Source organism: Poecilia mexicana, unplaced genomic scaffold (genome assembly GCF_051168715.1).
Source record: "Poecilia mexicana isolate PSO_F unplaced genomic scaffold, ASM5116871v1 scaffold_8, whole genome shotgun sequence".
Lineage (NCBI taxonomy): Eukaryota > Metazoa > Chordata > Actinopteri > Cyprinodontiformes > Poeciliidae > Poecilia > Poecilia mexicana.
In genome coordinates, this window is record NW_028263377.1 from 4,757,217 (window position 1) to 4,860,961 (window position 103,745).

The 103,745-nt window shown below is 39.4% G+C and overlaps 5 protein-coding genes across 11 annotated transcripts; 1 reads left to right on the forward strand and 4 right to left on the reverse strand.

Moving 5' to 3' along the window:
• The first annotated feature begins 39,656 nt into the window (after positions 1-39,656).
• LOC106909849 (uncharacterized) lies at positions 39,657-94,970 on the forward strand. 7 transcript variants are annotated; one of them, XM_088008065.1, is made up of 15 exons: positions 39,657-39,965; positions 48,643-48,682; positions 48,780-48,953; positions 53,886-53,943; positions 55,043-55,108; positions 56,567-56,620; positions 56,736-56,816; positions 56,922-57,042; positions 58,314-58,337; positions 58,493-58,540; positions 61,416-61,754; positions 63,018-63,041; positions 63,784-63,801; positions 63,896-64,008; positions 77,389-94,970. In XM_088008065.1, the coding sequence occupies exons 4-15, from the start codon at positions 53,914-53,916 to the stop codon at positions 77,479-77,481; spliced, it is 1,011 nt and encodes a 336-aa protein (XP_087864191.1). In that variant the 5' UTR covers positions 39,657-39,965; positions 48,643-48,682; positions 48,780-48,953; positions 53,886-53,913; the 3' UTR covers positions 77,482-94,970. The 7 variants fall into 7 exon arrangements, 5 of the variants coding, with proteins under 5 accessions (XP_087864191.1, XP_087864190.1, XP_087864192.1 ...); XR_015764068.1 differs by lacking the exons at positions 39,657-39,965; positions 48,643-48,682; positions 48,780-48,953 and adding an exon at positions 49,571-52,826 and having other exon boundaries at positions 77,389-84,611; positions 91,177-94,970; XR_015764069.1 differs by lacking the exons at positions 39,657-39,965; positions 48,643-48,682; positions 48,780-48,953 and adding an exon at positions 49,571-52,826 and having other exon boundaries at positions 77,389-77,717; positions 84,283-94,970.
• On the reverse strand, positions 67,396-69,249 carry LOC148157903 (uncharacterized). Its single transcript, XM_088008069.1, has 2 exons — positions 68,177-69,249; positions 67,396-67,635 (listed from the first exon to the last, which is right to left on the reverse strand). Exons 1-2 carry the CDS (start codon positions 69,135-69,137, stop codon positions 67,577-67,579), a joined length of 1,020 nt encoding a protein of 339 aa, XP_087864195.1. The 5' UTR covers positions 69,138-69,249; the 3' UTR covers positions 67,396-67,576.
• LOC148157904 (uncharacterized) lies at positions 73,070-75,209 on the reverse strand. The gene has a single exon (XM_088008061.1). It carries the CDS (start codon positions 75,048-75,050, stop codon positions 73,368-73,370), a length of 1,683 nt encoding a protein of 560 aa, XP_087864187.1. The 5' UTR covers positions 75,051-75,209; the 3' UTR covers positions 73,070-73,367.
• On the reverse strand, positions 80,254-81,943 carry LOC148157905 (uncharacterized). Its single transcript, XM_088008060.1, has one exon. The coding sequence runs from the start codon at positions 81,941-81,943 to the stop codon at positions 80,261-80,263; it is 1,683 nt and encodes a 560-aa protein (XP_087864186.1). The 3' UTR covers positions 80,254-80,260.
• On the reverse strand, positions 87,148-88,837 carry LOC148157906 (uncharacterized). Its single transcript, XM_088008062.1, has one exon. The coding sequence runs from the start codon at positions 88,835-88,837 to the stop codon at positions 87,155-87,157; it is 1,683 nt and encodes a 560-aa protein (XP_087864188.1). The 3' UTR covers positions 87,148-87,154.
• Positions 94,971-103,745: the final 8,775 nt, after the last annotated feature.

Here is a 103,745-nt window from a genome sequence, read left to right on the forward strand (position 1 = left end):
CTAACATCTCCTCCATACTCCGCTGGAAGGCTGCGGGGGCGTTTGACAGGCCAAATGGGATACGAACCCATTCATACAGTCCCCAGGGTGTAATGAAAGCAGTGAGGTGTTGGGCATCTTTGGCAACAAAACCTTGGTGGTAGGCTTTTCCTTGGTCAAGAATACTGAACCAGGAATAGCCACCAAGAGTGTCAGTCAGGTCTTGTATCCTAGGTAAAGGATGTCGGTCAGGGATGGTTTTCTGATTCAAGAGACGATAATCTATGCAGAGGCGGAGCGTACCGTCCTTTTTCCGGACGCAGACCACTGGCGCTGCATAAGAGGACTTGGACTTGACAATCCAGCCCTTCATCAGCAAGTCTTGCACATATTCCTTCACCTCTTTGAACAGTGGTTTGGGGACAGACGCGTACGCTCTCTGCACTGGAATGTCATCCTTGAGGTTGATTGACATCTGCAAACTGGGAATACAGCCGATATCATGACTATCTCGGGCGAAAGCAGCTGATTCTTCCCACAGCATTTTCTTTACCTTGTCTTGTTCTTCTCCACTAAGGTGGCTGAGATCCACGAGGGGCTGCCACAACCCAGAAGCAGTTTGAGCAGCTGATGTGGTTGCAACATTGGCTACAATTCTGAGCCTGGGCGGCTCCTGTGGGTTGGCCTCAATCACCCTAGCAACAGCTTGGATGCTCCCCAGAACAGTCTTTCTTGGTATAGTGACTGGATGCTTTGTGTTATTTCTTATTGGTATTGTGGTATAAGGTCGCTTCGCTGATTGCATTTCGACCAGGCCCTCTCCTATCTCAAGTTCTTCGAGATGAGCATTGTTTTCTTCAGGTTCGAACAAGAGAAGAGGATCTGACAGATCTACAGTCGGCGGAATCTGGCACTTGACCCAGGCAACTTGTCCAGCTGGGACTGCAATGACATAATTGCCAGTTCTCAACAATCTCGGATGCATAGGGGGTTTATCTGCCTGAAGGAAGTTCACCAGCATCTCCACCTGATCCATAGAGGCAGATATGGAATCAGAGAGGAGTGTGGTGAGAGCTGGAAGGAGTTCTGCTGGTCTACTCTGAACCACCTCCTCTAGCACATTGAACCCAAGGATTGGCCGTTCAAGCGTGATACCGCTAATGAGGAAAGGCACCATTATGGATTGGCTAAGGACAGAATTTCCAGCAAAACTGACTGTGATGAGGACCCAGCCGTCAAAAGGAAGGGCTTCTCCGTTCACAGCTTGTATCTCCAGCTCTTCGTCATCGAAGATTTCACTGAGGGGTCTCACTGGTGCATCCGGTAAGTACTTCTTCTTCCAGCTTCGATCGATCATGCTCACCTGAGCTCCGCTGTCTAACAGCGCATTGACTGTCAAGCCATTCAAGTCACATCGTGCAAGGGCTTTAGCACCTATGAACTTGGCTAGGCGCCTGCTTGTTTGGGTAGGTAGGGAAAGAGGAGATTTGGGGTCACTTTCATTGTTTACGTTAGGTCTTTTATTCAGTAAACTCTCCTTGGCACAATTCTCTGACATTAACATATTGCACTTAACACTGAGGGACTGGGTATGAGATCCGGTCACTGGTTGTCCCGCTGCAGCGACCGGCTCCAGTTTTCCTGACGCTTCGGCTTCTTCAGGCAGCCTACGGCTCTATGGCCGTCTTCACCGCAGTAAAAACAGTGAGTGCAGCGTGGAAGGTTCTGTGCCAGGCAGTTAGTACAGCTATTTGACTTGGTTCTCTTTTGTTCCGCATGAGCTTTGCAATGGTGGCAGGGCTCAAAGCTGTGAGTATGCTGTGGTTTTTGCAGTAGCTCAACTTTAGCCATTAACTCTGTTACTTTCTCAGTTAGCTGCTGGAGTACATTGGCATTATGCTGTTTATCTGGAGCATCCTTCTTCGCTCCACTGCCTTGTGCAACTGCAACCTCCACTAATTCACTGCTATGCACGTTCACTTGTTTTTGTTTCACAGCTGGCCCCAGACGTCTTTGTCGCTCATTCTCTGTGCTTGTTATTTTCATCATTTGCTTCAAGATTGCCTCATCAGACACACTGCTATCAGAGAGCAATGTTTTAAGTTCTCTGCGTATGTCGTTATGTTTTTGACTGAGACCTTGATATATGGTATGAAGGAAAATGTCCTGAACTGTGCAAGCATTGTATTTCACTTCTGCGTCACCGTGTTTTGAAGCAAACAGGATCTTTTGTTTCAAACCTATGACACGGTACAGGAACTGTTGGGGGGTTTCGTTGTCATTCTGTTTTGTACACATCAACTCTTGGAAGAGTTCTGTATTGCTTCGCCCGCCTAAGTGGGATTGCAGGAAGCCCTTCAGCTCTTCTATAGTCAAATCGTCTTTGTGCATTAACATGTCTTTAAAGTGCCCTGGTTTGATGATTCTGAGAACACCTCTCAATATTTCAGTCTCACTGAACTGGTCTTTCACTCCATCATCAATTTGTCTGCATATATTATTGTAACTTAAATCCGAGCTCTGATCGCAGATCTGGCCACCTTGAACCTTGAACTCACGTCGCAGCCTTGAGAAGTCTCCAAGGGGCACAACTCGGTCGTGTCTGTCATATTTTTCTTGTCCCGGTGTATGTTCGGGTGTATATTTGGGATCTGGTGGTAGTGTAGGGTGCAATGGTGTAGGGTGTTCTGGCGTGGCTTGGACAGTGGGTGGTGATGTGGGGTTGTTGATATATTGCAGTAAACTAGTGAACATTTTCTGTAACTCTACTGTCTCTGGGTTCTGTGTAGCTGTGAAAGAGTGTGCAAGTGGTGAGATGGTAGTTGGTAAGGAGGTAGCCGGGCTAACCTCAGCTGTGTGTATTTTATTAGTGTTAGTAACCTTGTCCGCCATATCTTCAATATCTACATTCGACTGATCTGTTACCATGTTTTCACTCAGCTCTGCAGTTTTCATTACATTGTGCCTATTAACATGTGCTACAGCTTCAGACCGAACATTCCGACTTAAGATGAGATTGCTCACAGTGTCATTAAGCTCCAACAACACTGCCATACCTGAATCCTCAGATTGAATGAGAGTGTCACTGTTCATGAAGCCCAGGATATGCTCAAAGCAGTTTTCTTCCTCGCCAACCTGAAGCGTGGATGCATCTTTCCCCGGCACAGGACCAACACTCCGAGCCAGTTGGAAAAGTTCATCGGCCGTCAGAGTGAGCAGACTCCTCTTGATGTCCCACACCAAGCCTTTTCTCTCACTGTCCGCCATGACTGCTTTTCCGTCTCCCTCGCCGTTGATCACTTCTCCGAGTAGCTCTTTCACCCGTGGCTTCAGGTCCGGTTGCAGCTACGTAGCAATGCCACTGCTTCACAAGTACACGTTGTGGTGAACGCACAGTGTCGTGGATATAGGGTTCAATCTTCCTCCAGGTCCATAGGCTGAAAGGTCCTTAGCTGCCGGAACGCTTCACACAGCTGGTCCTAATTGTGCTTGTCGCCTGTGCATCTGACGCCGCTCCCCGTACGGGCCACCAAAAATCTGTAACGGGTACCGTAGCGACAGCACCGCTGTTGACAGATATACTCCTGAAGAACAGGAGAAAAACGAGGAAACGGCTTGTTCAGTTCAAGTGTCATGCAGCAATTTATTCAAGTTTTACATCCAAACATACTTGTTGTATTGAGTTTCTTTCTTTACAGTTTATATATTCAAAGTCCAACCTTTTTAATACATTTCAGTGTCCATAAGTGACAAAACAAACATCTCTTAGCGACAAAACAAACATCTCTTTCCTAAACATATATCCACTCATTCTTCTTATTAGCTTTCTAAGCTATTTATCTAGAATGAAACACATTAGACAGTGGTTACCTTAACCAGCTACTTTTTAACTTAAAACAGTACTGCATTGGACGTTCAATAAACTAAAGTCCTTAATAAAACCAAACATCATTCTTAAAGTCACTCTTTTTTTATCATCCTGAATCCTAATGGTAAAAAAGACTATTTTAACACTGGTGGTGGGGACCTTGCAAAAACCAAAACAGAAAAATAGACATTGAGTTCTTCAGTTTCTAACGGTTTTTCCAGCATAAGCTGAAGTGGGTGAACCGCATGTATTAAACAGACTTGGCTAATGGCTAACGTTAGCATGTACACCGTGCGTAGTTACTTTCTTCAAACAAAACGACACAAAGTCAAAAATTGACTAACTAATATAGCTCATAACTATTCCAAATACGTTCACAGATGTTCCAAATATGTTCCAGCATGTCTAATTACTGGATTAAAAATCTATTTTCATATTTACCCACCTGAAGAACAGGAGAAAAACGAGGAAATGGCTTGTTCAGTTCAAGTGTCATGCAGCAATGAGGGAAAATACAAGCAGGACACTAAAACCGCCACCCGCCCCCTGCTGGCGTGGAGTAAATATTACAAAGCACATAAAAAAATAAAGGAAAACTCTTCTCCAAAATAAAGTACAGAACTTGTATTAACAATTTCAAGTCATAAACACAAATGTCACACTTTTGTGGTTGCCACACACACACACACATATACACATACACACACACCAGACAGCTCAACTCCACCGTCTCACTCTATGGTTTTAGAAACCAGCTGATGGTTTGGTTTCATTATTACTGAGCTTGGATAGTTGCCCTTACAGGATGTTGTCAGAGAGTGTTGCTATCAGAGTTATTTTGTATTATTTCTCCCTCATAACGTCACATCTTTTCTTACAGTATTCTTTTCTCTTGCCCCTCAGCATTAAACCACACCTCATATCTGCCCCTATCCTTTGTTTTGTTTTATATTTTGCCAGGCCACATCTTATCTTTCTCATGTTTTTGGGTCCAGATTCAGATTGTTCTGGGGTTTTCCAAACAGGGGCTAGCTCCCATTCCAACTATGTAATTTGGAGCATTTAGATCAGTGTTTCTCAACCTTTTTTGGGCAAGCGTCCCCCTAGCCTTTGTCCAGGTCCTTACCGCCCCCCACCAAAGAATTTGAAGGCTACTTTGTACTGACTATTATTTTATTATTAAAGTTACTATCACTATTGTAGATCTTTTGATTTTTATGCTTGTTTCTGTATTTATCATCAAAAATGAACGCCCCCCGGGGGGCGGTACCGCCCACGTTGAGAACCGCTAATTTAGAGTATTGCCTGATGTCATAACTTTGCCTTATCTTAGGCACATAGAAACAAGCATGGTATATTTCTGTAAACGATTAAGAAAAATATGCATCCAGCAATGCTATGACACTGTATTAGGACCATTGTAGATAATAATTGTAGATATATTTTTTTTAAAAAGTAGATTTTTGGCAAAGAACTTTGAAATTCCCTAGAATTTGAGCTTGAAAAGTTAAAAATTTGAAAAACCTCAGAAATTTTTAAATTAATCTCAGAAATTTTCTAAAAAAAATGTTTATGTTTGCAACTCAGAATTTTTTTTGTTTACTTTAAGAAAATGCTTAAGATTAAGCTCAAAATTTGAGTTTTTTTTTTTTTTTAGAATATTTTTGACTTTTGGAGCTCAGAAATTTCTGTTTTTTTTGTGTGTTTTTTTTTAGAAAATTTTTGAGCATCATACCAGTTTCTAAGCAGCATTAACACACTTATTTGCAAGTAATGGCTTCCTGGGACAATGTGCAGCTGGCTTCACAAGAGACCTCACAGTTCATCAGGAGTTGACGATGTGTTGAATCCGTATTAAAATGTGTGAAACTGCTGACTACAATTTCCAAAAGTCCCTGCTCCCAAGTATAAGGGATGTGCTACTCCAATGTCTCCTCTGATGGCTGTTTTCTTTTACCTGACACATTCTCTGACTCAACGATCCATCTGCGGATCACTGCAGCCGTACTACCAAGGGTAAGTACGCCTTTGTTTGCAAGTAAAAACCAAGTTTTTATTTTTCTTCAAAGAGGGAACGTCTTACTTTGCTACTGTGACTCACAAGAAGACAAAGAGTTTTGTGTAGAAAAATCTAAACACAACAGACTCCAGGTCCATCTTGGTCGGACAGTCGGAGTCGAAGTCAGGGAATTGCCTGCAGTCTGGGTCTGGGAGGCCCCGTTAACTTTAAAATGTTCTAATTGCTGTGTACATCATCCGACTCCAATTTTCCATAGAGTGGGTGCCAAATGGGATCTTGGCCTTTAGCATTTGTGCTAGCCTTTGGTGGAAAAGGTATTCACCAGTCTGGTTGTGTATGTCATAGGGGTCTCCTTGTTTTTTCTGAGACTGCAGGATGTGGAAATAAGCTCCAGTTAATGATTACCAGAGGGCAGACATTTTTTTTTTTTTTGTGGCATTAACACTGCACAGACTTATTTTCCTCAGCTTTGGAGCCTGCATAGGCAGTATGTCAGCACATTCTCCACAAACGATTGGTAGAAAGTCAGCAGCAGCATCATTGGGTTCTTTAAAGTACCCATAACACACACTTAAGTGTAGCATACTTGGCTCTCTCAACTTCCCTCTAATCAGCAAAGTAAACACAATGATGAAGAAAAGTCAGTTTGCCATGTTATAATGTAGCATGACTGGATAATCATGGCAGTGGGAATGTGGTGAGAGATGAGCACAGAAGTAAAATCTCTAAGTGGAGTCATTAAACATTAAATAGAAACAGATTCAAACGATCTACTTATCAACATGAACAGGTCAAACTTTGACATATGAAGTGTTTCAAAGTCTACCACCGGATTTTTCACAACTTCACCTGAACTGAATGAGTCAATAAACTGGATTTTTTTTCCTGTTCTGTCTTACTGCTCAGGTAGACATGATGTCACAGATCAGTTTCACTCGTCAACATGAAAAGAAAGGATTTACTGTGAGTAGACCAAGTGCCAGTCTGTTATCTCTCAAACCTGTATAGATCAGTGTTTTTCAACCACTGTTCCGCGGCACACTAGTGTGCCGTCAGTGATCGTTAGGGTGTGCCGTGGAAATTATCCAATTTCACCTATGGTACCGTATTTTCCGGACTATAAGCTGCTACTTTTTTCCTAAACTTTGAACCATGCGGATTGTAGCCCGGTGCGGCTTTTCTGTGTATTTTTCTTCAACCACCAGGGGGCTCTCTAGCAGGAAGTGAATCATTAGAAGTCAAAATTGTAAATCAAAGAAGAACGCGTTAATTTTCATTTAGAACAACCACATGCTAGCACCAGGCACGACGGAGAAATGTTTTCAAACTCATATGATGCAGCTTTTAAGTTGAGGGCTGTCAAGCTGCCACTACAGGAGGGAAATAAAGCCGCTGCACTTAAGTGAACGAAACCATGGTTAGTAGTGGCTAGAGGGGTAATCATGTAATTTTCTAACCACTAGATGGCAGTAGGTACAGAGCATTTTACTTTAAAACAAGAGAATTAGTGAGCCATGAATGTTACAGGTAGCGGTGAGAGCATCGTATCTAGCAAGACTGACGACAGTGATGGAAAAGACAGTGAAGCTCAGCAGTAGTTGGAAAGAACATGGGTCCATTTCCCACAACATGTCTGTGTGAAGTGAGCTTCTCAAGCCTGGCTACTATAAAAACTAAAACCAGAGAGAGACTGAAAGCTGTTGAAGAGCTTTGTCTTTCTTCAATTTCTGCCAGGAAATCAGCTGTTTTCATCCAAACATGCACAGGTTTCACACTAGATGGGTAAAATATACAGATATTGACATTTTGTACATGCAAATCTTCATATTGTAACAGTGAAATCTTTCCCAAATATTATTGATTCTTTCAGAATAAGAATTATATTCTGTATTCTGGCTATAAGAATGCTTGTGTATTAGTTTGTAAAACACTGAAGTTTTCTATAACTTCTTTAAATTTAAGACCACAGTGTTGTGGCACTGTTCAGGTGTTCAGGTGTATTTTTGAAGTGGACTTGTTACCTGCAATTTGAAATAAGAAATGTAAAATGTGATAAAAATACATGTTTGTGTTTATTTGATTCCTAAGACACTTTGATAAGAATGACTATATATGTAACATAGGCGGCTACAGAGTATCTTTGTTTATATTTTTGGTTGGTGGTGTGCCTTGAGATTTTTTCAATTAAAACAGTGTACCTTAGCTCAAAAAAGGCTGAAAAACACTGGTATGGATTGTGTTAAACATAGCTTTTTCAAAGTACATTTCTGTTCTTTTGATGGGTTGTCGAGATGTAACGTGCAACCTTTCTTTGTTGGTGCTGGATTTTCACAACGATAGTTTAGATTTGAAATGAAAACCAGCAAGAATGTAGGCAGTATAGGTGGTGTAGGTTTCACTATTTCCTTGGGGTTTAAAAAGAAATGGTACAAGATCAGACTGATACATCTTGATCAGAATCTCAAAGGAACTGAGCACACAGTCACCAAGGTAACCCACTTCGTCATCACGGAGAGTGATCTTGAAGAAGTTTGGGAAGGTCGGTATCTGGGCCTGTCTGAGTTTGGCCATGGAACACCGGAGTGAGTCAGGGTTTGGGAGAACAGAATGTGGTGACATGAGGCTGAAGCTGAGCTCGCCTGAACATGAAACCAAGACCATCATCCCTTCTGCTACAAATGGAGGCTGGAATCATTATGGTTTGGGATTCCAGCCTCCAGTTGAGGCAACGGGGTTGATGTGCAAGAGAGTTGGTGAAGGACAGGAAGTCTTCACCACACTGAGGGAGCAACTAGTGGTGTGGTGATTGATAGGCCACCGATCACCATCAACTAATTTTCCATGAAAAAGTATATGACTGGTGATCATTTAGGTTGTTGAGTCTTTCTGTAAAATATTGTATTACTGATTGCAAGTTTTTCAGTCGTCCTCTTGACTGAATATTTCAAAATGCCTGCAAATATTTTGCATGTTTTTTTTCTTATTTTTTTTAATCTAAGTTAGGTGATTGTATTACCAGATCATTTTTCCATTTTTCCAGATCTCATAGCTGCGTTTACCTAAAGTGAAAAGTGAACAGCCAATCCACGTGATTGGTATTGGTGATCGGCCCTCATGGGTGAACGGAATCAGCAGCAGAAAGCCTGATCGGTTCATCCCCAGAAGCAACATGACCTCCTAAATTCCTGTAGATGGGACATATTTTTCCATTAGGAATGAAAACAATGAAAAACCATGATTTTGCGATTGCAGTGTTCCCATTGCGCAAGAAACGCATTTAATACCATTCATAAATAAGTTTGTTCACGTGATATGTCATTCTACAATCCTCCTCCAGTACTTCCTGTTGACTTTTTTATGGTTTGCACCAGTGGCAACATCCGGTTGCTGATCACGACTCATGAGATGCGTAAAAAGTGTTTTTATTGCAGTTTTTGCATAATAAGTCAATTTTGATACGGCCAAAGAAAAAAATAAAACACACCAAAAAAACAAATTTCTCAAAATTTCCATTTAGCATATTTAATTTTCAAAATGCCAAATTTAGCAATTATATGCCAATGGTAACATAGACACAACCAGTGCAGTTGTTTGCCAGTTGCTGGTTGGCGCCCCCTTGCCATGAAATGCATTTCCTTCACCCTTTATTGGGTGAAATAAAATTAAAGGTCACAGGTTAAGTAGGTCTCGGGTGTGTTTCATTTTGAGGACCACTTCCGGAGAATTCAGTCACAGCGCTTACACAAGGAAAACCATCCCTCTGAATTGATCAGCACACAGTGTAGACCGTCCTGCTGTCTAGGAGGAGAGGAAAAGCAGAAACAACACTCCGTAACCAGATTACAGGATTTTAACAGACTATAGCGCTGAAGGAAATTTGAAACATTGATGCTATATTTGTGATGTTTAGCAAACATGCTGGATTAGCTAGCCCTCACAATGAACTTACAAAGCTAGTTATGTAGCACTCACAGAGGAAAACCTAACTTTACATATCACCACAAATTGCTCTTGTCATGGAAAAAAATTACTTCAAGAAGAGTCTGGATAACAGAGTAGATTCCTGCTCTGTTATCCAGAAGCCTGCTCTGAATTACAGCCAAAATCCTATAAAATGATTTGGCTTCCTTTTATAGGTTCTGGTCAGAGAAGACAGACTTGATAGGACTATTTTTCAATTATTTATGGTCTATACTAGTGTTTCTCAACCCTGGTCCTCACTGCCCCCCTGTCCTGCATGTTTTAGGTATTTCCCTTCTGCCACACACCTGAATTGTATCTCTGGGTGATTGACAGGCTTCTTACAGTACTAGATGGCCATGCAATCATTTGAATCAGCTGTTCTGGAATAGAGGCACATCTAAAACATGCAGAGCAGGGGGGCGCTGAGGACCAGGGTTGAGAAACACTGGTCTATACCATACAAAACACACTAGTCCCCTCCTAGCCATATACTTTGGAGTTCCATTCACCCTTCTTGGAGCTTTTGATGTTTTATTACAATGCCTGTATTAAAATGTTTTGTATTCTAAATTGCACAGACACTTAATCTGTTCTGGCCAGACGGGCATGTGGGTAACATTTCTCTTTCGTGTCCCAGAGTCATGACATTTGACTCTGGGACAAAGTCAAATGTCTCTTGACTCTAAACATTTGCCACACGCTGAACATCTGCTATGCTTTTGCCAGACTACATGCTTAGCTATGAACAGATTAATTATTACCACAACTGATACTCTTTGATGAAACTGCCTCACATGGTGGTGAGGTTATGTTGTTCTCTTAGATTAAGGGCAAGGTGCTATCTTTATATTTAGTGTATACATGGTTGTAGAATTAAAGTTCACTTTAATAAAATGCAATAACTAAATTATTGTGGTGGAGGAAACTGTCACGTTTTGTGGTTGTGGAATGGTGAGGTAGATGCAGTGGACTCAGACTGTAGAATGAAGTGATGATTTAATGAAGGATAAAGCACAATAATCCAGGCAGCACAGGTGGGCAGAAGGCTTGTAGCAACCGGAAAAAACAAGGCTACAGCAGAATTGATGACAGGCAAGACAAGAACCCGACCAAGAGAAACAGGTGGGATTAAATACACAGAGGGTAACCAGAGGAACGAGGCAATGCTGGGATAAATCAAGGGGTAGAAGGGACAACACTGGGACTCAACTGACAGAGAAGCCAAAATAAACACACAGAAAAACTCAAATCCTCACAGAAACAGTCTGCATACTTAGACAAACAGGTGGCAGTTACTTATAAGGAAGGCTTTGTTGTTCTTAAACCAGAGCAGTTTATTCAGATTATATACAAGTGTTTGGTTTCAGGGAATTTGTCAGTAGGGTTTGGAACAAATGTTGTTCTTGTTGGTGCCTTACAGTACTCTTTAGTTTCTAAATATGTCTGCAGGGTAAAAGCATCGCTGAGGCGTCTGACTAAAGGTGCACAAACTCTGCAAACTTTCAGAAGCCAAACTGTACGCCTAAAGACTAAGAATAATGTCACGAGGCACGGCCTCTGTAGTCTGGTCAAACTTTGGTCTACAATAAGATTCTGCACAGAGGTCGTGTTTTTTTTGTGGGTTTTTTTATTTATTTCTATAGTAAAATGTAAATGTCTTTTCTTACTGCTCCGCACTTACAGTATCTAAAGCTACAAATTAAATGGAACAGGGTAGAGAAGCTTTTCAGTAATGTCCACTTAAATGTTATCACTTGCACATGAAGGATGCACTTTCATAACAAGCCACTTCCTTTGAGACGTTTTTACTAGCATGGATCCAAATTGTTCACGGTGGAGTTTCTTTGTTTGCTTTGGTCCAATCGCATGAGTGAATTCACAGGGTGTGTGTGTACGTGTGTGTGTGGAAGTTCTTCTGGGCATTTTTGATTATCATTCACATGATCTATGTCTTCAGTTTGTAATCAATGTTGTCTACAGCATCAAGCTGATTGGAGATGATCCTGTAGCCTTTACCTTTGACCTCTTGGGACAACTCTCCTTCACTTCCTGTGGTCCATTACACTAAACAGCACAATAACTACTTGTCACTTTGAAATTGACTGATTGATGGATTATAAACTTGAAGACACATGTAATGCTGATTCTTATCCCTGTGCTCAAATTATGTTCTCTTTTCTAGAGTTTCCATTAGTTTTTGTCCAGGCCTGTCTCAGTTAGTTTTTTGTTTGTTTGTTTTTTAATTATTGTGTTTAACCAGCATCATACTGGGGTCATGATTTTCTTCAGCCAGGAGAATTTGATGAGGAGATGGATGGACCTAAGTACAGGTCAAATCCTGGAAGAAAGCCTGTTGGAGAATGCAAAATAAAAAACATTAACATAAAGCCAGAGCTACATTAGACCGGCATATTCATGTTTAGAAATGGCCCAGTCAAAGTTCAGAACTGAATGATAGTTCTGAACCATAATAAATGGAACATTGACCATTTTTGATGTATACTGATAACCTTGATGATGGCTGTCGTCAAAATGTAATGATCGTCTCTGGTTTCTCAATTGTTGACTGCATTATGATTTCTTGTTTTTGTGTTTGTACGATGTAAATCACTTTGAACTGCCTTGTTGCTGAAATGTGCGAGACAAATAAACTTGATTGATTGACTGATTGAAATCTAACATGCAACTCATGACAAAACGTAAAAGCTGATGTTCAAGGACTCAGGCCTGAACTGTTTATCAAAGCAAAAATGGTGAAAAACAATGCAAAATTGCAAAATAATACAAAAAAGTTGTACTTTTCTTCATGTTAAGTTCCAATAAGATACTATAAAATCTGTGGCTGTAAAGTAACAAACATACCTCAGAAAAGTACAGGAATGTAGAAAATGACGCTCGTTTTCTTTTCCGTTTTTTTAATCATTGCCGGGAAACTCCAAAATGCCTTTGAGGTCTGAGTGCTTGTTGGATTTGTTCTGAATGCTCCATTGAGCTTCGCAGCACTCAAGTCAGAGAGTGTGTGTGAAACATTAACAACTGTGGTTATAAACAACACTTCCTGCTGTGGTGCTCCCTGGACCCAGTCGGCCTTGTTTTCACACTGCTGCCAGCTGAATTATCTTCAGTTCACAGACCATTTCCTCACAAACACACGCGCCGCAGCCTGTGGTTACTGTACCTCAGAGGTGGCTTTTCATCTCGGCTTTGATTTATCTGAAAATTGTTTGTCGATGTTGTGTTATTGTAAACACAGAGTTGAGCTATTACTGCATTGAGATTAGATGATAAAATGGATTTTGTAGTTTCGAAGGAGACTCTGGCTGCTGCAAAATCCAAAACCATGCCCATCATAAATCTCTCACAAATCAGACCACTTCTACAATAAACCCATTACAAAGGAAATAAAAACATAAAAGAAGCATATCAGTACAGTTAAAAATCCTGGACACCATTACCTACAATAACAATTCACTGTTTGTTACTGTCCGTGGCTTGTGACGCTCGTGTTTTCCATCCTGACTTGGCACTGGGCCTCTGTCTCTTTAAAAGCTCCTGCTCTTTCTGAAACTTCAGGAAGTCATGACAACATGGCTCCTCTAGTAATCCTTTAACAACATTATTTTTTACCAGTGTTGCACTGAGAAGTAGCACCTATAATGAGCTCAGCAGATGATGCACCGTTCCACCAGGTGTTTGCTAATTGCTGCTGGCTAGTCTGAAGGAGCTGAGTGGGGGAGGGCTGCTCTGCTCGAAGGCAGGGATAGGTCCAGTTGTTTAGAGCAGCTGAATGGTTGTCATGGAGATTAAAGGATTTCTCAAACATGAATAAAAGAATCAAAGCAACACTCCAGTTATGTTTTTGATGAAGGAATAACATCATAACATGATGTAAAGCTCAAAAAAGTAGATTTTATATGATGTACCTTTAAAGTTTGCCTCAAACCATGAATGGGGGATGTGGAAGAAGGCGCTCTACTGCTACTGTGTTATTTATAAAACACTTTGGTTTTTATTAAATTAGACTGAGAAAGTAAGAACAAATGTTTCACCTTTCAGATGTCCAAATGTAACATTACAGAGAGATCTCTGGAAGTTATTTTACTTCCAGAGACCCAGGAAAAATACTTGAGTTGAAAGTTCACTCTGAATTTAACAATATCAAGTTTCCAAAGGATTTCCTGATCCCATATGCAGCATAAGTGCCAGGGCAGGACTTCAGAGGATTTGGTTGGTAAATAAAGGATAATTTTTTTCATTGATGAATGTTCACCATCAGCACTGGGAAAATCCCAAAGGCCTGTAGGGTTTGTATTTCACCTTCATGCCTCACCACTTCTTAAAAATAAAAGTAAACACCTCGATGTGGAGTGAAAAAGGAACAGTCAGCAATTATCTATATCGACTGATGCAGTGGCATGAAACCCTGATATTGTGGAACGTTTTTCGGGCCTGTCGTCCAGCCAGGCCCGTATTAGTTGGAGAAACGGCTGGTGGTCTTTTACCAGAGACAACAGAGAAATTCTGCAACTGCTAAAATCTGACGCCACTCCATTTTTGTTCACATTTCAGGAAGAAGGAAGTTGCGCTCAGTGTCTTCTTCAGAGACGTTTGTGTCATTGGTGCAGTGTCACCACAGGCGAGGAGAGAAAAGCTTTTCAAAGGATTTGGTTGGTTTGACACAGTGCAGCGTGGCAGAGAAGCTCACCAGCTGAAAAACTGTAAGAAAGGTTTCAGCTTTGGTCCCCGATCTAATCGAGTCTACTGGACTGTCAGGCATGAAAACACCTTTAATGATTCCAGATAAAAATACATGACAACCTACATAAATTAAAAACCTTCAGATATTACTATCTTGACAGCGGCAGAAGTATTGGAGGACGGACAGAATCTTGCAGTTTGTACTGCAAGAACCCCATTCTGCAGTTATGAACTGCAGCTTTAAGCTAATACTTTATTACACCAGGTTAAACTAGTTCACATCACCAATGCTTCAGCTTCGCACTGTGTTCTCTGTCTGTCTGCCTCTATCTTACATTCTTATCTGTAAATTCCTAGACATCAACCAAGCTTTGCATCCATTTCTGATTTTTTTACAACTGCTGAGCAGAGTTCAAGTCCAGGCGCATTCCTCAGTTTACTACCAGGTGGCTACAGGGCTACAGGGGTTGTCTCTCTCTAACATGGCGCAGGCTGAATGCTGGGTGGTTTATGTAGAGTTAATGCTGCTCCTACAGTAAACTGTGGGACGAAGCCAGTTTCCCCCACAGAAAAAAAAAAACCTTCTGTTTCACAAGATGAAACGGGTTTTAACAAGATGTTCAATTTCTTGTGAACATTTTTGTCACTAGCAGATCTATTTATGTTAAAGTGAAATCTCTTGCTTGTTTCAAAACATTATAAAACTGAGATTTGAGCTTCGATTTCGCTGCATGGTTTTTAAAAAACCCTGACAAGCGATCACTGAAAATGTATGTGTGAAAGGTGCAGCTTTGTCATAAATAGTAAAATGGCAGGTTGAAAGATACTTTCAACCCTGGACAAGATTGTTTTCATGAATGATGCCATAAATGATGCTAGCTCATAAACCCAGTTCATAGGTTTATGAGCTACCACATGACAGCTAATATAATCTGTTAGCTTTAAACTGCTACCCACCCCAGTACAGAAAACTTGCAGCATAGCTTTATGAGCTATGGGCTAGCTCATAGCTCATAAAGCTAGCCCATGAACTAGCAAATGAAAACATTTTGTGTTTGTTAGCTTTAGCTGCCCAAAAATTACCAAATAAATGTCCCACCACATGCAAACTGTTTTAAATAATTTTGGTTCATTTTAGGATAAAATGAATGTAACTTATCTCAAAATGAAGACAAGTGTTAATTTAGTCATTCCAAAAAACAAAGAGCTTTGTTTTTGATTCATTCAGAAATTCAACATTATACAGTATTTTTCATTCATTTACATTTCTTTATATTTCAAATAGGGTAAAAAAAATTACATTTCAGCAGGAGCAGCAGTTTTTTGCAGGCTGAAGTAAATGTTAAAATATTGAGCCTAAATTGTTTGTGATAATTAATAGATTAAAAGAGAGTCGTTCAAATGTTCACGTGTTGAAAGAACAAAGTGCATGTTTGGCTTCATAAGGTTGTAGGGCTGGAGGTGCATTTGACTGGGGGGAAATATTGTAGCGAATATCTTTGTCACTAATAGAATTGCCCAATTTGATGGAGAGAGGTTAAAGTAAAAAAAAATTCAGTTAGAGATACAAGTGCTGGAGGTTGGGAGATTAATATGGCATCCATGTTCTATTAAACAACTTTAATTACCTGGATTTAAAACAAAACTATTTCAATCTGGAAAAACTCAGACGTAGAAAAGAACGATTAAAGATTTAATGACAAAAATGAATAACAGTTGTTTGGAAATGAATAACAGTTCTTTGGCGCTCGGGCCCCGGCAGAAGATCTGAGCTGTGATTTGCTGTGAACTCAGGTGAACATCCCCGACGCTGATTAGGGGCCCGACACTGCCCTGTTAGCAAGAAAATGTTCGGAGTACGTCCGTGAACGTCGACTGAAAGTCGAACGTCGAATGTTCGGACCTGACGTTCAGCAAACGTTGTCTGAACATTCACTCTGAACATTCGTTCCCAAATAATTTTCTTTTTTTGCTGTCATTTCACTTGATTTAGATTTTATATCTTTAAAACTTTTATGACTGTTATTATTTTTTATCAAATATAAAAAATACAAAGTGCATACTTCCGAATGCTGTTTGAACGTTCTTGAACGTCTTCCGGACGTTTTCATAAATGTTGCTTTAAGAAAACTTCCAAAAAAACGGAGGCATTACAAAGAGCTTTATTTCTCCCTACAAAATAAATTTTTAAGATTTTTTGTTTTGTTACTCTTGCTGTTATTCTAATGCAAACGTCTCTTCTGTCTTAATAAAAAATAAATAAACAAATGTTCGGACTTGACGTTCGCCGAATTTTAATATATTTAAAACCTTTATGGTGGTTAATATTTCTGACTAAATCTCCTTTTTTGTCATTTTAGAGAGTCTGAATATTGTCTGAAAGTCATCTGTTCGTCCGTGTGTGTCGTTTAAAAATTGGGTTACTAACTTCAATACCTTATTTAGCCAGTAGGGGGCTCCACGCCCGTCTAAACATTATCCTCGCAATTCAAATAATGGTTTTAAGTCCGAGTTTTCTCATTTCCTTTCCTGCATAATCTACGTTGCATTTATTCAAACATAATGTAAACGTATCTCAAAGGAGAGTAATACTTACATAAAAGTTCAAGAAGTCCATTTGGAAAATATGAATTTTCTGCAGAGCGACGTCACTTCCCAACTTGGATTTCTGCAGTTAAAAAGCAACGGAAGTGATGGGATCTACCTTGTTCGGTAAGTTATTAGTTTCCATACTTATTTCTTTCATATTCTAACCTGTCACGTGGTTAAAGCGTAAAAACCACATAACTTGTTGCCGATGCCTTTTGTGTGCGTTTGTATCTCGCTAAGCTTCGTCCTCCTTCGTTTCGAGCACGTGGCGCCATTATCTCATGACTTCCCAACCTCTACTATAACGTTTGACTCGACCAGAAATATTTATCTACGTGAAGTGTCCTGCTTTCCCCCCTCTAATGTTACTTGTCCTGAGCCACCGAGTCAACATAACAGATAAGCAGGTAATCGGGAGAGTTTGAACGGACCGCTTCGTTCATATACTGAGGGCTGTAGGAAAAAAAACATCATGGCGTCAGACCGCATGTCTACTACTGAGGAGAAGTTTAGCTGCTGGCAACGAGTAAAGCTGAGTGGGAATTAACTTTTTCAGCGCATAAAATTATAACATTTAAAAACTTGAGTTCTACATTGTCCTGTTAAAAAACCAGATTAAAGAAAATAAATGCATTAATAATTTGTATCGCCAAATGTGTAAAGCTTACTGACATTTTCCAACACAGCCATGAGAGGCAGCTGGTAATGGAAGTTACACCATTTAATTTTCTTTTGGAATCAATTTTTTTTTTAAATGTAATAATTTCTTTTTAATCCATAGCTGGAATCTAACTGACAGCAGAATCTAGACCAGGGGTGGGCAACTCCAGGCCTAGAGGGCCGGTCTAATGCTACTTTTAGATGTGTCTCAACTTCAACACACCTGAGTCAAATAATGAGGTCTTTAGTAGGACTGGAGAACCTGACTGCACTGAGGAGGTGATTCAGCTGTTGGATCCAAGTGTGTTGGACCAGGGAGACATTAAGAGCTGCAGGACACCTGACCTCGAGGACCAGGATTGCCCACTCCTGATCTAGAGGACCAGTAAGAACTGAAGTGGTCTAGTTAATGTAAACTAGTTAATGGTTTCTTGTGGATGAACAAAAAATCTAAATGTTCAGTCTGGTCCATAGTAGCATGTTGTTGTTGAGCCTGTGGTTTATCCTGAGCTACTGTAAACACTGTCTGTCTTTTCCTTCACTCTGAATCAACTACAAAATAATATGCAGCTAGACATATTAATAGCACATTCGTTGGTATCGCAGCACAAACTACTGGGTGATGTTCTGTTTAATTCAGTGTTAGTTAAATTGCCAGTTAGATCTAATATTTATCTTATTATTTCAAGGTCCTTCAAAGAGTTGTTGATGCTGATGGCTGTGAGCAGGAAGGACCTCCTGTAGCAGTCTGTGTTACAGCCTCTGACTGAAGACACCGTTTTTCTGATGAAGAGGACGCTCAGAGTTGGTCATACTCTTTCTTAATGGACATTATTGTCTTTATGTGAATGTTTCCCATTTGATTAAAGTAATGATTGTTTTTTTTTTCTCATATGTAATTTCAGGTGGCAACTTGAAAGTCATACAGAAATGTCGTCTGGCTGAAGATGTCAGACCTCAAAGCAGAAGCCCAAGAGGATCAGGTAAAAAGTTTTTGTAAGGCAGTAATTAGGATTATTAGCTGCAAAGAGAGAGAGAGAGAGAGAGAGAGCTGTTCATGGTTTCCTTCAGTTTGATCCCTTTATGTTGCTTCAATGTGTTTAGGAGTTACTACAGAATTACAGACCACTTAGAAATACATGATAATCAAGTATCATTGGACAAAACTTTGATTAATTGAATAAATCACGCTGATGTTTATGCAGGTTTTTAATTAAATGTTTTTGTTACAGGTGAACTGAGATCATTCAGATTCTGAGGAAAAGCTACAGATCCAGGAAATCTCCCCCATGACCAGCAGCCACAGCCTCCCACCTGTCCTCCATCTTCACTCCCACCTGTCCTCCATCTTCACCATCTCATCCACCAGCTGCTCTGTGTTCACCTGTAGCTGTTTAGTCCAACCAGTAACTCCACTAACCGACTCCCTTCATCTGGAAATTCCTCTATCAGGTAAATTTAACCAACGTCTAAAAACAGTGACTACACTTTGTGTATGTATCATATTTTTAATTGAATTATTTATAGATGTAAGGCATTTTTGGATTTGATTAGTTGATGACATGAATAAGAGAGTTACATGTAAATAAAGGTTTGTGTGGTTGGAGTTTTGTCTTTTAGTTTTCCTGCATTAATCCAGGTGAGCTGCAGCAGAGACTCATCTAAAGCAGGACAGAGGGTCCTGACCTGCAGGGCTGAACACCCCCAGTCTACATTGTAATAAATTATTATTTTACATTACAGCGCTTTTTTATCATTCTTTGCAGACTGAAGCATTCTTTTTTTTTTTTTTTGTTATTTTGTGCATGTCAACGCTCAAAATAAGTTCTGGTGTAAATATTTCTTTTAAAATTATATTTTTAAGTACCGGGTTACTTTGCTGACTTTGCTTTTATTTTTTTTTATTATTATTGTAAATGTCTTTTCTAAAAACCCATTGTATTAAAATGTATACTGTGCTATTTTACTTTGTTCTAAGAAGGTTTCATGTCTTTTTGGTACATATGTATAAATAAATGTGATTATCATATTTTGTTGTGGGTAGTCTTTAATGTTAATAGTATAAAATTAATAAATTCTTTGCCAAGTGTTTTTAAGTGGTTGTCATCGATTTTACAATTTATTAGATTAATATGTCTTGGAAACAGAAGACAACCGTTCCATGTGAAATCAGTAAGTGTGGGGCCAGCTTTCCTTTTCTACAATTTGCTAAAAACATTGGATTAATATCGCATAGTAATGGAAGACAACTGTTCCTCATGAAAACCTTTCATTCCAATAAAATTGCTGCTATGTTAGCATTTCCTCGGACCCAGCATAATCATTATAAAGCTTTTGATTTTTGAATAAAATGCGAAAGTCCACTGAAAGTAATCAGCGGACATTCAAATGAAAGTCCGCCGAAAGTCTAATGGTGGTCGATTTTGAGTCCGGTGAACGTCCCGCAGACGTCTTTTGGAGTTTCATTTGGACGTCGATCAAACGTAACACGGACGTTCAAGACAACGTTTAGCGGACGTGCTCCAAACATTCAATGCTAGCTGGATGGTGGTGCAGGTCGGAAAAGGATGACATCCTGGAGAGCCGAATGATGGTGGTGGAGAAAGGAGTGGAGGTGGGTTGAGCACAGCTGGAGAGCGGCTGATGGCGTGGGTGTTGATCCTTATAAGCGGAGCTTGATTGATGACTGACCACGCCGGGTCGAGGTTCAGTGCTGAAATTGGAGGCGAAGAGCATGATTCAGTGATTGGGTGGAGCAGGTGAGGCCAAGGGTGTAGGAACGAGTCTGTCATTGGGGGGGACGCATATCGGAAACCTGACAGATCAGTAAATAGCTTGAGCAGAAATGTCAAACAATTATGCCATCAACACATCAGTAACGCGTTACTCTAATCTGACCCTTGTTTCAGTAACAAGTATTCCAACACGTTACTATTTACAATCCAATAGTCAGATTAAAGTTATGCAGTATAATGACTGTCATTCCAGGATGAACACTCACTTTAGCATCTGCCTCACAACTAGCAAGCTACATACTCTGGTAGCACAGAGCCGACCAGATTCTGATGTATCTTATTGGTCAAAATGCATTGATATAAATTGACTGGTAATTGAACAGGTTCTACTTATTTTAGAAATAAAGTAGAAAACAGCTCATAAAATAAGACACAACAGTTTTAAACTCAATACAGCAGTTTGACCAACAAAAATAAAATCTAAAAAAACAAGTTTTGTTCTTCTTGAACATCTCTCTACATCAGTGCAAGTTTGATCTACAAAATAAACAAAAATTATACTTTTCACGTCTAACAGACACCTTAGCTCCTCACTGTTAACTCAGTCTCACTTTCCAGCACTGCATTCAGTAATTTACCAAAGATCCATGAAAAACGCTGAAGCAAAAAGACTAAATGTTTTTTTTCTCCTGTCATTTTCAGCTGCAAACATTTAACTAAAATATCTACGGATATGTGTTTCTGTCTCTGCCTCCCTCTGACTCTCTGCAGCCTGATGTTCCTGCATGGATTCATGGATTTACAACAGACACTACAGTAATGTACAGTGTCAGAATGAGAACTAAATATAAAAAGTATGTTTTTATCATACAGAATGAGAATTTAAACTTAATTTTCAGATGTATACATTATTATACATCTCAACTCTATTTTACCTGCTCCTCTCATAATAAAATAGTTTATTTAAAAATTAAAAACAGTTAATACATATTTCAATAAACTAAATGAAGATCTCACCAGAGCTTCTTCACCTTTCTTCAACATCATTCTAGCACTGCTGTTCTCCTAAATATATAATATAATATAATATAATATAATATAATATAATATAATATATAAACACATGTTAAGTGGTCGAGTATGATCAGGTGTTGCTCCACTGTTTCCACTGTGCTGCTGTTTCAGTCTCTAAATCATTGTGACTAGACTAGCTAACTGTTAAAGTTAGTGGTAAAATTTTGGACATGTGACTATCCCAGAATTAAAACGGCTTAACCAAAAAGATTTAGTTCTATATATGAAAGTAAACTGACAACAAGATGTTATAAACGAGCGATATTCATGGCAACATTCCTGACAGACAGTTTACCTCCTTCAAACGGAGTTTCTGACTCCGTCTGCTGCTGCCTTTACTCTGAGCCGTTCAGAGGGGGGAGGGGGAGGAAGCGCTCTGCTGAATGCGCTGTTGTGCGCCTTCAAAAATAAAAGCACGCGAGTGGAAGATTTTAAAATTATTCGCAACAGCGGTGAAATTATTGGGGGGGACGAATGTGACTCTCTCCAATATTGGGGGGGGGGCATGTCCCCCGCGTCCCCCCCGCTTCCTACGCCCATGGGTGAGGCAGAAGTTTTCCAGCTTGAATTTGTGCTTAAGCTTAATTTCAGTTCATCATCAGCCTGTGTAGGTAATTAGCTGTAAAACACATGATGTCCTTCAGTACAATGACCCTACATGAGGTCATAAAAACAGAACTATCCATCTGTTATCTCTACATAAGAGATAACGGACACAGACATTGTTCTGTGTCCTTAGGGTTAGACAGATTGTTGCCTGTCTGTGAACACAGATTGTTCTCCATTTCACTGCCATGTTTCACTAACAAACATAAAGTCTTAATATACAGCCAAGTTGAAAATGAATTCATTTATATTCATTTAATCAAGAAGTCTATTTCTTATAGGGGCTGTTTTAATTACATTTGAATTACTTGCTTTAAATTACTTATGCTGACATACAAAGCATTACATGGCCAGGCTCCTGATTATCTTTGTCGGCTTTTAAAGAAATACTCTGCTGCTTTTGACCTTCGTTCTCAATTTTTGAACCTCTTGGTTGTTCCACATACACGTTTAAAAACTTTTCCCAGGCTTTTATCTCTTGATTTTACTGTTTATGTTGGTTTTTATGCTTTTTATGATTTTATGGTTGAGTTCATTATGATTTTGTGTCTGTGAAACGTGTTTTATGAATAAACATTATGTACTTCCGTACTTGTATTTAATGCTTTAACAGGACATGTCAATCAATCAACCAAGTTTATTTGCACAGCACATTTCAGCAACAAGGCAGCTCAAAGTACTTTACATCATAAAAACACAACAATATAAAGTCATAAAAGACACCATACAGTCAGCAATTAAAAAACAAAAACAAAACAGTAACAAACATTACATTTTGATGAGTGTCATCATCAAAATCATCAATGCACATCAAATATGTTGGTCCATGTTTCTTTTATTTTCATTATTATTTATGTTATCTTATGACCTCATACCACAAGACTAATAATTATCTATCTATCTATCTATCTATCTATCTATCTATCTATCTATCTATCTATCTATCTATCTATCTATCTATCTATCTATCTATCTATCTATCTATCTATCTATCTATCTATCTATCTATCTATCTCTCTCTCTCTCTCTCGCCACACCAATCATGTCATATTTCTCTGAATTGCTCAGACATGCTGAGAAGATTTTATTTGGAAAACAGAAGAATAATCATATCTCCATGAAACCACATCCCTGCTGGTGTCATGTGAAAGTTTCTAGTCACCTGGCCTCAGGGTTTGTTCATCTTTAACTTTTACAGTTTCAAATAAACTGTTACAGCAAAGAGGCAAAGCAGGCTTTGAAAAAAGCTTTAATGCATTCAAAGCAATTTTCATATGCTTTTTTTTTTGGTCTGACCATTCAGCATGTTTGGCGTAAAGTTGCTGTTTTCTAAGTATAAAAAAAAAAAACTCACTTGAACAACTTTGGTTCCATTTCTGTTTTCACTTCTGCATTTCACTGTCACATCTGTTCTGTGGAATTCTGCAAAAGTTGTTCTCTTGAAGGGAACTTAATGGAGGTTAGTTGGCACTGAGGGCAGGCCCTACAAAACTGGACAACATCAGTCTGGACAACATCAACATCGGGCCAGTAGAAATGTTGCTCGATGCATGCCAAGGTCTTGGGCCACTCAATTCCCTTTGGGCCCAGGGAATTGAGTGGCCCAAAATAAGCAGCCTTGGGGACCACAAGCTGCCCATTGGCAGAAAAGATATTTTTCATAATATCATGAATACACATCTCACTTAAAAAAAAAAAAAAAAAAAAAAAAATATATATATATATATATATATATATATATATATATATATATATATATATATATATATATATATATATATATATATATATATATATATATATATATATAACGAGCGTCGGATTCAAAACACCAAAAGTTTTAAGGCTCAAGGTTGTCTGGTTTGTGTTTTTGTTTTTTGTTTTTGTTATTTTGTGCATGTGTCATCGCTCATAAAATAAGTTCTGGTGTAAATATTTCTTTTAAAATCATATTTTTAAGTACCGGGTTACTTTGCTTTGATTTTCTTTATTATTGTAAATGTCTTTTCTAAAAACCCATTGTATTAAAATGTATACTGTGCTGTTTTACTTTGTTCTAAGAAGGTTTCATGTCTTTTTGGTACATATGTATAAATAAATGTGATTATCATATTTTGTTGTGGGTAGTCTTTAATGTTAATACTATAAAATTAATAAATTCTTTGCCAAGTGTTTTTAAGTGGTTGTCATCGATTTTACAATTTATTAGATTAATATGTCTTGGAAACAGAAGACAACCGTTCCATGTGAAATCAGTAAGTGTAGAGCACTACACTTACTGTTACAGTAACTGTAGAACAAACTCTTAAGTACTACCTCTGTGGTCACCTTTCTGAGGTTCTTTGGCTTTCAGAAAAAGAGCAGCCAGACTGGAGTCATCACACAGGATTTGAGCCATATTTAAAGGCACCTTAAAACCCTGTGGCAGATCCTGAACCCCTTCTGTAGATGTAACACGTGTATGCGGAAACTTCTCCCGTCTCTTTTTGTCGACATGATTTTCTAGAGTTTCCAGGCTGCATATCTAAGACTGCATCAAAAAAAGGCAGCACACTCAGAATTGGAGGAGACTCTTCTGGGTGTTTCACTTGAGAACGAGTCACTACATTGCAGTTCTGTGGTTTGTCCAGCAAATCAAACAAAACAGGTAAATTACTACCCAATACTACTGGAAAAGGGAGATTTTCTGCAACACCAACATTCAGTAGGTATAGTTGTCCTTGCACTTCAATATCAATATCCGCTGTGGGGTATGGCCTTTCATCACCATGCACACAGCGGATAGGAATTGTGTCAGATGTGCAGATTATATTAGATGGAACCAGCTCTCTTTCAACAAGTATCTGAACACTGCCAGTGTCAGTTAAGGCCTTTACATTTTCCCCATTAATTTTAACATCACTCAGTTTCAGACTTTTCCAACACTGATGCATTTGTCACTTTTAAATAGGACATCACACAGCTGAGTGAGTTTAGGAAAGTTCTTTGGACACATGGGTTTTGTATGGCCTTCCTGACCACACAAATAACAAACAGGCACTTTATTGTATTGCTTGGGTGTTGTGCTTACTGACTGGTTTTCCCTTAGGGAGAGCAGATAGGCCCTTTTGGTGGTGGTGTACAGGTGCAGCTCTGCATGTGTCTTTAGATGCCTTCCAAGAAGACTAACTCCACGTTTGTCCTTTCTGTCTTGCAGCCACAAACACCTCAGCCACTGAAGCAGCTTTGGAAGCTGTTGGAGGATCATGTTCCCGGACCCAAACCTGAAGCTCAGGAGACAGCATACAGAGATATTGCTCCAAGACAATCATTTCAGCAATGGCTTTCACTGTTTTACCTCTAGGTTGGATCCACTTTTCATACAGCTCTTTTAACCTTACATACAGCTCGTTGGGAGTTTCTCCAGACTCTACTTCTGGGGAACGAAACCTCTGGTGATAGGTTTCTAGGTTAATATCATATTTCTTAAGAATTGCCTCTTTAACAGATATATAATTATCCACTTCATCAATGTCTATATGCACAAATGCTTCTAACTTTATCAGTGAGCAATGGAACAAGATGGAAGACCCAGTCATTCTCTGGCCAGTTACATCAAACTGCAATTCTCTCAAAAGTCATTAATATTTTTTCAATATCTTCAGTTTCTATTAATTTTTCTAATTTAGGCTCCAAGAAGGAACGAAACTGACCTGAAGCGGAGATGACTTTACGGTCCCCTGGCAAACAAATGGAACGACCTGCTGTGGATGTTTGCCAGCCATGTAAGGACAGCAATCAGCTGGAGCTCTTCTGAGTAACTGCAGCAGCAGCTCTAAATGAAACTGGTAACTCATGTGAGGTTAGAGTCCATCACTACACCCAGACCTCTGGCCTGATCTCTAGTTTCCAGCTGTGATAACTGACTCTAGATCCTCTTTAGGTCCATAGATACTAAATTTGTTTCTGTTCGGCTGGAGAAAGTTTTGGTGCTTCCACACATTCAACTGAAAAAGCCATAGCACTCTGATGATGGACCTGGCATCTGTACCAACCATCTGTTCAGTGGTTGGATGGTTCAGAGTTGCCTGGCGACATCATAATGTAGAGCTGTGTATGAAAATGTCAGGATTAAAGAAAAACTTCAGCCAAGAGTTTTAGGAAACAATAAAAAGTCATTTCTTATCAATGTGATTGTTGACTGAAAATGCAAACCATATTCCAGACTTGGAGCCTGTGACACGATAAAACCAAGACGTCATTAGCAAAAATGAACTGCTGTCCTTTCATTCTGTGGTCACACAGATTACCACAAACACCATGGCATGGCAGAGTGTTGCAGTCTGTAATATTTGGACGTGTCACAATGACTTGCCCTCTTTAACGACTAACTTTAACGACTAACGCTGAGCATGCAGAAGCAGAGGGAGGTGTGAGTGATTTCAGCAAAGATCTGAGCGACTTATCTGCAGTTTTGGAGGAAGAAGCGAGATGGAGCGAGGAAGAGGAGGGATCTGGTTCTACTGAAGGACTGCAACCTTTTTTTTTTTTTCTTGGCATAAAGTTCAGGTAGCAACAATGGGAATGAAAACATGCTAACAAACCACTTAGCCACTATGCCACATTTCAGTTTTTATCTTTGGGGCCTGTGTATGCAATGCATGGCAGGAATCTACTGTTCTATGGCCAATAAGCTGCAGGCTATTATGGTCTGTCTGTCGTCTCTCTCTGCTACTGATTGGGTTTCATTGGAGTGGGAAATATTTTGTCTTTTTGTTTTAGACACATTCCTCATTATCTGCCCTTTCATTTCGAAGATTAAATCAGTTTTTGGGTTGTTTAGGTTAATTTGAGAGAACAAACACATTTTAAATGCAACAATTACTTTAAAATATCTCAGCTCAGGTCTCCATTGCATTGTGGGAAGAATACATATTTCCTGTGACTATTCATATTTTGCTTACATAAATGTATTATTTCTCAGAATTTTGGAGTGTGACTTAAAATTCTTATTATGAAGGTTGAAAATTTTCTAGAAAAAGGAAAACAATTATCCACTATCTTTATTTTTTTTTATTTCGCACCGTGTGTGAGAACCACATGTGCGAAGCATATGGTTGTCAGTCTCGGTTGTTTCATTGTGCATTAGGTTTCAGTTATTTCACTGTAGTGATGATGTAGGTCCGTTATAGCACTCTGATGATGGACCTGGCATGATCTGCAGTCATTTCACTCTGAAGGTGCACCATGACACTTACCAAGGGCAAGTCCAGCTTGCCCTTGGTAAGTGGGCCCTTGGTCCAAGGGCCACTTGGCCCATAACATCATGAGCATGTTACTTGTTAAGTGTCAGAATGCTGGGTCCAAAGTGATATGCACACTTTAGCAGGCCCCAGTTAAATTTCTTCAGGCATTCTAGTTCATCACTTAACACTCTAACAAATGGTGATAATGAAGAAAAACAAGCAGCTTGCTTGTACCCTCGTTACATCACATCCTGGAAAGGGATCGCGCCACCAGATATCCATTTAGCTCAACACAGAGCTACGTTTAAAAGCACTTCCAAACACCAATTGATAGTTTTCCAATTTAGTCGACACTAATGTGGAACAAATGCAAATATGTGTACTCTAGGATGTTCAAGTTGATTACATTTAACTTTGGGACAAGGGCCAAAAATCACTTGTAAGAAAGGAAGGAAGTGTTCAGTATCCAAGAGAAACAAATGTTTCTGACAAAAAGTACAGAGCTCCAGTCTTTGCCAATGTCCCCCGTTTTATTCCGTGCTGATTTAAAACATGCGGTGCAAGAGCAAGTTGAAAAGAGACCTGGTTTATTTTTCCTTAAAAAATGCTGGTCTTTGCTTTTTGTCAGGCCTTTACAAAACACTTCATGGCCAATAAGTTTTAAGAGCATAAATCTTAGCCATTGTGAGTGCAAGCACTGAGGCAAACATGGAGGACTGTAGCAAATTATACAAGTTTTATGGTGTAGGGTCAGTTGGACCCATTTGTAAACACAAGGGTTAAAGTGTGTTGTGGAAAGCTATGGTAGGCAGCAGTATACTCTGCCAGATGGCTTGGAAAGTTTTCGGGACACACCACCAACAGGCCACCAGGATGTACAATAGGGTGGTCTGTAATTTCCCATCCTACATTTTTCTGGACAGAGTCCTCAGCTGCCCTGGCTGTGTGCTTTCAGGTCATCATCCTGTTGGAAGATGTGACCACTCTTCAAACCTCTTATTAAAGAAATGAGGCTTTTGACCAAACTCTTATTCATGACCCCATCCATCCTCTTCTCAGTGCAGTGCAGTGGTCCTGTCCACTTTGCAGAAAAGTGCCACCAAAACATCCAGGCTCCCCCTGTGTTCTTCTGCTTCAATCTCATCTGACCTCATTACCTTTTCCCATGCCTCCTCTGGATCACCCAGATATAGATTGGGTAACTTCAGATGGGCCTGGAGATGTTGCCTAGAGAACATGTGTTTTTAATTTCTGGAAAGTGTTTTGTCTCTATTCCATGAAAAGAGCAGGGCTTCCATCTTTTTTGCCAAAAGGGATTTGAAACTTGCCAAAACATGCAAAGTTATTTGAAACTCTGCTCAGAGTACATGTGTGATTGTGTGGAAACCTTCTGATCCTTTGAGATAGCAGAGCATGGATTTCATTTTCTAGCAACAAAGTCTTGGAGAACACTTTGATTTTTATAGTTTCCTAGACACATATGGTCTGAGTGCAAAAAAAAATAAATTGTCCTCTAAGTGTCACACTTTGATCAGGAAATATTCACACTGGTAACTTTTCTATACAAAAACTAAACACAGGAAGAGTCTGTGTGTTCTTGACACCAGCTGTGTTTCCATTAATACTCTTCGTAAATCTTTGCCTAAATTCTCATTAATGTAAAAAAAAAAAAAACTCCACAATATCGCAATTGGGGTGTTTCCATGAAATAAGAAATGAAATGAAAATCCCACATGAATAAGTTTGTTCACACAATCAGTCATGGCAGTGACGGATGTAAACCGTTACATGAGAAATATTTATTATTCAGCTGTGGTGCTCATCATCTATCAGCCAATCAGAGGAGACGTTGGCGGCTTATTGAGGGATTGGAGCCCCGCCTACTTTTCGAGCAGCTTTTTGTTGAAGTTGTTGTCTGAATTTTACAAAAGAGTTATGAATTCAACACGTTGGGCATATGGTCTGAAAAAATAAACAAAAACAAACCATCATCCTGATTCTACTTCCTGTCGTCTTCTTTTATGTAACGATATCCAGCTCTTGATCACGTGGCTCGTGACTGAAAAACATAACTTTTTTTTTAATCGGCCTGACATAATTGGTTTTTGTATTGCACAATTTTATGGCTAATGGAAATTACGGCCTTGCTGGTACCGTATGTTGCATCTGGAGCAATGCTACATTTGGATCAATGTTCTCATTTTTTCTTTTTCTCTTTCTCCTTTTTCTTTTCTGGTAATTTTTTTTTATTTTATTTACTTGACACAATGGATCTTCTTAACCTGCTGTAACCCTTGTTCGAATTTCATATGAGGACATTTCTATATGACATCTTTCTTGAATGCATGATATGAAACATTTCTGTTTGTTTGAAGGTGAAGTCTAGACAGAGAGGTATTGGTCCCAAACTAAATGTCACTCAATCTTGGTGGTTTGCATCAATTATCTGGTTGTAATCTGGGATGGTATCAAATTCCAAGATAATTGGCCCAGTCTGCCTCTGCTTCAGCACATTTGTTTTTTGGGCTATTGATAGATTAATAACAGAGATTTGGAAAGCACTTAAAAAGTATCCATACCCCTTCATTTGATCATATTACATCCACAAACCTTTGTGTACTGTTAGAATTTTAGTAACTTGCCAATTTAAAGACAGTAAGTAGCAATGAGAAGGAAACAAATGTGTATGTTTTTCTAACAATCCAAAAAAGCATGAATCCACAGCATATTTATGGTATCATGAATCAGTACCATAAATAGTCACCAGCTGTCAAAGGTTTTTAAAAACCTTAAGACTCAAAGGTGACAAAGTGTGATATCACAAGACTTCCTTCCACTGCGTCTGAGTCCTGAAGTAAGAAGAGACGCTGAATGGTTTACAAGTAGAAATGAAAGAAGGTTAGAAAATGCAGGCATTTTTATACAGCAGTCAGCATTGTATAAGGAAAAGATCGATTTCCCTCAAACTTCGCAAGTCGTGTTCGTTTACCCAGTGTTGTGGTACTCGAAATTGGTCTTGGTCTCGAGACCGGTCTTAAGACCATTTTTTGATGGTCTCGGTCTTGTCTTGGTCTCGGGCGCTGAGGACTCGGCATTTTATTTCAAGACCAGTCGAGACCGCAACTGTGAAAATACCACTAAACGTGCAGCATACTGTCCAGTTTATTTGTTAACATCTTTGTTTTCAGTGGATGCAAAACGCACCGATTAAAATCCAAGCAACTACGTGTTTCTCCCCCTCCCTCTCCCCTTCCCACCTTTCACTCGCACGCGGCGCTCTGAGACATGCGCAGTGGTTTTCTCTAAGCGGCAGAAAATGTTTGTCTAATCGTCAGTAATGGAATATCGCTGCATAAATCAAAAGAAATCCGATGGCCACAGCTAACTCAGCAGCGCTTCGCTTTCACAGATGGTGGAGACAACGTCCAACTTTTTTCGTCACTTAGAAAAGTAGCTCAAAGAAGGTAAGATCCGTTGACGTGATGTTAGCAAAGCTAGCTGTATAGACACACATAAGCATTGTGATGAAAAAAAGTTGTCACTCACTGTGCTGAATTATTGTGCGGAGATGTTGACTGACTTGTTGCATATGTGGGACAACGGCACTGTGTCCAAAAGTCTGCAGTATAGTGAGGTGACATTCAGGAACAGTATGATTCATCTGCACGTCTCTGTACTTATTAGATTGGACTGGAGTGTCGCTGAGAGCCGTTGTTCTATCAAATAGCCATTTGATAGAACTGTCAGAATAGCATACATGCAGTGAGTACCATGCCTGCGCATGCGCATTAAGAAGTCCGACCGTCAGAAGAGTTGTCAGTTCACCATACGCAGCAAGTTATGACGAAAATAAGTCATTAAATTGTTTTCAATGATAACTATATAGATATACTTGTGTTGTCGTGGTTTCAAAGTGTATTTAAAGCAGGTCTGGCTGCAGCTGCAGTCAACTACAACACACGCCCGTGTAAAACTCACTTAACCGCTAAGTCAGGATGCCATACAACTGTTAATAACAAAGTGTATGATGATCTACGTCATGATTCTGTGTTGCTGATTAAATGAAATCTTATGGTAATGACGTGTCTGACAGATATTGCCGGTGTTCTATCAGATTACCATACGCTGTCAGGATAGCATACATGCTGTGAGTACCATGCCAGCGCATGCGCATTAAGTCCAACCGTCAGTGGAGTTGTCAGTTCAGCATATGCAACAAGTTATGACGAAAATAAGTCATTAAATTGTTTATAATATGACATACATGATAACTAGATAGATATACATGCGTTGTTGTGGTTTCAAAGTGTATTTAAAGCAGGTCTCGCTGCAGCTGGATGCCATACAACTGTTAATAACTGTTAATAATGATCTACGTCATGATTCTATGTTGCTGATTAAATAAAATCATATGGTAATGAGCGTATGCATGTCTAAGCTAAGCATACGACTATCTGACAACGTATGCTGATCTGACAGAACACCGTGAGTTCGTGTTAAGCGTATGACGATCTGACCTGACAGAACACCCGTTCTTTGTTCTTGTAATGCTCTGTGTACACTGCATCATTATTTTATTTAATTATGCACGTTGATATTTAAATTAACAAATAACTAAAACACAAGAACGAAAGAGCACGCAGAGCATGCACATTGCTCTTTGATTGTTTTTGTTCAAAGTGGCAGCTGTAATGTCTGCCATGGTGTCAGACTACCTGGCTTCATGTACTGGGATAGAGAGTTAAAACAGTCACGGTGAGCGCCTTCTGTTTGGTTACTTCTTGCTTGTTGCTCCTTGGTCAGTGTTCATAGTTGAGCATTATTTACCATCAGGGCATTGCCTCAATTGCTATGTTTAATGGTGCAGACAGTGGTGGTTTCTGACATGAGCAATTATTGAATGTAGTCAGACTACATTCAGTAATAATTCATCCTGGATCTCTGAGCAAAACGTCTAGAAGCAGCCGTGTGTTACACCAGAGCCTCTCTCTCTCTCTCTCTCTCTCTCTCTCTCTCTCTCTCTCTCTCTCTCTCTCTATATATATATATATATATATATATATATATATATATATATATATATATATATATATATATATATATATATATATGTATTTATATATATATGTATTTATATATATAAAAAAAAATTCCCTTCTCACCCTTCGCGGGTGGTCTCTTTCATCCTCTGAGCTCGGGTCCTCTACCAGAGGCCTGGGAGCTTGAGGGTTCTGCGCAGTATCTTGGCTGTGCCTAGAACTGCACATTTCTGGACTGAGATGTCTGATGTTGTTCCTGGGATCTGTTTGAGCCACTGCTCCAGTTTGGGGGTGACTGCCCCGAGGGCCCCGATGACCACAGGCACCACTGTGGTCTTCACCTTCCAGGCCTTCTCCAGTTCCTCTCTGAGGCCCTGGTATTTCTCCAGTTTCTCATGTTCCTTTTTCCTGATGTTGTGGTCACTTGGTATTGCTACATCCACCACAACGGCTTTCCTCTGTTCTTTATCCACCACCACAATGTCCGGTTGGTTCGCCATTACCATCTTGTCTGTCTGGATCTGGAAGTCCCACAGGATCTTAGCTCGGTCATTCTCCACCATCTTTGGGGGTGTTCCCCACTTTGACCTCGGGGCTTCCAGTCCATATTCGGCACAGATGTTCCTGTACACTATGCCCGCTACTTGGTTATGTCGTTCCATGTACGCTTTCCCTGCCAGCATCTTGCACCCTGCTGTTATGTGCTGGACTGTCTCAGAGGCCTCCTTGCACAACCTACACCTTGGGTCTTGTCTGGTGTGGTAGATCTGAGCCTCTATTGCTCTGGTGTTTAGGGCCTGTTCCTGGGCGGCCAGGATGAGGGCCTCTGTGCTGTCCTTGAGTCCAGCTTTCTCCAGCCATTGGTAGGATTTCCTGATATCAGCCACTTCAGTTATTTGTCGGTGGTACATCCCATGCAGGGGCTTGTCTTCCCATGATGGTTCCTCCAGCACCTCGTCCTCTGTTCCCCATTGTTTGAGACATTCGCTGAGCACATCGTCCATTGAGGCTTTGTCCTTGATGTATTTATGGATCTTGGATGTTTCATCCTGGACAGTGGCTCTCACACTCACCAGTCCTCTGCCTCCTTCCTTACGGCTTGTGTACAGTCTCAGGGTGCTGGATTTGGGGTGGAACCCTCCATGCATGGTTAGTAGCTTCCGAGTCTTAACGTCCGTGGCCTTTATCTCTTCCATTGGCCAGCTAATTATTCCGGCAGGGTATCTGATTACTGGTAAGGCATAGCTGTTTATTGCACGGATCTTGTTCTTGCCATTGAGCTGGCTTCTCAGGACTTGCCTTATTCGTTGGAGGTATTTGGCTGTGGCTCCTTTCCTTGTGACCTCATCGAGGTTGCCATTTGCTTGTGGTATTCCCAGGTACTTGTAGCTGTGCTCTATGTCTGCTATTGTTCCCTCTGGGAGTGAGACCCCTTCTGTGCGGACGACCTTCCCTCTCTTTGTAACCATCCGGCCACACTTCTCTAGTCCGAATGACATCCCAATGTCAGTGCTGTAGATCCTGGTGGTGTGGATCAGTGAGTCGATGTCTCGCTCGCTCTTGGCGTACAGCTTGATGTCATCCATGTAGAGGAGGTGACTGATTGTGGCCCCATTCTTGAGTCGGTATCCGTAGCCAGTCTTGTTGATGATTTGGCTAAGGGGGTTCAGGCCTATGCAGAACAGCAGTGGGGACAAAGCATCTCCTTGGTATATGCCACATTTGATGGACACTTGTGCAAGTGGTTTGCAGTTGGCTTCAAGGGTGGTTTTCCACAGCCCCATCGAGTTTGCAATGAAGGCTCTCAGAGTCCTGTTGATGTTGTACATCTCTAAGCATTCAATGATCCAGGTATGTGGCATTGAGTCATAGGCTTTCTTGTAATCAATCCAAGCTATTTATGCCGATGCCCTTCTGTGCCGTGCTCATGTATTTATCCATGTGCCCGCTTATCTTAGCCGCTATGATGCCTGACATGAGCTTCCATGTTGTAGAGAGACAGGTTATCGGCCGATAGTTGGATGGGACTGAACCCTTTGAGGGATCCTTCTGGATCAGGATTGTGCGCCCTTCAGTTAGCCATTCAGGGTGAGTCCCATTCTGTAGCAGCTGGTTCAGTTGAGCTGCCAGTCGCTCATGGAGGGCAGTGAGTTTCTTTAGCCAGTAGGCATGGATCATGTCAGGCCCTGGTGCTGTCCAGTTTTTCATACCCGAGACTCTTTCTTGGTCTCCAGCCTTGGTGGTTCTGCTCTGTTGTTATTACCCTGCCATTGAGAGTACACTTTAGCTGGTTGGGTGGAGAAGAGCCGGTTAATCCTCCTGGCTTCATTCTCTCTTGTGTATCTCTTTAGGCGGCTGGCCAAGGCTTGGAGCCTTTGTTTGACAGTTTCGAGTGCTTCAGGTATGGGCATCTGGCTGTACTTCTTAGGTACTGGTCTTTTCATTGCACCTCTTTGGAGCTCTGACAGTTGGCTCACTTCCCTCCTTGTTATCTTGATCTTAGCCTCTAACCGTCTTTTCCATGATGGATATTGGGTCTCATGGTTGCTCTTATAGCCGAGCATTTCAAGGATCACTGATGCTGAGTTGTATATATATATATATATATATATATATATATATATATATGTATATGTATATATATGTATATGTATATATATGTATATGTATATATATATATATATATATATATATATATATATATATATATATATATATATATATATATATATATATATATATATATATATATATATACACCAGAGCAATAGAGGCTCAGATCTACCACACCAGACAAGACCCAAGGTGTAGGTTGTGCAAGGAGGCCTCTGAGACAGTCCAGCACATAACAGCAGGGTGCAAGATGCTGGCAGGGAAAGCATACATGGAATGACATAACCAAGTGGCGGGCATAGTGTACAGGAACATCTGTGCAGAATATGGACTGGAAGCCCCGAGATCGAAGTGGGGAACACCCCCAAAGGTGGTGAAGAATAACCGAGCTAAGATCCTGTGGGACTTCCAGATCCAGACAGACAAGATGGTAATGGCGAACCAACCGGACATTGTGGTGGTGGATAAAGAACAGAGGAAAGCTGTTGTGGTGGATGTAGCAATACCAAGTGACCACAACATCAGAAAAAAGGAGAATGAGAAACTGGAGAAATACCAGGGCCTCAGAGAGGAACTGGAGAAGGCCTGGAAGGTGAAGACCACAGTGGTGCCTGTGGTCATCGGGGCCCTCGGGGCAGTCACCCCCAAACTGGAGCAGTGGCTCAAACAGATCCCAGGAACAACATCAGACATCTCAGTCCAGAAATGTGCAGTTCTAGGCACAGCCAAGATACTGGAGGACCCTCAAGCTCCCAGGCCTCTGGTAGAGGACCCGAGCTCAGAGGATGAAAGAGAGAGACCACCCGCGGAGGGTGAGAAGGGAATTTATATATATATATATATATATATATATATATATATATTTTAGCAATTCTTTTTTTTGGTGGGCTTGGTTTTGCTGCCTTGGCCATTTTTTAGTCCTGAAAGGAGTTTGACACGGATCTCAAACCAACAGGATATCATCAGCAATGTGCTTGATGACAGCTACAAATATAGCAGCAACCCGAGTAGCTACAATAAAGAGGGCAGTCAGCCTGCAGGAACACTTTTAGATCTAGTGAGCGTTTGAACCGCCATCCAGGATAAGATCAGAAGAAAAAGAGAAGGAAACCATTTTGTTGGACTGTCAGCAAGGTCAAAAACAGCTGAACCAGAAAGGATGAATAGAGAGGTATTGTAGTTTACAGGGAGCTCATGGAACAGTTGTGCAAAATCATTTAAAAAATAAGAGTCAAATGGAGCCTCTTTTCCACCTGTGTCTCTGCCAGCACTAGCAAACACTCCCAGACAGCTCTCTGCTCAATAAAGCCATTTTCCAGTAATAAGATGGAAAACAGAAAGATTTAACCATTTTTCTCTTTGCGATGAATAACATTAATATCTTCCTCATCAGCCATCCTCTCAAAACAGAAACACAAGTCAAGAAAATGCAACGTTTTCAATGCAATTATGACAATAAATGGAAAACTAGACTAACATTTGCTAACAATATACAGCGACGGCATGAATATTCATACACTTTGAACATTTTGTGTTGCAGTGTGTGAAGATTAAAAATAAATAAATAAAAATAAAAACTTTATTTCCCAATCTGATTTTTGGATTTAGTTGAAGGTAAAACAACTTGAGAGGAGCACAGACTGTATAAAAATGTTTAATTCATATGAGAAAACCACACAACTGTTTACCTGTGACTCTGAGCTGCTCTATTTTTATATAAGCAATCTTCTAAATTTAGAATAAATTGAACTTAAACTTCACCAACTTTGTTTATTACATCTTTTATTTTCTACAGATAAAACATTATAGCCGATTTTTATCAACAGTCAGCCTGAAAGTTCCGAAACACTTTTTTTCTTTTTTCTTTTTTACAAAATACATCAACGGAACTTAAAGTGCTGCAGGATTAACATCGAAACAACCACAGTAAAAACACAGTCCAGGTTCATTTCCTTTTTCCAAATTCAGTTTTCATAATTCCATGAAACACATTACTTAATGTTGAATTTTTTTTAAAATTATATCGCTTCTGCAATCGGATTAATCTGGAAATAATATTTAGAACCAGATTTACAGGGGAAGTTATCAGGATGTTGGGTTCTTTGAATTGCTATGTGGTTTTGTTATTTCTGTTTGTTCGTCTTCTTGTTTTTAGATCAGCATGTTTCAGTTTTCATTTAGTTCAGTCTTTTCTTAGTCATTTTAGTTGATTATGTCTACTTCTTGATGCTCTAGTTCAATTGTGTCTCTTAGGTTTAGTTCATCTTTAGAGTTAGATTCATGTCCCATCCCCTGTGACACATTCTCTCCCTCTCTCTCTCTCCCTCTCTCTCTCTCTCTCTCTCTCTCCCTCTCTCTCTCTCCCTCTCTCTCTCTCTCTCTCTCCCTCTCTCTCTCTCTCTCTCTCTCTCTCACTTCTTCCAGTATTTGCTTGCATTCTCCTCGTGTTTCATCCTGCCTGATTTTATCCATACGGCGTTGAGGTTTCCACCAACCACATTATGATTTTAAGCGCATAAAAGCAACACATAAATTTTGTTGATCGTATAAAACATTTCTTGACTAAGTCAGAAACCTCTATATTAACAAAATAAAGCCCAAAAATTAAACTTTATTGAATTTTAAAAGTACCCTGGTATATATAAAAAGATTTTATTTTGAAGCATCTCAACTCTAACTTGAGTAAAATTTCTGGATCGATCCGTTGAATGAAGAACAAACATGTTTCAACCAAACATTCACCAGACATAGACACACAGCTGCAGTTTTTCTTAAAGTTTTGTAAGCGTTTTAAATTGAAAGAAACTGCACTGTAAAAAGAAAATAGTTGAACCGACTTAATTGAATTGCTTCTATGAGTAACAAGCAATTCAATTAAGTTTATTCAACTTAATTTATTAAGTTTAACCAATGCAATATATTATCATCCAACACAATTTGCTAATTTTTTTTAACAAATTTATTAAGTATGTTTAAGATAACAGATTTAAGTCAGTCTTACTCAAATCATTTAGTTTACTTTAAAAAAATGGTAAATGGACTGAACTATAGCGCTTTTCTAGTCAAAGCACTTCACACTAGAGTCACATTCACCCATTCATACACCGATTGGTTAAGTGCCCACATCGACAGGGAGGAGGAAACTGGAATCAAACCTACAACCTTCTGATCACAAGACCACAACTCTACCACAGAGCCACGGTCGCTTACCAGGGAATCTGTTCCTGGTTAGCTTGAGTCATGGTGTCAGACGTGGGATACAAATATGGTATTGAACTTAATTATTTCAAGTAAAGTCAAAGTAAAAAGATCCTTTAAGGAAAAGATTTGTAACTTTTAAGTTAGAGTGTATTTAGAGGACACTGTAAAAAGAGTATTAGGCTGCAAACTAAGAAAGTTTACAAATATTTTTCCAACCCAAAATATTTAGGTTGGAACTATTTAAAAGTTTGGGTTGACTTCCTGTAGAATTAAGTCAAAGAGACTTTAAATGTTTATTAGAACAAAATAAATGATTTGAGTAAGAGTGACTTAAATTTGTCATGTTAAACCCCCTTATGAATTAAATTATAAAAACTTAGCAAATTGAGATGGAAGGACTTAGTGAATTGAGTTGGATGATCATAATAAATTGAGTTGGTCAGACATAGGATATGAAACTGGCATTGAACTCAAATGTTTTAAGTAAAGTCAAAGTGAAAAGTTCCATTAGGTTAAAGATTTGTAAGTTTTGAGTTAAATGAACACAAAAAAGTAAGTTGTCATAGCAAAAGCAAAAGAATTAAGTGAAAATTTTATATTTATATTTATTAAATTTTTTTTCCTCACTTATATGAATTATTGCAATTTTGGTCCTTAAAATGCCAAAATTTCCACTTAACTTTATATTTTGGTCCGTCTGATGATGTCATTTTAAAATATTGATTGATAATTTGATCAGTTACTCAGTTGCTGGAGTAGATTTTTTTTTTTTTTTTTTTTTTTTTTACCAAATACTTCTTTACTCTTACTTGAGTAATTTCTTGGATGGCCACTTTTTACTTTTACTTAAGTAAAAAGATGTCAAAGTATCACTATTCTCTACTCTAATTACTCCAATTGGAGCACCCCTATTTAAATGCTGCTAAAATGACTAGAGGTGAATTTCCTTCCTTTTCTCAACTTCAGATAAATGAACATTTAATGTATCGTGTTTCTTTTCTTCTTCTTATCAGACTCGTTGTGGTTTTCCAGTGGGAAACTCTCTGCCTCTCCGCATGCAGCGGGGCCTTCAGCTCCGTCATTTGTTTGCTATTTGCGATGGAGCATTCCCCTTCAGCCCCCTTCGGAAAGTCCAGGATGACATCATGCTTGGAGGCAGTGGCGCAACTATTATTCAGGTGGATGCGAAAACATAAGTCGGCGCCCCCCCATCTCCCCCTCTCACCCGGAGGAAGGTTGAAGGAGCGTGGAAAACATACGCTCGCTCCCCCCGCCACCCCCGAGACGAAGTTACGTGAAGTGTAAAACTCCCTACATTTACCACGTCACATGCGCGAGGTGAAGGAGCGTAAGGCGCACTGAAGTGTATGGGAAAACATAATCGGCGCGCCACCCCCTCCAGACGGGGTTTTGACGCCCCCTCTGGTGCTGCGCCCCTATGCGTTGCATGCGCTGCATACCCCCTTTTTGCGCCACTGCTTGGAGGAGGATACGTTTCGCATCGAAAGTGAAAATAAAGATGTGATTTACTAAAGGAGAAAGTGTAGGCGTGTCAGTGAGGCGGAGCAGACTGCGGACTGCGGGCTGCAGCACAGCAGGCTCCCCTGGATTCTGAATGTTTTCTATGAAACGTGACTGATCGGAAAGTCTGGAAGCAGAGAAACTTTACGACATCGATCCGCTTCTTTATCTGTGGTAAGTGATGGTTATGTTCTGGAGAGATTCTGAAAATTTTCTGTATGCGCGTGTTTGTAGGATTGGATACATAATAACAATAATAATAGTTTGGAAAAACAAGAAGATGCCTGCATCTAGCAAATGCGAGTTAGACTGAACATTTTTTTTTGCATGAAACTACAGAAACGTACTTCTGCTCTGTAAGCAGCCCACACACGGTGTGACTTTGGACGTTTCGCTCTGCAGGGAGCAGCGGGGAAATGAGCAGCTAGTGGAAGCGATTAATGAGACATGTGTTTGTAAACTTCTGTTAAACATGTTGATCGATTCCATGTTTCATTTTTTTTTCCTGCTGCAGAAAACGGGATCATGATCTTTTGGTGGCAGTGGTTATTATTATGTTTCTAAAAATGGAAATACTTGTTCATGATTCAGCTATTTTGTTTTCTCTTTACAAATACTTCGTGGTATTTCTTTTGGGGGGTTGGAGAGGAAGGCGCTTTGACGCAGTTTTTAGTTAGTGGAACAGAAAAAAAATATTTTATATTTTAAAAAAATCTAAAATGTAATTAAATAGAAGGTTTGTGTTTATCTGTGGTGCTGATCTCAGGTTTAAATCCTGATTTCTTTCTTCTTCTTTTTATATCAAAATGAGCCGATAGAGTGAAAGAAACGGGTATTTTTACATAAAGGCCTGGAGGCTTCATTAACATTAGAGGATGGGGAGGTGGGCAGAGGACACCAGAAATTAAAAGTAAAAGTAACAGTACAAAAGATGTAATCAAGTAAAAGTAAAAGTATTCTATAAAAAAAGGCGACTCAGCTACTCAGACAGTAACAGATCGTCAGATGGAGAAAATTTAAATTTTATTTTCAAACTCTGGTGTTTTAAAGAAGAAAACATTTTAAAAAATCCTTACAAATAATTAAAAAATAAAATCAGGCAGAAAAAAAACTTTTCCAATCAATTTTTTGCGCTAAAAGTTAAGAAACTGACAGAGCAGGTCATGTATGTTAGAACAGGGCAAACCACTTCAGGTGACAATCTTTGTTTCAGCAGGTAGAAAACGTAAGAACAACAAAGCTGGTGTACAAATAGGAAGTCTCACTTCGACACAAACTGTGTCTGGTGCTTTTATGATTAACGCAGACTTACTCTGCATTTATTGAAGTTGCTCACATTGGGCAGAGCATTCAGACTTTCAACTCAATTAAGAGTATTGGTACTTCATATTAATGTGACTCAAGTGACAGTAAAACATAAAATGTAGTAAATCTATTCCTAAAAGTAATGTGGGTTTGAGGTGTCAAATTACATGTTGAGAATATGTACATACAGTAAAGTCCTGGGCATTTTATGAGACCAATAATAAATAAAACTATAACCAACAATGGGTCACATAAAAAAAAATTTAACAGCAAAGCAGTGATTATTAAAATATTCAGTAAGCCAGTGGAGGGTGTAACCTTCCCCTCTCGCCTCATGACTGCTTATCCTTCACGGGTTTAGATAATGGATGGATGGATGTACAAATAAACAGAAAAATTAATGAAAAACATAGAGCACCAAATTCCTCATCTCCTGCCGAGCCATAGGTGGTACAATTGCTTAACTTACACATTGACTTGTCCTTGATCTTCCCATTAGCTCCTGCTGCTCTGCAACTGTTTGATGAATCTATTTTACAATCTGCTTTCAAATCTCCAGTAAATACTTACACTCCTGCTGTTTTGCTGCTGCAGCCGGTGTTTGTGTTTGACGGTCAGTTTTTAAGCTGTGCAGCGACGATCTGCTTAGACTGCCTGAATCATCAGCATTAGATATGAGACCTGGGCATGACTCCAGGTTGGTGATGACATTTCAAAGCTGATTCCAAAGACATAAGATTTTTATTTGTCATTATGTTCCCAGAATATGATGAAATTGGAGTGGCACCCTCAGTGATGAATAAATAAATAAAGTCTCAATCAATCCTCAGGGTGCAGTATAAGGGTGTGGTGTGTCTGCAGGGGGGGCAGAGAGGATGGAAGGTGGACAGAATGATTCTATAGTTTCCTGAGGAAGAAGAGTCTTTGTTGGGTCTTCCTCAGAAAAGTGGTTTTCAGTGGTCAGGTCAGTTTGTTGATGTCAATTTCCTGAGCAAATGAATTGTTGATGGTGTTTACTGTGATGCCGTGTTTGGCGCCGATGTAGGCAGAAAACAGTGGAGGAGTCCATTTAAGGCCAAAAAAAAAAAAAAAAAAAATCAGAAATTTGAATGGGGGGAAAAATCTTTGAAATTTAGGAGTTGGTAGAGTTGAAAACTTGCTTGAAAAAAACTCAGAAATTTTAAGATTAAATTCAGAACATTTTTTTAGAGAAAAAACTCAAGACTTTTTACTTTAAAACTCTGGAATTTCCAAGTGTTTTTTTCTAGAAACTTTGAAATCAAATCTCAACATTTCTGAGTTTTTACTTCTCTTTCTTTTCTATCTACAACGGCCCTAATACTCACTCATAGCTCCTTAATTTCCCCCTTGTATGTTCGGTTTCTTGTTTGAGTTTACGTCTCTTAGTTTATTGCCAACCCTTCCCTCCTGTGTGATCTTTAACTCCTGGTTCATTTCCCGTTGGGTTGATTAGTCTCTCCCCTCAGCTGTTCCACATTTCCTCTTGTTTGCTTCCTTTGTCATTTTCAACTCCTGCTTCAGTTTACAAGCTGCTGGTTTTTGCTGTTCAATGCTGGATTCTTCCCTTCCTGCTTTTTACCACCTTGAGACAAGTCTTATAAGTTTTCCCTCTTTTTTTTTTTTTTTTAACTTAAAGCTTGTGCATAAGAACACATTCCTCATGCTCATGTAAAAGTGCTGAAGTTTCCCAATTCTGCTGTGAACAATACCTTGGGTTGTGAATACTAATGTGACAAAAACAAAAGGCTTGAATGTTGGTGTAACGATGAGTCAGGGGCAAATTGTTGGATTTGTTTGCTGATGGTGAGACTGGAGATATAGTTGGTTGGCCTGAATTTGTCTCTTGACAGTTGATACCAGTTTCCTGAAAAGGTTTATACAATATTTTAAGTCTACAAGCTTTTCTGTTGTCTTTGCAAATCTTTTTTTTTTTTTTTTTGCATTAATTTATACAGGAAATAGATGTAATTTAGCACAGAAGATGTTCTGAGTCTGAAGTCCAATATGTGACTAGCAGAACAGATAAAAATAAAATATTGCGGGTGGATGATATCCATGATGCAGAAACACTGATTTATGCTACTTATTTTGATTTTACTGTAAAAATACTTAATGATTTTTGATAACAGTGATGAATTTAAGCATGGTGGTAATTATGTTAGAAACACTTAATCTCAATTTAGAGATTAAATGTTTCTGACATAATTAAATTGATGTAATAATCAATTTACCATTAACAATAAGGCAAAAAAAAAAACCCAAAACATATACGGTACAACATGGGATGTATTAAAATTCAAAATTACTTTAATGATCCCAAAGTGAAATTAAAACTCCAGTGGTATCTGTGGCTGCGATTCAATTACAAATGTTGAAAAAACGCAATTTTGCAATTTTGCAATCACAGCACGTAAAACGTTACTTGATATATTCAGCCATGGCGCTAGCACTCATCATCTATCAGCCAACCAGAGGAGATGTTGGCGTCTCATCTCAGCGTTGGAGCGACAAGCCCAGCCTACTTGGGAAATTGTTCTCGGTGATTTTATGTATGACTTGTGGATTCGACGCGTTGAAATGACGTGTTGAATCCACACAAATCTTTATGAAGTGTTTGATGCTGTGAGCGTTGCACATTGTCTGAAAAACACACACAATCCATCATCCTCCGACCACTTCCTGTTGTCTTCTTTGTCGTTTCTGCCTGTAGCAACATCCGTCTGTTGATCACCATTGCAGTTCAGCAAAATACATCTATTATATTTGAAAAACCACATTATCCTAGTTTTTTTTTTTTTTTTTTGTAAATTGGCGTGTTTCCATTTAGCAAATTTGTTTAATTCAGTTGCGTTCAGTCAAATAATAATAAAAATCAGTTTGGCCCCATTAGCCGTCATGAGGTCACTGGTGTCCATTGGATAACACATAAGCATTTCCCGGGTGGCAGTTAAGGGTTTAATAAAATGGAAGATGAAAACCCCATATTACTGGTATAAAGTTAGACGGTAATGGCAACAGTTTACATCTAATCTTCACTTTGTGAAGCCCTTGCATGCGGATAAGGGGACAGGGCATTGACTGAGCCGGGCTCAGGAAGCAGGAGAGGAAAGCAGTCGGAGACAAAGTGTCACGTTAGGCCTCATATGAGACAAGCTGGACTTCAGGACCAGCTCACATGTTCAGACCAGGATTCAGAAACACAGAAAGGAGTTTTCTGTTTCTTCTGCTTTAATCCAGCAGCCAGCTATTGGCTCACGACAATGGGACTTGCTGTGCTTTATGGGAAGTCCAAGGGAAATGACATGCAGATATGTTGATATAGAAACTCATAAACAATGAGGGGAGCGGGAGTGAGATAATAAAGTGGAATTTCCACATTACTGAATGCTGAACTGGATAATTAGGTCACTGGGACTGACAGAAGAACTCATCACAGATTAATTTTGTGCAAACTCAGATAGTGTGAGGATTTGGTTTTCTGTGTGTTAATTGGTTCTGATGGGTATTTTTTCCTTTCAAACCTTCATTAAAAGAACCACAGACAATGCATATGAATTTTATGACCAAGCTTTTGCAAAAGGAGAAGTCTCAGAAAACTGCTCCTCCGAGCTGTTCACTGAGCGTTCTAAAGACCTTTGGTTATAGCTTGTCTTTTATTATCAAGCAAAAAGAGGGGGGATAGGTAAGGAAGACAACAGAGACAAAATACTACTGCACACAGACAGTTTCTAAGGTAGGGAGGTAGGGAGTATTCTGGTTGATAAGGAGGCACCTGTGGAAACATAATTTAAGGTCTGGGAAACACAGTTAACTGTTTCACATAAAGACGAACAGGCAGATGTGACCTCCAGGTCAGTTTATACACACCTAAGGAAGAGAACACTTTAAACTGAAAATCACAATAATACTGAATGTTGATTAACTATTGATTAACATTAGACTGAATATGAACTAAAGTAATAACAAAATGATAATACCAAAAAATCTCTAACAGGTTCCTGTGTTGTCTCATCTACCCCTTGATAGTTTATAGCTGTCCTTTGTTTTCCATGATTATCTCCCTGTTGACTGTGACTGTATCTCCCTGTTGACTGTGACTGTGTTTCCCTGCCATCCTAGTCTAAAGTCGTAAGTCGTCTACTCTGCCCTTGTTCAATCGAGTTAGTCCACTAGTTGCTGCCAGTGTCTGAGCTCTTTGCCTTATTGTTGGGTTGTTTTTGGGTTTCTTTGGACAGCCTCGGTCCATCCTCACCACTCTACACCACATTTCATGATAGATGGTAAAAACTCAACTGCTCTGGTTAGCTGGCGGTTACAGCTACAAATCGGCAAATATTTACTCTAAATCAGGTAATTTGATTCATATTTATGTAATCCACATATTAGGAATAATACCTGCACTATTTTCACTGGATGAATACAGTTACATAGAAGTACAGAAACAGTTTTCACATGTATTGAGGTCTGTGGTAGGAATTTCCTCCTTGGTAGCTGACACCCCCTCCCCACACACTGACAGTCTTGTATAAGAAAATAAATCTCATGTGACATGCCGTGCAAATCTATTGACACTTCTTTGGACTTAACTTTTTTGTCAAAATGCTTCAGTGTATTAAGTTTTACAGACAAACGATTGTTGAGGCAGAAGGACAGAAACCTGATGGTGATCAGATTCTTTTCTAAATAAAAATATGAAAACGTGATACATTTTAGTCCATGAGCCAGACCAATTTTTTTGGATGCATGTCTCTAGTTAATATTTTGGTCTGATAGCCTTTCCAAAATGGCAGTTGAGTGCTTACTTCATGAGCTTTTAGCTCATGAAGTAAGCTACCCCTTTGGATAAATTCTGTTTTTTGAGACTGGGGTATGTCTGGTTTAGGTTCATGGTATAGATATTTGTCACATGGTTTAACACAATGTTTGGTGCCATCTTAAAGAGAACATTCTTGGCTTTCATTTAAGTCATGTCTTGAGTTTCTCTGACCAACACAGAAGTCACTGGAGCTCTTCAAGGCAAAAGTCATACGTGTTTTTTTCGCTATTTTTCCGAAACTCAATACCTTTCTTTTAGCTTTATTGTATAAAGGGACACAACAGTGAACGACTGCAATACTCAACAGTTTGCCACAGTTCTCGCACACACAAGGGTTAATCCAAACCACAGATTGGCCACTGAGGCAGGTCAAAGGTTAACATAGCTACAGCCAGGTATGCTTGATTTTACTGTTTTGTAATTATGAATTATTTTCTATACTTTTCTTAAAATTCCAGAATTTCCCCATAACTTTATATTTGGATGAGTTTGATGATGCAGTTTTTAAATATGGAACGGTTTTTGTTTTGATGTTTACTCAGTAAAGGGTCGCCGTTTTACCAAATATTTTTTATTTTTTTTTATTTTACTTGAGTAAAAATATGTGTGTATGTGTGTGTTGTATTGGTGTGGTAATTTGGTCCTTCCATCCACCTTTTCTCCTTCTGAAAATAATCCTCGTCTTGAACGTTGAATGTACTGGGCGACGCCATTTCCATTTCTGCAGACGAATCCCTTGTGCCGTGAAGTGGAGTTCTGTGGTGGTGAGGACAGTTGAGTGCAAAATGATGGCTTTAATGACGAATACAGAAATCCAGGCAGCACAGGTCAGCACATACTTTTTGGTAAGGTGGTCCATGCAAACGTAACTCTGTATAAACATCTCAGGGTTCTCGAACAAATTAAATTTGACAGGAATGTTATGTTTGGAAGCCAGGACGAGGTAGAAGCATGACAAGACAAAGAACTCTTCTTAACAGTGTTTATTCTTAACTTGCTCAGCAGTACAGCAACGTCAGGTATTTCTTTCCTCCATCTTAGCTCTTCTTCTCTCTGCAATCAGTACTATCCTCGCACACCACTTAGTGGTAGACACAACAAGTAACCTACTCAGAAATCGTTGGCAGGGAAGCGTGTTTAGCATTTATACAAGCATTGCATCAGTTTTTCTGTCAACGACACCATCTGTTTCCAACTGAGAGCTGTAATTCTTGTGGCTTCACTGCAGAAATCACAGATCAATCTGAGTATTGTTTTATCGAATAGATTTGTGGTGCACATTAGTGAGCAGTGGTCTTTGTCACTAGGAGACAGATGTGTCAGGCAAGTCGGCTAACTGTGTGTGTATGAAGCCAGACTTTGGTTCTGACCAATAAGGTCATATAAGGACCAATAAGCTTTATTACAAGCCTTTTCTTGTAATGCTGACATATGCAGGTCGGTAAGATCTGCATGATCAGCAAGTAAGTCTTGTCTTTGGGTGTTAGAGTGACTGACTTCTGTTTTCTGCTGCACGCACGGCTCAGACGCTTCCTCTGCTGCTCTGCTGTTTTGTTTCTAGAAACCACAGGTTGTGTAAGAAACTGATCTGGGTTTTGTTCTCCTTGAGTAAATCTTTGTCCAGAACATTTCCTTGTTAGATCGCATGATGAGAAATCAGAGCTTTCCAGGTCATGCGTCCTAAGGTCTCGAAAGCCATTTCCGTCCCCCCGGCCTTTAAAAGCTGAAGAATGTAACTTTTACAAAAATAATGTTTTTTTTTTCTATAATTGTTAATACCATGGAAAACCTGTAGTGACAGTACAATAAGAGACAGATTATCTGTGAAAGAAAAACAAGCCGGGGGTTTTAGCGCTGTCAATCACCTTCGTGTATGTGTTGCTAAATGTGTTGATGGCAGAGAAAAAGCTTAATGCTCCAGAAAAAAAAAGTTTATCTGCCGTCATCAACATACATGCTAAGTAGTCTTAGCATTCCTGACAGGCTATGTTAATAATTTAAACAGATATGTAAGAAAAATACCTTGAAGTACCATGGCTTTCCGTTCAGATTGGGATAACGTGTTTCCCGTTCAGTGTCTTCCTAAAAATATAAACTACTTAAATCATGGAAAATAACTGATTGAAATTACGGTGTTGATTTGTGTTTTTTCTGTTTGAAACTTACATTTAAATTGGTTTAAAGAAATGAACTGCATTTAAGAGTACAATAGAAACAGCCTTTTGTTGTGTCAGAGCGGACATTCAGGAGCAACAGCATCATCAGGATGTGGAGGTTCACAAAAAAGTTCCAAAAGTGTTGAAAATGTATTTAAAAAAATAGACAAACTATAATAATGGTAATATACTGTGCAAGATTAGAATGTAATTAAAAAGAAATGTCTATAATGTGCATGTGAACATTAAGACATTTACAGTGATGCATATCAGAAAAACCGACATGCATTAACAGCAGAAATGTTCTCCGAAATGAGTGAAAACAGAGGAAATCACTGCAAACACCGTTAATGTAAGTAAACACTTACTAATCATGTTGGGAGCAGTGATAATGGTAGGGTTTTTTTGTTCAGTCTAACAGACAGAAACAATGTTATCTGGTGAAATCAATCTTCAATAGCATGTCCACTATTACTGTGGTACTTTGACCTCTACCCTCTACTGCCAAAACACATTCACCTCAGCGTTCTCATGTTCCGATCTTAATCTACAGACAGGAGGCAGCTCCACCCACAGCTCCACCCTCTGCACTGGTATGTTGACGTGTTGGGATGTTACAGTGTGGGGTCCCTAAATTCACAAAGTCAAAATGAAATCAGGCAGATTTTCTGAAATGCTGTTTCTGCACAGCAGGAGCCTCCTCTGTGGTGAACTTCAGACTGGGCACAGCCATGCCAGGAACATTCCTCTTTCCTACCGACTACCAAACCCGGACACGGACACGTACACACACTTCATCTCTTGGGAGTCGGTGTTTCCACTCCATGTACAGTGACATCAATGAGGACCAGCTGCTCAGTCAAAGTAAACCATTATATTAAACTCTGTACACCCATTATTATTGTCTAAACCGTCTGCAATTCCACACGAAGTCACAGTGTGGGAAGTGAAATACCTCTGCTCAGTCAAGAGCTCAGTCAAGAGCGGTGGATTTGTAGATGGAGCCTACAAATCCACTGTAGCTCATCTGTGATTTTATGGATTCTTGTAGTTTTTGGATTTCACTCTGTTTGCCTATTTGCCACACTTAATCATTTCAGATCATCAAACAAACATTAGTATCAGACCAAAAAAAAAAAAAGCACTTTTAGCGGATGAAAAGCTTTTTGAAGCAAAAGCCCAAACTACCGTGGAGCTCCAGAGGAGGTTAACAGGAGAGGGACCGACTGGACGAGCTTTTACTTTAAAATAAATACATAAACAAATCCATCCATCCATTTTCTAACACCCTTGTCCCTTAGTGAGGTCAGGAGGTGCTGGTGCCTATCTCCAGCTAACATTCCGGGCAAGAGGCGGGGTCATCCTGGACAGGTCGCCGTTTTGTCGCAGGGCAACACAGAGACACACAGGACAAACAACTATGCACACACACACACACACACACACCCACACACACATTAAGCACAAGATATTCCATTCATATCTTGGAGAATATTATGATGTGAACAAACTGCAGTGTGTTTCTGGCAGTATGTTAAAGGGATTTTTTTTCTAACTTTTCCCTTTTTTTCATTTACTTACTATTTTGGGAAACATTTCTGCAGACGGAACGCCTGCAGACTTAAATACAACCATGAGGACACAGGACGGCTCCACTAACCTGAGTTACAGAGTTTGGTAACACTTTATTTGAAGGGGGGTGAATAAGACTGACATGACACTGTCATAAACATGACATAACACCTGTCATGAACATGAATAAGCCTTCATGAATATTTATGACTGTTGTCATAAAGCGTCATTCGGTAAATCATGATACTTTTAATACAAAGTTGACATTATTTAAAATGTCTTTGTTATGACAACTTGACATTAACCAAGAAATCATTACTGATATAAATTTGTTATAAAAGTATTACTGATTGCACTTTAAAAATTAAGTAACTTTATGTTATTAAAGGTAAAGTTTAAACAGTAATGATTTATTGGTTATGACACTTTCATGTTTATGAAAGTGTCATGTCAGTCTTATTCACCCCCCTTCAAATAAGTGTTACCCAGAGTTTTTGGTGGATTTTTTTGCCTTCTCTTGTAAGGGAACAAAAAATGTGTTTGCTAAAAATATTTTTTGGGAAAAGAAAGAATAGTAAAAGTTTAATTACCCTACTTGAATTACTTTTTTCTGTCATGAGCGGTGTAGTTGATGGTGGTGAGGAGAGACGCAGCGAACCCAGGTTATGGTGAAAATAATGAATTTAATGATGAAGCTCTCAGTCCAAAAACAGGCAGCACGGCAGAAAGACAGGCACACAGCCAAATACCGGTAGCAACTGATACACAGGACAAAAACGAGAGCTAACGCTATCCAGGACTTTACAGTTCTACTGGAGCGGAAACAAGACGTGACTTAGACATAACGAACTTCGACAACGACAAGGACCCGACGAAGAACACAGACACAGGTGGGCTTAAATACACATGGAGGGTAATCAGGTAAGTAGACACACCTGGGAGACAATCAACGGGGAGGACAGGACAGAGACTCACAGGGAAACAGGAACACATTGAAAAACTCAAAAACACACAGAAAACCACGGATCATGACATTTTCCCCCCCAAACATTTAATTGAGTCTGTGGAAGCTTTTACTGAAGGACACAATCTACAGTTTTTAAGCTATTTATTTAACAGACTTCATCTGTTTTTGAGTAGGTGAGCTTGTAAACTTATAATTCATATTTTCAAAATAAATTTGCTTAATGGAAACGCGGTAATTTTGAAATGAATCCATTAAAAAGTTTTGACACAAGGATGAGATGGGTTTTTTTCACATTAGTATAGATACCCAGAAGGCTGCCTCCACGTGAAGCAATAACCATGGCAACAGGAACTTGCTTGTATCAATACAAGTATTTATAATAGTTATTATACATTTTATTTAAAAGGTGTTTTCAGGGCACACAAGGTCACCTCACAAAAAAAGCAAATAAAATCCAAATAGAAGATAAAATAAAGAGATCCAAACGTGTGAACAGCAGAGCGTTCAGCTGGGGTTTAAAGACAGACAGCGTGTCGGAGTCTTTTACAGTGAGTGGCGAATGTGGACGTTTATTCGAATCATGTGTATAAGTTGCACATTTCCAGAATAGAGATGTTTTGTATTTCACTCATAAATCTGGCATGGCTCGACTGAAGGATGACTGTCTGACCAGTCAGCAGCTCCAGCTGAAGTGGGACCGGTACCACACGGCTCCTACTTCAAGTCCTGCGCAGAAATCCAGGATGATCAGTCTGGGTTAATCTAAACTCTAATAAACCATCATCAACATTCCCAGCACATCAATATGATCTCTGATCACAAGTTCCTGCTGAATCCTTCCATTGGCCATGTTCTCCATCAGAGCCAAAGCGCTCCACAATTAAATGGCTCACCTTTGCACAGCTACTTAAATGTGTGTGATTGTACACACACTTTGATCACCTTAAGAATAATCAAACCTGTTTGGAGTTAACCTGCTGATCCAACCCTGATTTCTTTTTCACAGAGAATGAAAGTGTCCCACAGAGAACGTGCATTCCATGCGCTTCGGTGAGCAGACCGCTGAGTTATGAGACAAAAACTGATGAAATGTAGTATTTACATTCGAGTGAGGTTTCACGTCCTTCTGTGTGTGCTACGTCACTGTCCGAGGATAAATGTGGTTCAATTAAAAGAAACTTAAAAGAAAAGTTTGGTTTCATGAACTCGGGTTGTCTGGAATAAATAGCAGTCATGAGTTTTTTAGAGGAGAGATAACAGTTCCCAGAAAATAAAACAAATTTCTAAGAAAGTGAATCAGAAATGAGTTTAGACTTGTTTGTAAAAAAGCAGTGAGAGGATTCTTAAGAATTTCAACATTTCTCAGCTGCAGAGATTAAACAAAACACACACACCTGATAAAAAGGTAATGAACATATTTGTGTAAAAGAAATGATATAAAACAAGTTAATTCCTGAGTCGTTTGGCTGTGGAAGGAAACCATTCCCCTGCCGCCCTCTCAGGGGAACGGTTGTTTTGTTGGATGAAAAACAAACACATCAATGCAGTTGGGAGCTTTGGGACAGGGTTGTGTGAGTGGTGGCACAAATCCATTTCCTGCCCTGCTCCACTACCGAAAAGCTTCAGTTTGACCAAAAAGCAAAACTGGATTTGCAGAATCAAAACAAACCAGAACCATAATTTCTGTCATGCCTCATCACAGATTCAACAATAAAGCTACCGACATTTGAAACTGAGAGTCCAGGACAGAACCACAAAGTACACAGAAAGCACTTAGTCCATCTTTTAGGAAAAGAACATGTAAGTAGAAACTGGAACTTGTGTTGGCTCCTCTGATTGTGGAAAACATTTTTGGGCTCCTTGGACTCCATCCATTGTTTACAATTGTTCTTAGGAGCTTCAGTAGAGCCGCGGTCTCGCCAGGTGTTTGCTAACTGCTGGAGAAGCTGGAGACCAAAAGCTAAGGCGGAGCTTTGGGTTAATATGGGTTTTTTGTTATTATTTCAGATATTTTAAATATGCTCTATGAAAAAATATGTTTGCAGGCCAATTTTGAGCAAATATCTTTTGGCATTATGTTTCACTGAAAAATCCAGGAATAAGTGAATCTGCGGACACCGTGAACAGACGGCGCTCCTCTGCTGTTGGTTCCAGCCACAGTTAGTAAGAGCCATCGAGACAGGCTGCTGGAAAGTCAGGTAGAAAAATAATCCTTTATGTGTCTCTTCTGGGGAAGCTCATTTATACACACGTTAAAAACAATAATAACAAAAGAAAAAATTTTACGTACAAAAAAAAATTATTCTAAATCATGCAAGCTAGGTAAAATGTAGCTATCTCTTTTGGAATATGGTTTTATATTTGTGCAGAAAGTCCATGGGCAACATCATAGGAATTAAAAATAAGTGAAAACACAGCCTTGTTGACCTGTATGTTTGGTTTGTGGGAGTGGTGGTTCTAAAGTTCAGCAGCCGCTGAGAGGAACCAGGAACAGTTTGTGAAGTTAGGTGCAGGAACCTGCTGGTTGCCAACACAGCTAAAAAAACAACATTCCAGCTCACAGACGGCTTCCCTCCTGAACTCATGAGCTCTTTTCCTGACTGGCTCCACTGCAACTGAAACATGGCAGCAAGAATGGAGTTCTCACAAAAATTTACTGGAAATGTTATTTTTTTCTTCTTTTTTGTAATTTGCCATAATTTGGCACACACACACACACCCACGCGCACACGCATACACACACACACACACACACACACACACACACGCACACAAACACACACACACACACACACACACACACACACACACACACACACACACACACACACATGCATACAACAAAAACACAGGCTAAACTAAGATAAACAACATCCTCATACTGATGATTTCTTGTCACAGAAAAAGGAGAATTATGTTCCATAACCAGTCAAAAGTTGATCAGATCATTAGAAAACCTCCAAACAGCTTTCTGTAGAATGTGTGTCTGGCATCTGGATGAAGCTTTGTTATCATCGCTTTTGTTTTTTTATCAACTTTTGGCGAAGCTCAGTGACTAATTGTCCATCTTTATTTTAGCATCTGGTGTGTACAAATATTTCTGTTTTTTATTAAAGATGTGAGGAAGAACTGTTTATGACGCTGAATACCAGCAAATAACTTTTCATTTCACCCTAATAAAACCGTATTACATGGTTCCACCTTGGGACTGGCTACTAAAGTTTTCTTCGTTTGTATCTTCTGTTCTCTCATCAAAGAGTAAACCTGGATTGTCACGGTAACGGAATGGCTTCCCGCCTCCTTCTCTTGTTCTTTGTAAGTATTACTTGTTTAGTCACACAACCCTGACTGTCTGCAAAGATGACTTGTGATGTCTATGTGCTAAATCATCTCTGATGATGTCAGATTGTTTTATTTTCCTCCTTTTCCCTTAACTTCATCGGATGCATGTTGGTACGCGTCCAAAAATGATGAAAGCCTGCAACATGTGCAATGGTTTTACAATCGTCATAACTTTTTTATTTGTACATTTTATTCTGTCATCATTTTTACTGGTACATAATAAAACAAGCTAAAGAATGTGATGCTGTCTACTAAATCAATCTAATTGGCCATTTGTTCATTTATTTATTTGTTTAGTGATTAATTGGTTTCTTTCACTCATTTACAGCTTTAAAGGTGCGCATCACATGTTGACATAGACAAAAGTTTTGAATTAAAGGAGTAGTTTGAAGAAAAAAACATGTTATGTAGTCTAGCCGGGGTTTTTTTTGTTTTGTTTTGTTTTATTTTACATCCATATCGCATGTAAATTAGGATGTGGGAAGGAATGACAAAAAAACACAAACTCAGGTTGAGCAACTGACTCATTGGTTCCATATATGTTCATACTCGTTGCCACATTCAGAACATCACTTAGAGTTGATTTGAGCTCTGTGACATGGTGAATATCTTAATGAATGCATATAATGGCTGATATGAGCAGAAGACGGGGACAGAGAGAGATGGATGGTTCTCTGAGAAATGATTGTGTGTGAAGATCAAAGTAGAGATGCATGTCTGGAAATCAGCAATAAGGTTGTGTTTAGATCAAATTTCAACCCCCTTCTGATCCTCACTTTGAACTTAAAGTTGCAATCATCCTAATCTTCAGGCAAGTTGTCTTCAACACAGTTAGAAGGTCAAATAGATGAGGTCTCTATCATGCCACTGGCTGATTCAAAATTTGTGTTGCCAAATTATTGGACAGCTGTATAAAGTGGACGGGGAATGTATACTAAGAAGAGTGAACACTGGATGGGAAAGGTGATTTAAAAGGATATAGACAGCTATTCATTTCTTTCATCATTTTTATAGAATGCAAGAAACAAAAAATTAACAGTGAAAATAATAACTTTGCTTTACATTTTTCTAGGTTTTTTTAAGTCTCACCGGCCTGTCAGAGGAGAATTGTCATGATCATTTCTTCAAAGAACACTGGGTATGCCAAGTTCTGTGTTTTTTGTTTTTGTTTTTGCTTTTTTGGAAATGCTGTCAATTGAATAATATACTGAAAATCCTTTCTGTCTGTAATATGTGTGTGAAACTCACAACAGACAAGTGTTCATTTGTACTTGCATTCAGTAAAAACACTGTTCTCACTCAACAGCAGGGAGTGAGAACACAGTAGCATTGGTTGACCGGAAGCATTTTGGTCAATTTTAGGTTTTCTTTTGCTTTTAATTGTCTATCTCAGTTGTTTTGGTTTCCAGTTTATCAAATACAAAAAAGTAATCCTCCATAAGTAAAAATTGAATGTTTAGCCAGCCAGTCAAATGTAGCAATCAAGTATTTCCATCTCATTAAATTTCATGAACGTTTAACTTTCTAGTCAGGCATGTGCAGGGGGAGCCCCGCCCCTTTTATTCTTTACAGCAGGCCACAGGGCCGGCCCAAGGTAATATGGGGCCCTAGGCAGAATCATGATTTAGGCTCCCTGACCCCCTCCTACTAAGAACATCAGCATCACAAACAGTGTGTAAATGTAGATTTAGTGAAGATTACACCATGCTGTAACCATGGTAACACAACAATCAAACTATCCAGATGATTCTTTGCACTTTTACAAAGTAAACTTCTTAATTATATCCTAAATGCATAATTTATTTATTTATTTTTATTCTCTACTGAATACATTAAGTAAAATTTAATAGCACTGCCATTCTCAATAAATGAATGCTACACGTTTAGATCTATTATCTGTTTTACAATTCAACCATTTCTAGGGGCCCCTGAATGTCTGGAGGACCCCTGAATGGCCCCTATCAGCAGCTACTAAGTTTTCTTTACCTTGATTTCTCTCAACCTTTTAATTCTAGATCTCAAAGGTTCTAACATCAAAAAGTGATGTAGAGTTAACCCGTCTGAGCTTTTTTGATCTTTAAAGCAGTCTGCAGCCAAGTTGTTACAGAAGTAGTAGAGTTTATTTATTAAAATAGCAGCAAAATTGCTTATTTCATAACTTCATAACCAGTGACCTTCTCTCCTCTGGTCTCAGATCAGCTCAGCCCTCCAGAACTGTCAGCAGCAGAAACAGAAACATTATACCTGTCAGGGAAACATAGACTACATTTGCTTTGCTTTGTCCCCACATGATGACAATGAATTCCAATTAAATATTAGATTCCTTATTAATATGGGTTGTTGCTATGTTGATATACGGTGTTTTAAGATCTTGTTCAATCTGCCCCTTTTTTACTTTGAGCCCTCGCCCCTCCAAAGGTCTCTGCACGGCCCTGTTACTTCTTACCTCTTAGTGAAAAATAGTAATACTGATAAAGATTTTTTTAAATATACTAGTTCATTGCTCACAGCTTTGGTTATAATGATCTGTATATGATGTAACTGAAAGGATTAACTGTAAATATCGTCTCTGTGTCTTATTTTGTGCTTATTTTAGAACGGCACAAACATGACTGATCTGATTCTCCTAGTAAATGCCACCAGCACCGAGGTAACTTGATGATGCAATGATTATCTTTGAGAATCGGAACCATTCTGTATGTTTCAATGAGTTGCACTTTTACCTACATTTGAAAGAGTGTGCATTTATCTGTTCTTTTTTGCAGAAAATCCTAAATTGCACTATATGGAAAAACAGAGGGCGAGAATTATTTGATAAAATCAATAAGGATTGCTTTAAAGGCCTAGTGAGTGCATTTCTTAGACATATCAGAATTTCAATGGCAGTGTCTTTTTCTTGTCTTGTTTTTCCACCTGTTGATGTTTTTGATCATGTTTTTCTTTGTTTATAGAACCTGGACACAATCTGTACACAGACAACTGAAGGGAAACACAAAATCCATGCATTTCACTTCAGGTGTTTTTATGCCAGACTATACAAAGTAAATTACACAACTGAATCCGCAAAAGAAAGTAAGAAACAATGACACCTAACAATTGTGCCTTATCATTTGAAACAGAGTGAGATCAAAACAGAGAGAGCTCAGGTTGTGATATTAACACAGCAAGCGTGTTCATGTGAAGGCCGATCCAGTCCATCACCATTATTATTCATACCTCTGTTCTTTCATTTTACATCTATTTCTCCAGAATAGAAGTGAAATTCATGTTTTAGAATAGTGAAGCCAAAGTTTTCTTGCAGATCTCCAAAAGAGTCTGTGAATGGGGGAGAGAAGAAGTAGACCTCCCAACCTATTATTATTTATTGAGAACAAATTATTTGATTGGATGCTTTGATTGGACCATTCGTGGAGATGCTGAGATCAGCAACTCTGATAGGAAAAACAGTTATTGTGGCATACAGGGGAAATAGTGAAGTGAAGAAAGATGCACCGATCAGACTGGATCAGAACTGATTCTAGATAAAGAACTGAAGATGGATGGAAGTAAATACAGAACAATCCAGAGAGAAAACCTTCCAAAGTGTTAGGATCCTGGTTGTTGAGTTGTTTTGGTGGTTTGATTTGATTCTAGCTTCATTATTATTTTGTGTTTTTATCTTGGTTAGATCTGTCTTGATCCTGTTTTCCTTTAGTTCAGTTCTTCTCTGTGTTTCTAGTTGTTTATTTCTTAGTTATAGTTATTCTTTGCTTCTCTAGTTTTATGATGTTTCTTTAGTTATTCTGTAGTGTTAGATTTATTTCCTGTTCCCCTGTGTACTCTCCCTCGCCCCCTGTGCCACTCTCTCACTCCCTCTCCTCTGTGTGCCTTCTGCTCTCCACTCACACCTGTAATCACTTAGCTAATCAGCCTAGATCTTATGTTCAGCATTCCAGAACTTGCATTCGATCACTTCATTCTCGGTCACTTCTTGCCGGTTCCTTTTATCTAATTCAGTCACTTCCTGGTTCCACTTCATGTTCTTTGTGTGTTTTCTTTCCTTAATGTTCTTTGGATTCCTTATTTGTCTTTTGTCCTTGCTCCTGTGTTTTGTTTTGGGGGGTTTTTTTGTAAGTTTTTGTATTTAACTTTTTTTCGCCATGAGAAACTGCTATGTTTGCTAAGAATGTGTACACAACAACGATTTAAATTTAACTTTATATACAAGTGAGGTACATACAGAATCAAGTCTGTTGGTCACAGTGCATTGCAGCAAATATTTAAAGACAATCATTGCTTTTATTGTGAATAAATTATTTTTAATTGTAATATCATTCACTAATATTCATATTTCTTATTTTTAGTCTATGAAGATTGCCAAAACTTCAGTGAGTACTTCATTATGGTGTTACTGCACACTTAAGCTTTTATTGTTTTTCCTAATGTGGACATTTGAGTACTGTATTGTCTTCTGTTCTTTGACAATTGTACATATATTTTTATTATGCAGCTTTTCTAAAACTAACCATGCTGTATGTTTCAGGTTCTGAGATCAATACTTTGCAACAGCTATGGAACAGTTTAGATAATGGTAAGTTTTAGCATCTTGATTTAGTTCATTGTTTTACCTTCTATGTTTGGATTTTAATGTTACTGCATGTTTTGGGAACTACAAGTGGAAATGAGCATGTTAGGCTCTAACCTGGTGCAGTAAATAAATTCATTTGTTCATTCAAACACAACAAAATCTAAATTGTTATTGCAACTTTAGAAAGTCAGCAATGAAGCTCTTTATTCATGACTACTTTACAATCTTGCTGATTTTAGAAATTGTATTTAATATTTAACTGTGGCCCATTTCATGCAAAACACAAACATTTAACTCATTTCTCATTACATTATTGCCTAATTTGTCCACTGACATTTAATTTTTCCTCATTTGTTGATGTTTCTTCTTGTTTGTTTTTTCTTTTTTTTTTATTTGTCCACAAGCCTTCAATAGTCACTGAAACACTGATCAGACATAATCATTGTTGGTAATTAGGAATTACTCTGCGTCTCTCTTCTGACAAAATGCTATGCCAGGGAAATCGCTATTAAAAAATGACATAAGTCAGTTTGACAACTCTATCAGAGTCCCTAAAATGTTTTTAAAAATTAATTTGAACTTGTTCACCAAAGGAAATCTGAATATTGTGAAAATCCAACTTTTGGTTCGAGTCTCTGGAAACTCTACAAGCTAGATCTCAAAATAACATAAATAATAGCTTCTTTTTCTGCCCTTTTCTTACATTTCAGCAAATTTTCATAGAACTAAAAATAAAGTAGGAAGTCAAGTATTCTCATTCTTTCCTTGAAGCTCAAAAACTACAAGGAAGTTTCCTCTGAGTTGAGATTTTTCTACTGCGTATTTGGAGTCCAGATGTGGACAGGTCTTGGAAACTGCAGGGTTTGGAAATATCCATGGCTGGGACAAAGTGTGAAGCCAAATGACTTCAGAGGCATAAATCAGACGCAATATTGATTTCTGTAGCTTTCCTTCTTTGGTAAATGGAGGCAGTTTGGAACCACCAGGACATTTTGTGGGGCTGAATGATTGTAGGAGGAGGGTCTTACCCAGAGAGGTAACCAAAAACCAGATGGTTACTTATGAAGGGCAACGAGCTCTGCAGCAATCCGTTAACTGGATATGGTTCCCAGATGGATGACAGTAAAACTGACATGGCAGGTGCCACTGACAGTTGTTTGTTGAAAGGAGCTCTTACTCTGGGTCAAGCTGATGTAACACCCAGCTTGTTGTGTGATTTAGATTTTTGTTTCTTTTTGTTTTTGTATTTATTTTTACAAATTGAATCAAGGTATCTCATTTTTCCACAGAGGACTACAATAAACGTGTAGCAGTAAACAGAGCTAAACTTAATCATCCTGAATTCATCCTTCACTTTTCAGGGTTATTCAAGCCTTTTTCCATGGCCTGAGTGACTCAGAGAAAAACATCTTGTGTTTCTCTTTATATATTATGTTTCTTAATATGCATGGATTGGGAAAAAAATCCACAATAAATTCAAACCTCTACTCAGTTATTGTTTTTGAAATTCTTTACAGTCAGGTGTATAATAATAACTTTTCTATACTGTGTTGTACAAATTGTATAATTATTCATGTCAGTGTTTTAAAACTTTCTGTTAAGAGTTTGTTAGAGCTGTGATGTGATTTTCTTTTCCTAATCCTGACTTTCATGGTTTATTGTACCTTTTGTTTCTTGGGCCTTTATTAGTCACTCTCATATATTAGAACTTACTCACAGTAAGTTGTAGGATATGTTGATTTTAGATGAATCAACATCTCCACTAACTTATTTACATTTTTCAGGTTTACCTATATTTAGTCCCCATCAAGTGGTCTCCAATTGATCCAAATTGGTAACCAAAATTACAGCATTTGTTACATTTTCAACTGCTGTGAATCTCGTTCACACTGCACAATGTCAAACAAACCAGATCCTTTGAAAAATTTCCTGTCTTCGCCTGTGGAGGCGCTGCATCAGGTGACAATAATCAATCGAATGTTGAACAGCTGTGGAGAAGTGCAAGTTGGCAGACTGAGGGAAGGACACTAATTACACACAGAACACAGAGGGAGCTGAAGACTAACAACAATATCAGAGAATAACCAATATGGATAGGTGGAAGGGTATTGGCAGGAAGGCCTGAAACCAAAAATGCCCCCCAAAAAACTGAGTTTAGGCAGGAAACTCAGAGGTCATTCATAGAACCATGTCTCAGATGACGCTGGATAGAGCAAAGGAGACTAAGAGTCTGATGTTGAAACTCCAAGGGTTGTCAGTGGATGAATTGTGGGAGGCAACCAGTACACTAGTGGTGGAGAAGTCCAGAAGACCAGTGGCAATGTAAGAGCACTGGAGGCTGGCACAAAACTGCAGGAGCTGGAAAGCCTCATCTGGAGAACAACCAGGAGGCTGGGATAACTCACAGAGAGTCTTGTCTGTAGATTAACTGGAGAAAAGTTCCGGAAGGATTTAGAAACCCAAAGAGGATCCCTGGAGTCTTGTTCACTGAACTGCAGAGACGTCATGTAGACTGTGGCCACTGAACTCAGAGAATCCCAGGAGGTCACTCTTTTGCCATCCACCTTTTCATTTGGAGGACAAAGGAAGAAGCTCTCAAACCCCAGAACACCATCCTAACTGTGAAGTTTGGGGTTGGGGTTGTTGTGGGGTTGTCTGGGTTACTTTCATCATCATCAGTAAAAACAGTGTAGTCCCAGGCTGTCAGTGTGTGAGAACTTACTGTTAAGAGTTAAAGCTATGTTGTTTGTTAAAGCTAATCCTGACTATTGTGTGGTTCAGTGTACCTTTACTTTTTAGACAAATTTTTTATTTGAATCTTTGTCATTTACTCTCCGCTTATATATTATAGAACTTACTGAAATGTTTGTAATTTTAGATGTAACATCTGCAGGAGCCACATCAGTATCTCCACCAACTACATCAACATTATGTTCAACAACTACACTGACAACATTCACCCCAACTATGTCATCGTCACTTGGCACAACTACATCGACAACATCTCCAACAACTACATCGTCACTTAGGACAACTATGTCGACAACAACTACTTTAAAGTCACGTAGGACAACTACGTCAACAAGATCTCCGACAACTACGTTAACGTCACCTAGGACAACTACATCGACAACATCTCCACCAACTACGTCAAAATCATCTTTAACAACGCAGTCAACGGACTCTAACCCTAGTTTGCCATGCTCTTTCCAAAGTGGTAAGATTATCCACTTTATTTGGTCATTTCATTGCTGAAAAATATTCTTTGATTATTTTTAATAACTGCAACTATGCTTGCAAACTCTGCCTTTACCTTATGACCATCACTGGCAGTCCAGCTGGCTTATGGCTATACAGCCACCTTCACTACAGATACTGCGTATTCTGACACATTTCTATCCGGACCAGAATTAACTCCTTCAACAATTATAGCAGCAATAAGTATGTGTCAATGGCCAGCATTTGCAACCCCAGCCTGTCACCAACTCACCACTGTTCTTTCCTTGGAACAGTTTCGATAGATAGCGACCACTGTATGGCAGGAGCCCCTCAGGAGAGCGGAGGTTTTGGAGAGATTCCCACCCAGTCACTTTGCTCACGATTTCCCTGATGCTAGCACATCAACTTTGAGGAACAAATGTTCACCCGTTGCCTTAAAGACTATGTCCCACCCAGTGTGAAGTACCAAGACATAATGAATGTTATTCACCTTATTTACAAGTGGTCATAATGCTATGCCTGATCACCCATTTCATCAAAAAAAAATTCTGATGGTTATCTGTACATCTACCCTAACATCAAAACAATCACCAGATTTGTCACCAAAAACTACTCGTACAACTACAAGAACAAAAACAGAAGGTTTCTTCTTTTTTATTATTTGTCTTTTTTTGTTTTTGTTTTGTTTTTAGTACATTTGACTAGTATTATTACAACTTAGGAGTACAATTTTACTCCATGTATTAACTTGCCTAAAACACCTAAACTGAAAATATTAAATTTAGACTCTCAAGATAAAACTTATGATTAGTTTTGAATAATCATTATGATTATTCAAGTCATAATGATTATTAACACTTATGCATTTAATAACATGTGTTAGTATGCCATACAAACATAATTGAATTAATAGTTCTTACTTAAAGCTGAAGTTCTTAAAATCTGTTCAATTTTGTATATTACTTTGTTGCCATAATTGTTTTTAAGTAGACACTTGCCAAACCTTTCTGTATGCACGCAGTACATGAATATATGGTTTTCGAAAATATATGTTCATATTCACGCTGCATGACTTCCACCTTGCACATTTTTTGTGAAGCCTACCATAATTTTACTGAAAATGCCCAATAGAAGAGATGGTTATGCATCTTTTCATTACTTATTTTTCCAATGATTACATGTCTTGCATAAGTAGTTTAATAATGTCATTAATAAGCTTGCTTAAAATTCTAACATTATTTTATGCTTTTGTCATTTCCAGTGCCTCATATGAGTCAGAGAACAGGTAAGCTCTTGATGTTTTTGCAAAGAAAATAAAAATAAAATCACAATAAAATAAAAATAAAAATTATAGCAAAATCTAGGCTTATTTCATGTGACTGAGGTCAAACTGTTGTGTTCACAGCCAAACAGACTTTAAAAAGAAACTGGAAGAAGAGTTAAAAGGAAATAAACAATATAAAAAAAATCTAAGAAAGAAGTGGCAACAATTTATCCATTAGTTAATATGAACAAACCTCTTATTATTATAATAATTCTTTTTAAAAAAAACATCACTAGAACTGCTATGGGTTTTTTCTTTCCTTTCTTGTAATTTTAATTTTTAAAAACACATATTGTGTGTTTTCTGTCCAGGGAAAGTCAAATAGTTGTTTATGTTCTATGAATTTATACATAGTTAGTGGTTATGCCTTACACAATATTTATTGTGATAATTAAGCTAAAAAAATTAAACTTAAATTAAAAAAATAAGTTCAAAAGTCTCACACAACAGAATATTTCCTCATTGTTAATTCTTCCTTACTAACAGCTGTAAAAAATTTTTGGAAATTTTTGGAAAGAAAATAATAAAGAAAACACTAGATTAAGCAATGTCAATAAAACTGCGAGGATCTTTTTTTTTCTTACAATTTACTGAATTTTATTTCAGAAAGTATTGCATGATTTGTTTCCAGGGAAAGTCAAATATTCTATGAACTTATTCATAACCTAGTTGTGCTCATCATACAAAATCTCTGTCTCCACAGAAACATCAACACAAACATGTAAGTGTTTTTGTTGCTGTTGTTGCTACATCTACATGTACAGAACGGAGTCGATTTGAATGATATCCACTCTCCGATCTGTTCATGAAACCAGGGCAAACCGCCTGCATCCTGGTGTTGTTGGTGCTGTCCATCACGGGGAACCTCATGCAGGGGCTCAACTCTTTCCTGCAGACGCGGAAACTCAAAATGAAGCAGAAGCAGATGGTGAGCCTGAGCGCTGATCACCAACAAAAACACACATTCATGCAGGGGTTCTCAAATGCTTCAGCCTGCAACCCTAAAAGTAACAGTTTAAGAGACAGGCTGCCCCATACTGGCAGCCTGGTAACCCCTAAAAATACTTGGGTTTATTTCCCTATCTTTATTACAGAATTAATATATAGAGTCAAATGATTATAGATATTTCTTTTTTTTAAGGAGTAAAAGGCATATTACTGTACAGAATTTAAAGAGCCATTTAATTGTACATTTATTTATTTCGTATTATTAGTTATGAAATAATATTTAGTTTTAGCTCTACATACACCTCAGGGGTCATGTCATAAAACTCCGCCCCAACTTTGGGAGCCTCTGCATTTTTACAACATGGTTGGTTTTGTTTGTTTATGATTACTGATAGAGATTTTTTGGTATTATCATTTTGTTATTACTTTAGTTCATATTCAGTCTAATGTTAATCAGTATTATTGTGATTTTTAGTTTAAAGTGTTCTCTTCCTTATGTGTGTATAAACTGACCTGGAGGTTACGACTGTCTGTTTATCTTCATGTGAGACAGTTAACTCTGTGTTTCCCAGATCTTAAATTCTTCTTGTGTTAGTTTGACCTAGAGCTGAACTGGGCTCAGACTGTAGATCAGATATCACACCTGGAACTGAATTGCTGGTTTGTTTAGGTTAGAAGTTTTACGACCTTTGTTGTTCTTCCTGACTGCCCCTTTTGGTTGTTCTGCTTGACAATAAAACAGGGGCTCGCGTGGAAGGAGATCAGAACTTTCTGTGAACGGCTGATGAGGTTGTTGATGGAAAGTTCTCCTTTTGCAAAAGCTTTGTCTATAAAATTCATATACGTTGTCTGTGGTCTTTTTATGTAGGTTCGAGAAAAGTACCTATCAATTACCCTATTTAATTTTTTTGTATTCGTTCTGCTGTTTTTACCCTATTAATAGATGTTTTCTCCACAAATTCCAACTAAAAACCTGTTTTGATCCTTCAAGATCTAAAAAGGAATCGCTCTGCTCAGTTAATCTTCTGAAGTCTCAGAAAACCTGCTTGCAGAACACTGGCCCCATTGGCGGGCATTACCCGCCCACAGAGTCGGTCCTTGGACCTGAAGCTGTTTGTTGTTTTTACCTTAAAGTGGGCAGCTCTCTGTAATTCCTATATCAATGCGATACAGTAGGGGCTTCCGCACTTCCCATATCTGTGCCTTCTGTCACATTTTTTCAGGAGTTAAAACTCTTTAATCTGTTGTAACCTGCTTTTCCGAGCAGCCTTTAAACGCAACATAAGCGCTAAGATGCTCGCGCTGGGTTTACACCTGTGCGTCAGCGAATAAACAGAAAAACAAATTAGTCAGTCTTAAATAACCAGGAATAAAATATTTCAGTTGATTTACATCTCCAGTTTTCCTCATGCTTGCTTCTAACATTTGCTGATACTTAATTGGATCCATAAATGTCACTACCTTGTAAAATGTGTCTTTCATTTCTGACTGCAGCCACCTCTTCCATAGAGTGCCGCCTCATCACAGGAAATGAATGTAGAGGAACATTTCTAAAACGATGTTTAAAACTAACTGACTTGCTATAAACCTTCCTGATTTAAAAACCTGGAAAAATAGGAATCTTCAGACACGGTTGGTTTGAGACAACAAAACACTTTTTGAGAATGTGCATGTTTGATATGGATTGGTTGTTTCTAGACCGCGCTGGGAGAAGGCAGAGGAAATAATTTTTTCACAAGTTATCTCTCATGCCATACTGTCAAACACAATGACAGTTCAAACAAATATGTAAAAAAAATATGTTTTTAATAAAAGTTGCATACCACAGCTTTAATTTCACTTAGGAGAGGACGGGTCAGGAGGAACGTGGCAACAGATATCTGTAATTTAAATGCAAGCCAAGGTAAAACTGTTTGGACTGGCTGCAGTCCAGACAGGAGGCTGTTTTCTATTATCATTTTATAAAGATTGTTTGAATTTCTGTCAGCAACAAATACATTGTTTTTGTTGTGTAATTGTAAAAAGAGTAAAGACACAGAGAAACCCCTATAGACTCACTGGAATGATGCTAACTAGGTTGTAATTGAACACAGCGTTGCTCACCTTTTTCACTGGGACAGGGGCTTATGTTGGTATCGGGGATTAGAGCTGCTGCTGACTGACTCACCTGTTGTCAAGTGTGGTAAAAGGTACAGGGACAATTTAAATATATAAATATCTTGGCATTTCTTTTCCTTAATTCATTAAATGGTACGGAGGCAACAGTAGTATGTAGCTAAGCTAACTATGCTAAATGGTTGATAATCACACACAGTCTACTCACCTCTTGGAGGAAAACTGTGTTACAACTAGACACTCTTGTCTTTTTCTCTCCTATCTCTCTATTTTTAATTTTTTTTAAACTTGACTTTATTATTTTTCTAGGCAGCATAGTAACTGCCACAGTCATTCTTGTCTTCTACTGACTGCTGTTGAAAACGTCACCGTCAAGCACGCTAAGCAGGAACAAACCATTTAACATAGATACTGTGGGAGTTCAGTACTTTTTGGTCTGGGAGGGGTAACAATTCATTTTTACTGCTAAAAACAATTTTAAAAAGCACTAACAGTAATTAACAGGGCCCCAATTTTTTCCTATTTCTGTAAAAAAAAAAAAAAAAAAAAAAAAAAAAAAATTATAAGTTTTTGTTTTTGTGGGGGGGGGGCTGTGGTCAGAATGGTGCCAAGATTAGAATCATGGCAGCAAACCAGCAAAACCCAAAGAAGTTGGTGATAGGTACTTTTCTTGAACCTATATAAAAAGACCACAGACAACGTATATGAATTTCATAGACAAGCTTTTGCAAAAGGAGAACTCTTCGCCACGGCCTCTCCAGGCCGTTCACAGAGAATTCTGAACTCCTTCCACGCGAGCTCCTTCTTTTATTATCAAAGAAAAACAGTCACAGGGGGCAGTCAGGAAAACAACAGAGGTCGTAAAACATTTAACCTAAACAAACCAGGAACTCAGTTCCAGGTGTGATAACTGATCTACGGTCTGAGCCCAGTTCAGCTCTAGGTCAAACTAACACAAGAAGAATTTAAGATCTGGGAAACACAGAGTTAACTGTCTCACATGAAGATAAACAGACAGTCGTAACCTCCAGTTCAGTTTATACACACATAAGGAAGAGAACACTTTAAACTAAAAATCACAATAATACTGATTAACATTAGACTGAATATGAACTAAAGTAATAATGATAATACCAAAAAATATCTAACATTTCCCCCCTTTTTATCATTTTACTATGTGTGTAAACTTTATGCAAAAGCCAAGCACAGAAAAGAACCAATAATGCAAGTTTTTTTTTTTTTTTTTTCCTAAGCTAAACACAGAAAATACACAATGAATAAATGTAATATAATGAAATAAATGAAAATAAAAGAAACAGCAAAAATCAAATGCAGTTTTCTCATCACTACACCACTTGTTTCCACATTTTCGGTGCAGGAATCATTCAGCAAATGAATTCATCTGTTTATTGATTACATAAATTCATCATTGTTCAGAAAATCGTCAGAAACTTGGAACAAGTCATCTTCAGTCGTCTCATAAGATGCCTTTGCCAGCTGATAGTTGATAACAGTTGTGTTAACTGTTTTAAACATCATATGTCGTAGACAAGGAATAATGCAACTTGTGAAAAGACAGAACAGAACTAAAACAATCAGAACAGGTGTCACGAGCTTTAACAGCAAGGACCACCATGGTCCAGAAGTAAGCCATGAAAGCAAATCAAAATAGGATGAGCCGCGTGTTCCGCTCTCCACATACTGTTTTAAATCTTCCAGCTCGTATAGAGCGTCAGAAATAGTTCCTCCAGTTCCTGCTTCATCTGGCACAAAAGTACAGCACGTCGGGCCAATGATTTTGCAGACCCCTCAGTGAGGGGCAGTGAGAAAGTCCAGGACAACACGGTTTTGCATAACCATGTTTCTCAGTTCAGTCAGTTCTTTCATGGTGCCATTGGCCAGCTGGTATGTGATGTTGATTAGTCGCAGTAATCCGTACCTGTTTATCTCAACGTGGTCCCGAATCTCTCCTAGACCAACCCATGGAAACAGGCTTTGCATGAATTTTTCTCCGCCGTTCCAAATCCTGAATTCCCATGGAACTCCGGTATGTGTTGTTAGGCCTCCCCATCTTTTGACCTCTGACATAACTGTTCGTTTGGAGCGGGTGTGTAGATCATTCTGTGCTTTCCTGATGAACGCAATCGGGTTGATTAGAGGTACCACAGCACACAGTCCTCCCCAATTTTTCGGCAAGAACATGTATGCTTCATTCCCGCATATGAAGTACCAGTCTGCCAACATCCGTGAGCCAAAATCTCCTGGCACTATGGCGCTGCACAGTGTTGTCACTTGTCTCCTCTTTGTCTTATGCGTGATGTTGAAACTCCTCTCCTGAAGCAAGTTGTCACAGTCTGGGTTATCCTTCCAGACTTTGCAGTGTGGAGTCGCCCTTTGACCCCTGCAGGCTGTGCAGTCGATGAAATCCTGTGTCGGTTCGCAGTAGGTGTAAACTCTGTTACACAAGTTCCAGGGCAACGTCCCTAGAACAACATGTCCATTATTATAAACACAGTTCCTCAGAGATCCTGCTTTGGCTCCTGCTAACGAAATGATCTCTGGTATTTTCCATATAGTTTGTTGAGATGACGGAAAAGGAAGTACATCGTCTGCAATTGAACAATTTAAAGATCGAAACAGTCCTTGCACAGCCTCTCCCATCCGGAGGTCAGCTGAATAGTCCTTCTCACGTGGTCTGTCTCCCCTTAGGGGTGGGATGCGGCGCGGTCTGGTGCTTAGAACATAGAGACACATCTGTTTGTCGTCAGTAATGTTACCTGGTCGGAGACCTGAGTTGTGTATGGAAACCGGCAGCTGCGCACACACGTAGCAGTTCACAGCATGTCCCTCATAAGCGGTTCTGTTCATCAGTTTCCACCACAGATTGGTACTGTAGTCATGCGGGTGGAACTCAGGCTCGCTTCCTCCTCCAAACATCAAGCATACAGCAGTCACAGCGCAGTAGAAGATCCATCTGGCATATGGAGTCCCCATTGCTGCTCGGCGTACAGAGATGTCAGAACCCCCAAACTAAAGGAGTGAGAATCTTAGCGTTTCTTCACCGGGTTTGAGACGAGCTACTACTATAAAGTAACTCCCCTTTGTACCCCGGAAGCTCTAAAAGCTCTCCTTCCTCTCTACTCCGACTTTTAGGGGTTTAACACTCTCTGCAGCTTACAGTGACTGAGATGTATCCAGCTGGGTCTTTCAGCAATCTTTACAGCTGTTGGTGTGGTCATCAGCACTTGGAACGGTCCTTCCCACCGTGGACTCGCCCAGTTCTTTCGTTTGATGACCTTTATGTAGACCCAGTCACCAGGCTCTATCGGAGCGGCCTCCTGTGCAGGAAGAGAATCAGAAGGCAGTAAATTTGCACTGGACACTTCCTTTAGTTTAAGAGTCCTGATCATATAATCTGCTAATGTCTGTTCTTCATCAGCTTTTTGTAAGTCTGGAGCAAACAGAGGCAATCTGTAAGCTCTCCCATGAATTATTTCAAAAGGTGTTAGACCATCAGCTGTCGGGGTGATTCTCATATAGAGCTTCACCAAGTCTAAGCATTCTGGCCAGGGCCGGCCAGTATCTGCCATGCATTTTCTTAATCTGCTTTTCATGGTACCATTCGTTCTTTCCACCAGACCTGCACTCTGTGGATGATAGGCACAGTGGTTTTTCAATGTCATTCCCAAGTGAATAGCCATGTTTTGTATCACTTGGTTTACAAAATGTGGTCCATTGTCACTATAAACAGTCTGTGGGATGCCATGTGTTGGAATAATAGTTTTACAAATAGCCTTAGCTACTGTCAAAGCATCTGCATGCTTTGCTGGAACTATTTCAACCCATTTAGAAAAAGCATCAATCATCACTAGACAATATTTATGTGGCCCACTTTGTGAAAGTTCAATAAAATCCATATGCATGGTTTGAAACATATAAGATGGTTTTGGGAACCTGCCTCGTTTTGGCCTTATGTTTCCCTGAGAATTGTATTTCACACAGACTGGACATGCAGTACAAAAAATTTTTTAAGTAAGAATTTAAACCATATGTTGTGAAATGTTGTTGTATTATGGTTTCCATCCCCCCTGTTGACACATGGCAGCGCCCATGTGTCACAATTGCTGCTGCTTTAAATAAAGATTTAGGAAGGACTGGTTTGTTATGAACTTCAAAAATGTTTTCATCATTAATTTTCGCACCCTTAGTTATCCACATCCGTTTTTCAACCTTCGGTGCGTTGTCCTGCATGTCTTTTAGCACTGCTTTGTCTATCATTTGTTGTTCTCCTTCAGTCTGTGCTGAGAAAGTTCCTTTCCCATGCTTCCCTGCTGCAGCTTCTTTTGCAATTTTATCAGCTAGTCTGTTCCCATTTGAAACTTCATCTTGTCCTTTTGTATGAGCTGCGCATTTACATACAGCTAGTTTAGTTGGGAGTTGTATTGCTTGTAAGAGATCTTTAAGCAAAGATGCATGCGTTACTGGTTTCCCAGTAGATGTTGTCATTCCTCTACGCTCCCATTGTTTAGCAAAATAAAACAACGTAGAGAAAACATACTGGCTATCTGTGTACACTGTCAGATGCTTGTCCTCAGCCAGTTCGCATGCCCTAGTCAAAGCAATCAATTCTGCTGCTTGTGCAGAATGAGTGCTGGAAATTCTTTCTGCTTCTATTATTTCATTTGGCAAAGCAACAACAGAATAACCTGTCTGGTTTTTACCCATAGGGTCCTTTGAACATGACCCATCAACAAACCAGACTTCTCCCATTGCTAATGGGGTGTCCTGTAGATCTGGCCTAGGAAGCTGCAAGTGCTCTGTAGCTTCTAGGCAGCTGTGTGGCGTTCCATCACAAGGTAATGGAAGCAAAGTAGCTGTATTCAGAATTGTACACCGTTTTATTACAATATGTGGTTGTGACAAAAGTATTGCTGTGTACGAAAGGTGTCGTGCTGGTGAGAGCAAATTCATTTTGCTCTGCAAAAGTAAAACATCTACAGCGTGTGGAACTAACAGCTCCATTTTGTGAAACAAAACTATGTCAGCCGACATGTTTACTGCTAACGCTGCTGCACAGACTGCTTGCACACAGTCTGGTAAAGACTGTGCTACTGGATCTAACCTTTTTGAATAGAAAGCTAATGGTTTTAGCTTATCGCCATGATTTTGTAGTAACACAGAGGTCATAAATCCATTCCTGCAGTCTACAGTTTGAACAAAGGTTTTTTTATAGTTTGGAAGAATCAAAGTTGTTGCCTGCATTAGTGCTTGTTTTAATTCAGTAAAACTTTTTTCAGCTTCTGGATTCCAAATTATTTTGTCAGTCATGGCCATTGGGGTGCCATGAATCAAATCCTGTAAAGCCTGAGTTTTTTCAGCATAGTGTGGAATCCAGGTTCTGCAGTAATTGCAAAGTCCGAGAAAAGACATCATTTGCTTTTTAGTTTCTGGTTTAGGTGCTTCAGAAATTGTCTCTTTTCTCGCTTTTTGTATCTGCTTTCCCTCAGCAGAAAGTGTATGTCCCAAATAATTTACTTCTTGTCTCACCCACTGCAGCTTATCTTTGTTTACTTTGTTCCCTGTCTTACTGAGGTGGTGCAGCAAAGCGAGTGAGTCTGCTCTGCATGCTTCCTCGCTTTCAGATGCTATTAACAGGTCATCAACATAAATCAAGAGTTGACTTTTTTCTGATATTTGGAAATCAGATAAACAGGCCATAATTGCCTCGCAAAATAAGCTTGGGCTGTCCGCAAAACCTTGGGGTAATCTGGTATAAGTATACCCCAGACCTCTGTAGGTAAATGCGAACCAGAACTGTGAATCTGGATGAATGGGTACAGAGAAGAAAGCATTGCTGAGGTCAATTACTGTGAAGAATTTATTGCTTGGTTTTAGTGAGTTTAACAACGTGTGTGGGTCTGGCACATTTGGTGCTCTTGTTTGAACTGCTTCATTGACTGAACGTAAATCCTGAATCATGCGCCAGTCTTTTTTGTTTGCCTTTTGAACAGGAAAAATAGGTGTGTTACAAGGAGAATCTGAACATTTTTTGATGATTCCTCCCTTTAACAAACCCTTGATTACTGGTTCAATCCCGTCCAGTGCTTCTGGTTTTAAAGGATACTGTTTTACCCTGGGCCTCCAGCTAGATTTTGCTTTAATTTACACTGGGGGAATTGAACCAAGTAAGCCAACATCAGAGGGACCTTTTGTCCACAAGTTATCTGGAAGCTCAGCTAATTCAGCTTCCTCTTTTTCTGTAAGAAATATGTTCATGTGTCACTCAAATGCATGAACTTGAGCTGTGCCTGTAACAACTTCACAAAGTGATTGTTTCCAAACATCACAGCTAGGGCTGTAGCTCCAACCATCTTCACCTTCTTTAAAATCAGTGGCTTCAGAAACCATTTTAGTTCTGTTACCTACATCTGCCCATGTAATATTATGCGGCTTAAAAAGCGAGATGTGTGGGTTTGCAGGTAACTTATACAGCTCTTTTTGACTAGTCGGAAAGAGCACAGTCACAGCTGCATATGACCTTCGGTCTGTGAACATTTCAGTCACAGCAAGTGTCACAGGATTTGTTTCTAAAAACTTCTGCACATAATCATCCTGTGGATCATTTAGGATGTTCATTGTTACATGCAACTGATTGTAGTTCATTTCTGTTTCAGGTATGTCCAGTTGTCCTCGAGCCTCCCTAAGAAGCTTTTCTGGGACAAAAGGATTGTCAGCTGGCTTTAGATCATAAGAACAATAGATTTTTTCATCCTTATGAACTGTGTACAGATCAGAGTGTTTTAGTCTGACAGCCCTCATGCCATCTTGTACAGGGACTACTGCTATCCCTAGTTTTGTCATTAGGTCTCTACCTAACAGATTTATTGGACACTTAAATGACATTACAACAGAAGCTTTTGCTTTAATTCCTGTTTCAGGATCTTTAAAAGATGTATTTTTTGACATATTTTCTCTATGTGTTTGTCCATCGGCAGACTTCACCCAAATGGACTCGTTTGTGGGGTTTACACCTTCTATTTTAGTTTTTAGAACTGTTTTGCATGCACCGGTGTCACATAAAAATTCAACTTCTTCCCCACAAACAATCAGTGTGATGTAAGGTTTTTCTTTTAATGCATTTAACATATCCCAGGCTGCACATATGTCCACTATTTCATCCATTTGATCTAGTGGTATTTTTTGTTTGGGTGTGGCAGAGTCTAGTCATGCTGAGGAGTTAGACTTTTGTTCTTTCTCCCATCTGCCACCCCTCCAGTCTTCTTTTTTCTTTAATTGGCAGTTTTTTGCCCAGTGGTTTGGTTTGCCACAATGCCAGCAGACATCGTTGTCCTTTGGTTTACGACTTAGGGGTCGCTGCCTAAAGTGACCTCCTTTGCCTCTGTTTCTCCCCCGGCCTCTTGAGGAGCCGCGGAAAAAGACAGAGGTATCTACTTCTCCAAAATCCTCCAGATGAAAAACATCTGATCCTGTTTTCGGTTTTTTAACTACTTTTTCTGCATGACGTGCCCATGTCATCAGCTGTGGGACTGAGGCAGCATCATATTCAACCAGGTGTTTTTTGATCCAGCCCTCAATTTCAGGGTGGAAACTAGACATTAAAGCGTTTTTTAGTTGTTGTTGATATACGCTTTCTAGTCCTTCATCATAAGTGATCCCACTGTGAACTTTGAACTCCTTCTCAAATCGTAGACGAAAATCGTCCACGTCTTCTCCAACTTTTTGTTTAATTCCTGACAGATGACTATAATTTGCCTTTTTACGAAAATTTGTTCTAACTCTCTCACACAACGGGTCCCATTGTGCTTTAAAAGGATCAGAGAGAGCAGGGTTAGCTCCTGGAGGGTATGGAATTGGAGCTAAAATATTATTATTAATTGCTTTCCCTGTATAATTTCCCCTCACTTTTGCCCAATCTTTTCCTAATGAGGACATAGCTGCTTCTCCTGCTTCTACCCCATTTAGTCTATATGAATGGATTAATCCAGTCATGTCTTCTATCCATTTATCGGGATCTTCTGTTACAGGTGTTATTCCTTCTACAGCTTTTCTGGCCTCTTTTAAAGTCCAGGGTCTAAAAACATAAATGTGTTGCGGCTGACCATCTCTAGGATTAGGATTTGGGACCTCGATCATTGGATATTGTTCTGTCCCTTCAGGACTGTACATAACTCGAGGAGTTCTGTACTTTCTCAGATTATATGAATGTCCCTGACCACTTGGACCTGCACTTTCTTCATTGTATAATGATGGTGGAGAGACTGGGAGAGGAGGGTAAATTTTGGTAGGTGTGAAAACTGACTCTGGATCTGTGGTCAGTTTGGCAGGTGGGGATCGTGTTAGAGTGAGAGTTGGAGGAGTTGAGGGTAAGGTTGCCTGCTTGCCTGGGGAAGGAGTTTGAACTGTTCTAAATATGGGCTCATTTTCTTCTGGTACTAAGACAGGAGCAGACGGAGCTGCTGCAGCGGCCGGGGGAGGAGCAGTCGGCCGTACCTGCCCCCCCTCCTGCCCTGCTGGAGCATTCCATCTGGTTAACACCATTTCATTGTCTTCTGGCCTTACAAATAAGTTATTTGATTCTACAAGCTTTTTATCTTTTACCTTTTTAATTTGCTCTTTCCTGTCTATGGCTGCTTTTAACCATAATTTAGCACACCTTAATTCATCCTCCTTTTTAGCCTTTTTTATCCCCTTTTTTCTTGCTACACTACTCTCCAAAATTCCCACAATTGTTTGCCATTGATCAATTTTTAGTTTTCCATCTATTTTATATTTCTTTTTCCATTTTTTCATGTGTACAATGCTACCAGGAAATCTGGACAGCATGTATTTCTCATCCCCATCGGGGCCCTCAACAAGTGAGGAATTACAAGAATTTGCATTTCCCATTATTCAACTTACTTGCAATTTTAGCTTTTTATTTATTTAAATTTAGTCCAGGTTCGTTGACTCCTAGGGAGTCCTATGAACTGGAGATTTTTTCAGTAGGCCAGCAATTAAAAATACCTTGTTGTGGTATTCTCCACTTCAACTCTTTTGAGTGGGAGAATCTTGCCTTTGCATCCACAAGAGGTTTGCTGCTTAACCCCACTGTGTTATATGAGGTAAAATACTGAGCAGTATTTAAACCTCCAATCACTCTCACACTACTTTTTCACGTACACACACACATCAACAAAGCAGCAGACAAACCAGCAATGACAAGACAGCAAAATTCAAACATCCTATCTACATGAGGATTTACCCTTATGGGGTTTCCTCGAAAAGAGAAAGGTTCTAGCAACACTTCTCCTCTCCTGAGTACAGATTTTTAGTTAAAACGCTGTTTAACAAGGATTCTTAAACCTCAGAGTTTTAGTCAAATCGCTGTTTAACAAGGATTCTCAAACCTCAGAGTTTTAGTTAAAACGCTGTTTAACAAGGATACTCAAACCCCAGAGTTTTAGTCAAAACGCTGTTTAACAAGGATACTCAAACCTCTAAAATAGCCATTTTAAAAATTCACCTACGTTTCTGTAGTTTTCGGGTTGTCCAGTCGGATCTCGTCACTCCGCCGTTGGCAGACAAAGTCGGACATGTGTCGCTGGCCCAGCGAAGAATTTTGCTTCCTGGGTCTTTCTTTCCAGGTCCTGTTGACTCTGGCCGTGCACGGATTCAGCGCGTCTTCCTCTGCCTGACAGCGGGGGGGTTGAGAGATCCCGGATTTCGGCACCAAATGATAGGTACTTTTCTTGAACCTATATAAAAAGACCACAGACAACGTATATGAATTTCATAGACAAGCTTTTGCAAAAGGAGAACTCTTCGCCACGGCCTCTCCAGGCCGTTCACAGAGAATTCTGAACTCCTTCCACGCGAGCTCCTTCTTTTATTATCAAAGAAAAACAGTCACAGGGGCAGTCAGGAAAACAACAGAGGTCGTAAAACATTTAACCTAAACAAACCAGCAACTCAGTTCCAGGTGTGATAACTGATCTACGGTCTGAGCCCAGTTCAGCTCTAGGTCAAACTAACACAAGAAGAATTTAAGATCTGGGAAACACAGAGTTAACTGTCTCACATGAAGATAAACAGACAGTCGTAACCTCCAGTTCAGTTTATACACACATAAGGAAGAGAACACTTTAAACTAAAAATCACAATAATACTGATTAACATTAGACTGAATATGAACTAAAGTAATAATGATAATACCAAAAAATATCTAACAGTTGGCACAGTTTTTTTCCCCCAGACTTACCGACTGTGTTGAGTAATACTGTTGGATGCAGGTAATGTTAGCTAAAAGATGACTAGCTAATACCAATATAGCTCCTTAAGCTTGTTAACGAGTAGCCTGTAGGCTACTGATGTTGTTGTCTGTGTTCAAAAGTGGGTAATACTTGTTACATTCACTTTAGTAACTTTTTTGGAAAAAAGGTACTTATATAAGTAGTTTTACTGCACTGTACCTTTTTCTTTTACTTGAGTAATATCATTATTGTTACGTAGATTCATCCCCTCTCCATCCTCCAAATTAAGCCTGTCCCACCACTGTTAAACTGGTCTGGTCTTGGCCAGCAATTTGGCATGTAAGGCAATACATAGAATGAAACGCAATGAAACGCATTCCCCTTCCAACCTCTAACACAGCTGTTTTATGTAGCGATCTGAGTTTGTATAGCTGAACTTGCAGAGCCACAAGGAGTTTCTTTTAAGGAGGGAACCATCTGATGCTATATTTGAAACAAAAATAATCCAATAAAAAATTGGATTGAATAGAGAGCTGAAACTTCATGACACACACAGGAGTAAATTATGGCTGGCTGCCACATCTCTTACTGGTATTTGTTTTTCTTTCAAATTGCATAATATATTGGTGCATAAAATTATATCAATGAGAGCAATATATTTCCAAAACCTTAAACTAACAAACAGGCATGTCTAAACAGGGTTGGAGTAAAGCACGTCTTTGTATCTGTGATCATACTTAATATACAAAAACAACGTCATCAAAACAAATTTCAATTAAAATGACTCAAAACATGGTTTAATGAAGACTTTTTCTCTTTTAGACTTTTTGGTGTTATATATATATAGGCTTATCTCAACTGAACTTTTACACATTTCATCAACAAACCTCGCTGCATCTTATTGAAGTTTTTACATGTCAGACTATAGGAAAAGGGTATAACCCTGTTGCTTTTAACACACTGACAATTCCTGTCTTTCTTATCTTCTTGTGCAGAGTGCCGAATGCATCTGCCTAAATCCAGACGTAACGGCGGCAGAAAAAAGCCCAGCGGAAGGCTTAAGTCACTCGAACGAAAGTGTGCATTGAGGACCAAACTCAGGACCTCATTTCATCGAACTCTTCGCTCTCTGGTGGGAGGCAACTCTTTTCCTGGATGAAATGTTTCTAACAGAATGAAGACACGAGCCTCGCAATCATTTTGTCCACTAAAAACAAACAACAGCAACAACAACAACAAAAAAGAAAAGACATGAGAGAAGACGTTGCAGGAAGCTGCGTTGGTCACAGAGTCTTCAATCGGAGGCTGAACTCCAGCAGCACAGGTCACATCACTCCATTTGACTGATTGCTGCTCCTCTGGAGCCGGGCTGAGGCGTGTGTGTGTGTGTGTGTTTGTGTTCCTCTCATGATGCTCAGTTATGTGAACTGTAATGGTTACAGGAAGAAGAACCAATAACTGAATCTAATGTTTTAGTAGAAACTCAGGTGCACTGAACTGTACTGCATTCACTGTGGAGTACCTGGTGAAAGTATTCATACCTGTTGGAATGTTGTTGTTGTTGTGTGACTACTACAAACCGTCAAGTATTTTAGTGGGATTTTATCTTTTACACCAGCACAGAGAAGAATTCAGTTGTGCTACATGGAAAACCCTTAAAACTGGTCGCCACTCAATCTTGAACATTAGTGTTGAAGTTCTGCCAAATATTCTCGACTGGAAGGTAAACCTTCGTTGTCGTCTTAAGTCTTTTACAACCTCCCAAACATTTTCAACAAATATCAAAAGCCTCCCAGTTCCTCCATGATTTTGTAGTAACACAGAGGTCATAAATCCATTCCTGCAGTCTACAGTTTGAACAAAGGTTTTTTTATAGTTTGGAAGAATCAAAGTTGTTGCCTGCATTAGTGCTTGTTTTAATTCAGTAAAACTTTTTTCAGCTTCTGGATTCCAAATTATTTTGTCAGTCATGGCCATTGGGGTGCCATGAATCAAATCCTGTAAAGCCTGAGTTTTTTCAGCATAGTGTGGAATCCAGGTTCTGCAGTAATTGCAAAGTCCGAGAAAAGACATCATTTGCTTTTTAGTTTCTGGTTTAGGTGCTTCAGAAATTGTCTCTTTTCTCGCTTTTTGTATCTGCTTTCCCTCAGCAGAAAGTGTATGTCCCAAATAATTTACTTCTTGTCTCACCCACTGCAGCTTATCTTTGTTTACTTTGTTCCCTGTCTTACTGAGGTGGTGCAGCAAAGCGAGTGAGTCTGCTCTGCATGCTTCCTCGCTTTCAGATGCTATTAACAGGTCATCAACATAAATCAAGAGTTGACTTTTTTCTGATATTTGGAAATCAGATAAACAGGCCATAATTGCCTCGCAAAATAAGCTTGGGCTGTCCGCAAAACCTTGGGGTAATCTGGTATAAGTATACCCCAGACCTCTGTAGGTAAATGCGAACCAGAACTGTGAATCTGGATGAATGGGTACAGAGAAGAAAGCATTGCTGAGGTCAATTACTGTGAAGAATTTATTGCTTGGTTTTAGTGAGTTTAACAACGTGTGTGGGTCTGGCACATTTGGTGCTCTTGTTTGAACTGCTTCATTGACTGAACGTAAATCCTGAATCATGCGCCAGTCTTTTTTGTTTGCCTTTTGAACAGGAAAAATAGGTGTGTTACAAGGAGAATCTGAACATTTTTTGATGATTCCTCCCTTTAACAAACCCTTGATTACTGGTTCAATCCCGTCCAGTGCTTCTGGTTTTAAAGGATACTGTTTTACCCTGGGCCTCCAGCTAGATTTTGCTTTAATTTACACTGGGGGAATTGAACCAAGTAAGCCAACATCAGAGGGACCTTTTGTCCACAAGTTATCTGGAAGCTCAGCTAATTCAGCTTCCTCTTTTTCTGTAAGAAATATGTTCATGTGTCACTCAAATGCATGAACTTGAGCTGTGCCTGTAACAACTTCACAAAGTGATTGTTTCCAAACATCACAGCTAGGGCTGTAGCTCCAACCATCTTCACCTTCTTTAAAATCAGTGGCTTCAGAAACCATTTTAGTTCTGTTACCTACATCTGCCCATGTAATATTATGCGGCTTAAAAAGCGAGATGTGTGGGTTTGCAGGTAACTTATACAGCTCTTTTTGACTAGTCGGAAAGAGCACAGTCACAGCTGCATATGACCTTCGGTCTGTGAACATTTCAGTCACAGCAAGTGTCACAGGATTTGTTTCTAAAAACTTCTGCACATAATCATCCTGTGGATCATTTAGGATGTTCATTGTTACATGCAACTGATTGTAGTTCATTTCTGTTTCAGGTATGTCCAGTTGTCCTCGAGCCTCCCTAAGAAGCTTTTCTGGGACAAAAGGATTGTCAGCTGGCTTTAGATCATAAGAACAATAGATTTTTTCATCCTTATGAACTGTGTACAGATCAGAGTGTTTTAGTCTGACAGCCCTCATGCCATCTTGTACAGGGACTACTGCTATCCCTAGTTTTGTCATTAGGTCTCTACCTAACAGATTTATTGGACACTTAAATGACATTACAACAGAAGCTTTTGCTTTAATTCCTGTTTCAGGATCTTTAAAAGATGTATTTTTTGACATATTTTCTCTATGTGTTTGTCCATCGGCAGACTTCACCCAAATGGACTCGTTTGTGGGGTTTACACCTTCTATTTTAGTTTTTAGAACTGTTTTGCATGCACCGGTGTCACATAAAAATTCAACTTCTTCCCCACAAACAATCAGTGTGATGTAAGGTTTTTCTTTTAATGCATTTAACATATCCCAGGCTGCACATATGTCCACTATTTCATCCATTTGATCTAGTGGTATTTTTTGTTTGGGTGTGGCAGAGTCTAGTCATGCTGAGGAGTTAGACTTTTGTTCTTTCTCCCATCTGCCACCCCTCCAGTCTTCTTTTTTCTTTAATTGGCAGTTTTTTGCCCAGTGGTTTGGTTTGCCACAATGCCAGCAGACATCGTTGTCCTTTGGTTTACGACTTAGGGGTCGCTGCCTAAAGTGACCTCCTTTGCCTCTGTTTCTCCCCCGGCCTCTTGAGGAGCCGCGGAAAAAGACAGAGGTATCTACTTCTCCAAAATCCTCCAGATGAAAAACATCTGATCCTGTTTTCGGTTTTTTAACTACTTTTTCTGCATGACGTGCCCATGTCATCAGCTGTGGGACTGAGGCAGCATCATATTCAACCAGGTGTTTTTTGATCCAGCCCTCAATTTCAGGGTGGAAACTAGACATTAAAGCGTTTTTTAGTTGTTGTTGATATACGCTTTCTAGTCCTTCATCATAAGTGATCCCACTGTGAACTTTGAACTCCTTCTCAAATCGTAGACGAAAATCGTCCACGTCTTCTCCAACTTTTTGTTTAATTCCTGACAGATGACTATAATTTGCCTTTTTACGAAAATTTGTTCTAACTCTCTCACACAACGGGTCCCATTGTGCTTTAAAAGGATCAGAGAGAGCAGGGTTAGCTCCTGGAGGGTATGGAATTGGAGCTAAAATATTATTATTAATTGCTTTCCCTGTATAATTTCCCCTCACTTTTGCCCAATCTTTTCCTAATGAGGACATAGCTGCTTCTCCTGCTTCTACCCCATTTAGTCTATATGAATGGATTAATCCAGTCATGTCTTCTATCCATTTATCGGGATCTTCTGTTACAGGTGTTATTCCTTCTACAGCTTTTCTGGCCTCTTTTAAAGTCCAGGGTCTAAAAACATAAATGTGTTGCGGCTGACCATCTCTAGGATTAGGATTTGGGACCTCGATCATTGGATATTGTTCTGTCCCTTCAGGACTGTACATAACTCGAGGAGTTCTGTACTTTCTCAGATTATATGAATGTCCCTGACCACTTGGACCTGCACTTTCTTCATTGTATAATGATGGTGGAGAGACTGGGAGAGGAGGGTAAATTTTGGTAGGTGTGAAAACTGACTCTGGATCTGTGGTCAGTTTGGCAGGTGGGGATCGTGTTAGAGTGAGAGTTGGAGGAGTTGAGGGTAAGGTTGCCTGCTTGCCTGGGGAAGGAGTTTGAACTGTTCTAAATATGGGCTCATTTTCTTCTGGTACTAAGACAGGAGCAGACGGAGCTGCTGCAGCGGCCGGGGGAGGAGCAGTCGGCCGTACCTGCCCCCCCTCCTGCCCTGCTGGAGCATTCCATCTGGTTAACACCATTTCATTGTCTTCTGGCCTTACAAATAAGTTATTTGATTCTACAAGCTTTTTATCTTTTACCTTTTTAATTTGCTCTTTCCTGTCTATGGCTGCTTTTAACCATAATTTAGCACACCTTAATTCATCCTCCTTTTTAGCCTTTTTTATCCCCTTTTTTCTTGCTACACTACTCTCCAAAATTCCCACAATTGTTTGCCATTGATCAATTTTTAGTTTTCCATCTATTTTATATTTCTTTTTCCATTTTTTCATGTGTACAATGCTACCAGGAAATCTGGACAGCATGTATTTCTCATCCCCATCGGGGCCCTCAACAAGTGAGGAATTACAAGAATTTGCATTTCCCATTATTCAACTTACTTGCAATTTTAGCTTTTTATTTATTTAAATTTAGTCCAGGTTCGTTGACTCCTAGGGAGTCCTATGAACTGGAGATTTTTTCAGTAGGCCAGCAATTAAAAATACCTTGTTGTGGTATTCTCCACTTCAACTCTTTTGAGTGGGAGAATCTTGCCTTTGCATCCACAAGAGGTTTGCTGCTTAACCCCACTGTGTTATATGAGGTAAAATACTGAGCAGTATTTAAACCTCCAATCACTCTCACACTACTTTTTCACGTACACACACACATCAACAAAGCAGCAGACAAACCAGCAATGACAAGACAGCAAAATTCAAACATCCTATCTACATGAGGATTTACCCTTATGGGGTTTCCTCGAAAAGAGAAAGGTTCTAGCAACACTTCTCCTCTCCTGAGTACAGATTTTTAGTTAAAACGCTGTTTAACAAGGATTCTTAAACCTCAGAGTTTTAGTCAAATCGCTGTTTAACAAGGATTCTCAAACCTCAGAGTTTTAGTTAAAACGCTGTTTAACAAGGATACTCAAACCCCAGAGTTTTAGTCAAAACGCTGTTTAACAAGGATACTCAAACCTCTAAAATAGCCATTTTAAAAATTCACCTACGTTTCTGTAGTTTTCGGGTTGTCCAGTCGGATCTCGTCACTCCGCCGTTGGCAGACAAAGTCGGACATGTGTCGCTGGCCCAGCGAAGAATTTTGCTTCCTGGGTCTTTCTTTCCAGGTCCTGTTGACTCTGGCCGTGCACGGATTCAGCGCGTCTTCCTCTGCCTGACAGCGGGGGGGTTGAGAGATCCCGGATTTCGGCACCAAATGATAGGTACTTTTCTTGAACCTATATAAAAAGACCACAGACAACGTATATGAATTTCATAGACAAGCTTTTGCAAAAGGAGAACTCTTCGCCACGGCCTCTCCAGGCCGTTCACAGAGAATTCTGAACTCCTTCCACGCGAGCTCCTTCTTTTATTATCAAAGAAAAACAGTCACAGGGGGCAGTCAGGAAAACAACAGAGGTCGTAAAACATTTAACCTAAACAAACCAGCAACTCAGTTCCAGGTGTGATAACTGATCTACGGTCTGAGCCCAGTTCAGCTCTAGGTCAAACTAACACAAGAAGAATTTAAGATCTGGGAAACACAGAGTTAACTGTCTCACATGAAGATAAACAGACAGTCGTAACCTCCAGTTCAGTTTATACACACATAAGGAAGAGAACACTTTAAACTAAAAATCACAATAATACTGATTAACATTAGACTGAATATGAACTAAAGTAATAATGATAATACCAAAAAATATCTAACAGTTGGCACAGTTTTTTTCCCCCAGACTTACCGACTGTGTTGAGTAATACTGTTGGATGCAGGTAATGTTAGCTAAAAGATGACTAGCTAATACCAATATAGCTCCTTAAGCTTGTTAACGAGTAGCCTGTAGGCTACTGATGTTGTTGTCTGTGTTCAAAAGTGGGTAATACTTGTTACATTCACTTTAGTAACTTTTTTGGAAAAAAGGTACTTATATAAGTAGTTTTACTGCACTGTACCTTTTTCTTTTACTTGAGTAATATCATTATTGTTACGTAGATTCATCCCCTCTCCATCCTCCAAATTAAGCCTGTCCCACCACTGTTAAACTGGTCTGGTCTTGGCCAGCAATTTGGCATGTAAGGCAATACATAGAATGAAACGCAATGAAACGCATTCCCCTTCCAACCTCTAACACAGCTGTTTTATGTAGCGATCTGAGTTTGTATAGCTGAACTTGCAGAGCCACAAGGAGTTTCTTTTAAGGAGGGAACCATCTGATGCTATATTTGAAACAAAAATAATCCAATAAAAAATTGGATTGAATAGAGAGCTGAAACTTCATGACACACACAGGAGTAAATTATGGCTGGCTGCCACATCTCTTACTGGTATTTGTTTTTCTTTCAAATTGCATAATATATTGGTGCATAAAATTATATCAATGAGAGCAATATATTTCCAAAACCTTAAACTAACAAACAGGCATGTCTAAACAGGGTTGGAGTAAAGCACGTCTTTGTATCTGTGATCATACTTAATATACAAAAACAACGTCATCAAAACAAATTTCAATTAAAATGACTCAAAACATGGTTTAATGAAGACTTTTTCTCTTTTAGACTTTTTGGTGTTATATATATATAGGCTTATCTCAACTGAACTTTTACACATTTCATCAACAAACCTCGCTGCATCTTATTGAAGTTTTTACATGTCAGACTATAGGAAAAGGGTATAACCCTGTTGCTTTTAACACACTGACAATTCCTGTCTTTCTTATCTTCTTGTGCAGAGTGCCGAATGCATCTGCCTAAATCCAGACGTAACGGCGGCAGAAAAAAGCCCAGCGGAAGGCTTAAGTCACTCGAACGAAAGTGTGCATTGAGGACCAAACTCAGGACCTCATTTCATCGAACTCTTCGCTCTCTGGTGGGAGGCAACTCTTTTCCTGGATGAAATGTTTCTAACAGAATGAAGACACGAGCCTCGCAATCATTTTGTCCACTAAAAACAAACAACAGCAACAACAACAACAAAAAAGAAAAGACATGAGAGAAGACGTTGCAGGAAGCTGCGTTGGTCACAGAGTCTTCAATCGGAGGCTGAACTCCAGCAGCACAGGTCACATCACTCCATTTGACTGATTGCTGCTCCTCTGGAGCCGGGCTGAGGCGTGTGTGTGTGTGTGTGTTTGTGTTCCTCTCATGATGCTCAGTTATGTGAACTGTAATGGTTACAGGAAGAAGAACCAATAACTGAATCTAATGTTTTAGTAGAAACTCAGGTGCACTGAACTGTACTGCATTCACTGTGGAGTACCTGGTGAAAGTATTCATACCTGTTGGAATGTTGTTGTTGTTGTGTGACTACTACAAACCGTCAAGTATTTTAGTGGGATTTTATCTTTTACACCAGCACAGAGAAGAATTCAGTTGTGCTACATGGAAAACCCTTAAAACTGGTCGCCACTCAATCTTGAACATTAGTGTTGAAGTTCTGCCAAATATTCTCGACTGGAAGGTAAACCTTCGTTGTCGTCTTAAGTCTTTTACAACCTCCCAAACATTTTCAACAAATATCAAAAGCCTCCCAGTTCCTCCATGATTTTGTAGTAACACAGAGGTCATAAATCCATTCCTGCAGTCTACAGTTTGAACAAAGGTTTTTTTATAGTTTGGAAGAATCAAAGTTGTTGCCTGCATTAGTGCTTGTTTTAATTCAGTAAAACTTTTTTCAGCTTCTGGATTCCAAATTATTTTGTCAGTCATGGCCATTGGGGTGCCATGAATCAAATCCTGTAAAGCCTGAGTTTTTTCAGCATAGTGTGGAATCCAGGTTCTGCAGTAATTGCAAAGTCCGAGAAAAGACATCATTTGCTTTTTAGTTTCTGGTTTAGGTGCTTCAGAAATTGTCTCTTTTCTCGCTTTTTGTATCTGCTTTCCCTCAGCAGAAAGTGTATGTCCCAAATAATTTACTTCTTGTCTCACCCACTGCAGCTTATCTTTGTTTACTTTGTTCCCTGTCTTACTGAGGTGGTGCAGCAAAGCGAGTGAGTCTGCTCTGCATGCTTCCTCGCTTTCAGATGCTATTAACAGGTCATCAACATAAATCAAGAGTTGACTTTTTTCTGATATTTGGAAATCAGATAAACAGGCCATAATTGCCTCGCAAAATAAGCTTGGGCTGTCCGCAAAACCTTGGGGTAATCTGGTATAAGTATACCCCAGACCTCTGTAGGTAAATGCGAACCAGAACTGTGAATCTGGATGAATGGGTACAGAGAAGAAAGCATTGCTGAGGTCAATTACTGTGAAGAATTTATTGCTTGGTTTTAGTGAGTTTAACAACGTGTGTGGGTCTGGCACATTTGGTGCTCTTGTTTGAACTGCTTCATTGACTGAACGTAAATCCTGAATCATGCGCCAGTCTTTTTTGTTTGCCTTTTGAACAGGAAAAATAGGTGTGTTACAAGGAGAATCTGAACATTTTTTGATGATTCCTCCCTTTAACAAACCCTTGATTACTGGTTCAATCCCGTCCAGTGCTTCTGGTTTTAAAGGATACTGTTTTACCCTGGGCCTCCAGCTAGATTTTGCTTTAATTTACACTGGGGGAATTGAACCAAGTAAGCCAACATCAGAGGGACCTTTTGTCCACAAGTTATCTGGAAGCTCAGCTAATTCAGCTTCCTCTTTTTCTGTAAGAAATATGTTCATGTGTCACTCAAATGCATGAACTTGAGCTGTGCCTGTAACAACTTCACAAAGTGATTGTTTCCAAACATCACAGCTAGGGCTGTAGCTCCAACCATCTTCACCTTCTTTAAAATCAGTGGCTTCAGAAACCATTTTAGTTCTGTTACCTACATCTGCCCATGTAATATTATGCGGCTTAAAAAGCGAGATGTGTGGGTTTGCAGGTAACTTATACAGCTCTTTTTGACTAGTCGGAAAGAGCACAGTCACAGCTGCATATGACCTTCGGTCTGTGAACATTTCAGTCACAGCAAGTGTCACAGGATTTGTTTCTAAAAACTTCTGCACATAATCATCCTGTGGATCATTTAGGATGTTCATTGTTACATGCAACTGATTGTAGTTCATTTCTGTTTCAGGTATGTCCAGTTGTCCTCGAGCCTCCCTAAGAAGCTTTTCTGGGACAAAAGGATTGTCAGCTGGCTTTAGATCATAAGAACAATAGATTTTTTCATCCTTATGAACTGTGTACAGATCAGAGTGTTTTAGTCTGACAGCCCTCATGCCATCTTGTACAGGGACTACTGCTATCCCTAGTTTTGTCATTAGGTCTCTACCTAACAGATTTATTGGACACTTAAATGACATTACAACAGAAGCTTTTGCTTTAATTCCTGTTTCAGGATCTTTAAAAGATGTATTTTTTGACATATTTTCTCTATGTGTTTGTCCATCGGCAGACTTCACCCAAATGGACTCGTTTGTGGGGTTTACACCTTCTATTTTAGTTTTTAGAACTGTTTTGCATGCACCGGTGTCACATAAAAATTCAACTTCTTCCCCACAAACAATCAGTGTGATGTAAGGTTTTTCTTTTAATGCATTTAACATATCCCAGGCTGCACATATGTCCACTATTTCATCCATTTGATCTAGTGGTATTTTTTGTTTGGGTGTGGCAGAGTCTAGTCATGCTGAGGAGTTAGACTTTTGTTCTTTCTCCCATCTGCCACCCCTCCAGTCTTCTTTTTTCTTTAATTGGCAGTTTTTTGCCCAGTGGTTTGGTTTGCCACAATGCCAGCAGACATCGTTGTCCTTTGGTTTACGACTTAGGGGTCGCTGCCTAAAGTGACCTCCTTTGCCTCTGTTTCTCCCCCGGCCTCTTGAGGAGCCGCGGAAAAAGACAGAGGTATCTACTTCTCCAAAATCCTCCAGATGAAAAACATCTGATCCTGTTTTCGGTTTTTTAACTACTTTTTCTGCATGACGTGCCCATGTCATCAGCTGTGGGACTGAGGCAGCATCATATTCAACCAGGTGTTTTTTGATCCAGCCCTCAATTTCAGGGTGGAAACTAGACATTAAAGCGTTTTTTAGTTGTTGTTGATATACGCTTTCTAGTCCTTCATCATAAGTGATCCCACTGTGAACTTTGAACTCCTTCTCAAATCGTAGACGAAAATCGTCCACGTCTTCTCCAACTTTTTGTTTAATTCCTGACAGATGACTATAATTTGCCTTTTTACGAAAATTTGTTCTAACTCTCTCACACAACGGGTCCCATTGTGCTTTAAAAGGATCAGAGAGAGCAGGGTTAGCTCCTGGAGGGTATGGAATTGGAGCTAAAATATTATTATTAATTGCTTTCCCTGTATAATTTCCCCTCACTTTTGCCCAATCTTTTCCTAATGAGGACATAGCTGCTTCTCCTGCTTCTACCCCATTTAGTCTATATGAATGGATTAATCCAGTCATGTCTTCTATCCATTTATCGGGATCTTCTGTTACAGGTGTTATTCCTTCTACAGCTTTTCTGGCCTCTTTTAAAGTCCAGGGTCTAAAAACATAAATGTGTTGCGGCTGACCATCTCTAGGATTAGGATTTGGGACCTCGATCATTGGATATTGTTCTGTCCCTTCAGGACTGTACATAACTCGAGGAGTTCTGTACTTTCTCAGATTATATGAATGTCCCTGACCACTTGGACCTGCACTTTCTTCATTGTATAATGATGGTGGAGAGACTGGGAGAGGAGGGTAAATTTTGGTAGGTGTGAAAACTGACTCTGGATCTGTGGTCAGTTTGGCAGGTGGGGATCGTGTTAGAGTGAGAGTTGGAGGAGTTGAGGGTAAGGTTGCCTGCTTGCCTGGGGAAGGAGTTTGAACTGTTCTAAATATGGGCTCATTTTCTTCTGGTACTAAGACAGGAGCAGACGGAGCTGCTGCAGCGGCCGGGGGAGGAGCAGTCGGCCGTACCTGCCCCCCCTCCTGCCCTGCTGGAGCATTCCATCTGGTTAACACCATTTCATTGTCTTCTGGCCTTACAAATAAGTTATTTGATTCTACAAGCTTTTTATCTTTTACCTTTTTAATTTGCTCTTTCCTGTCTATGGCTGCTTTTAACCATAATTTAGCACACCTTAATTCATCCTCCTTTTTAGCCTTTTTTATCCCCTTTTTTCTTGCTACACTACTCTCCAAAATTCCCACAATTGTTTGCCATTGATCAATTTTTAGTTTTCCATCTATTTTATATTTCTTTTTCCATTTTTTCATGTGTACAATGCTACCAGGAAATCTGGACAGCATGTATTTCTCATCCCCATCGGGGCCCTCAACAAGTGAGGAATTACAAGAATTTGCATTTCCCATTATTCAACTTACTTGCAATTTTAGCTTTTTATTTATTTAAATTTAGTCCAGGTTCGTTGACTCCTAGGGAGTCCTATGAACTGGAGATTTTTTCAGTAGGCCAGCAATTAAAAATACCTTGTTGTGGTATTCTCCACTTCAACTCTTTTGAGTGGGAGAATCTTGCCTTTGCATCCACAAGAGGTTTGCTGCTTAACCCCACTGTGTTATATGAGGTAAAATACTGAGCAGTATTTAAACCTCCAATCACTCTCACACTACTTTTTCACGTACACACACACATCAACAAAGCAGCAGACAAACCAGCAATGACAAGACAGCAAAATTCAAACATCCTATCTACATGAGGATTTACCCTTATGGGGTTTCCTCGAAAAGAGAAAGGTTCTAGCAACACTTCTCCTCTCCTGAGTACAGATTTTTAGTTAAAACGCTGTTTAACAAGGATTCTTAAACCTCAGAGTTTTAGTCAAATCGCTGTTTAACAAGGATTCTCAAACCTCAGAGTTTTAGTTAAAACGCTGTTTAACAAGGATACTCAAACCCCAGAGTTTTAGTCAAAACGCTGTTTAACAAGGATACTCAAACCTCTAAAATAGCCATTTTAAAAATTCACCTACGTTTCTGTAGTTTTCGGGTTGTCCAGTCGGATCTCGTCACTCCGCCGTTGGCAGACAAAGTCGGACATGTGTCGCTGGCCCAGCGAAGAATTTTGCTTCCTGGGTCTTTCTTTCCAGGTCCTGTTGACTCTGGCCGTGCACGGATTCAGCGCGTCTTCCTCTGCCTGACAGCGGGGGGGTTGAGAGATCCCGGATTTCGGCACCAAATGATAGGTACTTTTCTTGAACCTATATAAAAAGACCACAGACAACGTATATGAATTTCATAGACAAGCTTTTGCAAAAGGAGAACTCTTCGCCACGGCCTCTCCAGGCCGTTCACAGAGAATTCTGAACTCCTTCCACGCGAGCTCCTTCTTTTATTATCAAAGAAAAACAGTCACAGGGGGCAGTCAGGAAAACAACAGAGGTCGTAAAACATTTAACCTAAACAAACCAGCAACTCAGTTCCAGGTGTGATAACTGATCTACGGTCTGAGCCCAGTTCAGCTCTAGGTCAAACTAACACAAGAAGAATTTAAGATCTGGGAAACACAGAGTTAACTGTCTCACATGAAGATAAACAGACAGTCGTAACCTCCAGTTCAGTTTATACACACATAAGGAAGAGAACACTTTAAACTAAAAATCACAATAATACTGATTAACATTAGACTGAATATGAACTAAAGTAATAATGATAATACCAAAAAATATCTAACAGTTGGCACAGTTTTTTTCCCCCAGACTTACCGACTGTGTTGAGTAATACTGTTGGATGCAGGTAATGTTAGCTAAAAGATGACTAGCTAATACCAATATAGCTCCTTAAGCTTGTTAACGAGTAGCCTGTAGGCTACTGATGTTGTTGTCTGTGTTCAAAAGTGGGTAATACTTGTTACATTCACTTTAGTAACTTTTTTGGAAAAAAGGTACTTATATAAGTAGTTTTACTGCACTGTACCTTTTTCTTTTACTTGAGTAATATCATTATTGTTACGTAGATTCATCCCCTCTCCATCCTCCAAATTAAGCCTGTCCCACCACTGTTAAACTGGTCTGGTCTTGGCCAGCAATTTGGCATGTAAGGCAATACATAGAATGAAACGCAATGAAACGCATTCCCCTTCCAACCTCTAACACAGCTGTTTTATGTAGCGATCTGAGTTTGTATAGCTGAACTTGCAGAGCCACAAGGAGTTTCTTTTAAGGAGGGAACCATCTGATGCTATATTTGAAACAAAAATAATCCAATAAAAAATTGGATTGAATAGAGAGCTGAAACTTCATGACACACACAGGAGTAAATTATGGCTGGCTGCCACATCTCTTACTGGTATTTGTTTTTCTTTCAAATTGCATAATATATTGGTGCATAAAATTATATCAATGAGAGCAATATATTTCCAAAACCTTAAACTAACAAACAGGCATGTCTAAACAGGGTTGGAGTAAAGCACGTCTTTGTATCTGTGATCATACTTAATATACAAAAACAACGTCATCAAAACAAATTTCAATTAAAATGACTCAAAACATGGTTTAATGAAGACTTTTTCTCTTTTAGACTTTTTGGTGTTATATATATATAGGCTTATCTCAACTGAACTTTTACACATTTCATCAACAAACCTCGCTGCATCTTATTGAAGTTTTTACATGTCAGACTATAGGAAAAGGGTATAACCCTGTTGCTTTTAACACACTGACAATTCCTGTCTTTCTTATCTTCTTGTGCAGAGTGCCGAATGCATCTGCCTAAATCCAGACGTAACGGCGGCAGAAAAAAGCCCAGCGGAAGGCTTAAGTCACTCGAACGAAAGTGTGCATTGAGGACCAAACTCAGGACCTCATTTCATCGAACTCTTCGCTCTCTGGTGGGAGGCAACTCTTTTCCTGGATGAAATGTTTCTAACAGAATGAAGACACGAGCCTCGCAATCATTTTGTCCACTAAAAACAAACAACAGCAACAACAACAACAAAAAAGAAAAGACATGAGAGAAGACGTTGCAGGAAGCTGCGTTGGTCACAGAGTCTTCAATCGGAGGCTGAACTCCAGCAGCACAGGTCACATCACTCCATTTGACTGATTGCTGCTCCTCTGGAGCCGGGCTGAGGCGTGTGTGTGTGTGTGTGTTTGTGTTCCTCTCATGATGCTCAGTTATGTGAACTGTAATGGTTACAGGAAGAAGAACCAATAACTGAATCTAATGTTTTAGTAGAAACTCAGGTGCACTGAACTGTACTGCATTCACTGTGGAGTACCTGGTGAAAGTATTCATACCTGTTGGAATGTTGTTGTTGTTGTGTGACTACTACAAACCGTCAAGTATTTTAGTGGGATTTTATCTTTTACACCAGCACAGAGAAGAATTCAGTTGTGCTACATGGAAAACCCTTAAAACTGGTCGCCACTCAATCTTGAACATTAGTGTTGAAGTTCTGCCAAATATTCTCGACTGGAAGGTAAACCTTCGTTGTCGTCTTAAGTCTTTTACAACCTCCCAAACATTTTCAACAAATATCAAAAGCCTCCCAGTTCCTGAAACACATCCCCACGATAAGATGGTATATATCCACCAGATATACCAACCCCATGTGCCATGGATTTTAAAGCTGAATTTTGGTCTCCATCTTCTACAAGTTTGCTAGCTTGTGTCAACCTGCGGCGTTATTCTCTACAGTGTAGCCTGGTGAAAAGCAGTGTGTTGTTGTTCCATGCTTTAATTGAATGGATCTGATTTTACTCAGTATGGATGGGATATTTGTAATGCACCTGCTGGATCGTGAAGGAAGCTACGCCATAAAGCTTACCGGAGATTGCGGGCGCTGTAAACAACTTTCCCCCTACTGCCAAGAGAGAAGTGAAAGCCAAACGACACCAGGAATAAAATGTCTTAAACATTCCTCTTGCTTCGACTTTAATTGCTCAATATTTGGAAGCGTGGCCAACACAGACTGAACGATTTTGTTGACTTCCTCCACTGCCACATGCAGATACAATTCTAAAACATAACAAAACCGCAACATCATTGTTCGCAACTCAACTTCTGTTAACTGATTGGATGAACTGAACCTGAGAAATCAAACTCCAATGGAGACATCCCAGACATATCACTGAAGAGAGATGAGAATCAAGCAGAACTGTATAGGAATTTAATGATTAGGCTAACTTCTGCGCGTTAGTGTTCTACATAAAACATTCTACATTGATGTTTGATTGAAACCTGACATGTAAAACATTTCAAGGGGTATAAATATTTTTGGTAGGTACCGTCAAAATTCTAAAGGGGAAATTTAGAATATCTAAGTTTCACTTGAAAAGCTGCAGACTGAGGAAAAGCTCGGGGTGTTATGAGATTCCACAGCATCGTTGTGCCATGGTGTTTCTGGAAATGTGAAATCTGTCCTCTGAGCTACTGTCCATTGTCAAAATGTGATTTCATCTGATGAGAAAAATGTAAGCCATTCTTACAGCTCCCACTTATGAAGGTAGGAACTTGGACCTGACACATTGTCTTGTGTTTTCGACTCCTACCTTTAAGTTCAGAAGGAAGTAGTTATTGAAATACTTCCCTGTTGTGTTGATGGTGACATTCAGCCACAAAAGCGTTGAAGTGCCCTCCATCGCATTAAATTTGGCAGCAACAATTTGGATAAAGAAAAACAAAGTGAGAGACGAGGTACAAAATATTTGCAAGCCCACTGAGTAAGTGAGCCCGGCTTACTAGCCAGTTGATAGGAGTTAGCTGGCTGCGTGGATGCGTCCTATCGGTACTAAACCACAGTGGTAACTTTTTATTGCTTTTGGGCTTCATTTAAACATTGTCCTAAAATGTGAAGCACCCAGATTGATCAGGTTTGAACTTAAATATCTTACATTTACCAAAAACGCTCACATTTATGAAGCTGAGGTTTTTTGCGTGTGTGAAAAATAAAAAGGAGGGTGGGGGGGGTCACACAAATCTCCATGTCATACGCTGGATGTATCATTACACCCCTAGAAAGAACTAATGCTTTTCTAGCCGACTTCTCTGAGTGTGTTTACTACTGGTGTAGGGTGTGGATGTCATATACAGCACCTGGTGAGCTTAAAACATTGCGAAAGAAGTTTGTAAATGTGTATAGAGTATTTAAGGTTATGCTATTAAAAAAGAGATTTTCATTTTAAAGTTAATACATGAAGTGTTTAATTATCCATTAAAAAGCTATATACTGGTATATTGGATTGCCATTGCCATTATTGTTTTTTTTTTGTTTGTTTTTTGTTTTAACATTGAAAATGTTGCTGACCAAATAAGAAGTATATATTTTGTGAAAAGTATGTCAACTCAGAGTTTCTTCGCAACCGTTCTGCTTGCTTTGTCATGGGGGACATAGAGTGTGGAAATGTTAATATGGTTGGTTGTGATGTGGTCAAACGTAAAAAAAAGAAAGAAAGGGGAAAAAAGAAAGCTTATGTGTATATATTTGTGACCTTATTTATTGCTTTCCGCATATTAAAATACAGACTTTTGCTTGTTTGAGATATGCAGCTATTTTTAACAGTGGGACCAATAACAGAGACTTACTGAATTATCTTTTGTTTGGACGACCGGTGACAGTTTGCTAATTATGTTTTGGTCAGTTATCAGACATTGCACTATTAGCACTATTATTGAAAGCTACAACCACACGGTTTCTTCTTTTTTCTGGGACTCAATGTGATAAATCAACCTAAAGGGATTCATACCTGTAAAGTGAAAAAAAATAGAAATGTTTTTTCTTTTTTGTTTGTTTTTTACAAATGAAAAATGCAAAAATTAACTTTTTGAATCATTGTTTTCGTAGCACCAACCTTCAATAGAATCTCAGCTTTCTGTCTCTTCAGGTCAGTCTTTACCAGCTTCGTAAAGCTGAGATTATATTTTACAATCTCATGACTTTTGAAGGTAATTGGTTTCACCAGTTTGTATTAAACACACACCAAACTTTTCAGGTTCTTATTTTTAAATATTAAAAGAAAGGAAGAAAGAAAGAAATTCTTGTGAAACTTGTGTCAGTTTATCAAATAAAATCCCAACACAAAATACATAGGGGTTTATGGATGCTACACAGAGGCCGCCTGTTTGTGCAGCTCTTATTTGTATCAGAGATTTAAACAGTTTTTATTGCTGAACGTGAAACTCTGAAACGCCGACTCTTGGTTTCAAGCGGAAGGTTTTGCTCAGTATGCGCCTCAAGCTGGTTTGCAAAAAAGGTGAAGCTACTGAGTAACGGCTCAGCTGTGGCAGAAAGACTCGTATAGTCTGTCAGCTGTACAGATGTACATTAAAACAACTTTAATCCTTCAGATTATAATTTCAGTGCAACGTTTTAAAGATGTTTTGTTGTTTCGAAATGGTTATGTTAGAAAGCAGAGTAGCTAAGCTTCCAGTGCAGCAGTATTTGTGTGATCAAGCCTCGGTTTGGTTTTTGTATCACCTTTGTAGAAACATGGAATGGTTTTACAAGCATAAAGAATCTATAAAATACAGGAATTCAACAAACAAACCACGTGTCGTCTTCTGTCTGTTCAGCATCTGGGTTTGGACACCTGATGATGTGTCTTATTGCTTTTCTTCTTTTTCTTTTTCTTTTTTACAACAGAAGCACATGTTTTCAGATCTGATGTTTTAACATGAGGCTGCATGCAGATTGGGAATGCATTGATGTCGGGAGCCATGGGAAGACATTCATAGTGCTTCAGTTTTTACACCTTTTTATGTTTCTTTCTTATTCCAAAATAAATTTTAAAAATTCTCAAAATTCTGCACTAGGAATTATTGGTTTGCGGGAAAAGTTTTGATGCTTCTGCCAAGCTGTCTGAATAAGTTTTCACCGTCTCCACTCAGCACAGTAGAAGCTGGAGATGTGAGTTTAATTTTCTCTGTGACTGAGCTCTTCAGTCAGTCTGCTCGTACTTCAAACAAATCTCCTATTAAAGTAACAAAACGTATTTTAATTGGTTAAAGCCTTTAAAAGAAAATCACTCTAAATTGTGAAAAAAAAAACATATTTTTTATTGCCAGTTTCATGTATTTTCCAGGCACATAGTGGCATTTTATAGCACAATTACATAACTATGCTACCTTCAGTCATTAGGAAAATGCTAAAAAATATCAAACATGACTTAAAGGAAATTTGACTTCATAAAGTGACACCTTGAAATTGGGCCTCTGTCTCTTTAAGAAACTCCTGCTCCTTCTGAAACTCCGCCTTCAGGAATTCATCACAACATGGCTCCTCTATTAACTCTTTAAGAATGTTCTTAGGACGTTTCACTGAGAATTAGCTCCTATAATGAGCTGAACAGATGAGCAGCTCCACCAGTTGTTTGCTAATTACTCCTGGCTAGTCTGAAGGAGCTGAGTCGGCTTCTAGAAACATTGGAAGGATGCGTCTGGCAAAGGCAGGGAATTAACGTGATTTCTGCTGATTATTTCTGATGACTATTTATTCTGTGTTGAATTCCGTGCCAGAAATTTTGCAATCTTCTTTGGAATAAGGAGTCAACATAACAAACTGAGAAAAGTCAGCCGCAGTGAAACCTTTCCAGCTACACTGCAGCAAAATGACTCATAACATCTTCAGTTTCATAAATGAAAACACCAGAGAATCAAAATCAATCAGATGTAATTTCAAAACAAAATCTGTTAAAAACTCCTGTTTAAATCACAGAACGAATCTAACTAACATTCTACTTTTGCAGAAAGGCGTCTCATGCCTCTTGGGTTGCGCCTCCAGCTGCTCTGCACATCCACAGCTCAGAACGTTTCGTCTGTTCCTTCTGAATGCAGAGTGAAAACCTTCCAGCTGTTTGCCTCCATCCGTCTTTACAACCATTTTTCATGTTTCTCTGACAGGGAAACTCGCCAAGGTTCTGGGAGTTGTGCCAGACAATTTCCATGGCTCAAGAAAGATATATTTAAGGTTTAAGCTATTTTTCAATATTAGCTTTTAATTGAAGTTCTTTTATAGGTACTTGGAGTTAATGTGTTTTGAATCAACTTTTCCATGATGGGTTCAGAAGTAAATTTTTAGCATGGCAAAGATTTGCAGGGTTTATGAAAAATCAAGGTCAAAGTTTTAAAACACTAACTTTTAACATATTGAACATTTGAAATGTGTTACTCTTTTTGACATAAGCACAAATTAAATCTAAAAAGTGATTGTGTCTCCATTTTCTGCTCAGTTATGTTCATAAATACTTCATGAATGCATTCCATCGTTTGTCTTGTCTGTGATCCGGGACAGCTGCCCTACAGGAAGATCATTTGACTGATTAGGGAAAAGATTTAATCGCTTTCGCTCCCTTAGGCAGCAAAGATGAAAATTATAAAAATAAATAAATCAAAAAAGTTCAGTTGTGTATCCCACCAGTTGTGATGCTGACCACGACAGCATCACAACTGGGGATGTTGTCGCCTGTTGTCACCAGCTAGCTGTTGCACATTGTTTAATGTCTGTGCGCAAAGGGTTTCATTGGAACTCCAACATTTGGGTTAGATTTCAGACGTAATCCAACATTTGGTTGTGACGGCGGAAGGTGGGTTGTCAGTCTTTGTGTCTTTGGGCAAGACTCTTCACCCTCCTTGCCACCCACCAGCTTCTTTGCCACTCAAGGAGGCTGGTGGTGCCGTGGTATACCCCAGGGCAGCTGTGGCTACTATACAGAAGCTAACCACCACCAGTGTGTGTGTGTGTGTGTGTGTGTGTGGGTGTGTGTGAATGGATGATTGTAGTGTGAAGTGCTTTGGGGCGCTCTGAACTTTGTAAAGCGCTATACAAGTTTAAGCCATTTAAAATTAAATGTAAAAATGGACTTGGTTAAAACTCAAGCCTGTTTGGGATTACAACATTTCAGATTTTTAAACAGACATTATTGTATATTTTTTCCAGGCACACAGTGGCATTTTGCAGAACAATCAAGTAACTATGTTACCTTTAATTATTATAAAAATGCTGTATAACACATGACTGAAAAAAAATGTGACTTTGTGTTTTAATGTCTTAAAATTGGGCCTCTGTATCTTTAAAAATTCCTGCTCTTTCTAAAACTCCACCCTCAGGAAGTCATCACACCATTTTTACCAGCGTTGCTCTGAGAAGTAGCTCCTATAATCTGGTGGATCTCAGCAGCTCCACCAGGTGTTTGCTAATTCCTAATGGTTAGTCTGAAGGAGCTGAGTAGGGGGGCTAAGTAGGGCGGGCTGCTCTGTGAGGTGGAAGCTCAGAAACTGCAGCTTCGTCAGATTCGTCCCCGAAGACAGGGCTAGGTCCACCAATGCGTCTTGCACAGCTGAATGGTTGCCATGGAGATTAAAGGATTTCTCAAACATGCATGAAAGAATCAAAGCAGCACTCCAGGTCTGTTTTTGCCAAGGGAATAACATCATAGCATGACGTGAAGCTCCAAACAGTCTCTGTTACATAACAACATAACACTGCCCCTTTAAGACCGTGCCCCAAGCGATGCCATTTTGAGGCTCAGTAGAGGATTCCAAGGGATTTGATAAAGGAACAGTTTCATCAAACATAGTTTGAAGAAATAACAAAAGTCCAAAGAGTTTTTTCCAGTTTCAGCTGCTTTCTCTATCAGCCTCGGAAGAATCCATTTCTGTGATCTGAGCTTCTGCCAGTTTCACACATCAGTGACGATGAAAGAAGGCATTCCTAGAAAGACTGAAGAGTTTTCCCAGGGTAGTAATACTTTAAATGTTCCTTTTATAATGTCTAATGTCCTGATGCAGGTCAGTTAAATGACAACAAAAAACTCATTTGAAGAACGATCCAAAGCCACAGAAAACAGTTTTATTCTACCAGCTGTCTTCATTTATGCTAATCCAATATAATTTATGTATAATGTTATAAGTTTTTTTTTATAAATATAACAATGAAGCTGTGGACATATTTATTACTTTAAAACGTCTCCTATCCCAACATGTCACAAAACACTCAAAACGCTCAAAACACCTTCGCTTTGAGCGCCTTCACTCCAGCCATTCATATAGAAGTTACTTTTGAAATAACCAAAGCATTTTGATGTTGTAATTGAAACAATGCCATATTCTTTTGGCCTCTTTCATCAGAATATGTCACTCTGCCAAAAAGGACAAACTGATAAAAATAAGTCTGTCTCCAATTCCTTCAGATTTCAGTCCTGTCAGTAAACTATGGGGAGTGCAATCTAACAACTTACAGGATTCATAACATCTGGCATATCTGTTTTCCTTTGCTTTTTGTTTTGTCCTTTTCGTTTGCTCTTTAGCTCTGTTTACTGGTGTTTATCCAAAAGAGTCATGACTTCAGTGGAGAAGATGGAAACAACATGGGTGTCATGTGAAAGGATTTTAACTTTTCAGGTAGTTGAACCTTGGATTTCGTCCAACAGAGGATACTGACAGATGGCAGTTGCGATTCTGAGTTTAACAAAGAGGGTGTTAAAAGCTATGTTAACGATAATTCTACCTCTCCTCCTTTTTACACGATCTCCTCCTGTGTAACACGTACCTAAAGCTTCCAAGACCGCCTCAGGCCAGTAAAACAAACCCAGAGAGAGACAAGTCGCGACCAGCAGGATAATACTGTATATGACAGAGATTATTCCAAACATTGATTAGACTGTCAGTGTGACACACTGTGTTGTTTCCAACACATCTTAAAACCAGAATCAAATGTTAATGTTCTCCTCGTTCTCTTGTCCCACCATGTTTCTCCTCGTTTCTGTTTGCTGTGCAGCAGCAGCAGCTGCTGCTGCAAGTCGAGCTTTAACTTTGTGTCGACAAGTAGTCGTTTGTTGGATATATACAGTGTAGCACGAGGCTTTTGGAATCTGCTCATGCAAGTCAAAACACAGCGGTGCAATTATGAAAAGAGCAGGCTCCAGCAAACAGCTGTGAAGATGTGCTAACACTGAATCCAGGTGAGACAAGGTAACGCACATAAATCTGACATAACAGGGTGCATAGAGACTGGAAGCCTTTCAAATCCATGTATTTAATTATTGGTTATTTTAGCCAAATGGTGCAGAATGTTACACTGGCAGTGAGGCAAAAGCAGAGAGAAGTAAAAGGACTTTAAGAAATAACGTAAAAAGCAAAGAACATAAACAGGTGTGTGATTGCATAATAAATGTAGGTGATTATTAGCAGGTTGAATCTGTGAGGGGAACTGAGCTGGGAAAATGGCATCAGGAGAACACTGTGAATACCAGGGATACACACGAGTCAGTGTGTTTTCAGTCTGGTAGATTCTCTGTTCCATTCTCAGCTGGCCCGCTTCTCTTTCACACTGCACTGTGACAAACAATCCAAAACCTTTGAAGAATCTGCTCATCCCCTAATCTGCACTTTCCTTTCTGTCCCAAGCAGTCATTTATTTGTTCACAGCCAAACCAGAAATTACTGTTACACAACAACCAACCCATGGAATGGATCAGCATTCTTCACTGCAACGTGGGACTTGTTGCAGATATCCTTTTACTTTTCAAACAAATAACTTTACAGATGTTCCAAACAATCAGAAACAGGATCCAAAAGAAGACACAGCATCTTCAGAAAACCACATCTTGTACTTTTTGCTTTTGTTTCTCAATTCCAGGCCTCGGGAATTGAGCATGTTTTAGGCGATTCCCTTCTGCCACACAGCCCGTCTTAAGATGCAATGAACTGGCTCCTGCAGCATTTTGATGGCATGCAGGAGATCATAGAGTCATTAGGATCGGACTTTCTGGAACAGATACAGCTAAATTATGCAAGGCAGTGATCCATGAGGACCCAAATTGTTCTTGTTATGTCACAGAACAAGATCCACATGGCTGACTTAATTTTGTCCTCAGACCTTTGGTTTCTAGAGATTCTTAATTAACACAAAGCAGTTATTTTATAAAATACTTATACCCTCCTGTTCAAAATTGCATTTGTTTTTGTTACTAAGCTGGGCCTTAGAATGCAAAAAGAAAAAAAATGGGACAAGGAGGCAAACAAATCAAGTAGGGACTTGGTGCTTTTAAAAGCCATTCAGTAGTTGATCTAAAAATCTAGGCTGTCAGTCCTGAAGACTTAAGATCTGCTCATAAATCTGGCATATTGCTGTACATTTACACCAGCAGGACCAAATTATGGCAAAGGCAAAAGCTGAAAAGACCTCTGTCCTTTCAGCGTGGTACTAATGTTAGGCTGCACAAGATCTAACAACGAGGCATCACTGTGATGGCTGGACAGAGAGGGACACAGCAAGATGGTCAATTAAACATTCAAAGAGACTACAGAGAAGTGGCTTATGTGAGTGAGGGGCTTAAAGAAAAAAGAAATCTCCTTCCACACGACAAACTTGACTCTACGAACTTTGCAAGCGATTACCAAGCATGAAACATTAAAATCTGGAAGATTTTTTTTTCTTCTGATTATGGTATGACATGGATATGTCACTGGGGATGTTTTATATCCAACTTATGATCTGAGAGCCTTTCACTTAAGCTGGACAATAAAGCTGCAGGCGAGTCGAGAAGAATTTGGAGATGTTGCAGTGGCTTCATTTGACTGGAGGGTCTTTTTTCTGTGCTGTGACAAATTGTGTCTTTCAAAAGCTTTTTTTCTTCTTTTTTTTCTTTGTTTTACAGATTTAGTTATTTCCAGACATTTCTTTTTATCGTGTTCTGTCCAGCAGTTTTGCTCTCAGAATTGCTATGTGAGTGCCAAGGAGTAGCTCAACAGATTCACTTTCACAAGTGGAGTGTTATGGCTTTCACTATGAGCTTATTTCAAATGCATGAATAAGGATGCAAAAGATGATGGGAAATAAAAGCTAGAAAGACAGAGAGATGGGGTGAGAAGCTAAAAGAGAAAGAAGGACGTAGATAATAAAACAAAACAGCCTAAAGTCTGCTTCTACACCTACAGAAAGAGAGATCACCACTGAACACGGCCCTAACTGCAGCTCCCTCACGTCTGAGGAAGAACTTGACTGAATGTTTCAGATAGAAGATAGTCAATTTATCCAAAAACAAACACCTCTCTCCTCTTACAGCAGTCAGTTCACTAATTAGCGTAAATTCCGCTGAACTAGTTCACAAGTTCATCTGTGTCTATTATGATGCTGAAATTAACTTAACTCAGCAATTAGCATTTGCTGGAAGCTGAGAAATCCGAAGGTTGTTTTTGTTTTGAGATTTTCATTGCAAGCGCAATGAAAATCTCTTGTGCTTGCCATTTATGTTTTACAAAGGATTCATAAAAACAGTCGTCCACTGGCTGTTAATGGTAGAGTCTGTCCCTTGGAGAAGACCACAGCAGTTCCTCAGACAGTTACCCCCATGCTGCATTGTGTTTACACAAAGCCACACATGGTTTGTGGGTCAGTGAAATGGGTACTGTGGTGGATGATGAAATGAGATGGAATAACAATGTATTCTATTCTGCCTGTTGCAGACAAAGTCCAATTTTTACATCTGAAATTAGCTGGAATTGCCATGTTGTGAATTGCATGGTCCCTGATATAATTAGACCGTTTCCACACCCTACTGAGACTCCCAGTTCTCTGAGGTGAGCGCTAACCTCTTCCTGCAAGATATTGTCAACCAAATTACAGCCATGATTGCTTCCTGACAGCCTTCAGCTGTTTAAGTCAGAAATGTCAAGCTCCAATACTGCTGTTAAAGTCAAGCTTAACAACGGCATAAATGATCTTTTTCTTTTCAACCACATCAAAGGAAAAGTGTCCAGAGAGACGGAGATGGTCATACTGATTAGTGGGAAGTCATTGGTGGAAATCACACTGGGGTCTCACACTGGGTGGTAAGATGAAAAGAGGCAGAAAACAAATCTTCCTAAATAATCTCCACGCATCATTTGGTGTGTTGCATGAAAGGAGGCTGAATCTTATATGGTTACATCCACAGGAGTGTGTGCAGGGCGGAGTGTGTGCATGTGTCTGGGAAGACACTGGGAACTGGGACACTGGGAAGATCAATATGGCCATTGATCTTCGGCGGGGTAGAAAGAGCTTTGAACTTACTGGATACTTGGTGCAGGTCGTGGTATTCAGGGGGCATGTTGGATAGCAGTGGTGACCTCCTCCTCCAGAAAAGAAACCATCAGGAGGTGGAAATCCTGACTGAAGACAGGAAGACAGACAATTTTTACTCCATGCCTCCAACCGACTGTTTCTCCATTCAATGTGCGGCTTGTGTGAGGTGAATCAAGGATTTTAAAACACAATGGGAGGCTGTAGTGAAGGGAACACGAAGGATTTTGTGTCATGATGGTTAAAGTTCAACTGGTTCAGTTCCGTGGGTAATGCTGGTAAAGTGCCACTAGGGGACACAGAAAGTGGTATTGTGGTGATTTGGAGCTGTGTAATAAGATTGTTAACTGTATCCTGCTAACCCAGAGTCTTAGCAGGACAAAGGTTTGAAAGTGTTTCTTCAAAAAGAGTGAGCATAGCAGCGTCAAACAGGAAGTCTGTTTTTTCTTTTGCTTTATCCACCAGTTTACCTACTGGGGCTCTACTTTTTATCTGCTTTGGGTATGATGCAGATAGTGTCCTACTTGTCCACAGTATAGATAGGCTCTTAATTTGATTCGTTACTGCTGTTCAGGGGTCAAAGCCGTTTGACCTGCATATGATCTTCAGAGGAATGATTGACAGGAACTGGACTGGCAACTGGGTGATATGGTTGAGACTGAAGGCTTTTGCCTTTCAGTGTAATTACAGCCTGTAGTTCTATAATCTATTCTAATAGTCATAGAAATTATGTGGTCCATTGTATAAAATGTATCTCTGTAGGGATGTCATGAATCCAGGAAGGAAGAGATTTTTGGCTGGATAATTCTGTCACATTTGGATTTAATTTCCTGACCCACATTCAGAATCACACCCAGGAGACGAGATAAAAAGCACGTGGGTTAATTTACAGAGTATGAGAAACGTGATGATGAGGATTTTTATCCTCTCAGGAACTGGGAGCAGGAAGAGAGTAGGAGTTGAAATTAGTAGAAATTATAGTCAATGATTTTACAGAAGATTAAAATGACCCACAACCTTTAATGATCTGTGATACAGTTAGAGCTGTGGTGGAGCCAGCTGTTCATTGTCAGAAGCAAAAAATACAAACCACCATCCTCCAGCTACTTTCTGTTCTCTTCTTCGATGTTTTCGACCAGTAGTAACGTCTGACTGGTGATAATGTGACTCGTGTGAGTGTTTCCATTGCAGTTTTGTGAAATACATCCATTTCAATATGGCTGAAAAACCACCTCATCGTCGCGCAAAAAAGTTTTTATCAAA

Coding starts and splice junctions, on each gene's coding strand:
- LOC106909849 (XM_088008065.1), top strand. CDS start 53,914: ATGGCTTCCCGCCTCCTTCTCTTGTTCTTT. Junction 58,541..61,415: donor ATGGAACAGTTTAGATAATG/GTAAGTTTTAGC, acceptor TTGTAATTTTAG/ATGTAACATCTGCAGGAGCC. Junction 61,755..63,017: donor GCCATGCTCTTTCCAAAGTG/GTAAGATTATCC, acceptor TGTCATTTCCAG/TGCCTCATATGAGTCAGAGA.
- LOC148157904 (XM_088008061.1), bottom strand. CDS start 75,050: ATGGGAAATGCAAATTCTTGTAATTCCTCACTTGTTGAGGGCCCCGAT.
- LOC148157906 (XM_088008062.1), bottom strand. CDS start 88,837: ATGGGAAATGCAAATTCTTGTAATTCCTCACTTGTTGAGGGCCCCGAT.
- LOC148157905 (XM_088008060.1), bottom strand. CDS start 81,943: ATGGGAAATGCAAATTCTTGTAATTCCTCACTTGTTGAGGGCCCCGAT.
- LOC148157903 (XM_088008069.1), bottom strand. CDS start 69,137: ATGGGGACTCCATATGCCAGATGGATCTTCTACTGCGCTGTGACTGCT. Junction 67,636..68,176: donor ACATACCGGAGTTCCATGGG/AATTCAGGATTT, acceptor CTATCAGCTGGC/AAAGGCATCTTATGAGACGA.